General features: G+C 43.3%; 5 protein-coding genes across 5 annotated transcripts; 3 read left to right on the top strand and 2 right to left on the bottom strand.

Moving 5' to 3' along the window:
* The first annotated feature begins 220 nt into the window (after positions 1-220).
* On the top strand, positions 221-32371 carry NMT2 (N-myristoyltransferase 2). Its single transcript, XM_033165058.1, is given in 13 exon segments — positions 221-364; positions 11413-11452; positions 11454-11549; positions 18472-18616; positions 20792-20910; positions 21142-21233; positions 21480-21596; positions 23572-23742; positions 25376-25484; positions 26817-26987; positions 29220-29387; positions 30713-30850; positions 31635-32371. Coding segments are annotated over 13 exon segments (1497 nt in total). The 5' UTR covers positions 221-254; the 3' UTR covers positions 31656-32371.
* Positions 32372-34670: 2299 nt separating this feature from the next.
* RPP38 (ribonuclease P/MRP subunit p38) lies at positions 34671-35592 on the bottom strand. The gene has a single exon (XM_033165059.1). It carries the CDS (start codon positions 35542-35544, stop codon positions 34699-34701), a length of 846 nt encoding a protein of 281 aa, XP_033020950.1. The 5' UTR covers positions 35545-35592; the 3' UTR covers positions 34671-34698.
* Positions 35593-44718: 9126 nt separating this feature from the next.
* On the top strand, positions 44719-51723 carry ACBD7 (acyl-CoA binding domain containing 7). The gene is made up of 4 exons (XM_033166058.1): positions 44719-44958; positions 51204-51321; positions 51412-51474; positions 51559-51723. Exons 1-4 carry the CDS (start codon positions 44947-44949, stop codon positions 51630-51632), a joined length of 267 nt encoding a protein of 88 aa, XP_033021949.1. The 5' UTR covers positions 44719-44946; the 3' UTR covers positions 51633-51723.
* Positions 51724-59419: 7696 nt separating this feature from the next.
* CROT (carnitine O-octanoyltransferase) lies at positions 59420-83329 on the top strand. Its single transcript, XM_033165152.1, has 17 exons — positions 59420-59723; positions 61183-61303; positions 63476-63600; positions 65058-65239; positions 65864-65988; positions 68640-68748; positions 70661-70754; positions 70851-70976; positions 72819-72920; positions 73675-73758; positions 73865-73972; positions 75175-75305; positions 76773-76896; positions 78738-78816; positions 79904-79997; positions 80811-80930; positions 82279-83329. Exons 2-17 carry the CDS (start codon positions 61189-61191, stop codon positions 82397-82399), a joined length of 1839 nt encoding a protein of 612 aa, XP_033021043.1. The 5' UTR covers positions 59420-59723; positions 61183-61188; the 3' UTR covers positions 82400-83329.
* A 1338-nt stretch (positions 83330-84667) lies between these two features.
* ABCB1 (ATP binding cassette subfamily B member 1) lies at positions 84668-137866 on the bottom strand. Its single transcript, XM_033165402.1, has 28 exons — positions 137787-137866; positions 136987-137084; positions 130674-130725; positions 128461-128608; positions 125316-125391; positions 121845-122036; positions 120776-120947; positions 119507-119631; positions 118590-118761; positions 114526-114639; positions 113819-113929; positions 112418-112543; positions 110555-110758; positions 108606-108776; positions 105215-105376; positions 103058-103231; positions 102171-102317; positions 100687-100791; positions 97412-97489; positions 96584-96667; positions 94964-95167; positions 94400-94500; positions 92527-92667; positions 91523-91679; positions 89005-89202; positions 87407-87613; positions 86811-86957; positions 84668-85199 (listed from the first exon to the last, which is right to left on the bottom strand). The coding sequence occupies exons 2-28, from the start codon at positions 137076-137078 to the stop codon at positions 84993-84995; spliced, it is 3867 nt and encodes a 1288-aa protein (XP_033021293.1). The 5' UTR covers positions 137079-137084; positions 137787-137866; the 3' UTR covers positions 84668-84992.
* Between the last annotated feature and the right edge of the window lie 398 nt (positions 137867-138264).

Here is a 138264-nt window from a genome sequence, read left to right as displayed (position 1 = left end):
GGGGATGGAGACCAGGGAGCGCCTCCCCAGTTTTTCACCTGGTCAGCTGGGGCGGCCTCCCGGCGAGGGGGCGTCTCGCTCCCCGGGCTGCGTCTGGCAACGAGCGAAGGCGGGGCAGCGACGGGGGGAGGCCCGCAGCTAGGGGGAGCTCCTCCGGCCGCCGCCGCCGCCTTGCGCGCCCAAGCTGGTTGCCTTTCATAGGCTTGTGCCGACGAGTCCCTCCTCTCTCCCCCCCCCCCCACCTTCCCCCCGTGATGGCGGAGGACAGCGAGTCCGCCGCCAGCCAGCAGAGCCTCGAGCTGGACGACCAGGACACCTGCGGCATCGACGGCGACAATGAAGAGGAGACGGAGCACTCCAAAGGGTAGGGACGCCACCCTCCTCCGCCCAGCCCGCGGCAGCTGCGCTCGCCTCGCCTGCAACCCGGGGCCGGAGCCCGGTGGGCCCGGCCCTGGCGAGCGGCAGCGCGGGTGGGCGGCCAGCTCCGCCGACGGCTCCCTGCGGCATTGGCGGCGCGCGGCGTGGCCCGCGGAAGGCGGCGGCGGCGGCGGCCGGGGCGACCACGGCCCAGGCGGGAGGGAGCGCGCAGGCCATGCGGGTGCAAGCGGCCGCCTAGGGCTCGGCCGCCGCTTTTGTGTGAGGTGGGAAGGCAAAGCGAGCCGCTCCCCTGCGCGCCTTGGGCGGGCGGAGGGGCGCGGGGCCCAGCGGCGGCTGCTGCTCTTGTTGCAGCTGCCGGCTGGCCGGGCGCGGAGGAGGCAGCAGCCCCGCGGCCCGCCGAGCGTGCAAGCCGGGGTCCCTCCACGCGGATCCGACGCTTCCTTCGCCCGGCCCTGGGCCTGGCATTTGATGCAGCTGGCATTTGATGCCCTCTGCACTCGCGCCGCCCGCAGCCGCCCCCCTTCCGCGGTTGCCTCTTTCTCTTCCCCACCTTCCCGCGTGCTTCCTTTGTGGGCGTCTCTCGTGTTTTGCAGCCGTTTGTCTGCCGTTCAGAAGGGCGCCGTCCCTCAGTGCAGATCGAGTTGGCCCTGAACGCCTTTTATTACACCCCCACACACAGCTAAATCCGACTGCAAGGCTATGGCACCTTGCTTGCGCCCCCCACCCCGGGAGAGGGAAGGGCTGTTTGCACCGCTAAAGTGTCAATGGGGGGAGTGGTACCAGCCTCTGATGGATTGATGTAGAACCCAGGGATGTGGTCCTGGGTGGCCTTTTGCTACCTTAGTGGACACCACCCCATGGAAATTAGGTTGCAGTGGGTTATCTGTAGCCCTGCTGACAACCCCCATCCCTCAAAGTCTTTCTTGCAGGTAAAGCAAAGGGTGTGCGGCTTCTCTAGCCAGAAAAAAAACTGTAATCTATAATAAATAGGGTTTGGAGGAGAGAACTTGTATCAAAGAGTTACCGGTATATGCAGTGTGTGGTTGGTTCTGAAAGCCACAGCTCAGCTCTGATGCAGGTAGAAGTAAAAGCCAGTAAACACACTGAGCATGCACAGAGTGCTTTTAATACAGTACAAGTGGTACCTCGGGTTAAGAACTTAATTCGTTCCGGAGGTCCGTTCTTAACCTGAACTATTCTTAACCTGAGGTACCACTTAGCTAATGGGGCCTCCCACTGCTGCTGTGCCGCTGCCGCCACACAATTTCTGTTCTCATCCTGAAGCAAAGTTCTTACCCGAGGTAGCTATTCTGGGTTAGCGGAGTCTGTAACCTAAAGCGTCTGTAATCTGAAGCGTCTGTAACCTGAGGTACCACTGTACTGTGGTTGATTCGACAATCAAGCCCTCATTTAAGTCGGGCTTGGAGGGCCGAACTTGCAGTCGGGTGTAAGGCACCCAGGGAGATTTCTACATATACATTCAGCAAGCTGAGTGTCTGGTTCCAACTGGGAAAAAATCAATGAGGGGAAAGTAGTTGTTTTCCCAGGTTGGTAACTACCTGTCATAGGATTGTGTTGGGTGCTGCCAACTGACTGATTTGCTTGTGTTGCTGTGCAGACTCTCCTGAATCTGATAGACAGACTTAGGATGAAATCCTTCCTTCCAGGTATGCAGGTTGGGAGAGGTTAGGATGTGCGATATAATCTTGTCCCATCTCCTCCTACCACTGGGTGAACTTAAGCTGGGCATAAATAACTTTCCTGATGTTTCTGCTTAGGCCGGCTGAGAACAGTTCATGGAAGTGAAGCCAGACTAAAAAGGGGCATTTAAAGGGTGTGGAAGGGGCATGTTGGAGATACGTAGAGGGATAAACAAAGTTACACTGCCTTCTATTTCCTCTGCTCCCTGGTCTCGCTCACAGAGCATAGCGTAACTTGCAGGTTTCACTAAATTCAGCACCTAGGAGGTCTTGAAAGGACAGAAAACACAGTTATTACGCAGCTTATCTACCATATCTTCCTGTTTAGGATTGATCTGTTAGATGAAGAAGGAGCTGTCGCTTTAGATCATGGGTGAGCCGGACCCTGACCTTCATGATCAAACCCTTTGAGTTCAATAGCCTGGGCAAAGGAAATTAGGCTATGCTGGCAAATCCACAGGGATCTGCAGGCGTCACTGGTCAGCTCATTGGCGCTGCTTTCAAACTGTGTGCAAAGGTACTGGGGTTTGCTGGCACTGCCAGTGAGCTGTTTGGTGGCACCTGCAAACCCTGCCTTCATACACATGCCAGTCGTAGGACAGATAGGTATGGCTGGGGCATCTTCTTATGTTCTGACATTGGTGCCACAAGAAGCAACAACTAAAGCGGAAGTGGGGAAACCTCTGGCCCACGTGACAAATTAGGACTCCTGCTGGGTCTAATTTGGACCGCAGGCCAGAGCTTCCCCACTTAAGAACATAAGAAGAACCTGCCGGATCAGACCAGTGGTCCAGCTAGCCCACCATCCTCTTTTCACAGTGACCGGCCTAGATCCTGTACGAAATCTGCAAGCAGGACAAGAGCACTCTCCCCTCCTGCAGTTCCCAGCATCTGGTGTTCAGAAGCAGACTACCTCTGACCATGGCCTCCATCATGGCTAGTAGCCGTTGATCCTCCATAAATTTGCCTGAACTTACAAGCCATCCAATTGGGTGACCATCACTGCATCTTGTGGTATTGACATTAGAACGTAGGAAGATGCCTCGTACTGAGTCAGACCATTGGTTCATCTTAGCTTAGCATTTCCAAAAGTAACAAGCAGTGACTCTCCAGGGCAGGTATGAGGACCTCAGACCTAGGGGCCAGAACTCTCTGTGTGGCCCTCAGGACTCTCGCCAGGCCTCTCTAGCCACACTCCTCACCAGCCTGATTTGTGCTTTTTGTTTGTTTGTTTTGCTGGCTGATATGTTGTATTCTTATTTTGTATTTTTCTGTTGTGAACCACTCAGGTGTCTTCAGATGAAGGATGGAATAATAATAATAATAAATAAATAAATGTGTCCTTGCTAATGTTTTCTGCTGTCTGGAATAGAGAGAGCTGTGTGAATGTGCAGAAACTTGCCCACTGAAAAAGGCCCCCCACCTCTGCTCTAGGGTTTTACACAGGAGTCTTTTTCAGCTGTGTTTGGAGAAGGTGGGGGACTGAACTTGGCAGCATGTGCCCAACCACTGGACCAGGTTGAGTCCAGTGTACAATGGGAAACACCAAACACCTCATTTCAGTTCGACTTCAACAGGGAACAGCCCTTTTGCAACCCAAAACTATTTAACCCTGTATCTCGCAAATGGGAGGTATGATTCATGGGCTTTAAGGATAGCCACTTCTTACACTTTCCCCTGCTTTTTCTCAAATACGTTGGGGTTTTTTAATTTATTTGTTAAAAGCTTCTAGTGTTGGAGAGGCATTCAGATTTTTCTAACCCAGATAAGTTGTCTAAAATTAAAGGCAAGTACACAAATAAACCTGGAGGGCTGGAAAACAAGATTGTCTTGTTGCTCAGCAGACGCAGAATGTTTGCCAAGGGAATAAATGTGCTTTGCTGTTGAAAGAAGAAGTTGAGTTGCGGCAGAAGCAAAAGTATTAGATGATGCTTAGAGGTGTATCGAATCATCTTAGCAGGTGCCTTCTGAGTCCTTCTGGCCAATGCATAGCTTATACAAGACAAACTTGGGGTTTGCCCACTGAGTAGACACTTGGTGACCTCCAGATCTAGTACACCCCGATGACAAGTATGTTTGTCACTCTCACATTTATTGCTAAAATGTCCTGGGTGTATTTTCCCACACAACTCTCTCCCCATCCACTTTAAGATCTGTCAGCAAAGTCCTGCTTCAGATAATACCATCTTCTGTGGATGTTAATATCAGCATCTATTTGGAGCAGGGCCTTTTCAGTATCTGCCCCCAAACTGTGGAGTGCTTTGCTTCAGGGAGGTGCATTTGGCCCCATAACATTCGTCAACGGAGGAATATTTTTGCTCCACAAGCACTTTGGTAGCAAGGCCTCTGTTAATTGGAAGTGATATCCTAGGACAGTGAGGAAACCTCTGGCTCACGGCTTCTAGTCCTCCCCTTTTGGCATGGCAGACCCATTTTGGCCAAGCCACAGCCCCCTGCCAGTCACTGGACATCATGACATTGGACTGACCAGCTGGACTTCAGAAACATGGCACACCTGGCTTCTGTGGAGAGGCAGATTTGAAGATTGGTGGATTATGCGGCTATTTGGCTTCCTTTTTTATCTTGCTTGTTTGGATTTGGTTCTGTTTTAAGATTGCCTCTTGGCATCAGTAATGCCTTTTTGTGTTTTTATACTTTAAACAGCTTTGCAGATTAGATAGAACTGTTGTAAATTTAGTTAAATAAATAAAACTGTAATGGATGATGATTCCCCTAGGCTCCTTATTCATTTTGGTAAAAGGATTTCTGAAGCTCACTGGTGTCTTGAAAGAAGCGTGGGACCTGCTAGGTAACCACTGTCTTTGCAAACATTTTACAAGTATGCTGTGTGTATCCTCTTTAAAGGGTAATTTCAGCTTTCCACAGACTCCAGCTGTATCATTCAATTTGCACTGTGCTGCTGAGATAACAAGAACTAATTAGAGTGACACCAGTATGGATACTAAGGGGAGAGATTGTACTAAATTCAGTTGTGTAAATAAGGTACCAGCTTATAACATATAGGAAAGCTTACGACAGAGGTTAATTTGTTCCTCCTTATACCTGTCCAACAGACTTTATAAACCCTTTGTGATTGGGACCCATTATTCAGAGTGCCAAAAGTCAAAGGATGGCCGTTCTTAGTTGGAGCGATTTGTCTGGTTAATTCCGATAACGAACGAGACTCTGGCATGCTAACTAGTTATGCGACCCCCGAGCGGTCGGCGTCCAACTTCTTAGAGGGACAAGTGGCGTTCAGCCACCCGAGATTGAGCAATAAGGTCTGTGAAGTCATCAGAGTTGCAGTAGCAAGACTAACATTGATGGATCCTTGTCTGATAATCCCCTTATGCACTTGGTAAACATTACAGTATTTTGGGATCATTCCCTCCATCTTTGATGTGCATGCTGTGAGTGTCTCTGCTTATGGAGCCCCAAATGGCAAACCCCCACCACACACACAGAGGGGAGGAGATATCGGCAGATTCAGGGAAAACCCAAGACTAGGCCACAAACACACCATACATTTACAGCACATGACTTTCTCCAAAGGATCCTGGGAACTGTAGTTTGCTAAGAGTACTTGGAATTGTAGCTCCCGGGGGGGGGGGTAAACTTCAGTGCCCAGGATTCTTTGGAGAACGCCATTTGCTTTAAGTGTATGGAGTGGACATGACCCTAAGGGAGAAAAAAACTCTTAGGAACAAACTTAATTAAGCAACCTCTCTCCTCAAACGGCCCAAAGGAAGACTGAGCATGCTCTGTGGATACAGAATGTAGACTGACTGTTCGGAAAAGGACTCAAAAATTTGGCTGGGGGAAGAGGGCATAGCTGGTTGTAATGCAGAACAGGAGCACTGCATACTGCAACATTTTGTTTCTGGTCTTGCCCGTCCATTCTAAACCACTTTGTTCCAGACTGAAGTAGTAGTTTCTTCATGTCCTTAAACTTGGTTGTTCTGGGCAATCAGTGTGTTCCCTCTTCTTTCAGGTATTTTCTTAAACCTTGGAAGATTGTAATGTTCTGCCCTCCTATTTTTTTTTTTTTAAAAAGCATCCTCTTCTCCCCCCAAGCCACCCCCACCCCATGCCAAACATCTCTTCAAAGTTTTCCCCAGCTTTTCTGTTCATGGAATCTTCTCTGCAGTTGCTAAAACTGAATGCCCCTCCTTTGTGCTAAATCAGCTGAAGTGCACAAGGCCCCTGTGTCAGCTGAAGTCCATACAAATAAGGAACTGGATGGGCTTGGGATCCTGAGGTTGCACCACAGTGCCTGACATCTACATAAAGCTGCCTTATACAGAGTCAGACCATAAATCCACTTAGCTGAATTTGACTGCTGCTACAGGGAACAGTACTTTTAAATCAAGATGTAGAGGACTGAATCCAGTAACTTCTAGATGTGAAACATGTGCTCTGACACTGAGGCATGGCACTCTAAAAATGCCCCACTCAAAGGCTTCTTCTTGTAATCAAAGTATTTGGCTTAATATTTCCCATAAGGCTATTCCCTCTGTGTGTAGATGACAGCACAGATTGTTGACCTGAGGTTTCTATGGGTGTAATTCCAATGAAGGAGCCCAATGTCAGTAGTAAGAGAGCCCAGGCAATCTAGTCCTGGGTAGGCTTGTAAATAGCCACTAGCCTGGTTGTTGGTGGTAAGGAAAAATTGCTTCCTGGTGATCAGTCAACAACCGTGGAAGCATACGGACATTTGAATTATGTTTCTTTTGGACCATTGGTGTGCTCCAAATAACTAATGACAGTATTCCAAAATCCATATTAGGACAATGTATTCATTAGGTCGACCAAAACATTACAAAATGGTGTGCGAGCTTTCATGTTCACCAGGCGAAGTGGTAAATGATTGTGAGAGGAGTTGGCTGATGCAGAAGCTGAGGATAGAATATGCATTTAGTCACAGTCTTAAGACAGAATGTGGGAGGAGGTAGCAGACATTCAGAAGAGGCTCTGTTTGGTGCGTTACAGGTTTCAAGTTGCTTTGGGAAGAAACATACAATAGTTAATGTCCCAGTTCTGAAAATACAAAACCCAGCTGTTACCTAGATTTGTCTCCATCCTTAGGCAATACACATAGGCCCTTGACAGATGGAAGACAGGAAAAATAGGCAATTTTCACATCAACAGATCAGTTTCGCTAGGTGAAAAATAATTTTTAAAAGCCTATAGAAGCCAAGTTAGGGAGCTTTACCTAATAATTGGAGGGAACATTCCCTCGAGAATAAAGTCCCATCTTCCTTTAAAAAAGTGTATGTATGTAAGGGCTTGTAAAAATTACTGCTTTTTAATTTATTTATAAAGCTCATCTAGGAAGGCTGACTCTACTGTAACTATTGGAGTTGCCTCTGGCTATGTCCCTGCTTCTCTATGGGTCTGCTTTTAAAATATAAAATCAGCACAAGTTTGGAATTAAATTGCTGCCGGCAATTTCTCCCCCGTGGTGTTTGAAATAATTGGTGTGCAAAGTTCTGAGGGCCAGACTCATGTTTGTACCCTGATCAGAATTAGGTTGGGTTAAATACCCCCCCTCTCTTTTCATTCTTATTTTTTAAGGTAGCCTCGTTCACGCATCCTAATTTAACGCAAGGGACTATGGCATAGCTGCTACTTTCTTTTCGTCATGAAGACAAATCAGGTTTTCAACCCCTATTTTCCTCTCTGCAAACAGTAGTGCAAAATGCATTGGTTGAAGTGAAAATTCCACTGCTGAAATGAGTGTGCAAGTAGGCTGCAAGCAGACGTGAACACTTTTCTGCCTTGTAAAGAAGTTGTTAAAAGCTACTAACCTACCCCAAACAACAACAACAACAACCCAGTTCACTTTGTTTTTGTGCTGGACACAGAGAGAGACACAGTGTACCATCTTTCCTCTGCCAGCCTCCTTACGATTTATGCAATTCCTTGTCACCTATGGCGACTGCACAAATATTTTAAAACAAATCTGATTCAGTTGGCTTTTTTATATATATAATTGCGTTTATATGCTCAGGTGGATTACATGGTGTTTGGGGCAGTCTCCAACCCAGACCTGCTTAAAGTACAACACAATTGCATGCCGTTTAGGTCAGCCATTGCCAGCCTGACGCTGTCCGATGTTTTGTACTGCAATCATCAGCTGCGCACCAGTTTGGCAAAAGTTGTGCTATGCTACTCTCTAGGTCCAGCTCCTATACACACCTGTGCCCAAGGATGAGGCAGGTTCATAATCACTGGGCTTGATAACAACTTGCCACAATAGGAGTCCAGAGCCACTATACGGGCACATGGAATTGATGTTGTAGCTCCTTTGGATCCAGGCTGTTGATTCTGCCACTTCTACAGTGCCTTGTACCATCAATTGCCTAGTGTTACGGGGCCGTGAATCATACCATTGACTTGTTGGAATCTGTTGAGCATAGCGCTGCATCCTCAGAAAATAAGCAAATGACAGGAATACATCAGCAATTACTAATGAGGGATGGGGTACAGTAGATAAAAGCACAATGGAATTGATTGCCTCGTTCCTCAAAATGCAGAAAAATGTACCTTGTATGTCATGAAAAGGAACAAATTATTGGGCTGGTTCATATTTAATGCTAACCATGATTTAGTGCTGAGTGAACAAGCAGGCAAAGCAGAAGGGACCATGAGCTTTGCTTATGCATGTAGGATTAAACCATGTTTAGCAATATGAGTATTCAAAATTAGCCAGGCATATTTTGCACCTGAGAAGGTGCCAGGATGGCACCTGACATCTCCACCATCTGGAGGTACATGCCGGGGGATCATTGGATCTGGTCTGCTCTCACACACAAATACCACATCCTGTAGGAATAGGCCAATATATATGTTGACCATAGCTGTCAACTTTCCCTTTTTTAGGGAAATTCCCTTATTCCGAATAGGATTCCTCGCAAGAAAAGGGAAAAGCTGACAGCTCCGAGTGGACTATCCCTGGATAAAGTGCCTTTTCTGCTTTAAGTTCTCAAAACTCTTACCTAACTTAAGATTGTCATCTGAACTAGCCAGATGTTTAACTGAGAATCAATCACAGCCGGTCCATCATTTGGAAAATAAGACTTTAGAGCCCCCTGGCCTCAAAATGGCAACTAGACATTCCGTTTTGGTGCCTGCAACCTTGGTTTAAGGAGCCATTTGGCGCCTAGCTTATATATCTGAATTTCTAACACTGGATGCAAGAACTAGCTCATTGTATGAATATTTTGAGCTGCTGCTCAAGGGTAGATTTGGTGCCCTCCGGATACCATAGAAATGCAAGTCCCATCAGCGCCAGTCAGCACAGCAGTGGTCTAGGATGGTGGGAGTTTGAGCCCAACAACATCACAGGCTCCCCATCCCGGTTTTAAGGGGAGGACCATAAAATCAGAATGGGAACCTGTGGCCTCCAGGTGCCGTTGGACTCCAAACTCCCTCCATCTCTGACCACCAGCATCTCAAGGGCACCACCCTGGCTATAGAAGACTCAATATGTTTAAATGAAACCAATTCACAGCAGAGGATGTTACAGAGACATGACTCGAGATGGTGCTAGTTATAGTCTGACAACATTGGAAGGCAACACTGTGATAGAGGATTGTGGGGCAGGATTAGGTTCCTAGGCTCATCATAAATTCTTCAAGGAACCAGATAGCAGGCCTACCTAGCTAATGGAAATTTCAGATAAAATGGCTTACTTTCAAAATAAATAGGAGGCCTCTATTTCTGCAGGAACCCTAACTGTAGTTTGTGTTTAGGGTTAGGGAGCACCAGTGGAAATTTTCATCACCACCCACTGCACAAAACAAAACAAAGAAACCTACCCTCCACTTCCCAGAATATGTTGTGAGGGGTGAAGCCATAGCAGTTAAACTGGTAGAAAACCAAAATAGATTTGCTGTGTGTGATAGAGTAATTGGAAAGCATAACAGTAACAGGTATCTTCCAGAAATGTAGAACACAGAAAGCCTTTTGCTGTTAACTACCAGGAAATTTTCTTTTCCAGTTTCCGGTGCCTTTTTTTTGTTTGTTTTTTTTGTTTTGCATGCACCGATGTGCAGAGAAAGGTTGCAAGCTAATAATGCTGCTTAAAAGATGTGATCGTGTCAAAATTCCTTGCTGTATTTAGAATCTCCTGCTTTCGTGGTACTGAGCACACAATCCTTTTGATCTCAAGCTTAAAGGGAGGGGACGTGTGCAATATCTCTCTCATTCCATGGTGTGACGCGAACATTTAAATGAAGACATTTCCCCCCCCAGGTTGACATTTTAAAATTAGGTTATACGCTGATGACCACAAAACAGTTCGTGATTCTGTGGAGGTGTGGTAAAAATAGTCCTGTGCAGAGCAGACGAGGCTACATAAACTTGATACAGAAAATAATGATATCATAGATGGCTGTGAGGGATGCAGGAATCAGCATTTTTCAAATATGGTCTTTTCTGCTGGATACCTGGAAGTGCGATTCAGATAGCCGAGTCTTACAATTTTTTTCTTTTTTTCCCCTTTTTTAAATAAAAATTTATTAAATTTTAACAATAAAACATACACAAAATACAACAACAACAAACTACAAAAACAAAAAAACTTAACACCTAACACTATTTAATTATCCTTATCTTATTCCTAACATTGTATGGGACTTCCTCACATCCTCCCTTCTGCGTTCATTTCTAATCTTCTTTAGTAACTTTGTAACATTGTAAAATCTTCTTTCTCACCTATCTTAATCATTATAAGCAATCACATTTAACTCTATTAATCCTGGTAAAATCAACTTAACATAATTCTAAACTACTTCTTCTATCCTATCTTTAACTAACTTATGGCATTACTGTAGCCGTAATGTCCTCTGATTTAATTTCAAATGTCTATCTTTTCACGTCATTTCAAATATTCTTCGAATTTCTTCCAATCCTCTTGCACCTTCCTCCTCCCTCTGGTCTCGGAGTTTCGCAGTCAGTTCTGCGAGTTCCATGTACTCAATCAACTTCATCTGCCAACCGAGTCTTACATTTTTTTCTTCCCAAAGAACCTCATTCTATTATGTTTCACTACAAAGAAGGTTGTATGTGGGGGTTGTATTTTTTTGGGGGGGTGGAATTGTTTTGGGGAGGGAGATGATGTAATTTAGCTCCACTTTTAAATACAGAGGCTGTATGAATACACTTCTCTTCCAAGGTTTAATTAATTTTTTCGTTCTGTAGCAGAATTAATATTTTTGAATATGACAAAAAGAACCACCCTGAGCTACCTCTGGTACATTTTTAGAGGGGTGCGTGTGTGCGTTTTAAAAACACACCAGGTCATCTTTTCCAACTCTCAATTTCTTTACAGAAGTCCTGGAGGAGACTTGGGAGCGAAAAAGAAGAAAAAGGAAACAGAAGCGAAAAAAGGAAAAGCCAAATTCCGGAGGTACCAAATCAGACTCTGCATCTGACTCCCAGGAGATTAAAATTCAGCAACCTTCAAAAGTGAGAGCCTGGGCTTCATTTTAACTTTGGTAGCATAGTGTGAGAATCGTAATAGGCAGTGCTGGGTGAAGGGTGCAGGTAAACTTAACTGTCCAACAGAAGAAAGCTACTTTAATAGACTTTTCAAGGTCTAAAGGTCAGGTTCTACTATCCTGTTAATCCAAAATTAGAACCTTTCCCCCTCTCTTTTTCTCTCTTTTTGGCCCCTAAAATTCATTACCCTTGTTAGCAACCATTTTGTAGAACCACCCCTACCCCGGAAAGGTTCATATGTGCCAAATTTAAGAAATTTTCATTTAAATTTCTTGACTTATTTTGATGCACTGTAATTGCCTTTTTTAAAAAAAATCTAACAGTGCAATCCTGTATGTGTTTACTCAGAAGTAAGTCTCAATGAGTTCAAAGCGCCTTACTCCTAGGTAAGTGGATATAAGATTATAACGTCCATTATAGTTGGAGGCCTTCGACACAAATCTGCATTTTATTTAGTTGTCGTTTTGTGTAGTTACACCACAAATTACTTTGAATTACCTGCTTTCGGGTTTTGCCTGGTGTTTGTTCTGCTGATTCTCTGCATGTATCTCTCGCTGAGCATTTTGGAAAGTTGTTTGCTTGCTTTGCATTTGAATAACTGTTAAGGTATCACAGCCAAATTTTTGCACGATGGGTCCAAGGTGCAGCCTTTTGTCTTATGTTTGGATGTAATTGGATGCTATTCGGAATCACCGATGGTGGGCTGAACCTTTCAAAGCTATCTTGGATTTTGACCAGGGATTACGAAAACACACTGCTATTTTGATTTCTTAGAATTCCTGGCAGCACTAGTGGGCATGAGACGGCAGATGCTTTATAACACCACTTAGTCATAGCTTTTTCTAGTGAATACCACAGGACAGAGTGACAGAGAGTTCAAATACGAGAACCTCTGTGAACCCATTTCTTAGTCTTTGAGCAACTCTCTGTCTCGCTCGGTGCACCCCACCAGATTGCCTTGAGCATAACAACTGCTAGGTTGTTAAACCTCTTCCCGCAGTGTTGTAGAAATATAATTGCATACCTACCCACACAGAAAGGGCCTGTAGGTTTTTCTGCTAAATCACAAAGACCAAGTACTACTTTGTATGTCAGCAAAACTCAAGCCTGCCTGTGACCCATTGTGTTCTCCGTAGCGTCGGGGGGGAGGGAGAGTTATTTTTATTCCATTTACAAACGATTGCAGCTTGTCGTAAGTTCTGAGGCTTCAGACTGGAACTGTTTACTGTTGCTGCCTTCTGTTGCCTCGGCTTTATTCTGAGGGCAGCGATTCTAAACCGATTTCCTTGGAAGTAAGTTCCACCTGAATCTCAAAAGCCTCTTCTCCAAGTAAATGCTTTCCGCTTGCCAGTACATCGCTTCCCTATGCATTCCGCCCCCCCCCCCGACAAGTGCCACCTCAGGTTGGTATCTCGGGCAAATCTGACAGAACACAGGCCTCATCAAAATCCTCCTGTGGATGCCATGGCTGATTGGGAATATTTGATGTGCTATGGCTGTGGTTTTCAAGTGTGTGCTGTGGCACCCTGGGGTGCCTTGAATGATGGTCAGGGGTGCCGCGGGCAACACTGGCCTCTCTCCCTCTTTCTTTCCCTCCTGCCTCTGATGCCTGCTCTCACATCTCTGCCTCCCAAAGGCTTGCAGAACTGTTTATTGCAGCAGCCCTGGCTATAAGCTCTGCAGCAAATGGCACCTCACTTTGGGACAGGGCGTGGGCAGCCCAGAGACCAGCAGTGGCAGCAGCGGCTGCCCAGAGGGCTCCCAAGGAGAGGAGGCTAAGGGAACACTCCACAAGGGAGGGTGTTCAAAAAAGGGTGAGAGGCTGCCAGCTCCGCAGGCAAAGGGTGACATAACTGGGCTCCTGAGCCCCACAGGGGTGCTGCAGAAAGAATGCATTTGGTCAAGAGAGCCATGGACTCCAGAAGTTTGAAAACCTCTGTGCTATGGTTATGTGTTGCGGATTGGTCACGCAGTATGGATTTCAAATTCATGGCTTTCTGCCCCATGTTTGGCAGATGTAGGTGGGGCAGAGCTGCTGGCAGGTGGGTTTCATTTGCTTACAGGGAGCGGGGAAAGGCAGAGGGGTTAGTATGGTGCTCCTGCCAGTGCATTTGCACTGCGCTGACCACACACCCCAGCCCCGCTTCCTTGCACCTTCCCATCTCCCTCCCAACTGCGACCCACCTGCCACACAGTTAGCATAGTGTCTCTGCCCCGCTTCTGATGCTTAGATGCACCTATTCAAAATAACCTTTCAGTGGCTAGTCTGCTTAAGATTTGGGTCAGCTCCTGCTGTTTACATACAACTTCCTTTCCGAAGATTGCCGTCATGCAGATGAAGTGATGTCTGATCCAGCGCGTCCCCGGATCACTTTCGGGTGGCGTTGATTCCCATGAGTGCTGCAGGATATTTTCCAGCTGCTGTGTGTATAGTAACCAGTTGGCAAAAGAGGTGGCTGAATAAAATGATGTATCAGATTCTTCTGAGAACTGGCCCTTGGTATAGGGGGATTTGTCGGTGGTTATTCAAATGTGGGTTTGATCTCTTGTATTTTTAAAACCACAACACAGCATCTGAAACCTCTGCCTCACCTGGTGCAGTTCCCTTTCTCAGGTAGGTGAAGGAAATGGGCCTGTGCTTACATCCCTATTTCTTTCCTAAATTGTATTTTAAGATAGAATAACAAAGTTTCAACCTATTATATAATATTGGAAAACAGATGGAGAAGAGAAAACAAACAAGGCTGGCAGAGAGGATGTTTGAGTTAATCTGTTACCCATAAAGTGTATTCACAGGTCAATCGGGGCAATAGTTTAAGAAACAAGTTCATTTAAAGCAGTGGTTTAAATGGGGATGATAGCCTGACTTCAGTTGCCTGTGCTACAATGCATTGTGTGTGGGGCTGTCTTTGAAAACAGCTAAGAAGCTGCAGCTGCTGCAGAATGTGGTAACACAATTGTTAACTGGGAAATGGTGTAATGGTAGACTTTTCCCAATTCACAGAAAAAAATTAAGTCAGTGACTAGATTTTAATTGTCTTGCAATCTCTTAACATAAAAACCATCCATCTGACCAGGTTTCAGCTAATTCCATCTGTGGGAGTTGTTGTGCCATCATTGCCAACAGCCCGATGTTTCTGTAATCAGCTTTTCAAAGTATTTAATTCTAGTTCATTGAGGCTAAATACCCGTATTGATGGCAAAGATGACAGCCAACATCTTGGAGCAGAAGTTTCCTGCTGAGAGCACCTTGAAGTCCAGGTGTTCTGTGAATTGAAAAAGTGTGGGGATCACTTTTTTTAATCATTTTTATTAAATTTTTCCACTTTAACAAACCAATCAAATCACATTAAATATTCCAAATTATACATAAACATAAAAAATAGTCCAAATATTCTGCCAAATTATAAATCACTGATTTAAGGCGTTTAAAAAAAGAAAAGTGACTTATCTTGTCTTTTCCCCTATTATTCCAGTAGTTGACAAATAAAAGGCCATCATTATTGGACTGTTTCACATTGCAATTTTCATCACAGTGGTTTCCTGAAATCTGCAAGTCTCTCTCTCCCTCCCAGGCATCGTTTTGAGGGCTTCTCATACGATTACAATTTAACTTTTAACTAGCTCTGTAGTGTGGTAGGTCATGCACAAGCAGAAAAAGTGCAACAGTGTCTGTTCCATATGGTTTAAAGCCTGCAGAACAGAATAAGCATGTTAGTTTAGGGCTGGGGGGGGGGAATTCAGATTTTTAGAGGCAGCACTACATTTTGAGGCATGTTGTAAGTGGGTGCCAAGTCCCAACTCACCTGCTTTGGGGCTTCATATGGGAGGGATGAGATGGAAGACCAAGTGCTGGTGGAGTTGAGCCATCCTAGTTGGTGGCTTAGGAGCTGGTGGTCCACTGCGAGTGCTTCAGCATCGTTGTACGATTGAGTTGAAGCCATAGCCCTTGAGTTGGCCAGTTGGGGCTCTGCAATGTCCTCCTTGAAGTGAGGGGACTGTACACAGCATTCCAGGTGTGGTTGCTCCATATATTTCCATGACATCATTATGCACCAACAGATTGGTTATTCACACTGAACCACAATGAGCCCAGCAACCCTGGCTTATAGTGACATTTGAATGTTGACATTAAAAAAAAAAAAAACTTGGGAAGTCAGATTGGATTTCTTAGGTTGTTCATATTTGCTTTCTATACGACGTTTAACTGCCGGTTTTAGATTGCTGTCTTCGTTCGATGCCTTTTGCATAATGGTGTTTGGTTTCAAATGGCTCTTTTAAATAATATGGTATTGAGAAATATGATATGGGCGGCTTATTATTATTATTGGGGCGCGGGTGGCGCTGTGGTCTAAACCACTGAGCCTCTTGGGCTTGCCGATCGGAAGGTCAGCGGTTCGAATCCCTGAGACGGAGTGAGCTCCCGTTGCTCTGTCCAGCTCCTGCCAACCTAGCAGTTTGAAAGCATACCAGTACAAGTAGATAAACAGGTACTGCTGCGGCAGGAAGGTAAACGGCGTTTCCGAGTGCTCTGGTTTCCGTCACGGTGTTCCGTTGCGCCAGAAGCAGTTTAGTTATGCTGGCCACATGAGCCAGAAAGCTGTCTGCGGACAAACGCCGGCTCCCTCGGCCTGAAAGCGAGATGAGCTCCACAACCCCGCCAACCCAGAAATAACGCTTCAGGTTAAGAACTTTGCTTCAGGATAAGAACAGAAATTGTGCTCTGGCGGCGCAGCAGCAGCGGGAGGCCCCATTAGCTAAAGTGGTGCTTCAGGTTAAGAACGGTTTCAGGTTAAGAACGGACCTCTGGAACGAATTAAGAACTTAAGCAGAGGTACCACTGTACTATTATTATTATTATTATTATTATTATTATTATTATTATTACTCTTTTAAAGCCATTCAAGGTGGTGGCCATCACTACTTCTCATAAATCAGTTTAATTTACAGTATTAATATGCTTGTGTATTTTTATCCTGGTTGTAAATTGCTTCAGGTCTCTTTTTTGTCGTTTTTATTCGCTTTGGTCAGCAGCTGGAAAGCAGGAGGTGGGGAGGTGATAAAATGCTCCTGCTCCCGGTCTTTGTATTGCAAGGCCAGTGCTGCAATATTTGTATTGCAAACATCTCTTTAAGGCAATGTAGATGCAAAGAAAAAGAGCTGAAAATTTCAAAAATAGAAAGGCTTGGCAAGTTTGTTTAGAAAAAAGCAGAAATTGTAGAGTGAACTATCAAAAGGCAGCACCCAGAAGGATGTGAGACATGGGCTATAGGACCAAAGCAGAAACCTCCTTTTTATTTCGCACTCGCTTCCTGTGAGATCACATTAAATGTAGCATGGCCAAAGATGTTGCCAAGCCCTGAGTTTTCCTAGCCCGAAGAAAAGCCCTGCTGGATCAGGCTGAAGACCCATCATAGGCCAGCATCTTGTTATCACAGTGGGATGCGGGTGGCACTGTGGTCTAAACCACTGAGCCTCTTGGGCTTGCCGATTGGAAGGTCGGCGGTTCGAATCCCCGCAACAGGGTGAGCTCCCATTGCTCTTTCCCAGCTCCTGCCAACCTAGCAGTTCGAAAGCACACCAGTGCAAGTAGATAAATAGGTACCCGCTGCGGCAGGAAGGTAAATGGTGTTTCCATGCCCTCTGGTTTCCATCACAGTGTTCCGTTGCGCCGAAGCAGTTTGGTCCTGCTGGGCACATGACCTGGAAAGCTGTCTGTGGACAAATGCCGGCTCCCTCGGCCTGAAAGCGAGATGAGTGGCACAACCCCATAGTCGCCTTTGACTGGATTTAACCATCCAGGGGTCCTTTACCTTTACCCTTTACCTATCACAGCAGCCAACCAAACATCCCCAAGCCCACCTCGCCTGGTGCTCCAGGGCATTATCTGACCCTCCAGGGCAGCTTTCGATGGGGCTTCTGGGGGAAGAATAAATTGTCCCCCCCCCACACGCACACACTCTTTTTGTGATACTAGCAGAAGTCTTATCATAAATCTGGATCCAACCCAATGCATCTCTGGAGCAGGGGTGGCCAATGGAGTACACCCCCCCCCAGATGTTGCTCGACCACAGCTCCCATCATCTGACCATTGGCCATGGCTGTGGAGCTGATAGGAGCTGAGGTCTGACCGCATCTGGAGGGCACCCCACTGGCCATCTCTGCTCCAGAGTGTTCCAGACATTAGTGAAAGAGGAGAATAACTTCAAGACAGGCCATCCATTTCTGGATGGGGAACCTGCAGGCAGCATTAGAAATTATCTAGACAAGAGCAAATGCAATATACGGCATTAATTGATTCATATATAATAAAAGTTATCATGTGATAAAGTAAAACTGTTAATCCCTGCAACATATTTGAGCTTTCACACAATGTCAAAGCCATTTCCTTAAAACTTAGGCAACATAGCATGTGTTTACTACTCGTTTCCTGTTGTTTGATTCTGGAGGTGGAGGGTGGGGGGATCCATTTGCAGCCCCCTTAAACCTGGAAAATCACAGGAGCGAAGTGACAAAATTCGGGGGCTCTATCCCAGCATATATTGTTGTTCCCTGTTGTTCTCACAGGCGAAGAGAAACACACACATGTGCACAGAGGGTGGAGGGGTAGTGACATTGCCCAGTGGCAGTTGTTGTGTGACACCACACCTACTGGTGCGAGTGAAATTTAGCACGATATATCGGTCAGGAAGCCACAGTTCCATAGCACAACAGTGAGAACGGGACCTGAGCACAGGACAGAAGTGCCAGCATTATAATCAGAAAAGCTAATGCACTCTAATTGACTCTGCATCTCTCTCTCTCTCTCTCTCTCTCTCTCTCTCTTTCTCTCTCTCTCTCTCTTTCTCTCTCTCTCTCTTTCTCTTTCTCTCTCTCTCTCTCCCTGCAGAATCCAGCCATTCCAATGCAGAAACTGCAAGATATTCAGAGAGCCATGGAGCTCCTGTCAGCATGTCAGGGCCCAGCAAAGAACATTGACGAGGCGAGCAAACGTAAATACCAGTTTTGGGATACACAGCCTGTACCCAAGCTTAGTAAGTCTGTAGCCGGGACCGGATAATGAAAGTATTCTGACTGACTGATTGAATATATCAATTTACAGCCTGCCTTGTAAAGCAACCGTGTGAAATCCTAGTGCAACAACAACCAGAACGAAAGAAGCAAGTTTATCGGCACTGTTAAAAACCAGTCTAATCGGAGGTTGAAACTTCTGGGAAAGGATGCTAAAAAGGCACCCGATGAACCAGCAGAGAGGGGGGAGGGCGGCCACGTTTGCGTTGCCCCTTCCGCCCCGCTTTGGGGGACGCTGGTCAGAAAATGGGATATGTACCTACGATCCATTAGCAGTTCTACGACCCCTATCATCCTTTGGCTGTACAGTGGACCCTCCGGATACGAACTTAATTCGTTCCGGGGGTCCGTTCGCACCCCGAAAATTACGTAAATAGAGGCGTGCTTCTGTGCACGCATGCGGCACGATTGTGCTCTTATGCGCATGTGCAAGGCGTGCAGAGCACTTCTGCGCATGTGTGTGCAGCGAAACACAGAAGTATACACTTCCGGGTTTGCCGTGGCCGTAACCTGAAGATTCCAAATCCAGAGGATATTCAAAGATCATTCCTCTTTGAACAGTCATGGCTTCCCCCAAAGAACCCTGGGAATTCGTCAAGGGTACTGAGAGCAGTTGGGAGGCCTCTATTCCCCTTACAGAAATACAATTCCCAGAGTTCCCTGGGAAGAAGGATCAATTGCTAGACCACCCTGGGAACTGTAGCTCTGTGGCCCCACCCCTGCTTTTTAACCCTTTCCTCTGTTCGGTCTTTTTTATGCTTAATTGGGATTTCTGATGAAATGTCAAAGGAGAAAAGGGATGAGTAAGGACTGTAAAATGAGAAGTATAAAACCAGTTAAAGGGAAAACTGCTTTTTTAAAGATTTCCAAAGGGAACCTTTCCTCTGATAGACACGCAGGAGTCATAGCGGTGGGTGTGGAATTCCCAGTCTCCACCATGCCGTAGAAAAGTATTACTCCATGAATTGGGAGTCGTGAGTCTGCTGTTGGGGTTTGAATCTGCATTTGAAGCGAGTTCATCTTGAGGAGCCGTCATGCTTCTTATATTTATTTATACCCCGCCTTTTTCCCTGACAAGGGACTCAAGGTGGCTTACAGAAAATAGAAACAGCTAAAAGCATGGGGGGGGGGGGAGATTAAAATAATAATAATTAAACATGAATTGTTGTTGTTGTTGTTCAGTCGTGTCTGACTCTTCGTGACCCCATGGACCAGAGCACGCCAGGCACGCCTATCTTTCACTGCCTCCTGCAGTTTGGCCAAACTCATGTTAGTCGCTTCGAGAACACTGTCCAACCATCTCATCCTCTGTCGTCCCCTTCTCCTTGTGCCCTCCATCTTTCCCAACATCAGGGTCTTTTCCAGGGAGTCTTCTCTTCTCATGAGGTGGCCAAACATGAATTATAGCATTCAGCAAAAAGAGGCAAAAAGTGACAGGCTGACTGGTGACATCCAGGGAAAATGTGTACTCACTGTGGTTATGCTGATGTAACCAATCAAGATAACCGTATAGTTAAAGCTATGGTTTTCCCAGTAGTAATGTACGGAAGTGAGAGCTGGACCATAAAGAAGGCTGATCGCCGAAGAATTGATGCTTTTGAATTATGGTGCTGGAGGAGACTCTTGAGAGTCCCATGGACTGCAAGAAGATCAAACCTATCCATTCTCAAGGAAATCAGCCCTGAGTGCTCACTAGAAGGACAGATCCTGAAGTTGAGGCTCCAGTACTTTGGCCACCTCATGAGAAGAGAAGACTCCCTGGAAAAGACCCTGATGTTGGGAAAGATGGAGGGCACAAGGAGAAGGGGACGACAGAGGATGAGATGGTTGGACAGTGTTCTCGAAGCTACTAACATGAGTTTGGCCAAACTGCGAGAGGCAGTGAAGGATAGGCGTGCCTGGCGTGCTCTGGTCCATGGGGTCACAAAGAGTCGGACACGACTGAACGACTGAACAACAACAACAAACCAATCAAGATACAGTACATTGGACTGACTTGAGCAGTTGAGGGCAGGCTGGGAGAATGCAACCTGAATTTTACCTTACTATGACGTGTAATATTTTCAAAAGCATGCCTATAAGCTGCACACAATGCAATTCCCCCCTCTTTCCCCGCTTCTTCTCCTTTTATGAACTAGGTGAAGTTATTACATCTCACGGCGCAATTGAGCCCGATAAGGACAACATCCGCCTAGAGCCATATTCTTTGCCGCAGGGTTTCACATGGGACACTTTGGACCTGAGCAACGCCGAAGTCGTAAGTAGAACTGCTTACAGTCCTTTAAACACAAGCTGGGGAGGCCCATATATTTCACTGCTGGGCATTTTTTTATGTGCACAGCTCCACTCGGGCACCAGGGCAGTTTCCCACAGGTTGTGGAAGTAAATGCAGCACTACTATGGACTTTGAGCCACTGGTCTACAGAGTCCAGTGCAGAATTCTAGTTAGCGCATTGGGATTAATGTTTTCCCCTTAATGCCTTTTCAGCTCAAGGAGTTGTACATGCTGCTAAATGAAAACTATGTAGAAGATGATGATAATATGTTTAGATTTGACTATTCACCAGAGTTTCTCTTGTGGTGAGTAACAAAATTCCATGCTTTTCCAAGTAGCAACCTTTTGAAAAAATTAGTACCTGGCTGTACTTTTTTCCTTCATCCCTCCTCAGCTCTTTTCCTTCTGTGTCATGTCTGTTGCATAACAAGTCTGCAGGCAGGGAATTTTTTTTATTTTTTAAAAAAAATATTGGAACAGTGCCTCGAAAGCTCTTAGGTTCTTTGTAAATAACAACAATAAATACTAACCTGTGGTTTTCTTCTTTCCAGGGCTCTGCGGCCTCCAGGCTGGCTTCCACAATGGCATTGTGGTGTCAGAGTATCATCCAATAGAAAATTGGTAGGGTTCATAAGCGCCATCCCTGCACACATACGGATTTATGAGAGGTAAGTCCTGACCACGTCTGATGTCAGTTTTGGCTAGGCATGTTTTTAAAAATCAATTTCATCAATGGCAGATTGGGACATGTTGGAAAGATGTGTTTTCTTAGGTCGAAATCCAGTATACAGCTACACTAGTTGAAGTCCCATTTAAAGATTCCTGCTTTGGCATTTATTGGGAATGTCCTCAATACAAGTGTGTCCACCTCGGCAACTTCTTACTATTCAAATTATTCTCTATTTCATAATAGTTTGGAACAAAAACCAAGATGTCCATCAAGGCCCTGGTCTACATGGTGTTCCACATATCCACCTGGGTGGAATTCAGGATCACCAAGAGCTACCAGACTAGTGCTTAAAAGCAAGGTTCAATCAGAACACCCTACATTTAAAAACACAAACCCTTAAGCCAGCAATATGAAGCGCTTCAAAAACGTTTTTGAAAGTCAGAAGGTCCCAGTATGCAGCTGCAACCCAGATGTTTACAGTCCAAAGGTCTGTCTAGTAAGAGAAGACCTTGTCTAGCCATGGGGGGGGGGAGAACCTTTTAAGGGAATCGTCCCAGCTGCACCTCCCCAGGAAAAAGGGTTCCAGAGAGAAGGTGCCGGCAAATTGTTTCCAAAACATGTTTTGTTTATACAGCTGGAGGAAGGCAGGATTTTAAAAAATGCAGCCTTGTGTGTTAATTAGTATATGGTGGTACATGGTCTGCAAAGAACACATTCCTTCCAATAAGAAACAGCCAACATACCATTGGAATATTCTCTCTCTGGAAATAATCGAGCTTTGAACGGAGCCAGCTTTGAATTCTTCATTGTTTTAAAAGAGGGATGGCTCAACTCCTTTGGTCCAAAGGTCCTGCGTTTGCCCTTGGTCACCCCGTGAGGTGTCTCCAACAGCTACTTTGGGAGCCACTGCTACAGGCTAGAGGTTGTCACCCCCCACACACACTTGTACACACACATTTACGGGTACACACACATAGCACACAGCTTCTTCCTTCTCAGCAGATCTGTGCACATCCGCTAAGAAGGGAAGTTATTGCCCTCTTAACCACTTATCAAATGACCTATTGCAGTGTTTTTCAACCACTGTTCCGCGGCACACTAGTGTGCCGCGAGATGTTGTCTGGTGTGCCGTGGAAAAAATTGTGTTTATTTGATTCCTATTCAAGAGAATTACTTTATATATAGTCAATATAGGCACAGAGTTAAATTTTTTAACATTTTCTAATGGTGGTGTGCCTCGTGATTTTTTTCATAAAACAAGTGTGCCCTTGCCCAAAAAAGGTTGAAAAACACTGACCTATTGGATGACCAGGGAGGGGGCGATTTGCATCCTCACTGGGGCACTGGGCTCCCCGCACACGATCCTCCCTAGGGGGAGAGCATTCCACAAATGGGGAGCCACTGCAGAAAAGGCCTGTTCTCATGTTGCCACCCTCTGGACTCTCTCGTGGAGGAGGCACACAAAAAAAGTTCTCAGTGGATGATCTCAGGGTCCAGGAGAGAGGCAGTGAAAGTTGGGAGCACAAGGGAATTATGCTTCCCATGTAACGTGAAAAGGGCGTTTTGCAGAAGGTTAAATGGGAAGTTCTAATCGTGCAAAGAGCTTGCGATTATTCCTAGTTCTGCAACTGCATCTTTTGAACATTACATCAGTGCTTGAATAAGGGGGGGGGGCTCAACTCCCTTACGTTCTGCAACAGCCCACTTGGGCTGCTCTTTTGATTTGCCCAGTACCAGGAGGTGAGGTTTATGGCCTCGCTTTCTCTCTCCCGCCTCCTTGCAAATCCCTGCGTTATGCTGGCAGCAAAAGAGGAAGGGCGCCTTGCAGGCATCATCTCTCATTTATTTATCGTCACAAGAGTTTATATTACATTTCTGCACCGCAGGCAGAAGGTTAGAGAATAATTGGATTGTTGTTGTTAGTTGTTGTTGTTTAAAAAAATAAGTAGTGGCTTCTAACTTTTTATTCCCAGTGAAAAGAAAATGGTAGAAATTAATTTTCTGTGTGTCCATAAAAAACTGAGATCTAAGCGAGTAGCACCGGTCCTGATTCGAGAAATAACCAGGAGAGTAAACTTGGAAGGGATCTTTCAGGCAGTTTACACTGCAGGAGTGGTACTTCCCAAACCTGTAGCAACTTGCAGGTAAGCAAGCAAAGGTTTTTCCTGAGATACGGTTGCTTTTCCAAAAGCTTTCAGGTGGTGGTGGTGGTGTGGGGTTTATACATGCAGCTTGCAAAACACTACTTGTGTTTTTTTAAAGTTTCCAGTTTAAGACTGCGTTTTCATTTAATGATAAATCCATCGCCGTGCACAAGCAGGTAAAAATAATTCAGTAAGAGGAATGAAATAGCTTTATGTGGCGTCCAAACCCAGGGATTGTGGTTTGTTTATCCCTCTGTAAGCCAGGATTGGTAAGCCAACCACAAGCCTTGATTTAAGTCTTAACTAGTGATCCTGGCTTGTTGGGGAGGAATCAACCACAATCCCAGACTTGGCTGTAACACTAAGCCATTTCCTTACTGGTTTGTTTCCCTGCTCATGCATAGCGGGAGCATTCAGGCAGTATGTGCAGCCCATAACTCATGCGCAGTATGGATTATTAAGCAAAGGCCCTTGGCTTAGGAACATCCCTAAAAGAGGGGATTGGTGCTGGAACAGTGAACCGGCATTGGGGGGGAAATATGATTTAGAACATTTTGAGCCAGGGGAAGCACCTTTTCGTGCCCAGTGTTCATTTTGCAAATGGCCAGTGCTGCCTCAATATATGCTATAGCCTCCATTTCTTTTTCTCCATCTTTCCGCTAAGAAAAACCAGCTTGGAGGTGAATCAGTTTATGGTGTCAGTGTGAGGCTGCAAAGGGAGATTTAGTGGGCTGCATGTTCGGCTGTCATTCCCTGTTAATGGAAGATGGAGTAGAATGCACCGTCCTCTTAAATTTTGCCTCATCCTTTCCTGCGCACAGCCAGCATGGTGTAGTGGTTAGAGTGTTGGTCTAGGACACAGGTAGGCAAACTTAAGGCCCAGGGCCCAGATCCAGCCCATTCGCCTTCTAAATCTGGCCCATGGACAGTCCGGGTATCAATGTGTTTTTACATGAGTAGAATGTGTCCTTTTATTTAAAATGCATCTCTGGGTTATTTGTGGGGCATAGGAATTCGTTCATTCCCCCCCCCCAAAAAAAAATATAGTCCGGCCCCCGCACAAGGTCTGAGGGACAGTGGACCGGCCCCCTGCTGAAAAAGTTTGTTGACTCCTGGTCTAGGACCTAGGAGAGCACAGTTCAAATCCCCACTCAGCCATAAAGTTCGCAGCTGACCTTGGGCTAGTCACAGTGTCAAGGGAGTTTTTTTGGGGGGGGTGAGCACATACCTTAAACAAACAAATTAATTCAGTAGATTGGTAGATTGTGCTTACGATATTAGCCGTCAGTGTGTTAAATTTTGTGGGTGCTTTGCATGGAAACACATTTCAAAGACCGAAATGAGATTTCTGTGTATAAAAATTCTGCTCGGTTATTTTCTAGGTCCTGTCCCAAGCAGTGAGCAATAACTTTCCTTAAATTGGATAATTTAGTTAATATTTTTAATTTTACTTATAAAGAAACACAGGGATTACAGTTCAGGGACTGATGTCAAGTGAGATAAATTTTATTATATTAGGTGTTGTATTTTTTTTAATGCACTGTATCCTGTTTGTAACAGTGAAGAGGGGTAGTAATAAATATTTTGAATAAATAAAATTAACACACACACATATATATATTAACATTTCTAGGTATTGGCATCGATCCTTGAATCCCAGAAAATTGGTAGAGGTGAAATTTTCTCATTTGAGTAGGAATATGACTTTACAGAGAACGATGAAGCTTTACAGACTTCCTGATGTAAGCACTGTTTCTGTTCACAGCACTTTCACTCTCACAGTGGGGTCCCAAATAGCCTTCTGTCGATCCTTGACAAGGCAGGCTTTCATTTTGGGAAGGCAGGACTGTTCGAGAGATGTGGAAATAGTTAACTCTGGTTGGGGAGAGGCTTTCAAAGAGTTGTAGAGTTGACTTGAATGTACTGATGGCATATGCCAGGCATGTCCAAGTTTCAAGAGACTGTGATCTGCTCCCACTATTAAAAAAAAAAAAATTGGCAGTGGTCTACCAAAGGTTGTTGAGCTTTTTTTTTTAGGGAGTCAAAAGTTGTTGAGTTTTTTGTTGGGGTGGGGTCCCGCAATCTACCACAGACACCCCACAGCCTACTGGTTTATTAGGGGGAAATAACTATGCCCTGTGAACCTCCCGGATGTTTGTTGGACTCCAAATCCCACCAGTCCTGCCATTCTGGCCAATGTTCAAGGATGATGGGAGTTGTAGTCTAGCAGCATCTTCAAGGCCAGAGGTTCCCCATCCCTGTTTTAAAGGCAGGCTTTGTTCCATACTCATTATGCCCCCATTAAGCGCTGCAGAGAAGACATGGCAGATATGCTGTGACAACACAGAGTCCTGTGTTTTTCTGTAAAATCTGATGAGGCCGTAAGGAGACTTAGAACACAGTACTCTTGAAGCCACTATTTGTTTTCCTGTATCTACAAAGTTGGACTTGGGAGACCGGGGTAATTTTTTTATTATTATTATTTTTTGCTGCCCAAACATCTGTACGCATACAGGAGTTCATGAAGGATGACTTTCCTGCCTGGTTGTTGTCTCCTTGAATGTGTTGAATTTGCTGGGAGTTATGCAAAGCATCATTCGACAGCAGGGGTGGGCAAACTTCAGGCTTACAGGATGTGCTTTGGATTTTACTGGTAACCTGAGATCCACTACCCAAAGCAAGATGCAAAATAGCAGCTCTGCTGGGTGGACACAAGCTAAGGAACAAGAGTGTCTCCATGCCACAAGCTCAACCAGGAATTTCGGAACAGTGCCAGCTCCCAAGCAATTTCACATAAAAAATTAACTTCTGGTCTCCCCACCCCAGCATTATCAACAACTTAATGGGGGAGGCTGTTTTAGTTGTCACTGTTCTTAAGACAATTGAGAGTCTAAAACTCTTGCCAAGCTACCATAAAACACCCAGAGATCTCTCAAAAAATCCCGATCTGTCTTCTGCCCACCCTAGTAATCTAGAGGGTAGGCACAGTAGTTTTTCCTAACTGAATGCCCTAGCATTGTTTTTCTGCTTAATGTATAAGCTCTCTCATCTCTGACCTCTTTCGTTATGACAAGGCCACAAAAACTTCAGGTTTGAGACCAATGGAACGAAAAGACATTAAAGCGGTGCAAGAATTAATCAACAATTACTTGAAGCAGTTTAACCTCGCTCCTGTTATGGACGAAGAAGAAGTGGCCCACTGGTTCCTGCCTCAGGATCACATTATTGATACCTTTGTTGTAGAGGTAAGAGAGAGTCTATCTCCTGCCTCCATCCAGAATGTCAGAAAAGCCCGGCTGCATCAGACCAAAAGCCAATCTAGTCCATCATCCATTTCCCACAATGATGGACCTGATGCCTGTGAGAAGCTCTTCCCTTACGTTAGGAACTCCTGTATCTACATTTTAATCTATTATTTTTAAGTTGCTGGTTGTAAGCTCACTTGTGAACTCTTTGTTCTGGAAGACAGTGTTGAATTGTTCAAAATAAATAATGAAGTCTCTCCCAGAAAACCGGCAATGGTCCTTTTCAGGTGAAACATTAAAATCCAGTTTTGTTATAGGCACAAACAGCAGTGAGCCTCAAGCTCAGGCTTTCTCCTGTTCTCCTCCAGCATAGCTGTGTGGATATCAGAAGCATCCACTATTGCTTTTAAACTAAACAGTTTCTTTTTACATCTGAACTTGATTAAACTATGGGTTGTTCAAAGAAGCCTGTATCAAACCGTAATTCCCCAAGTGTAGATGTAATTGAGAGACACTGCGTAGTTTAAAAGCAAAGCAGGTGCTTCTGATTTCTCACCAGGGCAGGGGAAGTGTGCAATCCCAATATTTGCTGCTGCTTGTGCATGTAAAACTTTAAACTATGATTTAGCATTACGCGGGTGGCGCTGTGGGTTAAACCACTGAGCCTAGGGCTTGCCGATAAGAAGGTCGGCGGTTCGAATCCCCGTGACGGGGTGAGCTCCCGTTGCTCGGTCCCTGCTCCTGCCAACCTAGCAGTTCGAAAGCATGCAGTGCAAGTAGATAAATAGGTACTGTTCTGGCGGGAAGGTAAATGGCGTTTCCATGTGCTGCTCTGGTTCGCCAGAAGCGGCTTTGTCATGCTAGCCACATGACCCAGAAACTGTCTGCAGACAGACGCCAGCTCCCTCGGCCAGTAAAGCGAGATGAGTGCCGCAACCCCAGAGTCGTACGTGACTGGACCTAATGGTCAGGGGTACCGTTACCTTTACCTAGCTGGGCAATAGTAACTTCTCTCCTTTGAAGTAAAAACTGGATATGTCTATACTAAAACTTGGGTGGTTTCAGATTGGCCTCCGTTGGCCTGATAATAACCACGATTACTTCTACCACTTGGAATTTGAAGCTCTTCTTCTTTTGTTTAAATAGGGATAAATATGCACAGTGTATCTGGGATCTGCAACAAAATGTTGCAGTGTAGAATGGTCATGTTGAGGATTCCAGGTATTTCATTCTCCAGTGTTACATGTCCACTAAGCATATTTACTTCTCGTTGGACTGTTTGCAGGGGTGCCTGCTTGGGTTTTTCATACTTACGCAAAATTTGGGGGTTTTGGAAGGAGGTATCCCCAAGCATGCAGATACCTCCTTATTGTGTGTTGGGGTGCCATTTTAACCAACACTCATATAATTGAGATCACTCTTGCAGTATACGATACAATTCAGCATGGATTGACGCTGCTGGGCTTGAGCCTTGCTGTTAATACAGATGGCTATGCTATGCAGGCTGCTGCTCTGCCTTTCTAAATGGCAGGCTGTGCACTTTGACACTAGAGAAGGAAGTGAGAGCCAATGTGATTAGGACTGGGGAGACCCCGATTCAAATCCCCACTCAGTCATGAAGCTCACTGGGTGGTCATGAGGTTTAAAATGGGGTGGCACACCGCGTATGCTACCTTAAGCTCCTTGGAAAACGATGAGACATAAATGTATTAAAAGGCCCTCCAAATCCCATAGTTCCCAGCCAGCATAGCCAGTGTTCAGGTATGATGGGAGTTGTAGTCCAACAACACCTGGAAAGCCACAGGTTAGCCACCCCTTGGCCTAAAGCAGTGTTTCCCAAACTTGGCCCTCCAGCTGTTTCTGGACTACAACTCCCATCATCCCTAGCTAGCAGGACCAGTGGTCAGGGATGATGGGAATTGTAGTAAAAAAAAACCAGCTGGAGGCTCAAGTTTGGGAAACACTGGCCTAAACTAATGGTATTATAGATCATGATCAGCGCGGGATTGTTTTGAAACAAGTCTAACAGGGCTAAAATAAGACAGAACCATTGGCCATATTTATTTGGCTGGCAGTAATCTCTCAGCACATCAAATACCTCTTGGCCTCAGTAAATTTTCTTGACTTGTAGTTCTGCCAACCAGCTTGAGTTGCTTATGTCTCCAGTGTGCTATAGAGTCTTTTCGCTTTGATTTCTCAGTAGTATCTTTTTTCTTCCCCTTCCTTTCCTAGAGTTCAAATGGTGTTTTAACCGACTTTCTGAGTTTCTACACATTACCTTCGACGGTCATGCACCATCCTGTTCACAAAAGCCTCAAAGCAGCCTACTCCTTCTACAATGTTCATACGGAAACCCCTCTCTTGGATCTCATGAACGATGCACTCATTATAGCAAAGCTGGTAAGTAGCCCTGGCATCGTTGGTCACTTGGTCTGCTTGTATAGAAAACAAGGTTGCCTCTCCCAAGTCTTCCGTGGCCAGGAGAGCTGGGAGAACACAACTCCTGGTGTGACACACCTCTTGGCACTGGAGAGAACAGGGCAGCCTCTGCTTGTGTGTTTCAGCTCCCTGGAGGCCTTTGGGTTGTATGGAACAGCTCTCAGACAGAATCATAGAATTGTAGAGTTGGGAGGGACTCCCATCTAGTCCAATCCCCTGCAATGGTGGAATCTCAGCTAAAGCATCCATGGCAGATGGCCACCCAAGACTGCTTTAAGACCTCCAAGGGAGGAGATTCCACCACCTTCGGAGGGACAGGGGATTAACAATACACCCACATAGTCCAAGTCTATTATTTTCTGAGAGAGACCTCTTTTTTTGCCTGCATGCTGCTGCTGCTGCTACTTCTGGATGAAGAAACAACTGAATGTAAAACTGCAGCTTTCCTTGTCCCCATTTCGTATCATTGTCTTAATCCAAACTTAAGACACAGCAACAGTGGCTCATTGCAGGGCTCTGGAGAGAGAAGAGCTCATAACCTATTACCTTCCAATGAGCCCATGGGGTGGCATTCAACATATTGATCCCGTCAGCAGAAAGACTTGAGAGTGTGCAACAGAACATCCCTGTTTTCTCACATTATCTGTTTTGTCAGTACTTAATTGAAAACCTCAAGAATTATTATTTTTTTAAGAGAGAGCTCTAAATGAAATATAAGCTAATGATAAAATAACACTTTCCATCAGTAGATGTAATTTTAGTTCCGATTAAAGTAAATCCAGCTCTTGGTCTATCTCAGTTCTGTTTTTTATATCCCCTACCATTAAAAGTCTTGACTTATTGGTCTGATTAAAATTTTCATGAACAATAGATTGGCTTGCCAAGCGTGCTTTAGGTTTTTGTCCAGAACAACTTGGTGTCTTGCACAAACTATAGGTCAGAAGCTAGCAGACTAAATTCTGCAAACTGGACTCCTTTGGCGCAGAACCTTGAACGTTGCCTGTGGTGCATTGAGTCAAATTGAGTTTGGGTATCGATTCCACTTGTCCTCCACTTGGAAGTTTTTGCATGCTTCGAGGTACATGTGACTTGCAACAGAATTGGGGAGCTAACCCACAGACATGCCAGCAGGGGGGGTTGCAAGAAATGGAGGGGTGACAGTACCTGCTGTGCAGGATGCGTACCCAATGATGGGAACACATTCTAATCACAGCACGCTTTTATAGGTAACCTTGATGCAAACGCTACTAGAAAAAAAAAATCATCATTTTTTCTTATATTGCCAGAAAGGATTTGATGTGTTCAATGCACTAGACTTGATGGAAAACAAAACATTCCTGGAAAAACTGAAGTTTGGTATCGGAGACGGCAACTTGCAGTATTACTTGTATAACTGGAGGTGTCCTGGCATGGACTCTGAAAAGGTAACGCATTTCACAGAGGCTCAGTTGTCTATAGTGATTTGAATTACCCAGGTGCCCTGCGACTTTGCTCTTTCTTGTACCCTATGGCAGGGGAGGCTAACCTGCGGCTCACCAGATGTCACTAGACTACATGTAAAATCATCCCTAACCATTGGCCATGTGGGCTGGGGCTGATGGGAGTTAAGAGTCCGGCAACATCTGGAGGGCCAGAGGTTAGCAACAAGTGTCTGACAAAGCCCCTTCTAGCGCTAAGTCATAAAACAGGGGTGGGGAACTGGATCCATCCAGTAGGTCACTCCCCATGGACTGCCTCCCTGTTACTCACCTGATGTCAGCTGATTGACACCTGCGTTCACCACTGATCAGCTGGAGTGCATTTACAGCTACCTCCTTTAAGGGCCCGCTCCCAGTGCCAATCATCTGATACCTTTAAATGGGCATACTCCATCAGTACAAATCAGTTTGTATTGAAAGCCAAGGGAGAACTCCCTAGTGCAGCCAATCCCCAGGGGTCTCCCTGTCAGTGCCAATCAGCTGATTGCTGCTGACAGGGACTTTCACTTGCAAAGGAACCAATAGGAGCTCCCATTGGTTTCTTTCTAGCCACATCTATACCTGCCCAACAGGTGGGGGGGCAGGCAATGATGGTTTCTGAAGAACTGTCTCCTGGGCCAACTCTGCACCTGTGCTGGGCCTAATGAAGCCAATGGGCTGGAGATTTCCTTACCAATGTTTTTATTTGTTACCCTTACCTGCACTAACAAACCCGCTGTTGTCTTTCTAGGTCGGTCTTGTATTACAATAATGAGGAAGGACACTTGTATTTATAGTTCTTTGAAGTAATCATCTGGGCTGATGGGAGCTCTTGGGTCGGTACCGTTCCAAGAGGAGAGAAGCACAAAGGCTGGTGAACTTTAAAATAATCCTTTGAACCTTGGGGCCATGTGGAGGGGAAGTGAGGAGACCCATGCCTGACCAATCCTTCACACCTTCAGCTCAGCTCGGACCAGAGAGAGAAAAAAAGAGTCATGAACCTTTTACTGTTTTGTCGATGAAACGAAATAAAAGCACATTTCTTTTTAATTTCCAACGCTTAGCTCGCATCTTGATGGAAAAGGGTTCTTTCCCCCCCCCCTTCCCCTCCCCTGCGTGAAAGACTGTTTTTTGTACAACCAACTCGATTGCAGTGGTGGAATAGAGTACAAATTCTTTACTGTTAATGTGACTGAACTGCTGCATTTCTATTTATTAAGTGGTAGTGTACATTTATCAATGTAACAAAATGAAGGAGCCGATTTTGAGTGTTTCTGCTTATTTTCCATCACGTGGATGTCATCGTCGGAAGGAGGAAATTCTTGGGGAGTATTATGACTGTCTGTTAGGAAACATGGAGAACCTTGGATGTATTTTGTAACTGTGGAGTGGTACGGGAAATGCACTGGTCTTGACCTAGTGCATTTGTTTCTCCATAAGCAATGCTGCCAAATCAATAAAAATAAAAATAAAAATTACAGATTTGTACTTCGATCTTCAGTAGATCACTGACTTGACTTCAAGAGTATGGCACTGTTTAGTGCGAGTGTTTATATGTTGCCTGAATTATATATTACTCTATTAATCTTGCAGCTATGAAGAAGGAAAACCTTTCGGGGTTTCTTTCAGTGACAAGAGTTACGAGCAGCCTGTACATTAAAAAAAAAAAACTTGAGAATTTTAGTACTGTTATCAAGATGTTACAACTGAATGTGTTCAAGGCTTTTGCAAAATTGCACATATTCCTTTTGTCTACTTGTTTTTTTAAAAGGGGGGGGGGTGTCCATTTTAAACAAAAAGTATGTTTGTGTAAATAAGTAAAATTTGCTTATAGTAGTAGTAGTATATCCTGGATTTTGGAGCAAATGATTTCGCTGTCCCTTGTGCTTATTATAAGCAAATGTTCACAACCCTGCGAGTACCTTTTTTTGTTTGCTAACAGCCTTAACTAATATGCCATAATGTGTCTCTTTCTCCCTCCCACCCACCCTTGTTCTTTAATTCTAATAATGGCAACCAGCCTTAAAAAAGCAAAGGCCATGCATAGGCATAGCTTGCTTGAAACTAAGGTATTTCCCAAGCTAGACTCACCCCAGATTGATTTCTCAGTGAGTTGGTATAGGTTGAACAGCTCTTGTAAATGAATCCACGCTTCTCTAAGCTTTCAATTTAATGCACCATGATTCGTTCAAAGGTGAAGGTGTTCAACAGTGATCTGGATAAGTTTACATGACTGGTTAAACAAGTGTGTGTGTGTGTGTGTGAGAGAGAGAGAGAGAGAGAGAGAGAGAGAATTAAAATAACACTGAATATCTGAAATTAGTGTGGAAGTCGGAGTGAGGAAAGCCTCAGAACCATAGCTGTCAACTTTCCCCTTTTTTTGCGGGAAATTCCCTTATTCCAGCGCCATTTCCCACTGCAAAAATTGACAACTATGCTCAGAACTGCGCAAGACTTCATAAGATTAATTACAACCCTTCGTTTTTCTCCTTCGCTACACAACTGAGGACAATCTTCCCAATTATTATCCAATAAATTGCTGGAGCCAAGTAGGTCTGGTCAGTGCTTGGATGGGTGACCACTAGGGAACCACCTAGGTTTCAACGGCAGAGTAAAGGTAGAATAGAAATGTAATAAAATGACAACAAATAAAATATTTGAGCCGGAAAGGTAAGAAAGCAAAGTACAGTTGGTGTAGACGTGTGGTGATTTCGCCTTTCCATAACCCTTTAAGCACAAACTACTGCAAGCACAAAGTTTTGCACCTGACTAAATAGGTAATAATTTAACTACACATCCTATATCCAGTTCTTGATGCTGCTGCTGCTGCTGCTTCCTTACTGTCCCTACAACTTGCCTGTTTTCAGTATTAATATTAATAGCAGCTGATTGAAACATGATTCCTCTGAGCAGCCATTTTAAGTTGCACCACAGTTTTAGCTGTTTAGGGGCAATTTTAGTTTTTTTTAGATTCAATAGCATGCTGTTAAACTGAACATGGTACGGCTGTAACCTGTTGTTTAGGAAATCTGCATTGTGGGATCTGCAAGAACAGTTGTGACCTGCATCCCAAAATCCGAATCTGAAATGCTTTTCTTCTTGCAGATATTTGCTGATTGACACGCTAAAGAAAATACTCCTCTATTAAAAGCCAAATGCACCTGGGGTCAGTTCTGCATGCATTATTTGACCAAATGCAAGTGTCCAAAGGATAACATTGTGCTATCAAATTTGCAGATGTTTTGTGATTCCGGCATCTTAATAGATTACTAGCTATTGAATCTATCAGCACAGATGGATGTTTGAATAAAAGTTATCACTTTCTTACTATTTTGTTTCGAATTACATTTAATCCAGAAGAAGGCTATGTTCCAAGCACTTTTAGATTTTCTGAAATGACATGTGTCCAGTACCAAGCTATTGGCTTGAATATCTTGCCAGAAATATGAATTTTGTGATGTGGGTATATATTCTTAACTACAAGCCTAGTTAATATTATAGTGATACCTCGGGTTACAGACGCTTCTGGTTACAGACACTTCAGGTTACAGACTCCGCTAACCCAGAAATAGTACCTCGGTTTAAGAACTTTGCTTCAGGATGAGAACAGAAATCGTGCGGCGGCAGTGGGAGGCCCCATTAGCTAAAGTGGTACCTCAGGTTAAGAACAGTTTCAGGTTAAGAACGGACCTCCGGAACGAATTAAGTTCTTAACCCGAGGTACCACTGCACATAGCTTTTACTGACTTCTTAAAAACACACACACACACACACACAGGCAAATAAGAAATGTGGGAACAAGCCAATATAATTGATTACTTTGAAATGCGCTTTTTAGTTTTGGGAAGCTTCCTTCGCTTGTTTGGGTTGGGCACTATTTTTTTAACCTTGAGTGCTTGCAGGGCTGTACCAGGAGAGGCAAGGCTGCTGCAATCTGCTCTTTTCCGCTTGTGGTTGGGAGAGTGCTCTTCCGGGTCTGACTCTGCGCACTCACCCGCCTGCAAGTTCGCCAGGTGAGCATCTTCAGTGGCCGGCAAACGTTCCGTTCCGTGCTGAATCCACGGCACGTCCAAATGTGGTATTCGCGGGATAATCGTCTTGGCTACCTCTGCGAAAGCGTCGGTGTCCTTTTTAAATCCCAGGGCTAGGACAGACGTTAACCCGAGGACCGGTGCAAGGCTTTCGCTGAGACGTGGAACCTGGCCGGCTGGAGTGGCCCGGCTTGCGCAGAGCAGAATAAGGTGGGAAGTTAGCATAGCAGGCTTGGCAGACTTGCACACAAGCACCAGAAGCAGCTCGTTTTTTTCTAGCGCTCTGGTTACTTCATTGATCCCAATAGCGAGTTGGTTCCTGATTTGCAAGTTTGTCCACCCATGTGCTTTACCATCTCCGGGGCAATTCTCGTCTTGAAGTCTGCTGGTCTGGCCATGGCATTGTTCTTTCTCCTGCTTCTTTCCAGAAGAGGGTTTCTTCCTTCTCCGAGTCTCTACCTTTTCTAACCCAATCTGTTTCATAACATCTCCTAAGGCCTCCAATATGTAGTGCATGTCTGCTCCATCCACAGGGCTCCACTGCAGAGTATACGGGTTGCTCAAAGATGTCTTTACAGTCATGTGCTTCGATTTACGGGCTGACGATCCCTTTGCTGTCTGAAGGGACATCTTGATGCTCTTGGTATGGTTTGCCAGGCTGAGCTGCGAATGAAAAAGCAACAATAAATTCTGCGAACTAAACCAAAGATACACAACATCTATAGGCATGCACACACACCCATTCCAACACATTCTTGCTTTAATTTTTTTTTCTAACATACTCGGCATTGCTGAGTTCTTCTACCTAGCCTTGAAACTGCAAATTAAACGGTTCATTTGCACAAAGCATGGTTGCTTGTATCCAGTGATACATGCTTAGCTGTACAAAAAGGGGAGCCTGCAAAAATCTCCAACAAGGATCTAAAAGTTGTAAGCCACAAATGTGTTTCCATTTGATGCTGAAATATTCTGGAATTATATTTTGAAAATAGTACATGATATACTAGAACAATGAAAAGTCTAGGAGGAAAAGCTTGTATCCTTCAGAAGGATATTTAAATCCTAAATTTTGAAAAGAGTGTTCCAAGAGAAACCTCAGAAATGTGAATTTCCACTGGGCTCTCTGATCTGTGAATTCAGTTCGATTTCTGCATTTCATGAGATTTTTGCATACAGTATAGGCTACAATTGCTCTGTACAAGCCCCATTCAAGGAAGAATTCAAAACCGGCGGGACCAGCAATTCCTGAAGGATTGGACTAAATTTGAGAAATATTTGAAAGACAATTGTAAACAACAAATCACGCTAGTAGGTTTGCAAGAAGTTTTGTAAGGTTAATTTTAGGAAATATTACGGAGATAATTTTGGAAGGTAATAATTATTGTGATAAAAAGTAATTGTGAAGTTGGAAATACAAGAAGAATTGTAGGAAATTTGAAAATCTTGAGAAGTGGTTGATGGAAGTCAAAAATATGTACAAGTGATGAATATCAATGGATGTTTAAAAGAATGTATGCAAAATTTAATAAAAAAATATTATATAAAAAAGAAAACAACAAAGCACTACCCTGGACTCTGCCAACAATGTGCATTATCTAGTCAAATTCAATATTTAAGCTTCCCTTGTCTCTCTCAAGAAGACATGTCACAACGTATCTGTGTATCTGACTCATGTCTCAATGCATCAGTGCAACGTCTCTATGTTAAACCATGTCTGTTCTATCATCAACTTTACTTATTTAAAACAAAATCGAAAATTCTTTCTAGTAGCACCTTAGAGACCAACTGAGTTTGTTCCTGGTATACCAGGAACAATCTCAGTTGGTCTCTAAGGTGCTACTAGAAAGAATTTTCGATTTTGTTTTGACTATGGCAGACCAACACGGCTACCCACCTGTAACTTTACTTATTTAAACCCTGCTCTCTCTCTCCCCCACCCCGAAGCAGGACTTACAGCAGCTGACGAAAATTAAAACAAACATAGGTAAAACATAGGAAGCTAAAGTATATATAAAGGATAATAGATAAAAAGTAATGAGAATACCTAAGGAGTAGATTTAGGAAGGCTGCTTGTTTGCTCAACCTCTGTCGCTGCACTTGAGATAGAGGCTCTGGGGCAAACTGTGGTTGCACGACTCCTAAATAGGGGACTGCACTAGTTCAAGGAGTGGGCAGAAGATCGATTAGTATCTACTGGGACATCGCTGGGTAATTTGCAATAGCTTATCAAGAATTTATGGCTCCCAATTTTTCAGCAGCAGAAACATAATGGCCTTCCCCACAGAAAATATGTTGCTGAACTGCAGAAAGCTAACCAGGAGTGGACTTTTTTATGCAAAAATTTCTTAGTTCGGATTTGGAACGGAAAACAGAAGTCTAGACTCAGAATACGGTGCCGCGCACCCTGCTCTTTAAATCTTAAATGTTTTTATTCCTGGCCCTGATAGGTAGATCTACAGGCACTGAAATCTTGAGCATCCCTGCACTAAATCACTTCCGAGAATCTAAAATTCAAGGACTACTTCGGATTGCAGCTGAGATGAGCGTCTTTGAAAGCTTCCTTAAGCGTAAAAGGAAAAAAAGCTCCTCTTTGCAAGTTAAACAAAAACGAAGCCCGACCTTTCCTGTTAAAGACGCGTGCTCATTACCGGCCTGCTCTCTCTCTGCTCCGGCAGCAGGAAACATTCGGAAACGTTGCTACAACCTCTGGCCGCTGCACGTGTAGACTTGGCCATAACCCGCCCCCATCTCCATCCCCACGTGGCAACAACCAACCACTATAGCAGGCGGCAGGACTCCTTCCGACCCTCGTGTGCGTCCTCCCTCAGTCTCCTCTCCGGCAGCCGAGAGCGCTGCGGCCCCGACTTCCTTCCCGCGGCCTTCAAAACCTTCCTGAACGCGCGGAGGGAAGCGGAAGAGCCCGGCTCGCCTGGCCCAGGACCGCCCTCTTTCCAGGCGGAGCTTGCGCCCGGAAAGCGAGGCGCAAGGCAGGCGCGCAAGACCGCGGCCGCCAGAGGGCGCTGCGAGCGCAGCCTTGGTGTAGGTTTCGTGCGAGCTGACGCCCGACGGGAGCCCCGCTGTGTTCGACGGGGCTTTACTCCGAGGATAAGGTCACGAGGGGGGCTACAGCCCAAGCCTTTATGCCGTACTAGTTCCTGGCTGAGCGTTCCCTCGGACTCCCCACAACCCAAGACATCGGGGAAGACATCCAACACCCCCCTGCAGTGCAAGAATATGCAGCTGTCCCATACAGGGATTGAGCTTGCAACCTTGGCGTTATCAGCTCTCAACAAGTCCAGTGACATCTGGCCAGGCATGGAATGCCCATCAGTGCACGATATCAACCATTAGACCTTCCCACCGTTTCCCTCCAGCTGGCAGAAGTTCCTGTGCTACAGAGAGAGAGAGAGAGAGAGTATACACATACATACATACATACATACATACATACATACATACATATACCGGTATATGTGCAGATCTGGGTAGTTCAACAGGTACAGCTTTCTCCTTCGGTAAGCAAATTGACAATACTGTAGTGCAGGGGTGGCCAACTCCCAAGAGACAGTGATCTACTTACAGAGTTAAAAACTGGCAGTGATCTACCCCCTTTTGGAGGGTTCGGGTCAAAGTTGTTGAGCTTTTTGGGGGAGGAGGAAATCCCTGTTTTTTAGGCATTCAGGTCAAATTTGTTGTTGAGCTTTTTTTTAGGGAGAAGGAAATCCCTGGTTTTTTGAGGTGCAGGGCAAAAAAATAGCTTTTTTTAGGGGAGCCAAAGTTGTTGAATTTCTTTGGGGGAGCCGGTGATCTACCACAGACGTTCCATGATCTACCGGTAGATCACGATCTACCTGTTGGACGTACCTGCTGTAGTGGAATATCTGCTTGCTATTCTGCTGTTAGAGACAAAGTACAGGAGTCCTACTAAAGGAGAGAAGTAACAGTTTTAAATAAATAAATAAACAGTATTAAATAAAACCCAGCAGCAAACGATCTAAGCGGGGCCACCAAGTCCTTGCTTGTCAGGCAGAGCCCGCAGGTCCCTGCAGAATAAAGGAATGAGTCCAGCCACCAACCGGAGCAAATAGCTGTAGACCAAAGTTTATTGCGCAACAGGTTCAAATAGGAATTTTGAACCCTGAGTATGGGGCAACATTGACTTTTAAAACTACCCACCACATCCAGGGATACAGTTCGCACAGCATCATTGATACATCATCTTTACATCACTGACATGTCACAAAAGGGGAGGGGTAGACCGGGGTTGTTGTTGTTGTTCAGTCATTCAGTCGTGTCCGACTCTTCGTGACCCCATGGACCAGAGCACGCCAGGCATGCCTATCTTTCACTGCCTCCTGCAGTTTGCTCAGACTCATGTTGGTAGCTGTGAGAACACTGTCCAACCATCTCATCCTCTGTCGTCCCCTTCTCCTTGTGCCCTCCATCTTTCCCAACATCAGGGTCTTTTCTAGGGAGTCTTCTCTTATGAGGTGGCCAAACAGAGGTTACACTAGTTTAACCTTGGCAAACATGTCCAGATAAGTCCTTGGTTCAAGATTAGCATAAGCAGACATGTCAGGTCAAGACCCAGGTATAAGATTAGCATAGGCAAACACCTCTGAAGTCCCACCACCCAAAGTACAGTAGAACTTCCTTTGCATGTCTGGACCCCCTGGCAAGGCTGGTGATGGGATTAGGCTTTCCTTGGCCAACAATCAGCTCAGCAATTGTCACCTCTGGGCACTTCCTGGAGTCCCTTTTTCAAGGCAAAATATCATTGGAATGGAGGAAACTGGCAAAGGAGTTGATTTTATATGATTTTTAAAGCTAGGTAACTTCCCTGAGCTGTCAAGTTGAAAGGATACATTTAAGCACAATATTTGTAACATTTAACAACTTTAAAGATGTCCCCCCCCCAGTAATTTCCATAACATAACACTTTACAGCATGGACAGCTGCCCCCCATCAAGTAAAACAATAGAAATACTCTTAACTAACTGACCATTCACATTGGTTCTGCCCCCTCTAACAAAAGTCCTGCCCCCCCAAAAAAAATCCTGGCTACACCCATGCTTTAAAGGCTGGCAGCTTTATGGTAGTATATATTTCATCTGCCAAATGACTGAATGAATAAAGTTGAATGAACTTTATTGTTTAAAGTCAGTATCATTATAAATACACCAAAAAGTCACTTTGAGATAGTCTGGACAGGTGCACACACACACACACACACACACACACACAAAAACCCTGCTGCTCCCCCACGTAAACCACATACTAAAAAGGTAAAGGTAAAGGACCCCTGACAGTTAAGTCCAGTCGCAAACGAATCTAGGGTTGCGGTGCTCATCTCACTTTACTGGCAAGGGAGCCAACGTTTGTCCGAAGACAGTTTTTCCGGGTCATGTAGCCAGCATGACAAAGCTGCTACTGGTGAGCCAGAGCAGTGCACGGAAACGCTGTTTACCTTCCTGCCAGAGCAGTACCTATTTATCTGCTTGCACTTTTGACATGCTTTCTGTAATAAGAGTTAAAAGGGGTCCTTCTCCGGGAGGGAGCTCAGACCTCCGGCAGAGCACAATTGGAAGCCCTTACCGGATAGTAAAATGACAGAGACCAGACCAGAATTCTAGTGAAAAGCAAGGCGGCTAGTTAAGCCTGATCTTTATTAAAAGCTGTTGCAACAGGGTGCTCCACACACACACACACACACACACACACACACACACAGGAGGGAGGAGGAGGGACCCAGAACAAAGGTGTGCCCGCCCTTAGATATATATATTTTAAATTGCCCGCCCTGGAGTCCAAGACCACCCCCAGAAACACCATTCCTACATCACAGAAAACGCGGTCTACAACAGAAATCTGAGTGCATTGTTTATTTCCTGTCCTGCATTATCTGGGTTTTGACTACTCTTTTGTTATTATAACTACTTAATTCCTGAATCTAGGTCACAGGTCACAGGCTCACACCCTGTTCATATCTTGAATGTGCCCTTAAGACAGGATTTGTGAGGAAAGAGACAATGGGGAGGTTTCCCACTTTGACCTTTCAGAGAAATATTTGAGGTCAATTTGTTCAGGACCTAATCTGTAGGGTTGCAGACATGTGGTTTATATATACAGTTATGAACATTTAATTTTTTTACATATGACCTTAAAATTCTTATTACATTTCGAACTGCTAGGTTGGCAGGAGCTGGGACAGAGCAACGGGAGCTCACCCCGTTGCAGGGATTCGAACCGCCAACCTTCCAATCGGCAAGCCCAAGGTTCAGTGGTATACACCACAGCGCCACCCACGCCCCCCAAAACCACATATTACCCCCCTACAATAAACTTTAAAATACATTAAACATTGCTAACTTAACGATCTAAGGTGTAGCAAGATCAAGTGGAGGGGGAGCTCCTCTTTAAACCTGTACAATCTTTTAGTACAATGGCAAACTCCAGATGTTTTGGTACTACAACTCCCATTATCCCTGACCACTGCTCCTGTTAGCTAGGGATGATGGGAGTTGTAGTCCGCCCTCAGGCCAAGTTTGCCTATGCCTGCCCATTTAGGATCAATGATGTAATGCAAGTGTGCATGACGCATCAGCCCTAATGGGCAGGAACAAACTAGCACTGCATGAAATAAACACTAGGTGGCGCTAAATGAGCGATGCGTGTAATGGGATGCACATTGCAACCATTCTGGCTTCAGTGCATTCCAAGGGCACGGCGGAAATTCAATGTATTCCGGTGCAAAATCTTTGTTGGCTGACAGACAGCATAGAAATAAACTGTAACATAATATTCAGAAGGAAGCAATACATACATTCCAGTGACCCAAGTCTTTTCTTTCAGTTTACTTTGTTCCCATTTTAAACTGCAAATGGAGGAGGACTGGTTTAAATTACATTTGGGTGGGGAGGGGGGAGGTTTGACACAGAGAAAGGCAAGGATTAGTGTTGGACTGCTGCAACAAGTTTGCTTATTTTTAAAAAGTTTTGGCGTAAGCTGAAGTTTGAGACATTAACCGGAGACATCCCGCCAATGTGCTTCCTTGGAGCTGGGAGGTCACAGGGCGCTGGGAAACAAATGAGGTAATTTGCATCAGGTGACGATGACATGACTCTCTCATCTCTGGTGTACTGATCATAGTTAAATTGCAGCTTGAAATGCAGCAGGGGGGAGCAACCCTGCTGCGTTTTAAACTGCCAATATGCATATGGCCTATTTCCAATAAGCATTTGAACCCCTCCCTCAAAATACTGACAAGTTTCCTTGGCAGCCAATGAGTCGCTGATTAACAATTCCATTTTATTTTATCGCCTTTCCTTGCTGTTAGATTTTGCCCACATCAACACCATACATATAAAGCACTGTTGTTGTTGTTGTTGTTGTTGTTGTTGTTGTTGTTGTTGTTTTATTGGTTTAACAAAACAGAAAACCAAATCAAACAATATATAGCAATTAACAAAAATAAAAAAAACCATCCAAAATTAACACTCCTTAAGTACCCAAAAGAAAGACACAGAATTAATTTCATCCTTTACTAATTCTAATGTGACTCCCGGTCCCGGTCCCCCCCCCCCCGCCACTGTGGTTCCTAAGTTCCCTTTCACTGCACACTTAATTTTATCTCTCCTAGATTCTCTATCATTTTTGTTCTGTAACAGTCTCCTGTTTTCAAGCAGAAACTCAATCCAAGCCTGCCAATGAATTGGTAATATTACAATGTTCTTTTAAGTAATCTCTATAAATATTCCGGGACGTGGGTGGCACCCGCGATGGGGTGAGCTCCCGTTGCTCGGTCCCTGCTCCTGCCAACCTAGCAGTTTGAAAGCACATCAAAGTGCAAGTAGATAAATAGGTACCGCTCCGGCGGGAAGGTAAATGGCATTTCTGTGCGCTGCTCTGGTTCGCCTGAAGTGGCTTAGTCATCCTGGCCATTTGACCTGGAAGCTGTACGCTAGCTCCCTCAGCCAGTAAATCGAGATGAACGCCGCAACCCCAGAGCCGTCCGCAACTGGATCTAACGGTCAGGGGTCCCTTTACCTTTTATAAATATTCCACTCTCTGTTGAATATTTGATATGTATGGTCTCGGAATCTTGCTGTTAATCTTGCTAGTTCAGCATTTCTAACATTTTACTTTGCCAATCTAACTTTGTGGGCACAGAGTCCCCTTTCCATATTTTAGCAATAATGATCCTAGCTGCTACTACCGCATATATAAATATTTTCCTTAATCTTTTTGGGATTTCATTATTCATTATGCCTCGTAGGAAGGCTTCAGGCTTCTTTGGGAAGGTGCATTTAAACATTTTTTAAAAAAATCATTGCAAATTGTTTCCCAAAAATCTTTGATTTTCTTATAGTTCCACCACATGTGGATCGTGGTGCCTTCCGCCTCCCTGCATCTCCAACAGATGTTTGATCTGGTTTTATACATTTTGGCGAAGTTTACAGGTGTTAAATACCATCTGTAGAGAATCTTCATGCAGTTCTCCTTCTAGTCATAGTTTGCTGTGAACTTGAGGTCCTCCCTCCACAGCCTCTCCCATGATTCCATCTGGATGTTGTAGCCAAAGTTTCCAGCCCACTGCACCATAACACATTTCACTTCCTCCTCCCAGTCAAGAAGGAGCTTATACATATTAGAGAGCGTTTTCTTATTTGTGTTTATGAAGTCTTTTTCTAATTTTGAAGGTTTCGTGGAGAATCCTTTCTGTTTATCCTTTTGAAATGTTTCATTTATCTGAAAAGCACTATCAACCACTTTTAAAAGTCATGGCTTGTTGTTATTACTATTCAGTAAATCTGTATACTGCCCTTCATCTGTAGAGCTCAGGACAGTTTCCCTAAAGTATCCTGGTGACTTCCATTTCAGTGTATCTGAAGAAGTGTGCATGTACACGAAAGCTCACACCAAGAACAAACTTAGTTGGTCTCTAAGGTGCTACTGGAAGTAATTTTTTATTTTATTTTGTTTTGACTATGGCAGACCAACATGGCTACCCACCTGTAACTGGGATCTGAAAGTTTGTAAAGGGTGCTGAAAGTTGTTAGGAGACCTTTATCCCCCCCCCCCCCGCAGTGCTAGAATACACAGAGCTGTTTAACAATCAATCCTTTTTCTTACCAGGGAACTCTGGGAATTGCAGCTCTGTGAGGGAAATAGAGAACTCCTAACAACTCTCAGCAGCCGTAATAGTATTTTTATTTATATCCTGGTTTTTAAACCAACAGATATGCAACACAGCTTACAAGGCTTATAAACATACAGGTATGCAATAAAACGAACGATAGACCGAAACATACAATATGACAGATGGCAGAACAATAAATCAGCAATAAACAAAAGGCAGCTGAAAAATAAGTCATCCTAATTGGAAGACAATAACAATAATAACATGGGGAAGTAAAAAAATTCTTAAGCAACCACCTTGAGGCTATAAATAACATGGGGAAGTAAAAAAATTCTTAAGCAACCACCTTGAGGCTATAAAAAAGGGGACCCAGTGGCTTTTTGCAGGGAGAGTATTCCGCAGGCGTGCTACTGAGGAGAGCTGCAGTCCAACAACATCCGGAGGGCGACCAATTCCCCAATCTCCCCATCGTCAGAAGCGATGGTACACTGCAACATTTTGTTGCAGGTCGGACTTGAAGATCAGTCCTTTTCGAGCGGGTCCTCTGCAGCTAACAGCATTCGGCGCTGCTCACCACTGCCCCCTAGCGACTCGACGGGCTGCTGCCGCAAAGCCCAGCCGCCAATCACCAAAGCGCGCTGCCTCGCCGCAGCTGGTCTGGTTTCCAAGGCGGCAGCAGCAGCAGCAGCAGCAGCGCAGCAGCAGTAGCATCACCTACTTGGCTTACTTTTCGGGAGCTCGCGCCTCTGGTGCGACGTCATAGTGCCGCCTTGTCCAATGGGGACGCTTGGGCCGATGGCATTATAAATAAGGGCTGCGAGAGGGAGCTGCGGCTTCGTTCCGGACGGGGGCGGAGCTTTGCTGAGAGCGGCTGCCGTCGCAGGTTGTGCACCATGACTCTGGAGGTAAGGGAACCTCGGGGGAAGGAGCGGGGCGGGGGGAAGCCGGGCGGCGCCTGAAGCAGCGACGTTAACGCAGCTTCTGGAGAAGGTGGGATCGCCTGGCGCCGAGAGTGGTACTTGGGGAGGAATCGGAATAGCGGGGGAGGGCTGCTTGTCCTCAGGTTTTGCAGTAGTATCCGGTGAGTTGCCTCATGTGCTGTGCAAGATAGGCTGCTGGGTTGGGTTGGGTTCGATCCAATCCAGCGAAGCTATTTTTGTTGTTTAGTCGTGCCCGACTCTTCGTGACCCCATGGACCAGAGCACGCCAGGCACTCCTGTCTTCCACTGCCTCCCGCGGTTTGGTCAGACTCATGTTGGTAGCTTCGAGAACACTGTCCGACCATCTCGTCCTCTGTCGTCCCCTTCTCCTTGTGCCCTCAATCTTTCCCATCACCAGGGTCTTTTCCAGGGAGTCTTCTCTTCTCATGAGGTGGCCAAAGTATTGGAGCCTCAGTTTCAGGATCTGTCCTTCAGTGAGCACTCAGGGCTGATTTCCTTCAGAATGGATAGGTTTCCTTAAGCTATTTTTAGGCAAATCCTATGCCTGCACCGTGCAATCCTATACCTGGAAGGATTAAGCCTCATTGAACTCAATATAACTTATTTTTGAACAGACATGTATAGAATTGCTGTGTAATACACTCTTAAAAAAAATAAAGTACAGAGGAGTGTGTGACTTGGGTTTCCCTATTTGATTATTTCCTACACCTTTTGGTTGGAAGGGAATCCCCCCCAGCTGTTTGGCTCAGGGGTCAGCCCTGCGGAGATCAACTGGAACCCCCCCCCCAAATAAGTCACCATAACATTGCACCTCATGTCGAAGTATGTAGGTGTGAGGACTTAGAACTTTAAAACCTGGAGAGTTATAGCCGTGCATTTGCAGCTCCTCCAGCTAGTACTGATCGATGAAGCATAATGTGATTAAACAGTTCCTCCACGGTTCCACCCGCCCACACAAATGTGAGTTGCAATCCATTTAGCGTTGAAACCATAAACTTGGGCAAGTTTGCGTGCACAGTTGCAGAAGATCTGTGGAATTGCTTGGGGGCGGGGCAGGGACCTACCTGCCTGATGGACTGGTTTGGGGTTTCAGCTTTAGAGAATTATAGGGGAGAGGTGGAGAGTCTTGTCTTTCAGGAATTGGGACACTTTGAAAGACTGCTTGCCTTTAGGTGCTGCATGTTCATTTTTTGTCCATGTGCTAGCTAGTCTCCACTGCGAGTTAAGTGTGACTGCGCAAACACTTACGGGGCTTCCTCCATCGGAGCATTTATGGCTGGGGGACCAGCAAAGTTTGAGGACTGCAACACACTCCACTTGCATGCTAGGATCGGAAGCCGCAGTCTCTTCTCTTTTTCTGATGTGCAGACCTCAGCTCTTTCCTACTTATTCTGCTGGGCCAGCATTAGCATCATGCAGAGAAGGGCTAGGAAAAGCGAGAGTTGATGCAGCTGGTGAAGGCAGAGACAGCACAGCAGCATCATAATCCCTCACCCAGAAGTACTCAAAATGCCGCTACTAACTCTGCACTCAGCAGCTCTGCTTAACTGCCTGGATTTTGGCCGAATCTTTCGCAAGGGGGATTTGAGGACTACAGATGATTGTTGTGTAACATGCAGTCTTTGTGACTCTCTGCACATATGCAAGCCACACAGCCACCCGCTCCAATTTAAATGAATGGCTGGTAGCTTGTTTCTTATAATGCCATCTAGATGTAGAAATGTAATAAAGCAACAGGAGCAATTTAGAATTAAAAACACAACTGTTTTTCCACATCAATTGCAACAGTAAATAGATTTCAAGATTTTGTTGTTTCTTTAATAATATTTGTATGCCACCTTTGTGGTTAGTGGGGTTCTCCCTCCCCCCCCCATAAATGTCTTTCCCCCAAAGTGCATGGCCATGTAGGGGCTTTCTTCTCGGTTTTGGCATTCCAGAAAGGATGCTGCAGCATGGAGACAGTCGGTTGCGATCTATTTTATACATTTATGTAGGCAATTCTATATTGTGCAATCAAGCTATGCCTTCTGGGTTAGCTGTAATATGCTATTTGCAAAAGAGCTCACAAGGTGATTACAGAATATTTAGGGATAACTAATGAGATTACATATTCATGAAGTTTTTTTTTTAATGTTTCAGTGCCCCTGTAACAATACAGATCTTCCTTCTCCTATTCAGAGCAAGTGCCAAAACAAAATTAAAAATTAAAAATAAATCCTTCTAGTAGCACCTTAGAGACTAACTAAGTTTGTTCTTGGTATGAGCTTTCGTGTTATTTTGTTTTGATTACGGCAGACCAACACGGCTACCTACCTGTAATCAGAGCAAGTGCATAAGTGACTTTACACAAACAACCCTGAATATAGTTATAATTTACCAGATAATTTAAAAGCACCTCCACTAAGAAGTATGAGATTTTATGTTCTTAACCAGAGGGGCATTTACTGGGATTCGTTCTTTCTACAAAGCCATTGCCACCCAGGTTGGTATCCTTTAAAAAAGCACAGGTAGGTCTGCATGCTGAAAAGGACGTCAGGGTTACATCGCACAATAGCACCCCTCCCCCCATGCTATGCCCCTGGCAGGCCACTCTTGAGTTGGCAGTGCAGTCCTATGAATAGTGCAGTCCCAGTAATCAATGGGGCTTCCTCCTAAGTACATAGCATTGCAGCCAAAGGGTACTTTTAAAAGCAATGATTTAGGCCAGTGGTTCTAAAACTTTTTTCCTCTAGGCCACACTTTCAGAATAATAATAAAATGATAAGAAAAGAAACTGGAAAAGAAATACATTGGAAAACAAAAAGGAACAACTCCTAGCAGTGCTTGATTTTGAAAATATACCCATATTCTGCAAATAAGAAAACAAACTGATACTATATCATCTTATACTATACTACACTGAAATTTTAAAATGTTTCTTTGATTGTCCTTTAATCTTCCCACCACACTTGCCATCTCCACCTGTAACACCAGTGTGACACCCCATGCCCTGTTAAGGCCACTGATTTAGGCTGTGTATAAATCACTGTGTTTAAAGTGCATTCCCTGACCCCTGGAAGAATCACTGGAACCAATTTACCCCTCACAGGCCTACAACATAAATCACTCTTTGAAAACTACAGTTCCAAAGATGTGCATGCTAGGGGTGGGCAGGCAATTGCTGCTCAAAGTAAAAAAAAACAACTACTACTGGACCAACTTAAGCACTTGGATATAAGTGTGTTTCTTTTGATCCTTGCTATTGCTTGAAAAACAACTCCTGGTGATCAAGTTTGTAATAATCCTATTGACTATTCATATTCTCTGGAACTGAATAGTTCACCATAATTTTATGGCAAGCTTTTTATGACTAAAAGGTAAAGGACCCCTGGCAGTTAAGTCCAGTTGAGAATGACTCTGGGGTTGCAGCGCTCATCTCGCTTTACTGGCCGAGGGAGCCGACGTTTGTCCACTGACATTTTTTCCGGGTCATGTGGCCAGCATGACTAAGCCATTTCTGGCGAAACCAGAGCAGCGCATGGAAATGCCATTTACCTTCCCGCCGGAGTGGTACCTATTTATCTACTTGCACTTTTACATGCTTTTGAACTGCTAGGTGGGCAGGAGCTGGGACCGAACAATGGGAGCTCACCCCGTTGTGGGGATTTGAACTGCCGACCTTCCAGTTGGCAAGCCCAAGAGGCTCAGTGGTTTACACCACAGTGCCACCCGCATTTTATGGCTAGGTGTAGTTAAATCTACTGTTCTAATATTAATAGAAGCATGTGGGAAGAAAGAACAGAATCTTTTTTTGGGGGTGGATAGTGAGAATTAATCAACAGAAGGGTGGGAAACCAACTCTGAATTTGTAACGGTATTGGTATCAGTGGGTCTAAAGTAGGATAGCATGAATTAATGAATGGATACCATGGTTACACATAGTGGAAACAGTAAAGAATGGGTGCCCTGTTATAACTGCTCTGTAATGGAACACAGTAGCTCATTGTTTAATTTCAGTGATGTTTGTAGTTGTTTCATCTAATGAATGTTTGTTGGGGGAGAGGTTATGGGAATTTAAGAGCTGACAACCGCATCTTTGTGAGCCAAGGATGAGTTGATTAAGAGTCCAGATTTTAGTGCTGGCTGGCTGCCTATTTGGAAAGCTTCATACTGAATTGTTTGTTTCTTTGCAGTATATTACTTTCTGATAGGAGAGACAGGTTCCTTATCACACCTTTGTTAAAATAGTCACGATGCTTAACCCAACCTTTATTTCTCAGAACAGACATTAGAGCATTTGCGAGGAAAGGGCCCGGTTGATTTGCCACAGGCTGGCATGCAGTTCTGGCAGGATCATTGTGTCATGAGCTTTGCACAAAATATGCATCCTACTGCTCATTCATATAACTGCAGGTCTGCCTGGAGATTTCACAGTGCTAACCAAATAACTTAGCAATATAACCATCAGGGCATAGGTAATGCATGCCAGTTGTTGGCAAAGACGAAAAGCGTCAATACAAGAACTGTACTATGTATGGAGCAGTAGCTCCTTTCCTGCATCACTGTAAGGCATCTCTTGTGACTTAAAATCATAGCAAGGGCAGATGAGAGAATTATTGACACTGACTCAAGGTTACCCTGAAGTAGCAGAATAAAAAGATGCTGGGCATGTCTTGCTTTTTGTAAGATTAGCTCTGCTCTAAAGGGGAAAGGAGATTGCTAAACCATGTGGGCGCTAGACTAGCATCTTTATTTTTAAGGGGTTTTGTGTGGAAAAAGTGGCCAATGTGCTATATAAATGAATATTTAAAACTAGTCAAGTTCTTCATTTAGAATTCTTGAAACATGATATGTGAATATTGGAGACTGACAAAGAGAACTGAAAAAATAGGCTTTCCACTCCCACACATTTCTCTTTTTAAAAACACCGTTGTCTGTTCTTGGAGCTAATTCACAAAGATTTACACTCCCTCTATCCTTGATTTACTGGATTCACTTATTAAAAAGGTTCCTGCTCTTGGGAGCTGTCATTAATGCAAATATCAAAGCCACACACTTGGACTTGAGAGGATTAGGGTGGAAGAAGCTGTTTCCAGCCAAAAACCATTCCCCCCCCCACCCGGGAAGGAAACCTTTTTTAAAAAAATCTTGAACTTGGGATAACTGTCTTTTTTCAGCTCAAAGACAGAAGAACTTTGATAGCTGATTGTGCGTAATATGTGGTTCCATCACTAGTGTGGTTATATGACAATGCAGGCTAACTGAGCATGGCCCTTATGGAGAAACAGGAGCAGAACTTGAATCCTTGACAACAGTCACTGTGTTTCTCACATCATGTAGTTCTGACCTCAGTGTACTTGAAAACCAGTGGAGCTGAGAGAATATTGAACGGATGGCAGCCATGAAGCCCACAATGAGGCCTTTTGGCAAGCTGCTAGCTCACCCTAGCCCACCTGACAGAAATCTTAGGATACAATGAGCATAAACCTGCTTTGTGGTGGAACACTGTTATACTGATATGGAAACAATAAAATCTCATGCTTTTTACTCAAAAATAAACTTGGGTAGGTAATTTCAATCTATAAACATGCTTTAAAATCAGTGAGCCAAATTAGCCCCTTGCTGATCATTGAAGTGTTACAGAGAAATAAACCAGCGTTAAGGCTGCCATTTTATACCTGCTTTCCTGAGAGCAGGTCCATTGGGACTTTTGAACCAACGTGCATAGGATGGAGAAGTAAGTGATCTTAAATATTGGTCCTGTTGCAGATGAGCATATTCTGGCCTGGTAGTATAATGTGACATTTTTGTAGCCATGTCAGACTGATAAAACCGGCTTACGTCAAATGAAACCTTATACCCAAGAATAGAAAAATACCAAGGCAAACAAAAAGAAACAACCCAATTTGCTGACAGAGCTGATATTGAACAGAGTTGGAAAGATGCCCAGTGTCTTCAGTAGCTGCATTGCAGCTTACACAGAGAAAGAGAGTGAGATTCAAGCGATGCTACAACTTGACTACATGCAACTGCTGGTTGCATGGAAAGCTTTTTACCATAACTCTCTGGTAGATCATTTGTCTTGTGTTTCAGAAGTTCCCAAGTTCAATCTCTGGCATGACCAGGTGGGGCTCAAAGAGACTCCTCCCTGAAGCATCAAACTCCTTGGAAGCAATATATGGCTGTTTTAAGTGAAATTCCTGTGGTTTTGTTTTTTTGCCTCTCTTCAGGCCGACTTCAACACCGTGGCAGAGAAAGTAAAAAAACTAAAGACCAAACCAACTGATGATGAGCTAAGAGAACTGTATGGACTCTACAAGCAGTCGACCGTGGGAAATATTAATATTGGTAACTTTGTACATACCTACATGTTGATGTATTCATTTCAAAGATACTTTGCGTGGTTTTTTTTGATACTTAGTTGTTGTCTTTTGGCAGAGTGTCCTGGGATGCTGGATTTGAAAGGCAAAGCAAAATGGGAAGCATGGAACCTTAAGAAAGGTGATGGATTTATTGCAACTCTTTATTATTCTGATTCAAAATAATGTCATGTGAAAATAACAAGGCTGATTTTCCCCTTTACAGGTATGTCAAAAGAAGATGCCATGAAGGCTTACATTTCTAAAGCAAATGAGCTGATAGCGAAATATGGACTGTAGATTTTCTTTGAACAATTAGTTCAAAGGCAAGGGCACTGCTCATTTTCAGATTGATGTGAACATCATTATTTGCAATAAACTTTTTTCCCCCCTTAGGACATGGCTTGTTTGGATCCTCTTTAAACTAGTAATATTCATGGTTTTGGCCACTTAAATATTCACATCAATCTTCTCATTGCCCATGTCAATATAAAAGTTTGCACTCACACGGTAGAAAAACAATAATTCAACAATGTTAGGCTATTACAGTGGTACCTCAGGTTAAGAACTTAATTCATTCTGGAGGTGTGTTCTTAACCGGAAACTGTTCTTAACCTGAGGTACCACTTTAGCTAATGGGGCCTCCCACTGCCGCCGCGCCACCACCACACAATTTCTGTTCTCATCCTGAAGCACAGTTCTTAACCCAAGGTACTATTTCTGGGTTAGCAGAGTCTGTAACTTGAAGCATCTGTAACCCGAGGTACCACTGTATAATACATCTGGTTACTTTTACCTACAGGAAATACTGGTAGCACTTCTGTTCTGACTAGTGACACCAGAGATGGGGAACCTGTGCCTCTCCAGATGTTGCTTAGTGCAAGTCCCATCAGCCCTGCCAGTGCTGGCTGTGATAGGAGCTGTCTTGCACTGATGGACTGTTTCAAGATAAGATTGTAACCATACCTCTAATTTATAAACTACACCATTGCCACATGGCATAAGGTTTTTAAATAATGTATTTACACCTACACACCCATTGCAAAGAAACACGAAACCACACACAAACTTCTCAGATGTGATAAACTTGCTTCTGGTTGCATGCAATTTCCTTCCTTAAAAATCTATTTATCCGAAACACTTTCTTTAAAAAAGAACAAATTATTCCAGTTAATAGGCAAAAATTAATAAAGACTGATTGCAATCAAAACGTTTTTGCAACTTATGACATAGTCCTTAAAATGTGAAGTAATCATCTCTGCTTGCACAGACTTCATCACACCAGATTATCCACCTCTGTTACATTTTGAGATTTAGGAGGATGCATGTGGATTCATACCCAGACAGGCCTCCATTGGCCTCATGTGCATGACTGAACAATGTCTAATTAGAACAAAGATCAATTAAGGCCAAACGCCTTTATGCCTTTATGCTATCTTATTTCACTGCAGCTTTAGAGTCTTAATAAGTTTTTGGACATACATTTCTTTTGCCGAGGAGGTTGCTGACTAATGATTCTGAACAGGTGGCAGTGGGAGGGAACTAGAACACTCTTTGCGTGTTCTGGGTGGGGTAAATCATTGAAGAAGATTGCTGCTGATGATGATGGTGATACTTATATTCCACCCATCTGGCTGGGTTACCCCAGCCATGGACCTTCTCACCACGTAGGAAGTGGGACATGCTGAACTACTGTATTTCAGTGGACTAGCCAGTTCTTTAAATATCGGTGGTTTTTTTTTTCATGAGCTGTAACTGTTCGGGATAAAATAGAAATGGTTGGCCTGGTCCTCTGCCAGAGGAACAAAAAAAAATAAAAAAAAAATCCGAAGGAACGACTGACCTAATTCCAGATAAATTGCAAAAGGTTCAAGTTTATGTAAGCCCTTCAGAAACAAAATAGCAATACAAATATGCAACAAATTGCAGTGAGCTGTTCTCATCATTCCAAGCTTGGTTCTGAACTAAACTGCTATAACACCCTGCTTATTTCTTTGGCCACAGTGAACACTATTATACAGTTCAGGAATCTCTTTAACTGAACGTGTTCTTACATCTACTGAACAAAGGAGTCAATTGTCTCAACACTTTCTTTCCTCTCCAAGTTTAGTTTACAAGTTTGGAAAGAAATTAGATGTGACTTGCACAACAAATTCAATAGAGCCATTCAGGGACCTACTCTGTATTCATGATAATGTGCCCATTTGATTCCTGATTGGGTTTTTTTTCTTGAAAAGGGTCTGGAAACTGCTGTTGCCAGCACAACACGATAGCCATGGGAATTGCTTCACTCAGTAATTGGATGCTGTTTCATTGTTACAAAACCATTAAATGTTTCAAAATTAATAATTTTTGCCCTCTGCACAGGACAGAAAATTGCAGTTCACTGTTTTGTAAGAAGCTGAGAATTTTCCAATGTAACAGGTCTTCAAGCGAATGGACTTGCTGTTTATGGGTTGTAAAAGGAGGAAGAACCCTAAAATATATTTCTGCTTTCTAATATGTTTCTTCTGGCCTACCTAATGATATCTACCTAAATTACTGCAGTGAATTGTACTTCTAATCTTAGAAACACTTACCCACCTGCTATTGAGCTGTCCATTTTGTCTCGCCATGTGCAATATGAGGAGCTTCACTACCACTTGAAAACAGATAAATAAACCATTAAATAACACTGGGCTTTCAGGGCAGATGAATGTTTTCCTTTCTTAAAAACAACAACAATTGATTATTTCATTTAAAATAAAATTCACCGAGTCTTAAGAGCCACTTCTATTTCAGATCTTTAATTTAGGTATTACCTGGTGTAATAATAGCAGTAATGATAATCTACATTAGCAGTTACATTCCCAGGCTGGGCAAAAATCCTCCTTGGCCAGGGCCATGATATTTATTTATTTATTTGTACCTGCCCATCTGGCTGGGCTTCCCCAGCCACTCTGGGCGGCTTCCAACAAATGTTAAAATACATTAAAATGTCACAGATTAAAAGCTTCCCTAAACAGGGCTGCCTTCAGGTATTTTCTAAATGTCAGGTAGTTGCTTATCTCTTTGACCTCTGATGAGAAGGCGTTCCACAGGGCGGGCGCCGCTACTGAGAAGGCCCTCTGCCTGGTTCCCTGTAGCTTTGCTTCTCGCAGTGAGGGAACCACCAGAAGGCCCTCGGCGCTAGATCTCAGTGTCCATGCTGAATGATGCTCCTTCACCTTAAGAGCTGCAGTGAACACCAGCACCTGCAAAGAAAAATCTGGTAAATATACCATTGCTACTGCCTGGGAGAGCAGTTCATTAGTAGTGAGGTTGCAGCAAGGCTGTGCAACAGCAACTGGTCACACTACTAGGGCCATTTGTGACTCAATTTTTCTGAATGTTTAAAGGCTCCCTTAAATATGGTTAAAGACTTCGGGCCCCCAAAATGAGGCTATTGGGAGTGTGATAACAAGAATACTGATAGGAGATGGAACTCAGCAGGTAGGTCTCTTCTAGCCCAATACATCAATATTGCGACCCAACTACAAAAGCAACATAAATCTGACTCTACACCTTGCTTTTGAATATATATTTTTTCATTTCTATTTTGTTTCTCTCGTTCTCTTCAAGGCTCAGAATTTAAAAGTCACTAATTTAGATTGCAAGTTCGGCATTCTACAATATCAGTTATGCTCCTTCTGGCTATCACAAGTAGGTATTACCGTATTTTTCACTCCATAAGACACACTTTTTTCTTCCTAAAAAGTAAGGGGAAATATCTGTGCATCTTACGGAGCGAATGGTGGTCCCTAGAGCCGAATTGCCCAGGGGCCAAAAGAGGATCATGCTTTTTATTTTACAAAGAGAAAAGGGGGTGTTGAAAGGACTCCGCTCAGCAGCTGATCAGCAAGAGATTGGGAGAGAGATAAGAGGCCCAGGCCTCCATTGTTGAATATGCTGCAGAGGTGGGAGGTTTGTTTCCCCAGCGACATGTGACTGGCTGATTAGATTATCTGTCTGGAAATTGTAGAAACGGCTCCCTTTCCTTAAGGAGCTGTAGAAATGTGAGTTGAACCCCATAAAAATGGGGCTTTTCTTCTTTGCTTTTCCCCCTTTGCGAAAAAGCTGCACAAATCTGAGCTGATCCTAAAAAAAAACAGGGCTTTTAGAGGAGGAAAACCAGAAAAATATTTTTTTATTGTTTCCTCCTCTAAAAACGAGGTGCACCCTATGGTCTGGTGTGTCCTATGGAGCGAAAAATACAGTATGTTCTAATAGAGTCACAAATACACATCCAACTCGCTGGGCAAAACATCCTGATTTATTTATAGTGCGATAAATGATGTTCACTGTTGCAGCTATGACCAACAGACAGAACTTAGAAGTTCAGAAACTGCCAATACACAGATTTTTGTTTTTTAAAGTAGGCAAAGAAGTCAAATGCAGAGGATGGTTTGAAATAAAACAACTACATCTTTTAGGCAAACTAAACATAGTATAAGATTCTGCTGAAACTCTGGTAAGGACAAAGGATTTCAAAGTACAGTACATGTACTTGCGACTGTTGTAGGCAACACTGCCATCTTCTGGACATTCAAGCTGCAACATGCCCTACAGTCTGACTGTGCGAGGTTGCTGTTCTCATGGGTGCTTCACTTAAACCACATGTACCTTTTCTTGACTATGTCGAAATACACTGGGGAGCTGAGACTAACTGAACCATCCCTGCAGTGGTTGCTGGTGTTCATTGGGGTTGGTGGGGCGGAAGGCAGGGAGACCAACAGTAGGTGCAACCGCTCCCTGACTGGTTGTAAAGTTGGCTGGTAGATGGAGGCTAGTTGAGGGCAGACTGTGCTGTGATATACTGAGGTTGATTTAAAATAAAATAAAAATCCTGCATCAGGTTTGCTGGAGCACCAGTGAACTTTAAACACCTAGGCATTTTGCCAACAGATGGATGCTGGAAATGCAGACAGACCTGAAACACCCCCTGTGGAAAGCCCTCCCCCACTCTCCGTAGATCCTTTTTCAAAGGAAGTACAAACCAGAATCAATTTGGATATAGGGGGTGTCAGTGCTACAATCCTATTAAAGTCACGTCTGTCCTAAGGACAAAGAGGCAAGGCAAGGCCACACCAGAAGCAAATGGAATAAATTTCCAGTACTGGAAATACATATACGGGAGACTGGATGCGAGAGACCTTCTGCAGTTGGAAGACCATGAGAAGATCTAGTCCAAGAAACACAAGCTTCCAGATTTGGAGTGGGGTTGGTGGAACTATTTGACAAGTCACATCTAAAATGAAGGAAGTTGATGGGAGTGTAGAAACTGGAGATTTTCAGACTAATTTTCAGACTTGGTTTACTTTACCCCACATTTGACTAATGACCAGTCAAGTATCCACTCATTACACAGTTTGATAAATAACTAAGAAGAACCTCCATAGCTCATTTGGTAGAGCAACTATTTTACATGCAAGAGGTCTCTGGCGTCTCCAAGTAGGGCTGTGATTGGAAGGGACTACTGTTGTTTGAAATCCTGCCACACAATTATAAACTAGTATAGTACAAGTCAGCTTCCTACGTTTTTATGACTGACTGGCATAAATATAACACTGGGTCCATATTGGGTCCAATGGGTCCATATTGTAGAAAAAAAGAAAACAAAAACCAGAATAAACTTAATACAACATATGAGAGCCAATTGTGGATGATCTGCCACCCTGCCTAGCTACACCCTAAATCAAGCCATGTTTGGGGGTGGCAGTGACCCAACAAACCATGAGGTTTCCACATTGACACAACAATTAATTCATAATGTCAATGTCATAATGTCAATGTCAGGTAAGCTGGGTTCCAGAACTTCATTTCCTGAACAATTCAAAACACTGCAAGCTGTACAGAAACAAAATGTTATTTAAGCAGTGGGGGCTCAGTGGAAATGAACTCACTAGAGTTTGTATAAATTAAGTATCTTCCATTGTGGCATGATGGTTAAGAGTGGTGGACTGTGACCTGGAAGACCACCAGGGTTCAATTCCCTACCCAGCCATGAAGCTCACCTTGGGCCAGTCACCATCTCTTAGCCTAACCTGCCTCACAGGGTTGTTGTGAGGATGAAATGAGGAGCAGGATAACCTTGAGCTCCTTGGAAGATAAAAGTGGTATATAAATTAAGTAAATAAATGGTTAGGTAAACCACATAGTACAGATTATCTGTGACACTTCAAAGCCCACCCCGCCTCACCCCATGACTGGCCCCAAGGCTATTTTGCAAGTATTAAAAATTGCTTGTGCTTTAAATAAAAATAAGTACATGTTCCCTTAAGAAATATTAAATGCTATGGATTAATATGGATACTAATATGTTTAAAAGATGGTCTGGTCATCTGAAACACAGACAAGATGTAAAACTCACCAGTTGGGATTGCCACAAAGTTTGTCAACTACGCATTTGTTTGTGGCCCACACTTCCAAGAAACAGATGAGCTATCAAGACATTTTATTTATATGTGGCAGATGCCTTCTCACCATAGTACAAAATGAAATTAATTTGAATCTACCTTTCCCTGGTGTGATGATGTCACATCATGAAGGCAATCAGACTTGGCTAAATGATGATGTCACAAAGCCAGCTTGGAGAAAGGCCAGTGCTTCATACTTTCACTTTGAATGGGTGAACATTTCCCTTGTTTTGCAAGGCTCCAGGACAATAAATAAAATTGTGAAGTTTGGGGCAAACAATCTCTCTCTCTCTCTCTCTCTCTCTCTCTCTCTCTCTCTCACACACACACACACACACACACACCAGTTTCAGCTGAGGCTTAATTTTAGCTTTGATTGTGTTACTTATATAATTGGTATTAGAAATGTTGTAGAGGGACCTGCTAATATTCTTACTAATACAACACCGGAAGTAAATTTCCGAGATGCCCTAATTTCTCTGTCATTTATATACACTGCCCAAGGGAATACCTCCATACCTTTTGCAATCTGTAGTACGGGTGTGGTAATAATTGTTGTTGCATTATATTGCAGTCTTCTTACATTTTTGTTAATGTTTGTATTTTTCTGAATAATGTCATTTCCAAAAGACTCTAATACCTAGGATCAGAAAATCTACATATAAGACATCTATAAGAAAAGTTCCAAAGGAAGGATTGTTAAGGGAAAAGAATCTCATATCAGATCACATCAGTGCCCATAGACTGCACTGGGAAAACCATGCATGGGGGTTCCATGGTGTAAAAGTTTAAATAGCATGGATCCTCTGAGTTTCCAGAGGGGACCCTCCTCAAACCATGGTGTGTCCCACGGACTCAAATGTGATCCATAATTAGAAGTTTTGGCAGCGGTAAGAAATCCTGAAGGTTCTGGGTTTTTGTGCCTCTGGCTGCAGCATCAGCAAACACGATTGCAATTTTTACAGTGTGTATATATCCTGTGGGATCGAGGGCACAAGGCATAGCTGTCAACTTTTCCCTTTTCTTGCGAGGAATCCTATTCGGAATAAGGGAATTTCCCTTTAAAAAGGGGGAAAGTTGACAGCTATGGCACAAGGAGAAGGGGACGACAGAGGACGAGATGGTTGGACAGTATTCTCGAAGCTACTGCGGCGGGAGGCAGTGGAAGACAGGAGTGCCTGGCGTGCTCTGATCCATGGGGTCACGAAGAGTCGGACACGACTAAACAACAACAACAACAAATATCCTGTGGACACCTGGATGCGCTCTTCTTTGAAGAGTTGTCGTGGATGTGTGTGTGGAAACCTGTTCAAAAACCCAACGAAATTCACGGGGTTCGTTGCCAAAGCTCCGCCTGGAAGTGCTTTTTCTTTTCGTTTTTTTTTTTTTCCTTTTCGCGCACCGCTTCTTTAAAAGGTGCACGGCGTTTTAATTAAAAAATAATAATAAGGAGCAGGTGTGGCGCGCAGCAGCTCTTCAGAAATGTAACAAGTGGGTCGGGCGACGCGGGGTTAGAAAGCGTGCGAGCCGACAGAGAGCGGGGGCCGCCCGGTCTGCTGTACTTTCCCCCCCCCCCCCGTTAGCTTCCCGCCCCCTCCCTCTGCTCACGGCGCCCCTGGGTCTCTCCCTCCTCGTCGGCCCTGCCCCAGCCCATGCGACCCAAGGCCGGCCTCCAACACGCTTTGCGCCCCGCGCGCTCCGCCTTGGAGAAGCCCCGCCAGGCGCTGGCACTTCCTCCTTCCCAGCAGGCCTGGATGTGGGGTAAAGGTGAGAGGAGAAGCGAGCCAAGAAGCAGAAGCCTCCGCCTTCCGCCGCTCCCGCTTGAGCAAACTCGGGCTTCACTGTTGGGGCTGGAGACCGAGGGACGGGCGGCGGCGAAGACCCCGACTGCTACGCCGAGGCCTCTCCGAACGGGAAAGCGAGCAAGCAGCGCGGCCTGCGAGGCGCCGGGGCTCAGGTAGGGGGAGGAAGCGCAGCGCTGTGGGAAGAGGAGGGCGGCGCTGGGGTGGGATGGGAGGGAGCCCCTCAGAAAGTGGGGGAGGGGGGCGCCCCGCAAGTGAGTTTTTGGAGGTATTGCTTGCTCCCTTTTATCCTTCCCTCACCCCACCCCATAAGTCGCCTTCTGTTGTTTCTGCAGCTCAGCAGCCAAAGCCAAACAAACTCGACACTTTGCAAAGCAAAGTAACGCGAAAACGGGCAAAGTTCGCAACGGAGAGTGACACGAGTTTTGTGTTATTGATTTGCTTTGCAATAAGCCGTCCTGGGCTAGGGCTGACATCACCAGCAAAACTTTTTTTTAGCCCTGTACTGTCCCTGCAACTGCTTGTAGCCCCAGCTACAACTTGAACGCAAGGCGGCCCCGTCTGCACCTGACTGCGAAACTAGGGTTGCCTACACATTTAAAGCATACCCCCCCAAAAAAACCTGGAAACTTGTTAAGGGTGCTGCGGATTGTAGGTCCGTGAATGAACGACTGTTCTTGGGGTTCGTTTAGGGGGGGAATTTTCAGCGTACAGTGTATATGCAGCCTGTTTAAGCTTTCAGCTGCCTCTGCTTTTACTTTTGGGGAAGCACTTAGACGGTATATGAACGAGAAATGACAGCGACGTTATCAGGGTTCGGAAAGAAAGTGATGTGTGTGTTTCTCAATCGCCCTGCAAAATGAACCCATTTTAGATTACCTTTTGCAAAGATGCCAGGCAGGCAGAGCACACAGTCAGCAGGGGACATTGTTGCCATGGGTGCCCAAGATGCTTCACATAAAATCAGTAAAGACTGGCTTGTTCTGGATTTCTGACATAACAACCTACTGGTGGTAAACAAAGGGCGGGGTTTGAAATAATATAGTATAAGCTTGCCACTACAGGTATCGTGATATGTACCATGGAGGGTAAATACATGTTGGGTAAACCCAATTGAGTATGATACTAAGATCATGATGTATTATTTCTATGCATATAATTACTATAATTCATAAGTTGCACGAGGTGGTTTGGTTGTACTTAAATTTGCATATTATTATCAGCTTCAGTGTCATTGAGAGCTCCTCTAGATTATGATCTTTCTGAAGGGTGGGATTAATACCTTTTTCACTAGGCACACCCAGCACTTAGCAGTTCTGTTTCCCACAGAATAAAAGCTTTGCTGTGAGGGAATAGCTTTTTCTGACTTTAAAATAAAAAGGTCTGTAGAAGATATGCACTCCAGCAAAAGGAGAGCATATAGTCTCTGGAGTAAAAGGTGTGGTTGTTTTTAAACAGGCAGGGACATTCAAATTGACTTGGATCGTGGGAGAGGTTTACGTTGTAAATGACCCAAGTAAAACGAATTAACGACAGATCAGGAAGTGCAATCAGTACATAGGAGTCACAGTTTATTTATTTATTTATTTTTTAAAAAAATACTGTTTTCTGCAGATCGTCATGGAAAACCAAGTGACTGATTCTTCCGAAGAGCGTACATTTCAGTATCAGAGTTCGCTCCCTTCACTGCCCGTTCCTGTTCTTGACGAATCTTTAAGGAAGTACCTCGATTCAGGTCTTAAACAAACGTTAACGTTTATTGTGGGTGAAGACTTAAGTAACGTGGAAATAATAGCCTGCTTTTTGTCTGCTTAGTCAAATAACTTCATGTGCGTTAAGAGTCTGAAAGTACTAAGGATTTTGAAACACAGTTACTACAATACATTACTTTATTTGCAGAGTTAGCACGAAATGTACCAGTATGCTTTCAATATTTAAGGCACATGAAGTCACCATAAAAATGTTTGCCACTGAACTGTGCAAAGGTTGTATAGTGTTATCCAACTCTGCACGTTTTAAAGTCAAATGGGAGGAGCTTGAAACCATGACAATGTCCTTGTTAAAATTACTTGGTTCCTACCCAAGACACACAACCTTCAAAATACAGCAGATTTCTATATACTGAAGCTGTAAGTGACACCGTGCTTAGAAATAATAATTAATATGTTAATAAAGAACTTATTATCAGGTAAATGTGTATAGGGTTGCAGCCTAAGAGAGTATTATTGAATACCTGTTTGAAATACCCAAGGAACTAGGAGATTTTACAGTTTAAATGCCAAAAATTGGCAGTCATTACTGGAAGGAAAAAAATATTTTCTTATTTCTGTTACAAACTGTATGGCTTTTTTAAAAAAAATAGGAAATTCTTTCCAGTAGCACCTTAGAGACCAACTGAGTTTGTTCTTGGTATGAGCTTTCGTGTGCATGCACACTTCCAAGAACAAACTCAGTTGGTCTCTAAGGTGCTACTGGAAAGAATTTCCTATTTTGTTTCGACTATGGCAGACCAACACGGCTACCCACCTGTAACTGGAGCTTTTTAAAAAGTTCCTTTTAACCTTAACTCTCATATTCATGATTTAAAATTGAATGGATTGTATCCACTAAGGGTCGGATACCTTGGTTGGAAATAAAATTAGCTCCCATTGATTGCTTGATCAGCTAAAGCCATAGTTGATTAATACTTGCAACCCTTATTGTTGTAAGTTTTCATTTTTCATGAAACATTATTAGAAAAGAATGGTTGTTACCAAGGACTTGCATAATTTTTTTTAAGCAACACTTCTGAATCAAAATAATTCCCAGCTATCACTGAATATCTTCCTAAACATTGGGCATATATGCCAGTGTATAAAGTTGTCATTGTACATTGTGTCCTTTAAATTTAGTCGGTTAAAAGTTTCATAGTCCTAAGAATCAAAACAGCTTCAGATTTCTCCAGCCAAGCACTGTAATGACTATGTCCTTAAGAGTCAATTTACAAGCTATACCAGCCTGTTGGACTGCTCCTTAGAATTGCAGTGTAAGTCTCTGACAATATGCACACTTGAAAGAAGTTCAATAGAAAACAAGCACACTTGGTAAATGGATGTAGGATTGCCAGCACAGTTTAGCAATGGTGGATAATCACTGAGTGATTATTGCTGACCGACTCTTCCGTGACTCACTGTTTTTTCTTCAGATGTAATAATCTGAAACCAGGCCAGGGAATAGGGTGTGCGTGGTACCTGGCTCTATTCTGATTTGGCAAAAGGGTAGGAGATAGCAATTTGCAGATTTTACAGTACAGAAATAGCCCTGGCTCAGTTATATTCAAAATATAGGCTTGGCAAGGTATTCAAATATTGCCAAAGGACTCGACCATGTCGTTTCACTCTTCATCTTCTCAGGATTTGTTGTGGTGACACTCCTTCTCAAAGGAAAAAAAAACACCAAAACCTTATATCTACTGAACACTGCTTACTGTTCATGCTCAATGTGAGCTTTCCCTTTTACTTTGAGAGTGTAGTGACTGCAGGCTAATTCACCCAGGCCTCTTCTTAGTCTTGTTAACTAAGTCACATGTGCAAACTCTGTCTATTCCAATAACATTGTGTTTCAGTTGATAGTGGATGGTAATGAAAGTTCTGTTTGTTGTTATTAATTTATAACGATTCTTCTGCACACGTAAGCCATCATTTAGTAATACAGAGATAGGTTTGCATGTATGAATCTGCACTGTGTTTGTCTCATTAACATTCAGCTGTTAAGAAATAGCTCTCTACAGATACTGTCAGCTGTGGCAGTTTTTGTTTTTTGTTTCCTGCACACTGATTTAGAAGTTTGGAACATAAATGCAACTAGGAAGTACAGTCATAAATAGGTTCAGAACATTTTTGTTTAACTAAACGTTTGTGTTTTGCAGTGAGACCTTTCCTAAACCAAGAAGAATATCAGAGAACTTCTGACATAGTAAAGAGATTTGGAAATGGGATTGGGAAAGAGCTACATCAAAAATTACTTGAAAGAGCTAAAGTGAAGAGGAACTGGGTATGTTTTAAGAAAGCTTGCACAGTTTGCTAATTCATGCTGATATTCAGTTTTCTAATGAAAGACAAGAAAAGGGTGCAAGGATTATATCTTAGAAATATCAGTCATTGACTCAATACTTTGATCCTTACTTATAGTGCTTCATCTCCTGTTGCGGGATGAACCACACATTCTAGCAGAATCTTCAGGACAAAACCCTCTTTTTACGTGTGGAAAACCAGCACAAATGCATAATAACCAGATCACCAGTTCAGTTAATCAAAAATATTATATTCTGATTTCCATCCCACTGAAATCAGTACCGGGTAAGTCTTGCAGAGCAATCCAATGCATGTTTACTCTCTACAGAAGTCCCTCTGTGTTCAGTGGACTTCATGTGTGCATAGGAGTGCAGCCTAAATTAATATAAGACCAATGCTTCACTTTAATTGTACAGTCATACCTCGTGTTACGTATGCTGCGGGATGTGTACGTTTGGGTTACGCACTGCGGTGACCCGGAAGTAATGGAACGCTTTACTTCTGGGTTCAGCGGTTCACGCATGCGCAGACGCGCCAAATGACCACTTGCGTAGAAGCGCCAAATCGCGTTGCGCACATGCGCAGATGCGGCGCTTCATGATACGGACGGTACGGGTTACGAACGGGGCTCCAGAACGGATTCCGTTCGTAACCAGAGGTACCACTGTATTGTGGATCCATCTAGATGCAGGAACAAACATTTTGATGTGTTCAAGCACAGGCTGCTTTGCTTTGGTCTTAAATTTGTTGATTGAAGAAGAGTTAGAAAAAAAATCTGTTACATAAGAATTCTTAAACCGGATTCCTGGTTTATGATATTTTACCATTTCATATGTAAGAAACAGAAGGAAATCCTTTTCTCTTTCCTATTTTAGTTGTGCAGAGACCCGTATCAGTGCTTAGAAAATGGAGACAGTTTCACATGACTTTTTTTTTTTTGGATATTTATTTATTTTTATAACAAATAATGGTACAAATCTCATTCATCATGTTATTTACAATTATTCTCCCTCCCCTCCTCTGGACTTCCCTCAACTCCCCCTCTGCTGAGTTATTTAGTTTTATTTATCATGTCCTGCTTTTCCTACCCAAAAATAAAATCCCTTATTTCTCTGAAATATCTGTTACTCAAATGAAATTGTGAGTTTATTCAAATCCCGTCAGTGAATCCAGTCCATTCTGTTGTTTCTGCAAATAAACTAAATGGTTCCCAGACTCTTTTGAAGTCCTTTTTTGTCCTTCTCTTGTAGTTTGTCTGTTAGCCTGGCCAATTCTGTACAGAACTGCCCAACCCTCTTTTGATGTTCAGAACTACTTGTGCCGATGCCAGTTATGAAGCAGTGCTTGCTCTGAGGCCATTCGGCAGAAGACAAATCTAATTAAGTGTCAGAGCTGTGCTCAAGGCTCCTTATGCTCTTAACTGCTGTTTCTTTTCAGCTGGAGGAATGGTGGCTGAATGCGGCCTATCTTGATGCACGTTTACCAACACAAATCTATCATAATTTTGGAGGGCCAGGCCCTTACCTCGAACATTACTGGCCACCCAAAGAAGGGACTCAGATAGAAAGAGGAAGCATTGCTGTATGGCATACCTTGAAATTCTGGGAACTATTGAGAACGTAAGAAACTTAAAAGCGCCATGTATTAGTTCTTATATATAAGGATGATACTGGTCACATTTTGGGTGGGAGTGCGAATATTGCTAATGTTCATTGCTGAATGTAGTCCCATTTGATTGTTTGAGGAGTTCTGTACCTGCTTACTTGGGAGTAAACCCCGGTAAACTCAATGGGACTATTTTTGAGTAGACATGTATAGGATTGCACTGTCCGTGTCCTGATACGGAAGGAACCCAAAGGTCTTGGAAGTCCAAACCTGTGTCATAATGTAAGATGCTTCAAACATATATCAGCTTCTTGTGGATTAAGGCTGCAGGCAGAAGTAAGTCCCATTGAACTGTACGTCACTGCATCCAAGTTAGCATGCACAATATGAGGCTGTAATTGTCATAAAAGGAGGGAACAGGGGACACCTTATGAGCAGATAGCTTTGCTGACTTAGGTAAGTGATTCTGATCACAGGCTACAGAAAAAGGTTTTAAGTGTTCAGAACACTAGCCTATCTAATCAGGGAAAGATTCCTTCCTGGTCTCAAATCTGGTATCATCTAGTCCCTGGGTTTGCTGCACATTCTTTTCAACAGAATTTGAATATCTTAACAATGTATTGTTGTCTTTATTGCAGAGAAAAGTTGCCTGTACATAAACATGGCAATATGCCTCTGGATATGAATCAGTTCCGAAAGTTGTTTAGCACCTGCAAGATTCCAGGAATTGCACAAGATTCCATTGCCAGTTATTTTAGGACAGGTAAAAAAAAAAAAAAGATTAGAATTATTTATTTATTACAAAGCATGTTTATATAACATCCATTGCATACAAAAGGGCTCACAAGTACATTTATTTTGCTGCTCTGGTTTTAAGAATCAATATTATTGTTTGGTTTCATTTCCTGGCCTCACAGTAAGGTTTAATCTGCAGTGTGGGAATCCAGAGGCAAATAGTCACTTATTTCTTAAAAGTCCCAGTGAAATCTTTGTAACCTATGTAAAAGTTACCTAAAAGGACAACTTCAGTTAAGTACGGTCTTTGCAGCATCTTGGCACTAAAAAGCCACAAGATTTGACTTTTTTTGTGCAACTCTTGAAAGCACAGTAGCACCTTCAGTAACAGGATCTTGCAGTCCTACATAAGAACAAACAGGTTCAGTCACATCTTTAAATCTAAGTGAAAAGAGGGTGGATTTCCTTTGGCCTGATTTGGTTGACAGTAAAAAAAGCTTCTTAAATTATGTTTGTACTTTGGTCACAGTGAACGTTAGCAGGCTGATTAAATTGCATTGATTGTAACGTCTATAAAAATAAAACTAGTTGTAAAATTATTTTATATAAAACAAACTTGGACACTAGTTATTAGTTGCACTAGTTCTTAGCTACAGAGTTCTTGCAATGTCCAGCTGGAATGGAAAGAATTCAAGAAAACCAGGAGGCAAAAGTTGCTCATTTTTCTGTGGAGAGGCCTTTCCCACCAATACAGCCATCAGTGCAAGAGGTTTCAGGGAATATGAATTGATGCCGCAGTAACGGAGTATACTGACAAAGTTACACTTACATCGATGCTGAGTTGCCTGTTAATTCGCTTGAACACATAATCACCAGGAATGTTGTTTACAGGTGTATTAAGCTCTTGGTGAGATAATAATCTTTATAGGCACACCCAGTCACTTTGATTGCCTCTGCAAAACATGCCCTGTTGCCACTGTTCTCTTCAGTTATGCCAGTATGTAGGTAGTTGTGATGTACAAAGCGAGAATGCCTCCTTCATGTAACATTCCTGATGGTAAAATGATCTGCCTGCTCCTTTATAACCCTGCGCCATCTAGTTAGGGCAGTATGCACTAATTGTGTACTTGAGGCTGAGGGGCAGAGACCATTAGCAGCAATAACACTGAGCTGTGGGAATGAAGATGTCTCAAGCCAGATCCATATTCCCATGTCCTAACAAGAACCTTTGAACTCTCCCACCCCCCTTCCTGGAAGAGACAGGGATTAGGGAGAAAGCAAATGCTCACTCTTGTTTCTTTCCTTGGTTATTGAAAGATGAGACCGTTCTTCAAAGGTGAGAAGTTTTTCTCTAGATCAACACAAGGGCTGCTTCTTTGGGCTGGCGTCTTTACTATCAAACTGTCCCCTGAACCCATCTGCAGTTCCTTCCACTTCCTCTCATCTCTAGGAAAGAGCCTGTAACCTGAACATCAATGACCGAGGACCAGCCAACTCTCTCACATGTTTATTTGTAATATTGCTTACATGCCTCTTACCATAAAGTCCTGAGGCCGGTCACAATATATAGTTTTGAAAACAAGTGAAGCATTTCAAAGTGCTGTAATAATCAAAACACTAGACAGTATAGATTCAACAAAATGGGTGGGACCCACAAAACAAAATACCTTAACAGTCGAAGAACAGAGTGACAAGGTGTGGGCCTTCAGCATTTGGTGAAAGCCATACAATGAAGATTAGCATGTCAGGGGTACTGGTTCCCTCACCATCACTTTATATAAACACAGGTTTGGGTCTCTCTCTGTGTGTGTTTTAAATCCACTGCTACCAATTCACTCAGAATGCCTTAGGAACATGGATAGTAGACCTAGGTGTGAGATGAACTCTGCCACTAGACAGAGCATAAATTTTAAAATAATATTGCTGATTTGTTAAAGGAGTACTATATACATAAAGGAATACAAATAATTATTTTTTTGGGGGGGGGGTCTTAAAAGTGTTTGTTGACAGTTCCTGAAGATTTGAGAGGCCCTCACACTAGCCTCTTAAGTGGCTTTTGTCTTAGGCCAAATTCCCTAACACTCCACCCTAGCCAAATCCTCTCACAAACCAGTCTAGCTACTGAGGTCAATTTGCCTCTGTGTCTCAAAGCTTGTCTGGGTGTACACCTGGCTGCTTGGACCAGTTTAGCCAACTAATATCCTACTTGTATACCCATCTCCTGATAAGAACACACAGTATTTCAGGCTTGTTTGTGTGGATGCTAATGCTCATATCATTTAAGAAAATGATATTTTAAAAAATACTCTAGTCACCATTGTATTGCTGTGATCAAAGTGTCCAAGCATCTGCTGGGAATCACTGCAGTATTCATCCAGATAAAACAAAACAAATCCAACACCTGCTATGTTTTATTTCTTCCTTTCCAGAGGTAAACATTGCAGAGAATCCTAAATATTCAGCTGTGTTGTCACATCATGCTATAGAGCTTTTCTGTTTCAGTTATCTTTGCAGCGCAGACTTGTGTTGGACTAAGAAACACATTTCTCCGTTGAATTGCGTAATGATTAAAAGAGGTTATTGTATCGGTTTTATTTGTTGCAGAACCTTACCTTGCATTTTGCAGTGACTGCATCATACTCACAGGCTTTTTTTTCTTTTCTCTTTTTCGTCTTTCAGACAGTGAAGGTGAATCCCCATCTCACTTGATAGTGTTGTGCCAAGGTCGAATTTTTGCATTTGATGGGGTACATGATGGTCAATTATTGAGCCCACCAGAAATTTTTAGGTATATTTACAATAAGTACAAGTTAAAAATCAATGATCAAGTATGTTTCTGTTACTTTTGTTTCTATGTAGATTTAATGTGAGTTGCCCAACATGTTAACAAGTAATATTTGTATTCTAAAAATGTCTCCCTGAGATCACTGAGGGAACATTTTGCAAGGAAGATTCTACGTCTTTAAAGGAGTTGTGCAAGCTCCATTGAAATAAATGGCATCTGCATGGCAGTAGCGTTTAGTGGACTATACTCTGATATTAGAGTTCCACTTCATCATGGTCGTACCTTGAATCCAGAACACCCTGGAACATTCTTTTGGAACCCAAATGTCCGATGGGGCTTCCGGGGCTTATGATTGGCTGCAGGAGGTTCCTGCAGCCAATCAGAAGTCATGATTTGGTTTTCGAACGTTTTGGAAGTCGAACGGACTTCCGGAACAGATTCTGTTCGACTTCCAAGGTACGACTGTATTATGTTTCTTTCACATTAACTCCTTCCTATAAAATTCCTATCTGTTATTCACTCACTTTTTATGGAGGATCCAGATTACGTCATTACAGGATCATTGCATTCCAGTGTTTTCTGTCTTGACTGATTTGTGACATTTTTTTCCTTTGCATTTTATTGCAAAAAAAACCAAAAACAATTGTAGCAAAGTGATATTGACACTGTGACTTTAAAAATTTCCTCCGTGAAGTTTCTGCTCCTTATTGTTTCCTGTTCAGTATATGTGGGGGACACATGATGAATTGCCTCTTAATTAGTCGACTTCTGCTCCCCATGGGAGCAGGCTTCAATTACTGATTTCAGAAAGGAAGAGAAAAGAGAAATAAAGTTAATCTTTTTCTCCAGCCTCATGAGAAACGGAAAGAAACCGATTGCATTGTGAGTCGCTACTAACCTCCCAAGTGTAGTGAACAGGAACTAATAAAAGTGAAAGCTGAAAAGGAAGCAAACTATTGCAAGAGACCTTGGATCAGTGGGAGTTTCATCCATGGCGATGGATGCTGCTCAATAAATATTGAGCCATAGTTTTAAATTCAAATGACAACTTTGGGCTTAAAAAACAGGATGCCATTTGGGTGCCTCTCTGGGTTTCTCTGAATAGTTGGATGGGCTGAGTGGTTATAGCAGCAGCAGCTGCCATTTGCTGTTGAGAAATGTGCGGCGAGAAAGCCAGGAGGGGATGACAACTTCCAGACAGCAGCTGCTACAAGGGCCACTGCTGCCACAGCTGTCCCCCTCCTTTCAATCTTTTGTGCTCCATCTCCTGAAAACCACCATCTCTTCCATTCATGGTATCTGTGAATGTGGTGGTGAAAAGGAGATTCTGACTCAGTTCTGTTTCCGGCCGCCTTAAAGGGCCCTACTGCAGAAACAACCACTGACCTCTTATTTCCTTTTCTCTGAAAGGCATCGCTACAACCTGGGTGCTTCAGAGAGCAATTAAAGTATTACTTAAAAATAAAATAAAAAATCTCGACACGAAGAAGAGAACGTGCTAGAAAAGAGAAATACATATGTGGTTGCTCTATGAATGTTGACCTGTAAGGACATATTTCCACAGAGAAATAGGGCAAGATCCACTGAGCATAGGTGCGCCTCTTAGAAATCGTGGGGAATGAGTAGTTCTGTGCAATTTTTGCCATTGGTATACTGTAGTTGTAAAAGGCATGAGTCTGAAATGAGTTCTGAGGAGGCATGCAAACAATTCATCAGACCATCTTAGGCTCCTGGTTGGGGCCTGTGAGAAAGCATGGGGGCATATGAAGGTAGGCAGGATGGCCTAGCGGATAGGACACTGGAACTTCAAGTTCTGTGTAATCACAGGCATAAGAGAGTACCTTAACTAATATTTTGCATCTGAACTACTAACTAACTTTAATTTCTCATTTTTTTATATTTTAAATCCGTCAAGGCAACTTTCCTACATCAAAAAGAGATGCCAAAACGAACCCAAAGGGCCAGGATTGGCTGCCTTAACATCTCAGGAAAGAACCCCATGGGCAAAGGTTGGTACACTTCATTTATTTTTTTGGTGGAGGGCAGTGATTGCCTGGATTGATGCGTTTTTTTGATGTTTAATCAAGACTACACTTGTCTCTTAGACACGCGACTATCTTATCAACTTGGATCCAAAGAACCTGTCCCTGTTGGAAAAAATACAGAGCAGTTTATTTGTAGTCTGCCTCGATGGATCGAGTCCTCAAGCTACACCTGAAAATTATACAGAGGTAATTATGGATTGCTGGGTTTCATATTCTATGCAGTTCTTAATAACCTGTTTCATGTTAAATATACATTTGGCTCACCTCATGTTGTGCTCGAAGCTGTAGGTTTCACTCCACCCATGAATTACTCCAATATGTCCTAACTTAAAACAATATCACTATTATATCATGCAGTATCCATGTCGACACAAAGCTGGTACATCCCATCCTCTGCTAAATAATCTCTGCTACGGTGCTCACAGAACAAACTGCAGCATGTCACAAGTAAACAGTGGAAATGAACATGATGCACAACACCAAAGTATCTGCAGAGCAATTATGCTCCTGAGCAGGTAGCATGTATCACGAGAGGGCAGACGGCCGTTTGCTCAGACCAAAGGAAATTTCCATCCCAATCAGAAGTATGTCAAACGGGAGAGAGAACGAGACCTGTGCAGTTGGGTGCTATACAACAAAAACTGATAAAATACAAAACAATCCCCAACTCAACCAAAATACTAAAGCAGGATCACAGTAATGATTACAAAACAACCATCGGAATTGAAACATCAACATTAATCTTCGTGCCTTTTATATCTTGGCTTCTTGCAGTGGTTATATAGCAACATGGTTTCTACAGGCAGCTCTCGAGTACAGGCAAAGAGGGAAAACACCGATTAGCAACAAGAAGATTGTTGGACATTAACTGTAATACTGAACTGTGGGAGTGTTGTGGTCATTTCTTAGGGTTAATTTGTATTTTTTTGGTGGCAAGTGCTTGTAATGTTTAATAATAAACTTCGGTCAGAAAACATGTGCTTCTAAACGTGGGGACTGAGGACCATTTGCTTGTGTTGGGAGATTGGCATCTCCGGTTCAACCTTTTTAATATTTAGTGCTATAAAATACCGTTGTGTACAGGCAAATGCACTCTCCACATACGTGTAAATCAGTTGTTGTTGTTGTTCAGTCGTTCAGTCGTGTCCGACTCTTCGTGACCCCATGGACCAGAGCACGCCAGGCACGCCTATCCTTCACTGCCTCCCGCAGTTTGGCCAAACTCATGTTAGTAGCTTCGAGAACACTGTCCAACCATCTCATCCTCTGTCGTCCCCTTCTCCTTGTGCCCTCCATCTTTCCCAACATCAGGGTCTTTTCCAGGGAGTCTTCTCTTCTCATGAGGTGGCCAAAGTACTGGAGCCTCAACTTCAGGATCTGTCCTTCTAGTGAGCACTCAGGGCTGATTTCTTTGAGAATGGATAGGTTTGATCTTCTTGCAGTCCATGGGACTCTCAAGAGTCTCCTCCAGCACCATAATTCAAGAGTTGAGAAGAACTGTACAGTCGTACCCCGGAAATCTGTTCGACCTCCAGAATATTCGACTGCTGAAGCACGGCTTCTGATTGGCTGCAGCAGCCAATCAGAAGCTGCGGAAGCCCTGCTGGACGTTCGACTTCCAAAAGAACATTCGAAAACCGGAACACTCGCTTCCAGTTTTCGATCATTGGGGAGCCGAAACATTCAACTCCCAAGGCGTTCGGGAGCCGAGGTACGACTGTTTTTTGAGCAACTGTTTGTTTGTTCTTTCTTTGCTGTGTTAAAATGCCACCTTTCTGCTGAAGCACTTAGTATAAACTAGTGGCCTACAGTCTAAGAGACTTGAAAGAAAACTGAAGCCAGTTCTGGGTGGGGAGGAATCAAAGGGCAGTTCGGGAATTTGCTGTCTCATTTCACCCTTAGATGCAGCCAGGTGATATGGGAACTGTATGATTTCATTTTGATCTTCTGTTAATTTTTTGCCAATTTTTGTCAAGGGTAACGTTGCAGGCTTTTCTTTTGGAACTGAAATGTTAACTTTTGACTTAGATCACCACTTTGGCTCTATCGGGAGATCCAACGCTACGCTGGGGAGACAAATCGTACAACTGCATTATATTCTCAAATGGAGTGTTGGGTTCAAACTGTGATGTAAGTAGATTTTTTTTTACCTGAGGCCCCATCGATTCTTTGTATTCCTTAAATCCTACAATTTTTTTTAAAGTTGGTGGTAAAAAAGGAGTTGTGTCATTTTGAATAGCAGTTTCAGTTTTGGCACTCTCAAATAAATAACAATTTACAGTATAAAGGAGTTCCTTTAATTTGATATAGAGTGCCATAGTCTGAGGGATATAGCTGGCTAGCTAAATACTGAATAAAAAAGAAGCATAACATAATGAAAGAAACTCTCAATGAATGCATTTGCACATAACAGTAAACCAGATTTTCAGGCCCCATATGGTTTATCTAGAAAGGGCAGTATGCTGACTGAACAGTCCCACTTTGCCTTCCCTGGTGCAAATGGAATACCCCAGTAAGCTTGGTTTGTTGCTCCCTAGTCGGCAAAACCAACAATAAAACATGGCTTCAGGTTGGCTAAGGATCATGGCTAGTTAGGGAGCAACAAAACGCAATCACCGTTACAGACTTAAAGGAAAGCCAAGACACTCTTGTTATGGGAGTAGCAAAGTGGAAGGAATTGCTCAGTGTTCGCAAGCATGTTTACTCATTTATGATAAGACAGACCTTCTAGTTTATTGTGGTTTATCATTGCAATGCAAAACATGGCTGGTGCTACACCTTGAGAGTCTCTTTGTGGAGGAATGCCAGAGAATCAAAATCAGTAGGTTTGGGCCCAAGTTTTTGGTGCACTAATACAGTCATTTCTGTTTCGCAAATGTTTCAGCATTCTCCTCTAGATGCCATGGTTTTGGTAGTCCTCTGTTCTTACATCGATGCCAAGGTTGCTGAGTCGGAGGGAAGGTGGAAGGTATGAAACATTTACAGTTCCATCCTATGCAAGTTAATAAAAAGATCCTCATGTTTATGGGAATAAATCTTGGAACTACTCTCTCATCTTTTGAAATGAAAAACAGGGACCAGACAAAGTGCGGGATATCCCCTGGCCAGAGGAACTTGTGTTCAGGTTGGATCAGAAAGTGCTAAATGACATTGCACACTCTAAGGAACAGTATGAGAAGCAGGTATGTTCTCTCTATGCATCTTTTTCTGTAGAAACAGGTTTCCTTTATTTAGACCTGTCATGGGTTAGCTGTCTCACCAGCTTCACTGAATTCTCAAAGCACAATGATATCTGGGACAGGCACATTTGATTAAACATTAGAGCTTTCAGAACTCATTAGTACAAACCTCCTTCTCTCCGACAGCAATTTATTTGTGACTTTAAATTATTGTAACCTGATTAAAGTAATGAGTCAGTTGTATCAAAATGGTTTTAACTGATTAGAGCTAAAATCCTGTGCACACATGCTTTGAACTTAATAGGACCTACTTTTGAGTAAACCTGCATGGGATTGAGCTCTAAAGCTACATCAACTGGTAAATGATGAAAACAATCTTTTTGAAAGAAAAAGCATGCCTCCTTTAGTTTTAGATGGTGCCCCCTACCTGCAATTAATCTAGGATGCCCCTTTAATTAAGGCTGCAGTCCTATATCTGCTTAATTCCAGGCAAGTCCTAATTTAACTCAGTGAGGCTTACTTCTGAGGAGACTTGCATAGGGTTGCATGCCAATATAGGTGTTGTATTGTATTGTATTGTTAAAAAGGTTATATTCACTGATTAAAGGTTGTAGCCGTGCAATAAACATAGCTGGGGGAAACCAGCAGTAGTGATTAAAAAAAGGCTGCTGACATGCCTAGTAGATACGTATTAGGAAAGTGGCAAGAAGTCTCTGGCAACTTTTGCCTGTTAGATCTCCAGGTGTGCAATTAGACAAGCAAAAGCCGAGCAGAAACATTTTGAAGGTTGCTTAAATGTAACAAGGGACAAACCCCATCACTTCCTTTATCTAAAACCAACATGGTGCCTTCCAGATGTTTCCCATCAGCCCTTGCCAGTATGCCATGGCTAGGTTGCTGAAGGCTGATCTTTAAAAAAGGTATCTGAAGAAGTGTGCATGCACACGAAAGCTCATACCAAGAACAAACTCAGTTGGTCTCTAAGGTGCTACTGGAAAGAATTTCCTATTTTGTTTCTTTAAAAAAGGGTAAGATTCGAATGCATTTGGGTTCCTGTTTTCACCTGAATCCAATAGTGCTATGTAAGGGGTGTGGAGGGCGGAGAGGAAATAGAATAGTCAATATGCATAATTGTGTAGAAATTTTGGGTTTAATTTGGGTTCCCGCCCCTTTATCCTGTGGTGACAGCGTTTTGTTTTTCTCAGGTGTCTGACATAGAGGTGGTGAATTATGCCTTTACAACCTTCGGCAAAGCGCTGATCAAGAAACAGCAGTTGCATCCCGATACATTTGTTCAGCTTGCTCTCCAGCTGGCGTACTATAAACGTCACGGACAGTAAGGAAAAAACATGTTATCTAGGGAAAATTTGATCGCGCGGAATCAAATAACTTTGAATACGTTGATTCCTAAATGAAATAAGTTGTGGAGCAGATCCTTAGTAGCTCACCCAAAAATACCTATACGAGAGAGCGTGCAGCCACTTGGAATGCAGGCCGAAATACAATGGGACGCTTCAAAAGCATTTGGACCTCCTAAGCAAAGTGGGATGTCCCTGATGGATTTTGAGGCTCTGTAGGAGACAGCAGGGCTTGGACTGCTGCCTTGGTAGACATGCTTTTAAAGCAGTCGCAGTAGGAACTGCTCTGAAAGTACATATCGGGGTAGTCATCAAAGGGTAGATGTAAAGTAAGTGCACCCAAAAAATAGCTGCCAGTGGGGCAAGACCCCTCACACACACATCAAGGAGCCAGAGAGGGTTAGGATCCTTTGTGAGGGATGTATTTTTTATCTCCCCTCCCAGCCATTTTTGACGGTGCCGGTAGGTATTCCACTGCGATACCTTGCTCCCCAGTCACAGCTACGTTAAAATATTGGATGCTTGAATTGCTTTTGTTTTGTTTTGTTGGGAAGGGACACCACTGAGAAAGGCTTGCATAAAAGTGCCAGCAGGGAGATTGGAAGATTGGGCGGCTGCACCAGCAAAATCCAGTCCAGCACTCATGACAGAGCTCCTGCACAGCTCACACACACACACACACTGTGTTGATGGCTTGAGCAATCCCATTACCTTCATGTTCCTGGATCAGTTAGTCTGATTGGTTCTTTTGTATATGGTTTTCTGCTAAAACATTGAATTGGTAGGATCTTTAATATACCCTCACTACACCTCCAGGAACCTCTCTTCCACCCCCCATTTTTTTTTGCACGCTCCCATCAACCATTGATAAATACATTTAGAGTGGTTTGCATGTAACCATGCTGGAAACGTTGTTCTAAGCAGCGAGGAAATTTTTTTACCACTGTCTTTACCTGTGCCTGTGTGATAATTCCCCCCCCCATCCCCCAATAGCCATGCTGCATATGACCAACTTTGCAGGAGTTGTTCCACACCTGGGTTCAAATACTCTCTCTGTCTTGAAGCACAGTGGGTGGCCTGTTAGTCTCAGCCTATCCCACTTGAGAGTTGCTTTGAATATCAAATGAAAGCGGTGTAAGCCACCATAAGCTGCTTAGAGAAAGGGTGAGGCAGAAATATCATAAATAAACGAATGCACTGTGATTGCACTGCTGCTTTTAAAGGTTCACATGCATTCGCCTTCTGTTCATGCCCTTGAAAATGAATGGGGAAAATCTTACATTACTTAAGTTAGCTAAAAAATAATAATGAATAAGATCTCCGATTTGCCTGCCTCCTTTTACTACCTCCTACTTCCTTTAAGCATGCTTGCACAATTGGATACTTTCTCGTTCAAGTGGAAAGGGAGCTTCCTTTTTTGTAATTGTCATAACATTCTTTTCTAGCCCAGGTTGCTGCTATGAAACTGCTATGACCAGACGTTTTTACCATGGCCGGACAGAGACTATGAGACCGTGCACCATGGAAGCAGTTGAATGGTGCAAATCCATGGTAGATCCAGCCTTTACTGTAAGCATTGATAAAGATAAGCACTTTTAGGATTTCCAATTCTGCATGCTTTGTGTTGTCGCTGTGAAAAGCAGCCGGGATGTAGGAAACAAGGCTGTCTATTCAAGCCTTTTTGTAATAAAGGTTGAAATCCAGCGGATACGTAAGCCCTTATGTTCCCTTGGTAGTTAAATCTTGGTTGCTGCCTCATACATCCCATTCACCAGCTTTCTTCATGGCAGAGAGTACAGATGACTAAAGCAATCATGTTATGTAACACACACAACTTGAGACCTAAGACTAAGCCCATTTACCATGGGAGATATAGCCATTTGTTGTTGTTTTTAAAATGCTAGAACAAACTATATTGTTTCACTGGAATTTCATTTCCTTGTTTTTAAGTGGGGCAGCGATAGATCTCTCTCTCCTGCGGTTTGCTATCAAGTAGTACGAATTAGAAATCTGGCAGAGAAATAAGGTGGCCATCTCACTTCTACAATTTTTTTTGGTCTTCCTTTCTTCCTCCTGCTTTTCATTCTGTTCACTGTACTGTTGGGTTTTGCTTGCACAGGAGCTCTGGATTCATCCACTATTAACTGAACAGTTTGGGCACTTGTAAGCTAGAATATCACATTGCAGAAATCCCACAGGGCTCTGTTCAGGTTTCTCACACCACAGGATTGTTGCAAGACAAAAAGCCAGAGTGTAATAAAGCTTATCCCTTTACAGGGCTCATTCTGTGCCCATTTTAGTTTGGCATGTTCAGTTTTGCTGCGGTCACTTTTCCATTGCCGTTTTTAAAGGTTCTTTTCCACATTTATTCACTTTTAAAGCAGTTTGTTTTTATTTATTACATTTATACCCCACCTTTCCTCCAAGGAGCTCAAGGTGGCACCCGGTGATTGCAGGTGGTAAGAGTTTTGGTTCTACGAAAATTAGGGTATGTTATATCCAATAGCTCTAGCCATGTTGGGCAAGTGTATCTATTTGACACTGCGTTTCATGAGTAAAGTATATCTCTCCCCCACCCCTTCCAAAAACTGGGTCGTTTGGGGAAACATAAAACAAGGTTTTGTTTATTTCGCATATAAGGATATTTAAGCATTTTCCGGTTCCATTGAGGAAAACAAGCAAATTCAGAGATCCACTCTGATGGTTAGCTAGTTCTTCTGATTACCAGCTTGAAAGGAAACAGTTCGGGAGAGGAGGGGCCAAGCTGATCTCTCAGTTGAGTAAATACGATGGACCTGCCTTCCCATCTCCCCCTCTGCTGCAGTCATAGGAAATGGCAGCTAACAGTTGAGGGGAGAGGAGGAGAGAAACACCAGCTCATCTGTCTGCTGAGCCAATGGAACGGGTCCTGCTGTCCTGACACTCTTTAAGCATTGCTATAAATATGGATAGTGAGGAAGCAGGCATAAGGTATGGATTGGGTGGTATGCTGCATTTTCTTTTTTGTAGTGCTTTTTGAGCAAATGTCACCTGGATAAGACCTCCCTGACTTGACTGAGTGCACGTACTGATAATTTATAAAACAATGCATGCTCACTGTTTGTGTATGGATTCGCCTTTCATCTCTGCAGGACACGGCTATGAAAAGGTGGTGACTCCCTCCTGCTGGCTGATGTATTGTTAAATAGACAAGTGCCCTAAGTTGTTGCGTTAACTCTTAAAAGTGTTCATTTTGCCCGGGGACTGCAGGTCATAAACGGTGACAAGGAAAAATTTCAGTTGGCTTTGAGGGAACAGCAGGGATGTGCAATTTTTCCTCCAGCGACTTGCTTGAGGCAGGAGTCTTCAGTTTTATGCTGTTGGGTGCCACAGTCCGTTCAAATGATTTTTCTTTTCTTAACTTTCTGCAGCTCGGCCAACGAAAACAGCTTATGCTGAAGGCATTTGCAAAGCACAATAAACTGATGAAAGAATGTGAGAATGGAAAAGGTACTTTCCTTTTTTTACGCTTGCCAAGGGATGTTTCTATTGTGATAAGTTGGCATTTTGTTCTCTCCACCTCTTTATTGAGACACACTGCTGAACCGAGCTGAAAATGTGGCATATTAATTCACCCTTCCATGCATTGGAGGCAGCAAGCTCTGCCTCCTAAGAGCATAAACTGCTGTCATTGCTACCCTTTTAGCAAATTCATGAGCATCCATATTAGGGGGCAGAACGGGTAGTTAACCTCCCCGATGTGCCATAGTTCTCTAATGACCAGCTTTCAAAAGTCTCCAGGACAGGGGTAGGGAACTGCTGACCTGCAGACCAATCCTGGCCCATCAGGCCCATGGCCTGCTAGGCTGTTTTGGGGAAGCCACACCTGCCCACCCAAAGCTCCTGATCACTCCACTGCTGGAGTAGGATGTGGTCCTACCTGCCCATCAGGTGATGATGAGTGGTCGGAGTGCACCTTGCTGAAGGACAGAGGAGCAGTTTGCATATAATGGAAAAAGTTTCTTCCTCCCAGTGCTGCTCTTTGAGGTGACCTCGTTCTGCTCCTTAAACTTATGAAAATTGGAGATTTTCAAAGGAACAGTTTGAGGCTGCTTGAAAAAGGCCTTCAAACATTGCTGTGCTGCACTTTGATGTCCTAACAATTGGGACTGCAAAGCACAGCATCACCTATGAGAGACAGCAGATTTACCCATTGGGAAACAGGAGTTGACCTGGAATGTATGGTAATCAGAGGCCAGGCCTACTTAGGCCTTGTCACCATCCAGACCCCGTATTTATCAGAAATTGTAGGCCTGTTCTTCTATGCTAATTTGCATATTTTCTTTGCGGTATTTATCACACACACCCCATTGAGAAATCCCTGCAGATGGCCATGAGCATAATCCCCAATCCATTTTGGCCACTGCTCTTGCTGAACCAATTAAAGATTGTCAGAGTGCTCGAACCATACTTTCCCCACCGCAGGTCTCTGGCACAGGGAGCTATGAAAATCTACAGCTGGCCATTGAGACAGGCAACGAGTAAGAAATCCATACAGTACATCTAAACCACATGGGATTTAAATTTCTCTTTACAGGATTTGACCGCCATCTTTTAGGTCTCCTGCTTCTGTCAAAGGAGCACAGCCTTCCTGTGCCAGAACTCTTCTTAGATCCTGCTTTCTCTAGAAGGTACCCTTTAAAAATGCTATGTCTTTGTCTGACAGTTGGGAGTGTGGGGCACCTCAGCAAATCTCGCACCAAATCCCAGAGTGGCAGATTTGTCAGGGTTGATTGGGTGAAAAGGGATGAGTAACAGCCCACTATAGCAGCTGATAATGTTGCCTTGGTGACAAGGCCAACTGCCTGTAGGCTGAGCAGTCCCAGATGCTCCAGAAGAGCCTTGAGAACAGCTGTGTAACTTGCAGCACTCCCTTTAAAAATGTTCTTGCCTGGTGCTTTCTTGAGTCTTTGCTGCTGGACCAGAAAGGATGCAGATAAAGAGAGGACTTCCACCCACCTTCCAGCTAGCTCCTCCTGTTCCTTCGGCGCAGGGCCATAGTAGTATTGCTTTGCAATTCCCATTTTCTCCAGGTAGGACTGAGAATGATTCCCACGAGCTGCGATAGCTCAGTTGGTAGAGCATGACGCTCTTAATCTCAAGGCCGTGGGTTTGAGCCCCACGTTAGGCAGAAGATTCCTGCATTGCAGGAGGGTTGGACTGCAATGACCCTTGTGGTCCCTTCCAACTCTAGGATTCTATGTCTCTGTTAAACCCCTGCAGAGCTGTTGCCAGTCAGTGTAGGCAACCCTGAGCTAGATGGACCGACCATCTGACCTACGGGCAACCTCTCTTAATGCTTTGATTTTGATAATGATGAGAGCGCATTCACTTCCTCCGGTGTAGCTTACTAAGGATCAAAGGGAAAGCAGCCGTGTGTGTTTGTTTGATTCCAGATGGAAACGATTCATTCTGCAATCGTGTTTCTTTTTTTTAATTCGCAGTGGGGGAGGTGGAAACTTTGTGCTTTCAACTAGCCTTGTCGGCTACACGAGAGTCGGGGGAGCTGTGGTTCCAATGGTGCACCAGGGCTACGGCTTTTTCTACAGAATTAGAGACGACAGGTGAGGATGCTCTTAGCCCTAACTCAACAACTTAAACCTGCTCTCTGCGTTTCTCTCTATGTGCATCGTCAGTGAAAGTATCAGCCCTGGCAGTATTTCGGTAGGCAAGCCAGAAATCACATGCTGCCCTCACAGCTAGCACTTAACTGGTTTCAGTATATTTTTTTGTCAAATGAAAAGGAGGGTATGACCAAGAACATAGGGTTGGCATATTTCAAAAAGTGAACATTTAGACACACAAGTTGATGAGCTTTTTTCTTTTTTGGCAAAGTTGTTGAGCTTTCTTTCTGTATTTTTTTTTTGGGCGGGGGGAGCTTTTTATAGTTTTACCCAAAGTTGTTTGAGCTTTTTTGTGGACATTTTTAGCTATTATTTAGGAAAATCGGCAAAAATGACACTGCCGACCCGACTTGCCATACGTCCAGATTTTTCTGGACGTTTTGCCACTTTCTACCCAGACAGCGCTTCCGACTGCAGCATTCCGTGTATGTTTTGGAATTTCCGGATGTATGGCAACCCTAAAGAATGGGAGGGGAAAATGTCCTTCAAAGGGGAAAAACAAGAGTGAAAGAGAAGTACAACAAGCATCTCAAGGAGAACTTGGGATTGCTATTTCTGTTCCTGTCTTGGCAATACAGTAAAGGTTACTTTCATTGTGAAATACAGTGGTGCCTCGCTAGACGAAAATAATTCGTTCTGCAAGTATCTTCGTCTAGCGATTTTTTCGTCTAGCAAAGCACCAAGGCAAGTAGCGGTTTTCGCGTGATGAAATTTTTTTTTTTCCGTCTTGCGAGGCAGCCCCATTGACAATTTCGTCTTGCGGGGCAGCCTTCCGCTAGCGAATGCGTTTCGTCTAGCGAGGCATTCGTCTAGCGGGGCACCACTGTACTAGTACTGCCATGGTATTCAGTATAATGCTGAATGTGCTGGTAAAGAAAGATAATGGATTCTGGATTCACAGTTGACTTCATAATACAAAAATGTGCTAGTATGATTCACTGGATAGTGCGTTTGAGCTGGCGGGAGGGGATACATCAAGAGGAAAGTGCTCCCCAAGATATTCAGAGGCCCAATCAGAACTGGTGCTTTGAATTGGGCCTGGAAATCCAGTGCAGACATTTCAGCTAAGGGTGTAAAAGGTTCTTGCACACTCATACCTTTTACACTAAAGTCATTGCTCTAGTATTCAGAATTGCTGTATAGTATGTCGCCTTTTCAAATCACGATGGGATCATCTAGTTGCTCAGCAGCTTCATCCATATGCAACTGAACATCTGTGTCGGTTTTTTAGAATGCTATTTATCTAAACAATTGTTTTTTGTTTTGTTTTTAACATTTCCACTGATAGGATTGTTGTGGCCTGCACCACCTGGAAGTCATGTCCAGAGACGGATGCAGAAAATCTGTGTCAAATTCTGTTCCAGTGTTTACAGGACATGGTCAAGTTAATGAGCACAGCCCAGCTGTAGAGAAGAAGCTGACACTATATAGTGCCTTTAATGCTTTGTGCAATTACTATGTCTGTGTATCCTGTACACTTGAGGGAGGAAAGTTTAAGCCAAGAGGAGTGTTTACAACTAGGTAAGCTACTTTCCGGTTGAGCATAGGCAGGGAGAATGCAAAACTTTTCTTTTTTTTTATAATGACCTTTACTGCAATAACAATGCAATAGTTTTCCTTGAATAATGTTGCAACAGCAATGCAAAAATGACAAACTCTTAGTAGAAACTATGCAATATTAAACCAAGCCTCAGCAATGCAAAAACATGAGCGAATCAGTGGTAGTTCAGAAAATGGTACACATGCTCTGTGCCTTAGAGCAGCCTTTGCAAGGATTATGAATCATGATTCCTTTCTAGACAGGATGATTATAACATGGCTCTCAGAATATTTATCTTCTAAAGAAGGGGTGGGTAAGCTTTTCGGGACCATGGGCAAAAAAATCACCCTTGGCCAGCCTTACATGAGCTGCTTGCCAGCAGTGGATATGCGCGTGTGCGCACACACACAAACACACCACTTGCCACACACTCAGGCAGGTAAGCACTCAGCTGCTCATCAAATTATCAGTCTAGTGATGGGGGATGTATTTGTATTTCTACCTTTAAAAAAAAGAATGGCAGAAAAACTTGGTTGTGGGGCTGGGTAAGCCTCGACCCCCCCCCCTGCTAGCCATTAGTCACCCCTGGTGTAATGTAATCATGATAGGTATTGGGATTATTGCTTTATATAATTCTTCACTACTGTCCTATTTTCTGTGATGGGATCTTTGCAACTCAAAAACCACCACTTAAAAAAAAGGCTTTTGAACAGAATGATCATGTGCGAAACTTGTTTTAAAATTTTACTTTTATTTTCCAAACCAAGAATATAAAGTGAAACTGTACTTGAAAGCTTGCTATATATATAAATATATATACCACTGTTGCTTCACACGTATAGCTCCACAAAATTCTCAGGACTTCCTTAGCATTTTAAAATGAAACAAACCCCCCCTCTCCTTTTTATCAGTTCTGTAATTTCTTCTCTTTGGAATAAAATCACATCAAAGACCATGTTGCCTTGATTAATCTATATGTACATATACACACTTCATTGTGAAGAAGGGGGGGCAGGCTCCTGAGCCCACTTGTCAAACTCCCCTAACCCATATGGTGCTTAAATTCTTTCAAAACACTTAACGTGGATATTTATCTTTAAAACCTATCTCTTTATACCCCATAATTCCACAATAAACAACCCAATGCAGCTGTCAGTTAATGAAAAGCAATACAAAAAAGTGGTAAACTATAAAATCCAGTCATTTATCCCAAAAGGGATATCGTGGACCTGGAAAAGATGCCGAGAGAAGCAACCGAAATGACCAAGGAGCTGGAGCAACTTCGATTCCGACTAAAGATCAGGACGAACTTCCTGACGGGATGAGTTGTTCAACAGTAGAACAGTCTCCCTCAGAGGTGGTGGACTGTCCCCCTTTGGAGGTTTTTAAGCAGAGGTTGGATGGCCACCCACCATGGATTCTTTAGTTGAGATTGCTGCATTGCAGGGGGTAGGACTAGATGACTTTTGAGGTACCTTCCCTGATTCTATGAAAGGTGACAACAGTTGGGGGCTTTAGCTTAGAAGAAAAAGTGGGTAGGTAGGGATATATTTTGTGTATAAAAATTAGGCATATTCTGGAGAAGCTGGAGTCCTCTACTAAGGAACAGAAGGGAGTTACTCATGCAGCTCTTAGTTTAACTGCAGGATTTGTTACCACAGAGTGTAGCAATGCCCACCAAAGCTTTAAAAGTTTCTTTCCCACAGGCAGTTGCTGTTGACTGGCCCATTTGTGGGGAGGGGGACAGTCTAGCTAGGTCAGGCTCTATGGTCTTCAGGAGTCTCGAATGAAAACAGCCACACAAGTAGATTTGCTTCCCAGTACATTGTGAGGAAGCTATAAAGAAACATGTTTAATGCTGCTTCATTTTTTTTTTTAAAAAAAAAAACAGTTTGGGGTGAGGTTTCCACTGCAGCCATCCCAAGGTCAATCCAGGAATTTTGACAATCACCAACTGAGACTTCATAAAAACCCTTTTCACCGAGAATCCAAAATAGTTGGCTTTCAGAGTACTCACCAGTGTTGCTCCGGCACAACTGTCCATTTTTAAATTAGTAGATAATAGTTGTTTTTACTTCAGTTAGGCATTCAGATGTCAACGTATCTTCTTGGTCTGTAGTCCTGGCTTCCACGGTGCAAGGAAGGGGGAGGGATTTGTCTCTTGTTCTTTCACTTTCAGGTGTGTGTATTTTTAAGCAAAGTCCTTGTAACTTTTGAGAAAGTACAGCGAACGTGTCTCTCTCTAGAGTCTAGACAGCTGAGAACAAAAGGTAAGCACACGCTGCTGTAGAAAATGGATCAAGATAGGAAAAGCTTCGCTTTGAGAAGCCTTGCTGCAATTCAGCCCATTCACCAATACTGGTTTATTTTGTTTAATATGGTGATAGTACAAGCAGTGCCTCTTGCAATCGCTGTCTCAAGAAGTGAATTCGGCTTTAGCAATATTTTGCTTTTGTTTTAATTTATGCAGGGGCCGTTCCTGCCTGAACATTGACTAGAGCGTAATAGATTCCTTTTGCAGCCAGTAGCTGTTGATGTGTTCCTTGTTCTTTGACTTTCCCGTTCTGGATCACTGCTATACTGTCCGCGTTCTGCACTGTCGATAAGCGGTGAGCTATTACAATGCAGGTGCGGCCTTGTCTGGCTTTATCCAGAGCCTCTTGGACAACCTGTTGGAAACAGAAATGGAAAGGGTTTACTTGAGATACAAGTACTGAACAATATTTCACCATATAAGGGAAATTCACCACAATGAGGAAATCGTGTAAGCTTTCATAACTGAACATTCTTATAAATGCACCACCGGAAAAATAATGAGCAACCATAGTAAGAACGAAGAGCCTTCTACCACCTAAGATCATAACAAATCATGGCCAGGACTGGGGAACCAGGGGCAGATTTGGGGGTGGTGCAAGGTATTTGCAAGCAGAGTAGAGGGGGGAAAGGCCTGCTGTACAATCAGACAGTATTCCACCTGCCCTTTTGTTTTAGTTGAATACCAGAGTGTTACAAGACATGCACGGCTCCAGCATTGTGACTCTCAACATGAATAAGGGTGACTGCCATGACTGCAACAACTACCATGGAATCTCCCTTTGGCTCAGATTACACTCACTCGCTGACAGGAGCCATCCCGAGTCAAAATGTGGCTTTAGAGTTCAGAGGTAAACAATTTCCTCACTGCACCGGTTGCAGGAGAAATGCTGAGAGCAGAGATGCCTTCATAGACCTGGCGAAGGCATTTGATCTCATCAGCTGTAAAAGACTCTTCACAACTAGATAGGGTGCCCACCTAAGCTCAACAAGATGACGGTGTCCTTCCATGAGAACATGCAGGACACCATCCAGTGAGACATTGGCAGACCAACTCTGTGTTACAAAGATCTTCGCAAACATGACACACAGGCTGGTAGGTCAACACCGCAGGCGACCGCAGTGACTGGAGACAGTCAAGATGTATATTCATGGCAGAGACCAGAGAAGGAATGACTGCTGAGAGGGAGCGCAGAGAGAAGAAACACTGTGGAGCAGCTGCAGCTACACAACCAGATGCTCCAGTTGCAACAAAACATGTCTCTCCTGCATTGGTCTCTACAGCCACAACAGGTGCTGTAACCTTCCAACAGTTTGATTTCACCCCCAAAGGCACACTCCTCCATTGTCTTCCGAGAGAGAGAGAGATGCCAACCAAAATGCCAACTGCCCAGGGTATTGGCCTGCTAGCCCCTCTCTAGTTCTTAAAGGGACCCCTGACCATTAGGTCCAGTCGTGGACAACTCTGGGGTTGCGGTGCTCATCTCACATTACTGGCCGAGGGAGTCGGCGTACAGCTTCCAGGTCGTGGCCAGCATGACAAAGCCGCTTCTGGCGAACCAGAGCAGTGCACGGAAACACCGTTTACCTTCCTGCCGGAGCAGTAGGCCTACCTATTTATCTACTTGCACTCTCTAGTTCTTAGGTAGCCACAATTGAGGTGGTGTAACATACGGGTTAAGAGGCTGAGCTATAAATTTGGCCTTCAGCAAGGTGATGTCCCTCCCAATTGCCCGCCTCTGCTATGGGAGATAATGCTAACTTAGCTTGCAGGCTTGTTGCCAGCAGCATGACAATATGCAAGACACTTTGAATACTTCAAAGTGCTACTATACAAATAACTATTGTCCATTCACCCAGTTACGCTGGAACTGTTGCAAAGCAAGACCCTGGTATGCTATAAAGTGAAACCATGATAACTAGCAGCCCATGCCTTTAATGCACCTAATATAAATACAATCACTTACCTTTTCACTTTCAGTATCAAGTGCAGAGGTTGCTTCATCCAGTAGCAGAATTCTTGGCTGGCGGATGAGAGCACGAGCAATAGCAATGCGTTGTTTTTGACCCCCAGAGAGCTGAGTCCCTTTGTCACCTACAGGAGTGTTGTATTTCTATGTGCAAAAAAATATTATAAATTCAATAAAGACAGGTTTATATTAGCATTATACTTCTATCTATCTCAGTCCCATTAGATATGCCAGCAACATAATAGGACTTTAGTTTTATTTTTTGTCACTAGTTCAAAGCCAGTGTGGTGTAGTGGTTAAGAGTGGTAGACTCGTAATCTGGTGAACTGGGTTCGCGTCCCCGCTCCTCCACATGCAGCTGCTGGGTGACCTTGGGCTAGTCACACTTCTCTGAAGTCTCTCAGTCCCACTCACCTCACAGAGTGTTTGTTGTGGGGGGGGGGAAGGGAAAGGAGAATGTTAGCTGCTTTGAGACTCCTTCGTGATAAAGCGGGATATCAAATCCAAACTCTTCTTCTTCACCAACATTTCCGAAGTGTGAGTGTGTATGTACGTACATGCAGCAGGATCGTCTTAAGTTCTTATGCACTTACATCTGGTAAGCTATCAATGAAGGCATGGATGTTTGCTGCTTTGGCTACTTCAACGATCTCATCAAAGGACACCTTTCTGCTGTTATCTCCATACGCAATGTTCTCTGCAATAGTGCAGTCAAACAGGACTGGTTCTTGGGAGACGATTCCAATCTGGGATCGCAGCCACTGGACATTTAACTGCGTTGCACCGTTGCCATCCAGTAGCTGGAAAAGAAGACTTGGTCAGTTTTATGAAGCAGGGTACTGTTAATGAACATTTCTGTTACGCATTAGTGCGCAGTTAACGAGTTGTTTAAAAGTACTGTCTGATGTTTCAAACACTATTCCAATTCATTTTGATAACAGGTGAAAACTTGAGAGTTTAGGTAAGACTTAGGCTGCAGTCCTAACCATGTCTGCTCATTCAGGTAAGCAGGATTATACAGCCCTTGAACCAGGAAAGCCATGGTTTAAATATCATCTTGTCATGGAATTCACCAGGTGGCAATAGGTCAGTGGTTAGGAAACCTTTGGCTCTTCAGATACCAATAAACTGCATCATCCCTGACCATTGACCATGTTGCCTCGGCCTGTTGGGAGTTGTCCTACAGTCTCGGGGGTGCAGGGGACACAGGTTACAACCCCACCTAAAGCAAATCATTCTGGGTCAAACCAGGGACGTCTTAACCATTGAGGCTACTGGCGCAATGCGACACGGCCTGAGGAGGGCGCCTGCGCCCTCCAGCGCCGCTCTTGCCCACCTCTTCTCGGGCTGCTGATGTGGGGAGGCTGTCAGCGAGCCTCCCGTCGGCACTGCAGCCAGGGCTCCCTGGACGGCAGTGCCGCACCGCCACTTCGGCTGAGCAGGCAGAGGCAGAGGTGGAGCATAGCTGGCAGCATCCCCACCCGCCCCTCCGTGTCCTCCGGCTGCCCGCTGCGCCTGGCTCTGCCCGGCGGAGCGCGAGGGGCGCTGGAGGAATCTTCACACCAGGGCGCCGGATTTACTTAAGACGGCCCTGGGTCAAACGACAAGTGGCATGAGAGTTCCAAGCAGGGTTGAAACTGCATTTTGCAGTACCAGCTGCAGCCTGGAGGAGGAGCAGGGAGACTGAGGAGCCATAGCAGAGCAGAGGTGGCTGCCTAACTCTCAGCCCAGATCCAAAAGAGCTGCCTGCAGTGCCTGCTTTTTGTAACAGATAAAAAAAATATGTCAATCCAAAAAACGAAAACAGGTAGGCAGAACATCTGTCTAAAAAATGCCGGCTACAGCCCCATACATCTAGAATACCTTGCAGTGCGTTAATGCATTAGAAATATTTTACAGATAGGTCACATACACACCATACATGTTATAACACTCGTATCACTTTAACAGTCATAGCTTCCTCAAACAATTATGGGAACCGTAGTTTACTCCCTCCCCGAGTTACAATTTCCAGCACCCTTCACAAACTACAGTTCTCATGTACTTCCAGTGTATGGTTTGTATGCAGCCTCAAACTTTGCCCCATTTTGCGAGTGAAAAGGTGCATCCCTGGTATGAAATGGATGAGAACGACCGTTACATAATATATTCTGCGTTCCTATTGTGCGGAAAACTCAGCCGAGTAATTTACCACTTCTCCACTGAGGGGGTCATAGAATCTTTCGAGCAACTGGACCAGAGTGCTCTTTCCACAGCCGCTGCTTCCGACGAGAGCCAAGGTCTGCCCCTTCTCTACTGCCACACTCAGTCCTTCGAGTACCGAGACATCAGGCCGGGTAGGATACTTGAAGGCTACTTGCTTAAATGCGACATTGCCGCTAAAGTCGTCCTAGAATGATAATAAACAAGACCTGCCTGTTACAGGGGGAAAAATGGCTGAGCAATTCCATGTTAGCACCTAGTGCACTGGAAATGCACTGGATGAAGGGGTGGAACTGACACGGACACAGAGGTATTTGCAACATCCCCTTGATGTTATGAGAAAGTACAGCTCCATCTCTGCATCTCACATGATTTTGAAAATTGGAAATCTGAGTGTTTTATAGGAGTAGTTGGGATTGAGAGCTGACTCCCTGCATGAATATGGGTGGCCGAAGGACAAGTATGGTACAGGAACTGTGCTTTTAAACTAAATGATGTAAGTTTATTGTTCTCATTAAGGGCCATGACAAACCCATAGTACCAATAAAACAATATAGCTCATCTATATATATAAAACCCAAGTGTCTCTGCGTCCATTCCGTGTGTCTCTGAGTTTGCGCTACTGCGCATGTGCCCCACGGACACAGGGATTGGAGCAGAGAGATCGGGGCGGGAGCAGCGGCGGCAGTTGAAGCGGGGCGGTTGAATCAGAATGCCGGCGCTCCAGAGGACGAGGGGAGGCCGAGAAAGGAGGCCACGCTGGCACAGCTGCTGCAGCCGCCGTCTGACTTGGAGCCCCAAGGACTAGTGGCCCAGGAGCAGCGCAGAGCAGCCCACCCCATGGAGCGCCGACGCTCCGGAGGCCGACGAGGGACGCTGTGCTGCCACAGCTGCTGCAGCCACCGTCTGACTCGGGGCCCCGAGGACTAGCGGCCCGGGAGCGGCGCAGAACAGCCCGCCCCGCAGAGCGCCGACGCTCCGGAGGCCGAATAGGGATGCCGCGCTCCCGCATATGTTCTAGCACCCGTTATTTTAACGGGTTTAAACCACTAGTACATCTATAACATCCAAAACGTAAAAGAGAAGTTACCAGAGAACCAACTAACTCAAACCAAGCTTGCTTTCAAATTATACCTCTGAATCACCACAATTTATAATGAGTTTATCTTTCTCATGTTTCCTGATTATTATTATTATTATTTTGCAGCCAGTGCATAAAGGGCCACATTCTCTCTTTCTCTCTCTCTCTCTCTCTCTCTCTCTCTCTGTGTGTGTGTGTGTGTGTGTGTAACAAAGCTATTATAGTCACTCAAAAGAAACTGGACCATTTCTGCTTGGGTGTATTTGCTTGTTTGGGTGAACAAATGTTTCAGAAAGTGATCTCTTGGCTCTCTAAATAAGGGGCAGGCTAACAGAGTGACGTCTTCCCCCTGCAGTTGACCACAAATACAAAGTCTGTATATGGCACTTTGTTGTAGTGGCCATCCAAGACTGCAACGGGCATCACTTGGAGTATGGTATAGATTCATAAGTTTGTGGACAAGGGTAGCTTAGACACTGTTGATTCATGCACCGGTAACCTCATGATTAGAGTACTGTAATGTGCTGGGTTGGTCCATAATGTTGTGGCTTAGGTTGATGAGCAGAGCGCCTGGAGGTATATCTATTGCACCTGTGCTGTGGGAACTACACTAGCTGTCAATCAGCTACTGGGCTATGTCCAAGGTATTGTCCTTACCATATAAAGTTCTGAATCAATGTAGACCAGGCTACCTGAAAGATGGCCTGTACTGGCAGAGACCATTAAAATCACCTAGATCATCTGGGGCAATGGTACCACACCCTACAAAATATCATTGGGCGATACCCGAGAACAGACATTCGTTGCTATTACCCTGTACTGCAAAATGCCCCTCCCTCTGTCTTGCATGAAGCATCAACCATCAGTTGTTTCAGGCATCTTATAAAGACTTACTTTTTTGCCCAGGCTTTCCTTGATCATAAGAATGGACTATGATTTATGTGAATGAATTTCCTGAATTTCTGTCACAGTTACTTTTATATGGTTTTATATTGTTGTTTCATTGGCATCAGGTTGTGTTTTCATTTTAATGGATACTGTTGCTATATCATACATAGTGTACACTGCTCAGAGATTTTTGAAATGTTGTGTGGTTTAGAAGTGCTTTTAAATCAATCAATCAATCAATCAATCAAATACAGTAAGTGACTCAGCACTGAAGGCCCGTATGTCTCTAGCATGCCCATTAAAAACTGCATCTTAGCTTGGACCATGAACAAAGCCTATATATAATTTAAACAGAGAAGGACAATGGAAATGTGTTAAGACTACATCAATAGGAAGAAAATGGCACAAATTCAAATTCTCTGGATCCATCAATGAATCGCTCATAAGCTTCAAACCCAGAAGACAATAAACTCAAGTGCTGAAACTTTTTCTGTGTTTTGTTGGAAGGTAATATATAAATGCCCAGGGATCAACTTACAGGCTTGTGTCCTTCAACACTGTAATTGTCTATTAAGGGTACAGTCTCAAACAGCTGGAACATGTGAGCTGCAGATATCTTCGCTTTGGCATAGTCTGGTGTAAATGAAGCTGTCTGTCCTAGCGCCATGGCACCAAAGACAATGCATGAGAATACCCTAGAAGTGCAAACAAAATAAATATTTAATAATAATAATAATAATAATAATAATAATAATAATAATAGTTTAAATTTTGTACCCTGATTCCATTTTTGTAATGCATTTACTTTGATCTCTCTGATGAAGGTTACATGCAACAAGGGGAACAAGACTTTGTCCTTTACTAATGCACTTGTCCTAGGTTCAAATATCGGCACTTCCCATTAGAAGACGTAGATAGCACTGATGTGAAAGTCCTCTGCCTAAGACCCCAGGGAGTCTTTGCAAGTCAAAATAGACAATTTTACACTAGATTAGGTGCCCAACCTGTGACCCTCTAGAAGATGTGAGACTACAAATCCCATCGTCCCAGACTGTTGGCATGATGGCTGGGGCTGATGGGAATTGGAGTCCAACAGGTCCACAGGTTGGCCACCCTTGGCCTAACGGGCCAGTAATCTGACATACATGTGTAAAACCCAGCATGTGGACCTCCAAAGAAACCATTAATTCCCATATTGGCTTTGGGGTACAGAGTATGCATTTCAGGTCCAGGGCCATTGGGTTTTAAGTGCATAGAGCCAATGCAAATGCTGGACTCACATGCAAACACCCAACAGGCCCCAGAACAGGCCAGTTTTGTCTGGGGTCAGGGGGCAGCAGGGAGGCATGAGTTCTCCTCCATCAATTGCACAGCTTTGATTTCAGGAAATGGATCCAGCCTGATCCAGCCCATATATCAACTGAGAAAGCAACCCCAAGCCCTCGTAAAACACAGGAAAATCCACACCTATATTACTGCTGATTTCATAATAATTTGTTTCTTTTAAACCACAAATAAAAAGAAAAGCAACAGAGATCTTACAAGAAAACGTCCTTAAATTGCATGCCTGTCTCTTCCACAAGGAAGGCACCAAATCGAAAACAAGCAGCGTAGGTGAAGTACATAATGCCTTGGGAAACGCCGTAAGTTAGTCCGTGGATATGCGCTTTCCTTAAGGAATTCCTGTAACAAGAGATGAAGGGTGTTTTGCTTATTTGTGTGTTGATGCACACATTATGGCCGTCTCAATATAAAATGTGGGAAGCTGTGTATGAGATGCAACAGCCCTAGAATATGAAAGAACCATAAGGCCAGCTAGATGAACTCCCTGCTGCAGTGCAACTACCTACCTGCCACTCACATTTCCCACAGATCACATCATTTTTTGCTGCTAGAATGGGAGGCAGGAATATGCACAGCACTGGCACGCAAATATAGGTAAGTTGTCCTTGATACTATGGACTGAAGGGTAGCTATGAGTTCAATATAACTGTAAATCTCGCCCAGGACTCTGAAATTTAGCTCTGGATGTTTGCCAGTCTCAGAACTAATGACACCAGTGGTGGGGAACCTTTTTCAGGTTCTGGGCAAATTTCCGGAGGCCATATGCCAGTGAAGGTAGAGCAATTATCAGACTCAAGGACACCTTGCAGCCAGGCAAGGCTGCATCAGAGGCAAAGCATGATGACCAGTGAGAGGCGTGGCTTGCAGAGAGTTCCAAGGGCCAGACAGAGAGGCCTGGAGGGCTACTCTTAAAAGCTATTCATCCAGAGTAGGAGAGGTTTTCTTTTTTTCATTTGAAGCTTAAAGCTATGCAAGCAGCAGTCAAGAAGTGAATTAGTAATTCGGTATCTTATAATAAAGCAATATTTTGAATAAGATTTTAACAATATATAATTATTTGGTCAAATGGCAGTTCAGATCCTGCGATAGTCTTGTTTGTTGTTGTTGTTGTTGTTCAGTCGTTCAGTCGTGTCCGACTCTTCGTGACCCCATGGACCAGAGCACGCCAGGCACACCTATCCCTCACTGCCAAACTCATGCCAGTCGCCTCGAGAACACTGTCCAACCATCTCATCCTCTGTCGTCCCCTTCTCCTTGTGCCCTCCATCTTTCCCAACATCAGGGTCTTTTCCAGGGAGTCTTCTCATGAGGTGGCCAAAGTACTGGAGCCTCAACTTCAGGATCTGTCCTTCAAGTGAGCACTCAGGGCTGATTTCTTTGAGAATGGATAGGTTTGATCTTCTTGCAGTCCATGGGACTCTCAAGAGTCTCCTCCAGCACCATAATTCAAAAGCATCAATTCTTCGGCGATCAGCCTTCTTTATGGTCCAGCTCTCACTTCCGTACATTACTACTGGGAAAACCAGTTTTGTTTATAACAGAGATCCAAAAAGTCTTTGTTCTATGGCAGAACCAGAAGCTATATAAAATGCATCTGCCTTAGGAAGACCGTATCTCCAAAAACCGTACAAGTCCTGAGTAAGTTCTATTAAATTTGACAAGAGATGGCTCATAACTCTTGAGAGCAGTTTCGACATTCCTTCCCTCCCACCAAATGGGCAGCTAGATTTCTCAAGAGTAGCACCTGAGAGGCAAAGGCAAGACTGCTTGGCCACCATCTGAACAAGCCGCAAGAAGGAACTCAAAGACAAAACATTTGGGGTTGGATTCAGGCTGAGTCATACTTAAGAATGAGCTCAATGGGTCTACTCTTAGGCATGACTTGGAAGTAAGCCCCACCAAATTCAACAGCACTAACGTCCGAGAAGGCATGGTTAGGACAGCAGTGTTAAGTCTGGCGCAAACATGAAAAGTAATTGTCCTGAGAATTAAAAAGTTGGATCCAGACTTAACAGCAACATCCTAACCATGTCATTTCAAGAGGTGATCAAAACCTTCACTATCTGTTTACCTGTATGGTCCTTGCAGATTTTCTCCATACATTTGTTCAAATCTTATTTCCTGAGTAAGGGAAACAACTGTTCGGATATTCCCTATTGCTTCTGTTGCAATCTGTAAGAGAGATAAACACACTGGCTAGTGGGAAAGCAGCAAGTTTCCCCAAGTATGACTTTCTTGAGGAAAGAGCTATAAAGAGCAAAAGACCAGCACACTCTTATAGTGTGGCTCTCCACTGATTCTAAAGTGCTCCAGGCTGATCTTCAAGGAGCAGTTACAGGCACCAGTGCATAATTGTTTCCAAGAACCAGTCACAGCCCAGCAAGTCTACTATAGTGGAACTTCTTCTCTTCGCTCAAAATGGCACTCTGACCCCACATTAAAGCACCTGCAGAAGGGAGGGGATATGGAAAGTGCAGGATCCTTTCACTTTCTAGCTGGCTCTTCTTTGGTTTTCAGCCTCATGAAGCACAGACATCATCCTCTTGTTTCTCAGCATCCCTGTTTTGGTTTCAATTCTGGTGGCACTCAAACAGCTGTGTTTGTTGTCAGAGGGAATGGTTTAACAGGTACTTACCTTCCCTGCGCCTTCAAGTTCCTTCTTATCTTTCCTGGCATGTCCAGCCAACATTCTCATTTCAATGAGTCCTCCAATGGCAACAAGCGGCACAACAGCCAAGATGACAAGGGTCAGCTGCCAGCCATACACCAATGATATAATTATTCCTGTCCCAAGGTTAGCAATGTTTTGGGCAAGCATACCTAGCCTGGCCCCTGTAGCCTGAATGAAGGAGGGGGAAATAAAAGGTATTAATCAGTTGGGGGATCGCATGTTCCTGATACCTGGACATCTCTCTGTGGCTTTTGGAATACAATGCCTACCAGAGTTGTGAACATGCCATTCCTCAGCTAGTAGGAAAAGGCAGGTTTTTCCCATTTGTATTTGAGAAGAATGAAACAGAGGGAGAATTTAGGGCAAATTGCTGCACACTTACTGAAGATGAAGTATCTTTGGTTACAGAAAGTTGTTCTTGGAATCTGATGCAAGGTTAGCATATTTGCTGACCACTGCAGTAGTTCCTGTTTGTCTCCAAAATAGTCTGTTTGTATATTTGTAACAAAACCTTGAGCCACACACTGTATTTCAGACTAACCTACCTCACAGGGCTGTTGGGAGGATAAAATCATGGTGGTGGTGGGGGGAACCATGTATGCTGCCCTGAGCTTCTTGGATCAAAGGAAGGATATAAATGGAGTAAATAAGTAAGTAAATATTACAGAAACCCCATAGTCTCTCTCCTCCAAAGGCTTTATCATACCCTTCAGTGCTGCCTCTGAAACTATGCATTGCTCTGTGAAGGGCAAAGGAAGCACATGGCAAAAAATTTGTTTCAGAAACCTTGACCTAGAAGCAAGGGGTGAGTAGAGAAACTTGGTGGAAGCTGGTTTCTCTAAATTAGCAATGGGTAACCTAGGAACCTCCATATGTTGTTAAATTACACCTCCCATCATCTTTGATCACTAGTTATGCTAGCTGGAGCCAATGGGTGTTGAAGCGAGAAGAGGAATACTCTGACGAGTGAGATTCATGCTACTTCCTTGTTGGGGGTTGGGGAAGAGAACTGCCAGTCACTTATTCATCCCCCTTCCTTATTCATCTGGAGGACAAAGTCCTGCTATCCTTCTCTAACTCAGAGAATGTATCACTGCAATACTATTATATCCTCAGTCACAGAGTGTTTTCTGTAGCTGCCTTAGGAAAAAGAAAGCTTCCGCCAGAAGGGCCACTTTGGAGCTGTCCAAGGTATGTTCTCATATTGTTTCCCTGCTTCCCTGGAGAGCTTTGCTAGACCTGGACAGCTCACCCAACTTTGAGTCAAGTTCAACATCGCAGAAGTGATGCCTATATCCAGGGTTTCTGCAAAAACTACTTCTCAGTTTTTGATAAACTTTCCAACTGCACAAGAACCCAACCAAGTTGCCTGTGAGTCTAGCCTATTTAAGCCTCTTGCTTTAGTCATCTCTCATGGGGAGCGTCTTTGAAACGCACAACTGGAAATGACTAAATTATGGTTTAGTGCCATGTACAAACTGAGTTAGCATCAAGTGTGGAACTCAGGCGTGAGAGTTGCACTGGATAGCCTACAAGACAACTAGAATTATTAAGAGAATGAAAATACAGATGTGTATTACTTACACCTTTTACTTCAGAAGCATCAAGAGCAAGTCTTGTAGTCAACGCTCCAGTATTGTTTTTAGGGTCATCAAACCAAGCAACATCCTAGAAATACACAATACATTTTAAGGTACCAACACATTCCTAGCTACAATAGCATTGCAAATCTAGTTTTTGCTGTTCAGATTCTGGAGAGCAAGATATATATATTTAATTAGGGTCATTATTCATTTGCAGAGTTGTAGTCTTGCACCTGGTAACCAATTCCTAAAATCCAGTGAAGTCAACAGATTCCACCCCCCACCCCCCGCATCTAAATAGACATATTGAGTCCATCACGCTCTTGTGGTTTCTGAGCTCAGAGGTTTCCAAACATGTTGGCTGAGAGTCATACAACTAATTAAGGGTTTGTATGAGTAATTTCCCCCCCTTTGAACACCAGATCTCAATGCCATGTAGACTTCTTAGTTTAGACACTTTCAAATGCAATTTACCACTAAAGAAAGTTGCTGTTCAAGGAACACAACTCAACCCCCTCCCAGATGTAAGGAACTACTTGGGTGATTTTCTTGGATGTGGGCTGTAGATCAGGTGTGGGGAACCTTTTGCCCTTGATTTGTTGCTGAACTACAACTCCCATTATCCCTGGCCATATTACTAGAGCTGATGGGAATTGCAGCTCAGTGACATCCAAAGGGCCACATATTCCCCAAACTAGTTGTGAATGATTGCTTATTGCAGTGTTGGGAGGGGTGGCGGCGGCGGCACATTTCAATATTGCAACCCATTTATTGGGCTAGCGCAGGACAAACGTGCTAGCAAACAAACCTCTCCCTTAGAATACCGTACCTGTCTAAGCATTGCTTGGAATCCCATGTAGCGAATCTTCATTGTAAGGATCTCTCCAGCTCTGCCAAAGGTGAAACCCTGAAAGAGAAGGTTTTCTGCATAATTGGATGCTGCTGGTTTTGATATTATTTTTTGTATCTTTATGTTATACCTTATTATGATATAATAATAATAATAATAATAATAATAATAATAATAATAATACATTTGGGTGGCTTACAGCATATATAAAAACATATAAATTTTTAATTTGGTTGTGTCCTTTTGGATGTTTTATTGTTTATGATTACTTTTTTATGTTTGCAATTGTGTATTTTTTCATGTACGCCACCTTGAGCATGGTTTTTTTTTTTTTTAAATAAGAATTTATTGGCATTTTTCTATAACAACATATACCCACACCCACACCTACAATTAAACAAATGCAAAACAAATAAAACAAATACAAACAATGTCAAGTTTTCTTATTACATCTTTCTAAAAGAAAAAAAAAAGTTTCTATTTCCATATCTTGACCATTGACTTCCCCTGCCTTTTCACCTTCGAATTTATATCCTTAATCTATTTTATAACCATTTCTCCTGAAAAAAGAAAAAAGAAATTAAATTCAATTATATAGTTACATTCAATTATATCTTCAACATTTTACTAAGAATGCATCGTCATAATGATACCTCGTCATAATTCTTCTTCATTTATTCTTATCGATTTCTTATCTTAATCTACATCTTAATCTTACTCCTCTTAATCCATAAACTTAATCCACTTAAATTCACTTTACTTATACTCCACCTCACAGATCTTCACAAATCATTCGCATCAAATCTATCTCTTCTATCCTTAAGATTGCTGCTAATAACATAAAAACTTGAAATATCTCCTTTCATGTTCGAATAAAGAGTATAACAAAATATTGTTGACAGTATTCACCCTCCGATTTCAATTTACCATATCAGGCTACTTTAAGTTTTACTTAATGCTTCACCCCACACCCCCTCTGTCCATTATTCTTCTCCTGGTGGCATCAGCACTGAACTTCCATGTAGCTTCCCTCTCCAAACGTCCACAGATCCAGGCACAGTCCAAACCTCTCCTTGCCACGAGTTCAGAGGTGTCCATCTCATCATCTCTCAGCTTCTTCGGTTCTTTGTAACATTCCTTTTCTTCTTGTAAATACCTTAATTCTCTGTCCCTGGCCCCCGAGCTCACACCTCGGGGACTGGATATAAGAAATCTTGACGTCGCCTTGGGGCTGCCACCCCCAAAAAGCGAATTTCTTCTCCGAAGTAGCTCACTCATTTCTCTCCATCTTTCCATCCACCCTCTCAGCTCCTTGGCAAGGCTTTCTTCCAAAGTGTCAAAAGTTTTAAAAGCCTCCTCTGTGGGCAATTGGTTCCATTTCAGACCCCCACACAAGACTTTGACTTTTCTATAAAGCAGTTCCACCTTCAAGGCAGTGAGTCTCTGTTCATCCGTTAGTCCAGAGTTCAATACCAGTTCAAGGACGAAACCCAGCATACTGGCAGAGGAGGAGGAAGTGGGTGTTATATTTCTACTCCCCTCTTTGTTCGTCGCCATTTTCCTGAGCTGGAGCGCAAATACCGCAACTTTAAATGGAGATATTTTCCTCTAGTTAGCTTCCCGAAAAAAGAGTTTGCCAGTCTCATGTGTCAATTTTAAATACATTGTAGCCAGTTCTGTAGCAGTAATCACTCAAGTTGGTTAGATTCTTAAGCTCGAAGGGAGGGAGGCAGGCTGCCTTTCTCCTTCCCCCCGGATCGTTCCAAAAGCACGATTTCTAATCTGATTCTTTACTCACGACCACCGGGTTCCTTTAGCTCCATTCTTCAAAGGTAGAACTTAGACGCTCACCGCGGGCTTTGTCGCCGCATTTGCATCCCGGTTGGGGCATGTCCCCGAAGCCCGGCTCCGTTGTCCCTTCACCCCCACTCCCCCTTTACAGGGGGAGCGAGGGAAGGGTTCGGAGCCTCCGCGGGCGCTGCCGGGGAGCCCAGGGTGCGGGACGCTCTTCCCGCACCCCAACCGGAGCCCCGCTTTGCGGTAGCGGGGCTCCTAACCCCCGGGATGGACAGGGCGCTTCGGACCCGAAGCAGCCCTCGACCACCCAGCGATTGCGTCGCCGCCGGAAGTCCCACCTTGAGCATGGTTTTAACTATGGAAAGGTGGCATACAAATAACATTCTCTCTCTCTCTCTCTCTCTGTGTGTGTGTGTGTGTGTGTGTGTGTGTGTGTGTGTGTAAACAAACCAGAGTACAAGCAACTTAGCTACTTTGCATTCTGTATGAGGCATCGGGAGAAAATACTCATCCTGCCAGGGGGATCAACAGGTTTGGTGTTTAGCTCCATCCCCACTTTTCTGTCTCTTCTCCTCTGATCTTGATCCGGGTTTCTGAATGGGCTGCAATGGGGCACTAGGCTGCAAAATACTCCGAGCGTGCCATTGGCCGAAACTACTGGAGCCATATGGCTCAAGTGGATATTGTTTTCTTATAACAGGAAGGAAATCACAACAATGTATAATATGGGCAGAATAATTCAAAATAAGTTGTACTGGCATGGCAGCCAAGCACAATGTTTTCCAAAAGCAAAATATCTATTTTCTTTGAGCCACACAAGCATTGCATCAGTCTATGGTAATACCAAAAGAATGTTTTTCCAGTACTGAATTTGAGATTCAAGACTCAAACTGCTGGCTCTTGCTGGAAATGCTAAAAGCATCCCATGACAAGTGTATGGGCTTTATTCTGTAGTCAGAAGAACTGTTCTGTATTCAGGGTCTAAAGAGAATTTACAGGACATATGATGAAGCTCTCAAGCCAATGTTTTACGATCAAGGCTTCTGACATTAATAACTTGTTTTGTTATCAGATACATTTATGATGTAATCATGGATATTTTGATGGAAGGCTTATGCTGAGCACAGCTAAGACATGGTTGCATTCAAAAAAAATTGCCTTATTTGCAGTTTTGCAATTTCAACAAATCAATATTCTGCACATCTGCGAATTTCCTCCAGTTATCCAGTGATCCTTCTGAATTTGAAAGATGTCTGATATAGTTCTGCACACAAAGCAACTATATAATCCTCTAGAATTAAATACACTATGTTGGTCCTTCTTCAAAAATTAATCTAAATTCTTTGGGTTAAATGTAATGTCACCTCTTCAAAACAAAACAAAAATCAGTTCTGTGAGTTTCTGAATACTTTCAGGATCTGGCCAGAAACAATAAGAACAAAGCAAATGAAACTTACCTGAAGGAAATATGTTACAAAGGATATAGCCCCAAGGCCTAAGAATAGCAATGAATACATATTGCTCTTTTCTCGTACTACGTGTGGCTCATTCAGTGCAAAAATCTATGGAACAATAATCTCAATGTTAATTTTCTTTCATTAACTTACTCTAAAAACTTCACCTTGCTTACTTGGACTGAAACTCATTCTCTTAAGTATAAAATGTGCAATATAAAAAGTAAAATCATATAAATATTTTAAACAGATGAATTACTGCTTATCAGTTATTAATTAGCTGGTACATATCAATAACCCTAAAAACAATGTTCTGGGTAGATATTGCTCATTTAGACTTTCTTTGCATTGTGCTGCAATGTTTCTCCTGAGGCTACATAATATTGCAAGAGAGACATATATTGAAAAGATGTAACAAAAATATGTATCAATTGTTGCTCCCAGAAGGGTTTTTCCTGTTATTGGCTGTAGCCCAGAGGGCCACTGGGGGAACTGTATCTTTGTGGCTTCCAAGTCTGCATTTGCCATTGTTATTAGACTCTATAATAGTAGTCATGTGCAAAGGCTGGCAAGCTACATTCAAAACATGGGCAGTTAAGAGCAGGTTCCTATGATGGTCAATAAACTGAGTTCATTTTGAGTGAGAAGGCCAATTCTGAGCTTGCCTAAATAAATGTGGAAACGTTTGGTCTGAAGGCAGTTTAACACACATATTTTGGGTACACTGACTTGCGGGGCTGGCTGTTAGGGCCAAAAGGCAGTTTGGAAATATTTTTATGAACAGGTTCAAAAAGGTAGGAGCAGACATCTGCTCAGCAATGCAGGAGTATTATGAACCTCCCCATGGGGACATTACAGTGCCTAAGAGCAAGCGCTACATTTTGCATCTGCGAAGGTAATCCCCAATTGAGGATGGGAAAATCTGTCAGGTTTGGTTTCTCTCAGCTTTTGATTCATCCAATCTTAAATTCAGTTATCCACATTTCCATGTAAGTTTGTGGGTGGTTTTTTTTTTAACTCCTCATGAAAACTCACCAGTGTGAATTTCCCCTAATAAGCCCACATCTGTATACAATTTTGCCCAATAAACTCATTTCACAAACGTGTGCATTTTTAGGCAAACCTTATCCTAGCAAATGCATTTTTGCACACATTACTTGGCATTACGTTGCATTCCAAATTTTGGAGATGTGTGAATTTCAAAGGATGGTTGCATTTCAGTTACTGTGTTGTTTCCAAAACTGCAAACCAGGAAGCTTTCCTTTAAATGTGAACTGAATTGAAATTCACCACCATCCATATCATCAACTAACATTCACCCCGGGGGCAGCAGCTATAGAGGATCTGCCCCCTAATCTTCCCCCTGCACAGATCCAAGCTTCTCAATGCAACTTCTCTCTTGAAGGATCAATTCTGGCCTGAATGTTTTCTACATTTAAATGTAGTTTTGGAATGGATGTCAGAGACAGAACTTACTATATACTCACCCCTATGATTTCAGAGAATATGACTGAAAATGCAGGCTGCAGCGCTCCATTGATGAGTGCAGAAAATGTTCCCACCAAAAAGTAAGGCCATTCGGACACATTCAACTTCATGATCTTCACAAATGAAACTGAGGGCAAATTTTCATTCTAGAACACAGGAGAATGTTTTATGCAGTGCTCTCTGTCCTTTTCTGGCTTCCTTTCATAAACTCTTGATACTTGTTGATTTTCTTTTTACAAGAAATATGGTGTTGATCTAGAAAACGCCCCTGGTTCTGTTTGCTCCCTGTAGACCTTTGTCTATTCCAATTATCACCGTCTCTCCAGGGTATCGGGCAGAGCTAATTCTTGTCACCTATTCTTAAACTGCATATTAGACTTTCTGTACACAAAACCTGTACCACTAGATTATGACCCTTCCCTTAAATGAAGAGAAATCAACCGGTGGACCAAAGTGGCTCTAGAAAGACTTTGTAATGGGTCTTCACTAAGGAAAGTCTCGAAAAAGGAGAGAGGAAGATCTTTTAACTGAGAGCGGTTACACATTTTACATTCTGTTTGCTGCTGCATGTGTTTCCTTCAACAAATTTGTAAAGTGTGAACCGCAGACACATATCCTTCAACATCCAGGTTCAGACTTCGGGGATCCCCCCCACCAAATCAAGGCTGCCAGGTGTATCCACAACAAGAGCAACTCTTATGGAGAGGAGAAACTACTGGGGGTGCAGTAAGGTAGGAGACGAGCCCTGAAAACCAAAGGAGTCATCAGAATAAGATATCTGCCAGGAACAAGGAGATGCAGACCTGGAAAAAAAGTCTTGGCCCGTGTCTTGGTGTACAAACAAAGCACAATTAGCACTGTTGCAATTTAAAGCCGAGACACTTACAGGTTGAATAGTTTGGACCTCAAGGTCTTTGTCCTGCTCTTCTGGCCTTTTCAAGCTCTTGCGGGTTGAACGCCTTCGCACTCCATTTGCCAAGAAGTCTTTTAATGCCTCTTTTGACATGCCTTTTCCATCAATGAGCTCATTTTCATCTGAATGAACCTCAGTATCAATTGACTGAAATAAGAGAGCAGGAGTTTTGAAAGAGATTTGGATTTCAAAATGCTGGTGTGAAATGTTTATAGAACTATATACACTGAACTGAAAAGAATAAAAACTGAATGTATTAAACATTACTTGTGCCTGTATCAAGTCTGGTGGGTTTTGGGGTTGTTGTTGTTTTACAAAAGGCACAACTTTCAAATTTAATTAGTTAGACCTTTAACTTGCCCTTCCCTCAAAGGCTCAGTACAAGTAACAACACTGCAAACAACAGTAATATACATATGATTTTTTTAAAATAAAAAAGTAAACCCATTTAAATATAGACAGTCATAATATAAAGGCCTGAGGACAGGGATGGGAATTGTGTTATTTATACTATAATTCCCCTTATCCCCGATTGCCCGCCATGCCTGCTGGGGCTGAAGTAGGCTGCGAGTCCAAAAACCTCTGAAAGGCCACAGGTTCCTCAGCTCTGCCTTGTGTGGCATTTCCTGCATGACATCCTTTTCCTACATGGATTGGTGAATGACCAACTTCAGCATACACAACAACACTCAGCAAAATAGGGTAGAGACAGAGCCGTCTTTCCTATTGGGCTTACTGGCGCATTGTGCCAGGGTGCTGCCCTCTCAGGGATGCCCCAGCGAGTGGGGGAGCTGTGCAGCTTTGCCGGCGGCCTCCCCTTTCCCTGCACGCCCGCCACCTGTGCTCCGTCAACCATATGGCTGGCCTCCCAAGCCTCCATGGGAGGAGAACGATCTCTGCAGAGGCTTAGGATGGAAGCTGCGCCCCGCCAACTATATAGCTGGCGTGCGTGCAGCTTCCTTCCCGAGCAGGAGAGCGATCCCCGCAGAGGCTTGGGAAAAGGTCAACAATTCTGGGAAATGGGGGGGCGGGGGGATCTTTGTACCACGGCGCCGGATATGCTTAAGACGGCCCTGGACAGAGGAGAAGAGAAGGGATGGTGGACAAACCTTAGCTTCTTTGTTGGTAGGGCCCATAGCAGAACACAGCCGCAGCGAGCATGTATTATCACTGGCAAATCTATTTTGCTTACCTGTACCCACCCATCAGATTTTTGTTTAAAGGAAAAAACTTACAAACACTGTGTTTCCTCTGTTCAGCTTGTATTGGAGTTTGGGGAATTAAGATTTCTCAAGTTGTTTTATAAATGCTACCCACCCCCAGTAGATAATTTTGTACTGGTTGTTATAATGTGGTTCAGAATCCTTACCATTGAAAAGGTGGGATGCCGTGGTCCCTCTTACTCGGCTTTTCCCTAAACTAAAACTCAAGAATAGCAAATGTATCACTGTATGTTTGATTCTGCAAATTAACCTGCAGCATTCTGTCACTAAATGGACTGTAAAGGAATGAACAGGTAAGTGTAGGAGTGAGATAAATGTATGGCGAAATAAATAACGCCACTTTATTTTGTTTTAAAGAGGATCAGAAGTGGTTCCCAGACTCCCACGGCACAGAAAGAGGAATGTATTCAATTCCTTGGAGCAGCTGTTGCAGAATTAAACATTTAAAAGTTTACAAAATGGTCCAAGCAGAGAGAGATGAACCACTGTGCATGTCGGCAGCGATGTCTGTGCACATGAGAATTGTTTGGAGACCTCTTTCCCACCCACACAACTACAATTCCCAGAGTGGTTTAACAATCAGTCTCCCAACAACTCTCAGGACCCTTAACAGGCTACAGCTCCCAGAATTCTTTGCAGGTAGCCACAACTGTTCAAAGTGGTATTGTAGTGCTTTATATGTATGGTGTGAATGTGACCAGAACGGTGCACTTTTGCAAGGCGATTAGCAGAATCAAGCACAGTCGATAGGACTGTGCATATAGGAAAAGAGGTAGCATTGCAGCGTCAATTCCCAAAGGACTTGGTGGAGTTGGGCCACAGGGACAAATAGGAACAGAACTCAGTTCGAGAGGACTTATAGGCCAACGTGACAAAAGGGGAGAAAAGAAAAGAAACGAACCAGTACCTGCATATTAACAAGTTTGAAATAAACTCCTTTCTTTGCTATGAGCTCATTATGTGTCCCTTGCTCTGTGATGGAGCCATCTTCAAAAGCAGCTATGAGGTCTGCGTTGCGGACTGTAGATAACCGATGAGCGATTACAATAGTTGTGCGACCTTCCCTTGCCTAAAGAGACACATTCAGATTCAGTTAACATAGGCCTATGTTCACAAGTCTTTGCACCACATTTTACAGCTTCCATTAACTTGGCAAAGGAACATAAGAAGCTGTCTTACACAGAGACGTTAATCCCTCAAGGGCAGCCCAGTCTACACTCACTGGCAGTAGCTCTGTAAGGTGCTCTGCCATTGAGCTATGGGCCTTGCTCAAAATTGCTAAAGAAAAAGCAGTCAGAATGCAGCAGGCACACCAACTCAATATTTGTTTGAAGGGGGTCCAGCCCCCCCCACCCCAATATTGAGGGGGTCTGGTGCAACTGCACTGGCCTGTGCAGTGTCAGGAGACATATGTGATATCAAGCGATGCACACATGACAACATATGCACGCAACACGCACCAGCCCCCCCCATCTTGGAGGGAACCTGGCGCCACTGGTACGTAGACGGACTAGCACCTGGAAGCTTTCTACCTCAGTACAGTCTATCCCAGGGAATGCAGCCTTAGAGCCATGCAGGCAGTGTCCTAATTTCATGCAAGTAGGTAAAGCAAAGATGGGAAAGTATGTTTCAGAGAGGGAAGTGGCAGAAAGATGCTGAGAGATGAGAGGGGAGCCTGCAGCACCCACTTTTGGCTCTGACCCCATTCACCACCAGCATGCAGTCCTCAAAAGATCCAACTCTGTGGGGATGAGATGCTTGACAGGAAAAAGGCTTCTCCAGGGTTCCAGGCAGGAGTCATTCCTAGCCTCAGAGGATTGAATCCAACACCTTTGGTATCACTGAGCTTTGATTCTTCAGTTTCTAATGATCTCTCACACAGCCATCATGGCTTAGTTCTGCCCTGTAACCTCTTTCCGGTTTATTAGCAGAAGAAAGGTAATCTGCACACGCTCAGATGCACCACCTATTGGTTTTAAAACCACTTGCACCAAACTCTTCCAGTGCACAAAAATATTTTTATCTTTATTTGACCTCAACAGGAACTCAGCAAGAGAGCAACTGATCAGCCCAAGTACAGCCAGAGAGTGGCACACCCAGGAATGGAGCTGAATTTGGATCTTCCACAAGGTAATTCAGTAACGCACTGCACGACATTGAACTGATTTGACCTGAAGCCTTTTCTGGTCCTGGTCCAGGAAGAGGTGAAAGGATGGATAGCTGTGCCTAGCCACCTTTCAAAGTCTCTCTTTTTTTTTAAAGTGTAGTATTTAGCACACATTACTTCTGTGCTAAAACCTTTTGGCATCCAGTTATCCTGCTCATTAATCTTTAATTTGAGTTAAGATTCCTCACAGTCAGGAACAATCCATAGCAACCCCGGGAAGGTAACTAATTAACCAGATATTGCACCAGCTCTTCCCATCCCTATCTCACATGCCCACAGTCCCACTTTAGCTTTCAACATCAGAAACAAAAGCAGGTATAGAGGCATTTTGGAACCAACTCCTGGGCTTCTCTGCAATTCCCATAGGAATCTGTCAATAATGATTACAACACACCTGCTCCGTTTTGGGATGGCGACCCATCCATCCTTCAAAACAGTCAATACTCTCGATTTCACTTTCAAGTGAGGCATGCTTTAATTGCCTCTCCTAAACTGAAATACGCATACAGAAGAGGACCAGATCCTTATAAGCAGCTCCCTTTTAAAACAACACTGTATCTGTTTTTGAAATGCATTTAAGCATATTTGCTGGCATCCAAGAGAGTGCCCTGTATAGAGAGGCATCTTCGCTGGTGCGAGGAAGACCCCTCCATTCTGTAAATTCCCTCCTCCAACTTCAGTCCCCTGCTGTAACTCATCACTGAGAACCAGTGTGGTGTAGTGGTTAAGAGCAGTAGACTCGTAATTTGGGGAATTGGGTTCGTGTCTCCGCTCCTCCACATGCAGCTGCTGGGTGACCTTGGCCTAGTCACACCTCTTTGAAGTATCTCAGCCCCACTCACCTCACAGAGTGTTTGTTGTGGGGGAGGAAGGGAAAGGAGACTGTGAGCCACTTTGAGACTCCTTTGGGTAGTGATAAAGCGGGATATCAAATCCAAACTCTTCGTCTCTTCTTCTTCATCACAGGCCCTTCCTGGAGGTTCCCTGACCTTCAGGCAGGGCTGTGGCAAAGGCAGATTTTGCTGCCTGGTGTGGAGCAGCAAATGCCCACCCTCCAAATCAAGTGCACGGCATCCAAGGCTGGCACCTGCGGCAGAAAATCCCATGTCCCAAGCAGCTGGCATCCATCTTTCTCATGAGACGAGGGAGTGTGCCTCCAGGGGTGACGTCAAACCACTGGAGAATCACAGTGCCTCCTGTGGTACAGAGACCGGTAACTTGTAACTGCTCCCAGATACTGTAGGTTTTGCTGATTGGCAGCACAGAAGTGACCTCTCTGGGGTGCAAGCCTGGGTTGCCCAAATGACAAGGCCCACCCCCGCCCAGCCTTGCTGATGTGTGGTCCAAAGGAAATCAGAGCAATATGTTTGACACCAGCTTGGCTGCAGGAGTTGCCACAAGGGACTCCACTATGGATTTGTGCAGTGTTTACTTCTTAGCCTTTTCTTCTCCTGAAGATGTCCCACAAGGCAGTAGGTATGGGTTTACTCCAAAAGCCTTTCTCACCAATGAGTGTAGCCGCAAGGCAGCAGAGGATTAGGATCAGAATTTTCCTTCTTCCAGGCGGGCTACTTTCCCAGCCCCACCTGCCCCTCACTTCCCTCTATAGCACATGAAGAAACTGCCTGATTGACTGTTGGACCCACTATTGGTCTTGTCCACTCAGTCCATCAGAGCCTGTCTTCGCATGCAGCGGGAGGTCCCTATCTCACTAGGGGTTTGAGACCCATTGGCTACCCTCACCTGGTTCAGCTGGACAGTCAAAAGCCGTTTCCTGGGGTGTGGTCGCTGTGGCATGGTGACAGCTTATTATGGGAGACACAGGTGAGAGCTGAGTGCAGGGTGGGGACCAAACTACCCCAGAAGGAGCACGACAACACATCCTTCACCAGAGGGACTACCGCTCCCCTAACACCCCTCCCATACATATACTCCCTAAAAGTATAAATGCAACAATAAGTTCAAATGACTGAGACTTTGCTGCCCTTTCATGTCAGTGGGAGAGAAAGAGGCAGGAAAGGCCCATCGTGTAAGGAGATCACTGCTCTCGTTAATGAAACCTGTTCTTCATCGTAAGTTATTTGTAAGCCATTCATTTTCTACTATGTAAGGTTTTCATGGAGGAACAGACCTTGTCCAGTGCTGCCTGAACCACAGCTTCGCTTTCGGTATCCAAAGCTGATGTTGCCTCATCCAGCAACAGGATCTTGGGGTTCCGGACAAGAGCACGGGCAATTGCTATCCTTTGCTTCTGTCCTCCACTTAGCTGGGCTCCTCTTTCTCCAACCATAGTGTGAAACGTCTGCAAAACAGGGGAAAAAACCAGCAACAGCTCAGAACCAAGAAATGATGTTATGGCCTGATATATTATACCAGGGTTAGGGATTAATTTTTGGCCCACAGATGGCATTTTCTCTTGGCCAGGTCTTGGGGACAAGGACTGCATGCTAATAATGGGTGGAGCCAATACAAGAGTGGGTGTGGCCAGTACATCCACTTTGGTCACACCCACTCATGTTTTGGCTCCACTGGCAGAGGGCTGGCTAAGAGGGGACATGTGTTTACTGACCAGGGGTCAGCAAACTTTTTCAGCAGGGGGCCAGTCCACTGTCCCTCAGACCTTGTGGGGGGCCGGACTATATTTTTTTTGGGGGGAAATATGAACGAATTCCTATGCCCCACAAATAACCCAGAGATGCATTTTAAATAAAACCACTCATTCTACTCATAGAAAAACACGCTGAATCCCGGACCGTCCGTGGGCCGGATTTAGAAGGCGATTGGGCTGGATCTGGCCCCTGGGCCTTAGTTTGCCTACCCATGGTTTATTCCACACACCCACATACATGTCCACACTGACATTGCACACCCGTCACCATGAAACTTTTCCTGCATGAAGGTCATCTCTACTTAGGAATTCTGAGGCACAGACCGTAAGTCATCCTGGAAAATTTGGTCTAAATAATTGAATAAATATACAAGTGTGTTATGTGTGTTTTGCTTGCTGAAAACACACCACGTGTTCAGCGGCTAGAAAAATACTTGCACCAAGCACCAGGGATTTCAAGAAACATTTTTGGGTTGTTTATTTACCTAGGAAAGTTCATCTATATTTAGAGAAAAAATAATAATAATGTGTGTGAAAATAGACCTCATAGCCAACATGCACAGGAAGGTGAAAATAAACTAATTCTCAGTTTACAGTACGCCCTTGAACCACTGCCCTTTCAAATAATTGAACTTTAAAAAAGTGATTAAAACATGAGACCTGTATTTAAACTTTGACAACTGATTTTAATATTTTAAAAAGCCTTGTTTTAGTGAATCTCTTGCTAGCAGTAGTGGCAGCTCTAACGGACACAGGCCTCATTGGTATTATACATTTAAATCAGTATCATATCGTTTTAAACAGCCATGGCTTCCCCCAAAGAATTCTGGGAGCCGTAGCCTGTTACAGGTGCCGAGAGCTGCTAGGAGTCCTCTATTCCCCACTCCCCCACCCCCAAGCAACTATTCCCAGTGTGGTCTAACAATAAATTCCTCTTCTCAGGGAACACACACGTACCACTGTCACCTTCACCCTCCAAGTTTCTTCCCTGTCTTTGTCAACCCCTTGCACTGCTTTTGCATGTGCTGCTTTGTGAAGAATTGTGTGCATGGTGCCACGTAAATAAAAAAGACCTTCAACCTTTAAATTAAAAAAACCCACAAGATATAGGAAACACTGTTGATTCTTCTTCCAAACTCCACATGAGACCTTTAAAAAGCTACAGCCTTCCCTAACCTGCTGCCTTCTAGATGTTTTAAACTACAAAGCCCATCAGCCCCAACCACATCGACCTTAAAACTTTAAGACTCTCCGAAACAGGGCCTTGTCCTGGCACATTAATTTCACCTGGCATATAAACTTTTAAGAAATAAATCTATCCATAAGAGACTTGAAAAACTTGAATCATTTAAATCATCATTGTGGGCTGAGTTCTTGTTTCTCTACAATTTTCTGCATCGCCTCTATCAAGAACTCCAACTTTTTTAGTTATTAAAATAAGATGAGCAGAGGAGGGTATCCTGATTTCTCACATTGGGCAGTTTCATGATGAAGTCATAAGCATTGGCTTCCTTGGCAGCTTTTTCAATCTCTTCCATGGTGACGTCTGCACGGCCGTATCGAATGTTTTCTGCAATCGTGGTATGGAATAACACAGGCTCCTGGTTCACCACACCTATAATCTCCCTCAGGTATCTTAAATTCAGGGTCTTGATATCCTGATCATCAATGGTAATCTAAAACGAAGCACACACAAATCACACAAGAGAGTTCCACTCAGAAATCAGAATAAATATTGGCAAACGGTCATAAAAAGGAATGTGTGAAGTAAAAGGGAAAATATTATCATGGGTACAGTACATAGTTTGAAAAGGGGAGTGGAAGAAAGGGGCATATCTAGTCAGGAAAGTAGGGGAGAGGGTGTTGGATAGGGACAGGATCAAACAACAGCTTATTACTAGTGGTAGTCAGCTGCAAGGTTTTCGTGGAAGAGGGATAGACAAATCTGAGGTAAGCCTGTCAAAAGAAAGAAAAAGAGGAAATAGACCTAGTCAAGGAGGAGGACACGGGCATGTAAAGCAGGGGTGGCTAAACTTCCTTATTTATTTAGGGCATTTCCTTCCCACCTTTTCCTCCAAGGAGCTCAAGCTGGCACAGGGCACCCCTGTGAGCTTCATGGTTGCATGGGGATTTGAACCCTGGTCTCCCAGCTCCTAGTCTCTTGCCACTACACCACACTGCTACAGTTTGAGGGCTGCATTCAGCCTTGGCCAACCTTTTGGTGGTTGTGTGCTACTGGTGGGTGCGGCCAACCCACATTCTCACATGCATACACAGCCCCTGACACACACACACACCCGCAGCTGATCTATGCAGATCAGCTGAGGAAGGGGAGAATTATTGCCTCCTCCTTACTCATCAAATTATCAATATAATGACTAGTGAAGGAGTAAAATGTCTCTTCATTAAGGCACTGGCATATGTTCATCCCAGCACTGCATCTATTTGTTTTCCTTTTTTTGTTGTCATAAAAATAAGTGAAGGGTGTTTTTTTGGGGGTGGGTGGGTGTTGGAGCAGGTAGCTCTGCCTCTGAACTGGGAGTTAGCCACTCCTGATGTAAAGAAGCACAGTTTCGGTTATTTTAGGCTGGGTTTTGGGAAGGAGATGTCAGGAAAAGTTGTAAGAGAATGGAGGGGAGGCAGGCAGAGGTCCAGGTGGAAGAAGAGCTGCCATCAGTTGAGACCTGAAACTCTCTCACAGACTCGCCTTGCAACTGATTCTGAAGACCAGCTTCTCTATGGCAGCACACATGCTGCCCCCATATTTAAAGCACATGACTCCCTCGCCAAAGAATCCAGGGAACTGTAGATCCTTTGTGGGAAGCCATGCATTTTAGATGCATGGTGCGGATGTGGGACTTCATCCCTAGAGGGTTCTGTCCTGCTCCTTCCTGTCGAACTCCTAAGACCTTGTTGTATTTCCTGGTTTTCATTTTGTACAGATCAGAGTTCTGCCTCCCAGTTTTTATGCTGAATTGTTTTATCCTGCTGAATTGTTTCATTGTTTGAAATAGGTTACGGCTCCACTTCAACTGTTTTTACTGCATTTTATGTGTTTTACTAATTCTTTCATAACTAGCTTTGAGTTTATATTATAAAGAAAAGCAAGTGTAAGGTTTTTTTTTTTAATAATAATAATCTGTGTCTTAAGAATTTCATCTGAAGAATATTAACAGCAAGACTGACACTTATTTACCCTGAATACTTCAGGGCAGATATAGGAAATCAGACTTTTACATCCACGTCATATAAAACATCCATAATCTGACATTTAATATTGACAGTGCTCATGGGGGAACAAAACATTTTATGGGCATTTGGATCAAGTATCTTACCATGCCTTCAAGAGGATCATAAAACCTCTGGATCAGTTGAACAGTCGTACTTTTCCCACAACCGCTACTGCCTACCAAGGCCACTGTCTGTCCACTGTTAACTTTCAGATTCAAGCCTTTTAACACCTGGATGCGGGGGGGGGGGGGCGGGATGGACACAACGAGAGCTGCTGTAATTTTATTATTTTATTTGCAAGGGTTGTGCAGTATCCAGGTCCTTGGAATGCACAGTCATGATGCAAGCTCAGAGAAAACCAAGCGGCATTGGAGCACATTCACAAGTACGAATCAGACACGGCAGGTTTCCCTGACGCAAACACCTGTAATTGGAGGCCAGCAATGCTCCTGAATACCAATTGCTAGGAACCACAGGATGGGAGAATGCTCTTGTGCTTGGAACCTGCTTGCTGGCTTCCTGCAGGCATCTGGTTGCCCAGTGTGAGAATAGGATGCACAGTTAGATGGGCCTAGTTACAGGTAGGTAGCCATGTTGGTCTGCCATAGTCGAAAAAATAAATAAAAAAAATTCCTTCCAGTAGCACGTTAGAGACCAACTAAGTTTGTTATTAGTATGAGCTTTCATGTACATGCACACTTCTTCAGATAGATGGGCCATTGGCCTGATCCAGCAGGCTGTTCTTATGTTAGCTGCCTTGAAACAGATTTCATCACAGCAAGTCTGACCGGGCCATATATGGAGGTATGTGTGTGTTTTGTCTGTCTGGCTTTAATGGACAAAAGCCAGGAAATGTCAAAACCAGCATTCACTACTGAGCTTCAAAAACTCAAAAAATTAGATTACAGCTAAAATAAAAAAAATAGATAACGGTTTACAGCACAAAAGAACCCAGTGTTTATACCATTGTGTCTTTATGGGTGGGGGTTGTTGGTGTTTATTGTCATTTTAATTCTGCAGTGTTTTCATATGCTGTAACTGACCCTGGAAGAATCTGGAGAAGGGCAGGTAACAAATAATAACAAAAATGAACAGCAAATACATTTGCAAAAATACTGATAAGAGGATGCCTCACAAACAAAAAGGATTTGCATGCAGATTGTGCCCAAGATGTCCAACATTTGTATCGGTGTGAAGAATCTGCTTTCAGTACAGGGGTCAGTGGGACTCAGTTATTGTTCAGCTCCAATAGGGTTTCGAGCCCTGCTTTAGGCAAAAGGTTCTTGCGTTGCAGGGGGTTGGACTAGATGACCCTCAGGTCCCTTCCAACTCTACGATTCTATGAGTCTATGTCAATAAAAGCACTTAGAACAGTTGAGCTTGATCATGCATTTTAGACACCATTCGGACTGTGTATTGGTTTCCCCCTTAACACTTGCAAACATAATGCTAAATTTTCAACGGCGGTAAGTGGGAAGTCATATGAATTTTAACTCATAGAGTACCTGAACATCTGGCCTTGAGGGATATTTGAAATGCACATTTTGGAAAGCCAGATTTCCTTTAATTTGGTCGGGTTTGTAGCCAGCTGGCGAATAACTGTCAATTTTAGGTTCCTGCAGAAAAGAAAGGAAGATAAAAAAATCAAATTCAGGTCAGTTTCGTTCTCTTGAAACTTGGAACCAAAGTGAAATCTTGGATATGAAGATTCATGTAAAGATTCTATTCACTTCATACGCCCATGCAAAGCATCACCAGTAGAGACCCATCTAGACTAGATGCTACTGTCTTTAGCAAACATGTCAAGTTTGTTCCTTTTAAAACAAACAGTTCCCCTTTTAATCAGGAACACAGTCATGGGAAAGAGAGGTTTAACTCTTTCTTCCCCACCACAGCTCCAACTAACACCCCACATCATCTATGACCACCATTACCTAGGAAGAAAAGCTTCCACTGGGAGGATTTCTTCCCAATGCCAACATCAGAGGAAGGATTTTCCTTGCAACCAAAGCAGGGAAGGAAAAGCCGCAATTATACCCTACCTTTCCTCCAAGGGGTCCAAAGTGATGTACATGGTTCTCCCCCTCCACATTTGATCATCACAACAACCCAGTGAGGTAGGTAGATCTCAGCCAGTGGTGATTACAAACTTAGATCTCAAACATTTTGTCTCTCTATCATATCAAGCTACAACTCTAAAAAGGAAGCTTACATTGTCTATGATGTTGAATATTGCATAAGCTGCTCCCCTTGCAATAGCAAACGCTTCTAGGTTTGGAGTCACCTGACCGATGCAAAAGGCGCCAATCAGAACAGCGAAGAAGACCTAAACAGGAATATTTGTCAAAGAAGAAAGAAAATATGTTTATGAATCCTTTTTGCCAGATAGGAGCCACATCCCTTAACTGTGATGTGGCTGATCTCCAGCGAACAGACATGTATCTAGCAGGTAACAAAGGCAGACTGGTGCTTCCAGACTGTTGTTTTGCAGATGGGATCGCATACCAGCAAACACAGGTTGCATGATTAAAGCGGATTTGACATTTTGGTCACCCCACCCACTAAAAAGATTAGAAAGTAATGGGGAAATACACTTTAAAAAAAATAATGGGATAACAATTGCATAATCTCCCCACACAGAAATAAGGAAATCTCAATAAATAGCCAGCATTGTACACCCCCCCCCAAACTTCGTGCAAATCAGGATGAAAGCTCAATAAAAAGTACTGAGGATTAAATATCTGATAAGATCCCTGATTGAGTGCAATCCAGAGAAATTCCAAGGAACTTCTAAAAGTCCAGTTCTAAGCATATTTACTGAAAAGTAAATCATCATCACCATCATCATCAGCATTATATTATTTGTATGCTGCCTTTCCATAGTTAAAACAATGCTCAAGGCGTTATATATATATATATATATATATACATATATAAAATAAAAACAATGCTCAAGGCGGCTTACAACATGACAAGATGTACATAATTACTAACATAACAAAAGTCATAAACAAAACACATCAAAAGGTACACAACCAAATGGAAAACCATTTCCACATAAATCATAAAATCTAAAAATAAAAATAAAACAATATCAATAACAATCTAAAATGACATAGATAAGAAATAAAAACAATATTTAAAAAGCCCTCTCTGTCAAGCAGCAGCAGCAGCAGCAGCAGCAGTAGTCCTTTATGGCAGTGTTTTTCAACCACTGTTCCGTGGCACACTAGTGTGCCGCGAGATGTTGCCTGGTGTGCCGTGGGAAAATTACTTTATATATAGTCAATATAGGCACAGAGTTAATTTTTTAAACATTTTCTAATGGTGGTGTGCCTCGTGATTTTTTTCATGAAACAAGTGTGCCTTTGCCCAAAAAAGGTTGAAAAACACTGGTTTACGGTATAAGGTGGTGTCTATGTGTCCATCCTGTATTTTTATAGTAGTGTCCAAAAAATGTATTTCTTGCATAGATTGGTTCATTGTTAGGTTGATGGATGGGTGAAAGTCATTGAATGTCTGGTGGAAGGTATCCAGGGTCTGTTGACCATGTGTCCAGATAATAAAAATATCATCAATGTATCGCAGGTACAAGAGTAGACAGGCATAGAATTCCGCCATTAGAAACCCTCATTTAATGCTATAAAATAATGATTTGCTACCTTTGGAGCATCTGTTCCATAGGGTGGTATTTATATTTGAACCAATTAGGCCAGTGTTTTTCAACCACTGTTCCGTGGCACACTAGTGTGCCGCGAGATGTTGCCTGGTGTGCCGTGGGAAAAATTGAAAAATTACTTTATATATAGTCAATATAGGCACAGAGTTAAATTTTTTAACGTTTTCTAATGGTGGTGTGCCTCGTGATTTTTTTCATGAAACAAGTGTGCCTTTGCCCAAAAAAGGTTGAAAAACACTGCTTTATGGAGCCTGTCAGGCCCCGCCCCAAGCGAGGTGGAGAGAGGCAGGGAAGGGCCCTTCAGGCTCCCAGCAGATCCCTGGTAATTACAGTCTCTAGAAAGCATGTTATACTTCCGAATAAACAACAACAACAACAACAACAACAACACAAAACATAAACCAGTGGCAACTTGATTTGCTGTCCCCATAAAAATAATGCAGTCCAGAGAATGTTGTGTCCAATTTTAATGAGATCAGGCAGGTATAAGCACAAGGGAAGGTTTAAGTACAAGGAAAAAGTTCCACTGCAAAATAGTGTTTTTAGATTATCTCCGCATAAAATGCCATGCTAACCTTGGCAATAGTGGAGTATCACCAGGCAACTCTGTGTCACTTGCTACATTAAAGCCCTAAGATCACCCTACTCTAGAAAACCCACAATGGAAACCCGCGCCAATGCTCAGGCGCTAAAGCCAACCTCACAGCCACCAGCCCCAGGGCCTTTACCCAATAGGCTTGTGTAGTGGCTCATGAACCAATGAAAATTATCTTGAGATGGTGCTTCTGGATCCCCTTAAGTTATAAAGCCACAAACCAACTACAGTGGTGCCCCGCTAGACGAAAATAATTCGTCCCGCGAAAATTTTCGTCTAGCGGGGTTTTCGTCTTGCGGAGCGGCAATGGGAGCCGCGCTCCGCAAAACGAAAAAAAAAAAGACGAAATTTTTTCGTCTTGCGAGGCAGCCCCATAGACTTTTTCGTCTAGCGGGGCAGCCTCCCGCTAGACGAATGCTTTCGTCTAGCGAGTTTTTCGTCTAGCGAAGCATTCGTCTAGCGGGGTACCACTGTATTCTCCTAAATCAATGGAAAATCCTCCTGTGCCTAAAAGCATTACTTATGAGGTGTAGAGCAGTTCTGTATGCATTCGTTTTTTTCCTAATGCCTGGCTCCACATTTTGGAAGGCAGAACAGGGGAGGGGATGAAAAACACTGTGTACCTCCCCCACCTGCTCCCCAAACTATGCCTTTTCATGCTGTGCCAGCAAGTGAGTGAGAGGTATGAGGAGCCTCCCCAAATCATAATATACAGCCCCTTTCCTCCTCCTTGCTTAAATAGGTGGAAATTGGCAGGGGGAGCATAGCACCACAATGCTCGGCTGCACAATGGAAGGAAGCTAGCGCATGTGTCAGGGGATAAACCAGGATGTAGTTGGCGTCAGTGGCCTGGGAACTTGAAGTAGAAAGTTCAAGCAAGGTCAGGGACACAGAAGAAAATTAGGCAGCGATGGAGCAAGCAGACCAAGTCATCACAGACTTGGATATGGGGAAAGCAAAGCAAAGCTATGAACCAACAGACTGGTCCAAAGGAACACTCTCAAAGTGACGGACAGGGACAGTGTAAAGGGTTGTCAAGGTTGGACATTTGCAGACATCCCACAATCCCAGCACGGGTTCCTACTGACAAAAGCATCCTGGAATCTACTGCAGTAAGGTGGTAGACCTGCTGAATTTGGCACATGGAGGGTGTCTTGCTCAAGGACCCCCCCAGAGCCTGGAGGAAAATAGGAAGCTGCCTTATACTGAGACCATCTATCTAGCTCAGTATGGTCTAGACCAGGTGTGGGGAACCTTTGGCCCTCAAAATGCTTCTGCACTACAATTCCCATCAGCCCCAGCAAACAGGGCCAATGTTTTTCCAAAATGGCATCGTTTTGCTGTCTGGCACCCTTAGTTCTTTTGGGAGGAGAAGCAGGATTAAAAAATGCAATACTTCATTTATTTTGTGGGTGCTTTTATGCGTCTACCAATATGACAGTTCATAGGTAGTGAAATGTACATAGCTACATCATTCATCAAAAAGACCCACTTGGCCTCTGAGCAATCTTGAATTTCAGTACAGAATATGTCCTTTTTTGGGTGGAGGGTATGGAGAGAAAGCTGGACCATAAAGAAGGCTGATCGCCGAAGAATTGATGCTTTAGAATTATGGTGCTGGAGGAGACTCTTGAGAGTCCCATGGACTGTAAGAAGATCAAACCTATCCATTCTTAAAGAAATCAGCCCTGAGTGCTCATTGGAAGGACAGATCCTAAAGCTGAGGCTCCAGTACTTTGGCCACCTCATGAGAAGAGAAGACTCCCTGGAAAAAACCCTGATGTTGGGAAAGATTGAGGGCACAAGGAGAATGGGACGACAGAGGAAGAGATGGTTGGACAGTGTTCTCGAAGCTACCAACACGAGTCTGACCAAACTGTGGAAGGCAGTGGAAGATAGGAGTGCCTGGCGTGCTCTGGTCCATGGGGTCACGAAGAGTCGGAAACGACTAAACAACAACAACACCGGAGAGAACACTGAACAGCTGTTCACCAACACTTACTGTCAGGACTTCCCCAATGGTGTAACCTTCATCCAATATCAAGGTAGTTCCATACCAGAAAGCCAAGGCATATGCAGCATATATTAATAAGAAAGCAATCCCCATGGACATATTGGCAGTCACAGCCTTTTTAATTCCAATTCTTTTAGCATCTTCTAAATTTTTATGGTATCTGGAAGAAAAATAGCAAACTGATTGAATGAAATGATCTCCAATTGATAGGAAAATGCATTTTCTCTCCCATTTTTATTATTTATTTTTGCTAGAATTTCTTTGAAAATACCCAGTCCATTCACACATAAAATAGTTTAGGATACTGCCTCATACCATGTCAGACCATTGGTCCATCTTGCTCAGTGTTGTCTACACTGCCCAGGGTTTCAGGCAGGATCCTCTCTCCAGAGATGCTAAGGGTTAAGCATGGGGCCTCCGGCATGCAGAACAGATGTTCTACCACTGAGCTATGGCCCTTCTCATTTTAAATCATCAACAAGGGGGTGGGGAGTGGTACTGGCCTACTGCTCACTAACCTTTGGTGGCATTTAGCCAGGGTTCAGATTTTACCATTTAGTTTGGTAGGGTCGTCATATTTCAAACAGTGAAAATCCGGACAGAAAAGTTGTTGTTGGGTTGTTGTTGTTTTTTGCTCAAAGTTGTTGACCCTTTGGGGCAAATTTGCAGAAAAGAAAGAAGCAGCTTTTGAGCTATTTTAAAGAAAAATACCAAAAATGACACTGCCGACATGGGTTGCCATATGTCTGGATTTTCCCATAATTTTTTTAGCAATTTCCATCCAGTCACTGCTTCCAAATGTCTGGGAAATTCCACACGAATGGCAACCCTAGGTTTGGAAAAGGTCAAATACAAAATAATCCAGGTGTATATCTATAGCCAGTGACCACAAAATGTAACCTGACCTCTCAATTTCTTTCTTCTGTCCTCCAAAAGCCATCACTGTCTTAATTGATGAGAGAACCTCCTCAGCAACAGATCCAGCTTTTGCATATGCAGCAAGTTCCTTGTTGGTGAAAGCAGTAAGGACCTGTGAGATAGAGACATTACCAATTTCAATGCTATGATCCAATACAATTGTGTGTGAGGCACTTGCTTCTTTTCCATTCCCTATAAAAAAGGTAAAGGACCTCTGACAGTTAAGTCCAGTTGCGAACGACTCTGGGGTTGCGGTGCTCATCTCGTTTTACTGGTGAGGGAGCCAACGTTTGTCCGCAGACAGTTTTTCTGGGTCATGTGGACAGCATGACTAAGCCGCTTCTGGCGAAACCAGAGCAGTGCACAGAAACACATACTTCCCTATTAAATAAAACAACACTCCAAGACAATCATGGTGTAATACAGTGGTCAAGAATCTGTGTCTCTGCATATTCTAATATTCACAAAGCAGGGGCCAACAATGGAGAGACCACACAGGCAATACCCAGTCACTCAATACTCCCCCCCCCGAAAAGCTTCACCCTCAAAAATACCTGCTATTCATGTGATGGTGGTGTTGTGGACATGTACATATTGTGGGAAATGATCTAGGTCAGGCATTCCAAAATTTGGGGTCTCCAACTGTTTTTCAACTACAACTCCCATCACCCCTAGCTCGCAGGACCTGTGGTTAGGGATGATGGGAACTGTAGTCCCAAAGCAGCTGGAGAGACTCAAGTTTGGGTAACCCCGATCTAGGTCATGGGTAGAGAAACTCAGGCCTAGGGGCCAAGCCTCCCTAACTGGCCCTCAGAACCATCCCCACAGTGCCCTACCTCTCTCCAGGCCACACCCCTCACTGGTCTTGCTTTGCATCAAAAAAGGTTTTGCATAGCTGAAATGTGGCGTTGAACTTTGACAATGCCTCTTGCTTGTCTGGACAAAGGATAGAGTGGTGTGTGAGCAGAAACTAAGGTCAACATTCACATCCATTGCTTCATCCATGTTTGCCTCACCCCCACTGTCATCTCTCCGAATGTTGCCCAGAAGGGAACGTGGCTTCTGGGCTAACCTGATGTTATGAGGAATCAAAGAACCTTGCCAGAAAGATAAAAGCACTCGCTGACCTTAGTTATCTCTGCTCAACACAAAAGCCATGGGAAGCCAAGTTTTAGAGGTAGCCAGAGTCGTGTTTTCATAACTGAACAATACTTATTGTGCATGGTATCCTAGCATTTCAGTAAAATTATACCCACCTTTGCCCAGAGTGCAGCTGAGAGCCCCAGAACAGGACTGACCGCAAGTATTACAAGAGTCAATTTCCATCCTTTAGCAAACCCGACTATGAATCCTGTTAGAAACGTAGCTACTCCCTGAATCAGCATTGCCATTTTGTCACCAATTCCTTCGTTGATCTTGGAGACATCACTAAAAACAAATCAAGGTAAACCGATTAGGGCAAAATTTAGGTCAGAAAAACCAACAAGATGCATTTCTACAAGGTATTCCTGTTACGCTGCTACTGCATAGTTCTGAATTCACAACTCAAATGCTACAAAATATTCATTTAGCCCCAGAGATATGGATACCAATGCTACAGGTTTTCATCGAAAGCAAACAAATAATTATTTTTATTCTGATCCCCTTCCCTTTTTGCAAAGCCTTTCAGATCTATGTGGATATTTTACAAGAGTCATGGGACACTTTAACGGCAGGTTTATCGCAGCATAATCTTCAATGAACTAACAATATACTTCCACAGTTGACACCAGTAGCATTATTATGGACTGGCCTTTGGGACACGGGGCTGTATCCAGCATTCTCTATCTACTAGAAGGGAAGGGTCATAGTGGTAGAATGTCTGCTTTTCATGCAGGAGGTCCCAGGTTTAATCCCTGGCATCTCCAGGTAGGACTGGGAGACCCTGGAGAGCTGCTGCCTGTCAGTGTAGACAAGATTGAGCTACATGGACTCAGTATAAAGCAGCTCCCTACCTTCCTAATGCAAAGGCCCTTGTGCTAGCAGACAGGTGCATTTTAATGCTGCAGAACAGAGGAATCCAATGCAACAGTCACAAAGTTGTTAAGGGCTTCATATACTTGGACTTCGCCCTATAGCAGATTAGAAACCAGGTGAGCACAGGTGCTATACGCTAGCAAAGTTTCACTCTGATCAGCAATTGTGCCACTGCGTTCTGCACTAACTGCAGCTTCTGGAACGAGCACAATTTTTTTTACGTGGATTAATCAAGCCAGTAACAGAATTAAAATTTGGTTTTCTGTTGAAGAAAAATACCCCAGCCAAGTATTAAATAGATATACTCACTCTATAAGACGAGTATTCAATTCCCCAACATCATTTACATCGAACCATCCAATTTCTTGCCGCATGACAGCATGGAAAAAGCGTTGCCTAATTCTCTTGACCTGGCGGCCGGCTGCCACTGTCCAGCATGCAATGTGAGCATAGGCAGCAATAAGGACAGCAGCTCCTATTCCTGAGTAATAGTATGCATGTCTGAAAGCACAATGTTGCAGAGGCAAGTTCAAGAAGGGCACCCGTGCAAGTCTTTAGCATCACAAAATGGTCTTGGGGAAGAATCTTTTTCATTTGTGAGTATAAAGGAGAAAATATATTCATTATGCACAGCTAAAATGGTTGTCTCGATGCTGCAGCCTATCACGATTTAGTCCAGCATCTCCTCCTGCCCCCTATGGCCAACTAAAGTGCCTATGGGAATTCCACAAGCAGGACAGGGAAGTGATAGTTTTATTATTAATTATTATTATTACTACTTTATTTTTTACATTTACTGTATATACCACTTTTTCCTCCATGGTTCTCCTCCCCCCCCCCTTTCATCCCTATGAGATAGGTTAGACTAAGAGATGGTGGCTGTCCCAAGGTCACCCAGTAAGCTTCGCAGCCGAGTGGGAATTTGAACACTTGTCTCCAGCACTCTTAATCATCACACCGTTCTGGCTCTCAGAAGCTGGGTACCCACCACCTGGTATTCTATACTGCAGATAACACAGTCATTCACTCATGACTAGAGCCATTGCGAACATGATCCGCCATGAATTTCTCCAATTCCCTTTCCATGCCATTTGAGGTTGAGTTTGCCAACTATCAGTGCAACCCTAATCATGCCTACTGAGAATTAAGTCCTATTGAATTCAGTGGGGTTTACTCCCAGGTAAATAGAGTTAGGATGGCAGTTTTAATCACGACATTTTATAGTAGCAGTTTCCATAGTTTAAATGTGTGTTAATTGAAGGTGTACTTCCAAGGGTGGCTCCAGAAGGGGGCGAAAGGGAGTAAACCCCCCCTCCAAACAAGAAGCTTGCCCCCCCTCTCCCCCCCGCCCTCATGTCATTAACTGTTACTTTCCTTTTTTTATATATATAAAATTTATTGGTATTTCCACACAAAACAACAAATAAAAAGCATACATTCTACATATAAAAACAAACACACCACAAAATACAAGTAACAATCAAATAAAACTAATACATACCTATCACCCCACCAAAACACAGTAATACACCAATCTAATTATTATAGCCTTATTTCAAATCTTACTTGGGGGACTTCCTCACGTTCTCTCTTCTGCGTTCATTTCTAATTTACTTTAGTAACTTTGTAACTATTTTAACACTCATTCACCATTATTCTTAATCTTCAACTAACATCTTATCTTATCTCTATCAACTTATTCAAAACCATAACATCTAACATTAACTGTTACTTTCCTTTCAGTGATCTTAGCTTGTTGCACTAAGAGGCAAAGGAGAAGCGTGGGGAATTGGATTATGATTAAGAGACTTTGAAAAGCTGGTATCACTGACTACCAGCGATACCATTGTTGTTGAATTAATTATCATAATTGTTAATTAAGCAAAATAGCTTTAATTGGATTTTGAATAACTGTTAACTGTTACTGTTCCAAATTTTATTGTGCTATTTTATTGTGCTAGTGGGTCATTATATTTTGAATAATGCTTTTTTATAGGGTAGAGTAGAGGTTCACTGGAGTTGAGTTTATGGGGAAAAGTTGGGGGGGCTTTGAAACAATACCTTTGCTGAAGAAGAGGAGGAGGAGGAGGAAGAGGAGGAAGAGCAAGAGGAGTTTGGATTTGATATCCCGCTTTATCACTACCCGAAGGGGTCTCAAAGCGGCTAACATTCTCCTTTCCCTTCCTCCTCCACAATTAAACACTCTGTGAGGTGAGTGGGGCTGAGAGACTTCAGAGAAGTGTGATTAGCCCAAGGTCACTCAGCAGCTGCATGTAGAGGAGCGGAGACGCGAACCCGGTACACCAGATTACGAGTCTACTGCTCTTAACTACTACACCACACTGCAGTGGCATAGCATCAGTTGCTGGATCCTGGGGCGGGCAAGAGGCACCAGCCCAGCCCTCAGTGCTAACGCCACCAGGGCAATCCCACCTCCACCGCAGCAAAGCAGGGCTGCGCTGACCCACTTGTCCTCTTGCACAGGGGGAGTCCAAGTGGCTGACATGGCCCTTGGTGGGCAGAGATGGGGTCATCGGGGGGGGGTGGCCTGGTTCGCATTGCCTCAAAAACTTTGCCACCCCTGTTTAAGCATACATAAATAACACAATATAAATATTCAAGCAACTAAGGTACAAGACAGCAAGAGTTCATTGTAGTGAGATGTCCTCATTGAAAGGTGAGGTTTTGACAGAGCATGTGAAGGAAATGGCATGCCTACTTAACACGTACAGTGACAAGCCTACACATTTTTCAACTCTTAGTCTTTTGTGCTTGTGAAATCACTTGGGCTTTTCTTTTTTTCTCCTATCATAGGAAACATAATTTATTGTGCTTGCAATGATAGATTGATTTCAGAAGCAAACAAGTTCAGGCTTTCATCCAGGATGCATTCTGCCCTTTGTACATACGGGCTAGGCCTTCATGAGGCCAAAGTTTCAACTATGTAATGAAATGAGTTATGCCACATTAGCATTATGGCTTGTATTCACATTCCTAACCAAAGTTACAAGTTAACTGGAAGGGAGAGGGCGAAAGGCAAAAAGGAAGAAGAAATGGGAAAGGAGAGCTTAACAGGCTTTAACTGTTTTACATGTTACTCCAGCCATGTGGAAAACTTCCCTGAGCCAGTGCTCAACATGGGAGTCATAATATATTTAAAAATAGGATTACCACACTATGTTCTGTGACCATGCTGGAGTTCTCCTGGCTGGTAGCGGCATTTTTCTGCACAGGAATGTTTTCCTCCCACCACACCCATGCAGGCACCGTTCTCAGGACTGCAGTACAGTCATAAAGGTCTACCAGGGATGGCCCTACCATTAGGTGGAGTGAGGCTGTTGCCTCAAGCAGCAGATGCTAGGAAGGGGAGGCAATGGCAGTGAGGTACCGAAAGGGGGCAGAGTTGTGAGTACCATCTGGCCTGCCCTATACTCCTTATGCTAGCCTGTTGTCCACAGGTGTGGTGGAAGGTGCATTCTTGTTGCCAGTGTATTGATCTACCCAACTTCTATTCATGGAGAGGGGATGAAGGGCACAGCTGCCACAGACAGCAAAATATCTGAGGGTCAGCCCGATTCCTTCAAGCAACTGTTAAGATTTTTTTTTATACCTGTTAAAACAGTATTCAGACCATAAGCTGACTTTCAGACTACTGCCATACTGTATCCAGGCTTACACCACCTGCCTTGTTATATTAAGGGACATCTGAGATATGGAACAAAATATACACAAAATATATGTAATGATCAAAATTCCTTAAAAAATAAAATAAAATGGTACCTTGTCATTTGCTCTTGCAGGCTTTCGTTATTCCGAGAAATAATAGGGAAAGATATATTATCTGAAGATATATTACCTAAAGATATATTAACTAAATGGGAGGAAATGGGAAAAAAGGTTAAGTGATTATTGTTAAAGATAGCACTATCACATGACCAACTCATTTTTGCTCATTGTTTGGTGCAGCTCAGCCTATTTCCCATCCATGAAAGACCATGATCCAAGCCACACTTGTCAGTCACTTTACTTTTAGGACCTCAAAACAGTTGCAAAGCCCCACTGATGTCATTCGCTCATATCTGGATGAATGTCTCAGGCTGCCCTCCTTTCTGGCTGTTCCCTCTCCTCCTCCTGGAAACTGATTTACTTTTTCTAGCTGAACGTGAATGCAAGGTCCTTCTGAGAGAAAAAAAAAGTTAAAGCTGAATTTGATATATCCACTCAGTCACAGTTATCACCTTAGCAGCTCCTTTGGTTAATTTATCAGGAGTGTTATTTCAAATACTGCACAACTCCAGCTATTTTCCAATCCCATAGTGAAGGGGCTCCTAGCCTACTTGGACACCTGGGCACATTGGGAATTCCCCCTAGAAAACTGCTAGGGGCACCACAAAACACCCAGTTCACCATAGAAAAACAGGTGGTGCTTAAAACATTCCGCACCCCCCCAAAAAAACACCACCAACAGGCAAAACAACTATTTGCACCCCAAAACAAATCAGAGAGAAAAAAGTAAATGACACCCCTCAACCAAACAACCACCCTAATTGGAAGTGACTGCAAACCTTAGCATTAATGGGGAGGGGTTCCTCAAACCAGCATGGTGCCCATCGTCACCACGTTAGAGACCCCAAACATAGTGAAATCCCATGGTTCCTATTCTGCAGTGCTTTTGCTTGAAACCAAGACAGCATGGTTTCCAAAGGAAGAGGTCAGTTGAGTCAAAGAACTGTAAGATCAGCTAGACAATTGATCAGCTATAAAGATAAGTGGTTTCAAGACACGGTGCAAAGGTACATGAAGCAAACACCTTGCTGAAGCAAAGCGAGCCTGGGTCTGGCCAATGCCAGGATGGGGAGGCATCTAGGTAAAAGTAAAGGTACTCCTGACCGTTAGGTCCAGTCACAGACGACTCTGGGGTTGGGGCACTCATCTCGCTCTGTAGGCTGAGGGAGCCGGCGTACAGCTTCCAGTTCATGTGGCCAACATGACCAATCCACTTCTGGTGAACCAGAGCAGCACACGGAAACACCGTTTCCCTACCCACTGGAGTGGTACCTATTTATCTACTTGCACTTGACATGCTTTCGAACTGCTAGGTGGGTAGGAGCTGGGACAGAGCAACGGGAGCTCACCTTGTCACGGGGATTCGAACCGCCGACCTTCCGATCGACAAGCCCTAGGCTCTGTGGTTTAGACCACAGCGCCACCCGTGTCCCCGGGAGGCATCTAGGAACTCTATATAAGCCACCACGAGTTGCATATAAAGGATATATATAATATGTAAGAAAAGAAATACACACTTATCATTACAGGAACTGATTCATAAATAAGTAGGTACTAAATAAGCAGTGGTGTGTGTAACTAAGTAATGCTGTTTTTTAATAATAATAATAATAATAATAATAATAATAATAATAATAATAATAATAATAAAGTAAGTTGGGTTAAATGCCTTCTTTAAAAAGCACTTTGAGCCTCTTTGTTGTTCTGCATCATTTACTTGAGTTATTAGGGCCCTCTAATTCAGTCTTTGCATTTAAATAACTAAAATAATTTCTTAAGACACTGAATTCAAGATTACAAAGCAAGAACCTTGGACAGGTCATTTTTCAATGTAATTAACATAGTTAGATTTTTTTTTAAGTTACATTTTCTAGAGGACTACAGATGAGAAAGGGAAATTAGGGTAAGTAACAAAGACCAAAATATGAGAAAAGAACACTAAATACGCCCCTAGGTGCCACCTTTTCATTAAATCAGTGCAAATTAAACTTCTTGTTCTCTTCAAGGGCTTTATTAACAGAATGCACACTCTAGTTCCATCTTCTCATTAAATCAATGCTAAAGATGCTGTTTCTTCCTTAAGAGCTTAATTAAGGGAATGACTGCTCCATCTCCCAATAAACTCTCTTATGAGTTTGATATGAATAGACTTCAATTGCAAGCTATTAGCATTTTGGCTAGATATTCTCCTTGGAGAGAGGCTTCCAGAGAAACCAATATAATTCAAAAGATTCACTGCCTTAACAAAATAAGCAGTTAGCTATATTAAGAAACAGCTTTCCACACCCCAGTATGGTATAAAAGAGAACAGTTTGTGCACACTTTCAGACTGTAGATTGCAGGACTTTAGAACAGGGGCACTTCTCTTTTATTTCAAGATACTGTAAGTTGATTAAATACTTATATACAACCAAGTAACAGGTTCTGTTGGCTACTGCAATGAATATGAGCTTAGTTCTGAAAGTGTTAAGATATGTCATTCCCACGGAATAAATGGAGCATGCAGTCCAGTCTTACATTTTAATCAGACATTCGTTTAATCAAATTCAGTTAGACTTCTAAGCAAATGTGCATCCTTAAACATGCCCTAAAAATGTACCTAATGAACTGTAGTTGTTCAGGGCAATTGATGAGCACCTGCCTTAAGAGCGTAACTACGTACACTTAACTATAAGTGTGATACTGTTTCTTATTTTGTAAAGTAGCCCATAGCCATTGGCCATTTCCCCTTTCAATATGTCAAGCCAATCTTGAAGGGAAGAAAGCAGGACGGGGAGTTTGCCTAGTCAGCAGAAACAGGTGGCAAGGTTAGACCTAGGCCAGCCTGATGGTGCTAGCTGGGACTGATGGAAATTTCAGTACAAAAGACACACAGGGGACAAAGTCATTGAAGGCTGACGGAACCAAAGAACGAGCTGAAGCAAGAATTCCCTGTTTCTTTTTCTCAGATGCAGCTGGGAAGTCAGAGCCCCGAGGAAGCTTTTCTGGCTTCTTATATCCTTAGCGAATTATTTATTTTCTCCCAGTTTTATATCCAAAGTTGCCAGGTTAAAATCTTTTTTTAATAGAAAAAACAACAGAAAAACACATTTACTATATGAAAACTTCAAAAATGATTGCTCCCTAAGATAGCACTTACCCATAGGGAAATCTTTTGCTGAATTAACAAAGCTGTCTGTCATGCCTCCGAAAACAATCATCATGAGAGGAAGGGAGGCTCCATGAAGGGCTGACATGATGGTGCCTAATATCATCAGCAACTTATCCAAGCAGTCAGCGTAACGAAACTGAAAACAAACAAAAAAATCCACATGCAGTGTCTTAAGTAAAGTGCATTTAACGAAGCACATAAAACAAACATTTGCTTGTGTCAGTATTTCACAGATAACACAAAATCACAAGAGAAATCTACTGATTCCCCCCCCCCATTCTTTCTCACTGGCTTTAAATCAAGTACAGAACTGTGGCATTGTTCTACCTTGATGACTTGAGATCCTCTGATGGGGCACTCCTGGTAGTTCCCTATGCTCCTGAGGTAGCTGAAATATGGGTTTTCCTATTGGTTGTGAACAAGTACTTTGGCAAGAGGGGGAATGCAACTAAAAATGGCCCAATGTAGCATGAGAGCTTTGGTATTCTGCTTTGTGCAGAAGATGTGCTGTTAAGATGCTGGTGGGGTGGGTATGTCCATGTCAGAAAATATCTAAACCATCTATGCTTTCGACAAATAGGAGAGATGGGCTGCTTGCTAAAACAGGGCCAGCTTCAGGCATTGGGGTTCCTCTCTTCCTCTTTGCCATCATCCAACAAGCCAAATATTTTGTTAGGCAAAATGTTCCTGCATTGCAGAGGGTTGGACTAGATGCTCCTCGTGGTCCTTTCCAACTCTATAATTCTGTGAGTCTAAAAGCAGGGGATTCCAGTGGTCAGCAGCACCCCCTCAGCTTCCCCTAGTCAGACATTCAGATGGCATGTATCAGTCTGTATGCATAAACTAATATGGATGCATTGCTGTTAATGAGCTAATTTTTGTTGTTTTTCTTGGGTTTTTATTATTAAAGAAAAGAACATGACCGCTCTTCAGGTTCCCTCCTCAGTCTTCTGTTCTCCAAGCTAAATCCCAAGTTCCTTCAAACTTTCTACATAGAACAAGCTTTCAGTCCCGCGACCATCTTTGATGTCCTCCTCAGAACCCCTTCCAATTCATCCACACTGATCTCAAGGTGCAGAACTGAACGCAATACTCACAATATAGGTCTGGCAAATAGTTGACTCAATAGTTTGTTGGTGTTTGTGCTGCCTGATCTGACAAATTAATGTCGCATACATTTAACAACTGGAATTGCCAAACTGCACTCTACTCGTAACATAGTTGTGGGATGTCATTTTGGGAGGTTGCAGAATCTTGAGCTGTTGATTTGCACCAGTTTAAGAAATAAGGCTTTGGCATCAGGAAATGGGATGGGATAAAAATGAAGGCTTCCAGTACTATAGTGAGTTGAACAAATGCACATTTCTATGCAAATGAAGATGTTCTTTAGGGCTGATGTTTCCTAACATAAGCACCCTATGGATAGCAATCAGTCATGCCTGTGTCATTACTCATCTAAGATAGATTTAATATTTGACACAATAGCCTAGTGCAAATATTATGCAGCCATTCACTACCATATCCTTGCCTCTCGATGTAAACTATTTCTTTCTTTCGATAGCATTACATCAGCATCAAGACTAACTATGTTGTGTACACATTCTTGTTTACTCTGCATATAGTGTGCTCCCACAGCCGCTTTCGGAAGTGGTATACACATAAGGTTATGCACAACCAATATCACTCCTGTTGTTTCTAACAGAAATACTGCAATTTGATGTCTTTCCCTCCAAATGAGCTTCAATCCTAATTGAGAAAAAGAACAGCCTTGCTGTGTTTTAAGCATGCAATGTGCACACAGCCTTAATTCAACCATAAAGCCTTACCCTAATTAGTGTTTAACAGACTCTGCAGATCCTGGTTAAAATAAGCTAACCATACTTAACACTGTGTATCTGAAGAAGTGTGCATGCACACGAAAGCTCATACCAAGAACAAACTTAGTTGGTCTCTAAGGTGCTACTGGAAAGAATTTTTTTGTTTGTTTCATACTTAACACTGGTGAAGGTGTTACACTGCACCACATAATTAATGCTGATAAGAGAATAAGGGGTGAAATTTGCACGTGAGAAAAAAAGAGGTGAGAGTCTACAGTTGATCTCTTATCTTTTAGAAGATCACCAGTGCTACATCTGCAATGGGCCTGTAGAAGTGTGCGTCAGTTGAAGTACAGTACAATATACACATGGATCAGAGCTTACCATCGTAAATGGGCTGACCTTCTTAGGCTTCTCTTTGCTTGGCTTTTCTTTACTGCTGAACAAATAATAAATACCTTTATGAGATTTCAGAGAAGAACCAAGTTTAACCATTAACAATAAACTAAAACACAATTTTCCCTTGAAGGCATAAAATAAAAGTAAATTGCATTTCTTTTTGTGTGATGCATTTTACAGCTATTTCTAGAGCCCCCTTTAAAATGTGTGTGCATGCAACATCTCTTAAGTCAGTCTGATCTCACCACCAAATTATGACCAGACACCAGTAAGTGCAGGCATTAAAATACAAAATCTAAAATCCCTTTCTGCTCCTCAGAATTGGGAGCACTGTAATTTTGGGTTGACATAGGATTTCAAACTAGCACAGCAGTGCTGGCAACATTATACTAGGGGTGTGTATTCTCAGGGGGATTTAAGGCTTTTCCCAACTGAAACAGGTATCCATCAAAACATCTGAACTGAATCGGGCTGCTCCTGAATCCTGGGATTGCACCAGAGTTTATGAGATTTCGTCATCGGTTTATTTGCATGTCATTTCTGCACAACATTTCCCCCCCGAATTGCCTCAGAACATATTAAATGAACAGCAGTGGCAAGTCAAAAATTACACATAGAATCATAGAATCATAGAATCATAGAGTTGGAAGAGACCACAAGGGCCATCCAGTCCAACCCCCTGCCAAGCAGGAAACACCATCAAAGCATTCCTGACAGATGGCTGTCAAGCCTCCGCTTAAAGACCTCCAAAGAAGGAGACTCCACCACACTCCTGGGCAGCAAATTCCACTGTCGGACAGCTCTTACTGTCAGGAAGTTCTTCCTAATGTTTAGGTGGAATCTTCTTTCTTGTAGTTTGAATCCATTGCCCCGTGTCCGCTTCTCTGGAGCAGCAGAAAACAACCTTTCACCCTCCTCTATATGACATCCTTTGATATATTTGAACATGGCTATCATATCACCCCTTAACCTTCTCTTCTCCAGGCTAAACATACCCAGCTCCCTAAGCCGTTCCTCATAAGGCATCGTTTCCAGGCCTTTGACCATTTTGGTTGCCCTCCTCTGGACACGTTCCAGCTTGTCAGTATCCTTCTTGAACTGTGGTGCCCAGAACTGGACACAGTATTCCAGGTGAGGTCTGACCAGAGCGGAATACAGTGGTACTATTACTTCCCTTGATCTAGATGCTATACTCCTATTGATGCAGCCCAGAATTGCATTGGCTTTTTTAGCTGCTGCATCACACTGTTGACTCATGTCAAGTTTATGATCTACCAAGACTCCTAGATCCTTTTCACACGTACTGCTCTCAAGCCAGGTGTCACCCATCCTGTATTTGTGCCTTTCATTTTTTTTGCCCAAGTGTAGTACTTTACATTTATCCCTGTTAAAATTCATCTTGTTTGCTTTGGCCCAGTTCTCTAATCTGTTAAGGTCATTTTGAATTGTGATCCTGTCCTCAGGGGTATTAGCTACCCCTCCCAATTTGGTGTCATCTGCAAACTTGATCAGGATGCTCTCAAGCCCATCATCCAAGTCATTGATAAAGATGTTGAATAAGACTGGGCCCAAGACAGAACCCTGTGGCACCCCACTAGTCACTTCTCTCCAGGATGAAGAGGAGCCGTTAATGAGTACCCTTTGTGTTCGGCCAGCCAGTTACAAATCCACTGAATGGTAGCCTTGTCCAGCCCACATTTTACCAGCTTCTTTACAAGAACATCATGAGGCACCTTGTCAAAGGCCTTGCTGAAATCAAGATAGGCTACATCCACAGCGTTCCCTTCATCTACCAGGCTTGTAATTCTGTCAAAAAATGAGATCAGATTGGTCTGACATGACTTATTTTTTCAGAAACCCATGCTGACTTTTAGTGATCACAGCGTTCCTTTCTAGGTGCTCACAGACCGTTTGCTTAATGATCTGCTCTAGAATCTTTCCTGGTATTGATGTCAGGCTGACTGGGCGGTAATTGTTTGGGTCTTCTCTTTCCCCCTTTTTGAAAATAGGGACAACATTTGCCCTCCTCCAGTCTGCTGGCACTTCGCCTGTTCTCCAGGAATTCTCAAAGATTACTGCCAGTGGTTCTGAAATCACCTCTGCCAGTTCTTTTAATACTCTAGGATGTAGTTCATCTGGCCCTGGAGACTTGAATACATCTAAACTAGCCAAGTATTCTTGTATTGCCTCCTTACTTATTCTGGGCTGTGTTTCCCCTGCTGAATCATCTGCTCCATATTCTTCAGGTTGGGCATTGTTTTCTTTTTGGAGAAGACACATGATTACAAGCATTCTACAAAGCATTCAACAAATATTGGTCCTAGTTAGTTTATACCAGGCTTCCTCAACCCCGGCCCTCCAGATGTTTTGAGACTACAATTCCCATCATCCCTGACCACTGGTCCTGCTAGCTAGGGATCATGGGAGTTGTAGGCCAAAAACATCTGGAGGGCTGAGGTTGAGGAAGCCTGGTTTATACATTTTAGATGGCAGCCATATATCTCACTAGCACATACACCTTGGCCCCGATAATCTAATCTCTCAGTTTAGTTCTCATCTCTCATTTTTCCTCTTCTCATCTGTCTTTTTCTTTTAGGCTGAACTTTGCATATTTATATTATCGTATGTGTTTACAGCATCTGTTTTGCTATTTCAAACAAATCACGGTTTCCCATTACAGCTGTATGCAGACGACAGCATGGTTTGTCCAAACCACAATTATTTATACCAGGATTTGAAACCACAGTTTTGATCCTGGATTGTTATATTCTGATGTAACCTATTCAGACATAACAGGACCCCGAAATGTATTCCAAAGAGCAAAAGGAAGCTTTAAACATCTTCTCCTTGGGCAAAAAGGGGAAGGGAGAGCATGTGAGCCTCACTTGCTTGTCATAATTCTGAACCAGAGTTGGTTAGAATTATGAGCACATCCATGGCATACCATATGCTTCAAGCAGTCTTATACCACTTTAGCAGACATGACTTCACCCAAAGTACCCAGTAATTTGTTAAGGGTACTGAGTGTTGTCAAGAGACCCCTTTAAGAGCTACAGCTCCCCATGACTCTTTGAGGGATGCCAAGACTGGGAAAGGGGTCTAGGAGAACTCTAATAAATGTATGGTGTGGATGTGACTATTTATGAACCGATCCAAACACATCTAATCAGTTCCCCCTCCATTTGATATATGATAGATATGGAAAAGAAAATGTGTATATGAGGAGGGATCAGGGAGACTTCCTTTTTAGCATACTGAGGTGTTGGTGGTCCAGCCGTACTGAAATCAACGAAGCAGGGAGACCATGCTGAAGATGCCTTGTGGAGGATAAGGTGGGGCCAGAGGGGCTTTGGGTGTGGATTCCAGCCATGGAGAAAGGGAAATGAAGGGGAATATGTGAGTGAGTGTACCTGAGGAAGAATACCGGTAAGCAGAGGCCCTGGAAGTAAACAGGGTGGGGAGATGAGGGAAAGTAACAGCAGCTGAGAACAAGATGCTGACTGTGACAGGAATAAGGGGAAATAGCATCACCTGTGGTAAATTTAGAGGTTACAGCTGAAAAAAGGAAATGGTGCCTGGAAATGAGAAGAGCCCTAAACATTAGAGGGCACTGGGGCTCTGAAGGCATTTGGGACCCACAAGAAAGTGAGATGGGTGTTGTGTATTGATTCAAGGGTTATAATATCTGTATTATTATTGTCGGTATTCACATTAGGGGAAAGTAACTGCCTTCCTGTTCCAGAAGGAACAGCTACTATTGGTTCATTCAAGTTGCTGTATTTGCATCCTCAGTCTTATTGGTTCCCACCAAAAGGCAGCTTTGTGATTGCTTGAGATTGTTGCCTGCAAAATGTATCCTCTACTGTCCCTATAAATGTATCTCCCTCTCCTCAGTTCCCCAGTCTTGTTTGTCTGAATAAAGAGTGTTACATGAAGAAGCTGTCTCCTGCCTGCTCTGTCAGAGCTGAAATCACTTGCTGAATCACGATTCCCACGTTACAACAATGGGAATCTTCACAGCACAATCCTTACTCACCTGCATGCTTGGCAATTTGTCCTTGATTTCCCCTCCCACACGAAACTAGCCATGAAGCTTCCTAAAAGGTTAACATGACCCGCTTTGCATTGCAGCAAACACCTACCCGGTACATTATTTTTTTAGTGTGAGAACACAATAGAGCAACATAATTGACGTGTGATGTCTTGTCTCCCAACAGGCTTGTGTTTTTAAGAGCTAGACAGTACCACTAGAAAGTAATGCAGCAGGTGAAGCTTTCTCCTAGCAGTTAGTGGCAATGATGGGATAAGGTACAACTGCTGAACATCTGCCTATAACCACCCATTATGATTTGTAAGGAGGGTTTTTTGTTGTTGTTTTTAGTAAAATCTGAGGAAATTCATACATGGCTGGCAAAGTGCCAAATGTGGTTTCAAGCTTCCTGAATTAATCAAGATAGTGATGCAAAGATTCAGAATTGTAAATATATTTGTAATGGCCCCAAGGCCTTGTGAAAAAGGAGTCAAAAAAGAACATGCCAATATATAATGTCAGAACTGTTTCTAGGTTGCTGTATTTTAAATAATGTTTACTGTATTGTGGTTTTAAACAAAAAACAAAAAATGTAATTTTTACTAGGGATGGGCAAATTAGTCAGTTTGGGTTTTCTGTTTCGCATTTATCCAATCTTAAATTCAGTTGTGCACATTTCCATAGCAATTTATGATTTTTGCCTTTTAAAAAAAATATGAAAATTTGTCAGCATCGTAGGATGAATTTCTCCTAACGCACACATTTCTTGTTGGGAGTTTTTCCTAATATATTATATTAGTGTTGTGAGCATTAAAAGCCCATTTGCAGATAGCAAACTCAGCCTTTTACAGCAAAGTGCAGCAGAAGCAACTGTGGTTGGAAAGTAACATCTAAGGTTTTATTTATAAAGCAAATAACAAAACAACAAGACAACTCTCACATCCATCTTCTTCAGCAGAGGGGTAAAAAAGAGAGAGGGAGGAGACATTTAAATAGTTCCCATACTCATGCATCAATTAAGTAATTAAAGGCAACCCGCAACATTATGCAATGTGAGAATGAGACATTACAATACTGACAAGTGTATGTTATTTTCACCTATCTATGCCTTTGCTCTAATCAATTCTTCTACGGATTAGAAGGATGGAGAATTAGATTGTAAAATTCAGAGAAGTATGAATTTCAAAGGATGCTTCACATACTGTTTTGGAAAATGCAATTTGTTAAGTTTGCCTTTAAATATGAACAGGATTTAACCTCTATCCTTAATTTTGACAAACAAACAATGTAATAAACATTTCACTTTTTTGAAAAAAAAAGTGAACAGACAGTAAAGCTACTAATAAGGTGCTACTGGAAGGAATTTTTGTTTTTGTTTTTGTTTTAAGAAGGCAATATATTAGTCTACCATGTCTACATATCACAAATCAATGCAGAGATACACCAAAAGAGATACAGTATTAGATGTTGCTGGCTTCCCTAAAATCCAAGAGTCAGCCAGCAAATAACTTGAACAGACTACTGGTAGTTGCATTTGAAAGGCTGTGTATAACTTAGTGATGTTTTCCTCCATGAACAGGAAGCAGTTCTGGATTTACGTACAAGCTAAACAAGCTAAAACTTAGGGCCCCACTCTCTTGGGGGCGCCCAAAAAAATTAAAGGGGAAAAAACTGGGTGTACATTTCCAAAATATAAGGGGGGAAAACCAAATAAAATAAAACCTACATTCAGCAACATTGTTTTGTGTAGGCTCCTATTATGTAAGTAATGGGCCCCCAATCATTTAAAGTTAGAGCTTAATAATTATTTCACTATTATTATACTGCTTAATTGTATTTCACTATTAATATACTTCTTCTTAATTGTATTTCAGTTCAACAATTACTTGGATAAAATACATATTTTAGCAAATGGCTTTGGATACCTATTAGGTCCATAAATTACCATATAGCATATATTCAAACACAAAAAACAGTGACAATTTGTTGTTAACAAAGGACAGCTGGGCATATAAAGGGCCCCATTACTTTCAGTAGTTTAGGTCCCCATCAAACCTAAATCCGGCCCTGACCAAAAGAGAAAGTATTAAATGTTGCCGGCTTCCCTAAAATCCAAGAGTCAGCCGGCAAACTTCTTGAACAGACTAGTTGCATTTGAAAGGCTGCATATACCGGTAGGTAACTAAGTGATGTTTTCCTCCAAGAACAGGAAGCATTATAAAGCAAGCAAGACAAACTCATGCACTGAAAATGCAGGAAAATACCCACCTTTTCTTTTCATCTTGAGAAGCATTGTTTCTTTCAGCCATCTCTTCAAGCTTTCCGTTCATGTTTGCCTTTGCTTGGCTCTCTGATGCCATTTGTGCCTGATGAGCAAATGGAATCTTTCAGGAAATTAAATTACAAACCACTTTAGATCTTAAAGAAACATGCAGTTATGAAACTAATGGGACAACAGCACGCACGCATGCAAGCAAATGATGCTTTTACTGTAAAACAAATGGCCTTCTCCAAAATAGCATTCAGAACAACCAGCCAGTACGGTAATTATTTTAAATAAAATGCTACATTAGACAGCCCTCAGGTGGGGTAACATGAAATTCACTAGAGTAGTAAAAAACAAACGAACCCTGTTGCGTTGTTTCATTTAAATTTGGGTATACATTAATATGGATTTTGGATCCCAAGTTGAAATAGTTTTGTGGAATTAATTACAGAGTTAAAAAAAGGACCAAAGTTTTTTATTTAAAAGTTTGGCACTCTCACTCTCACTTTCACACACTCAGTCTCTGCTTTTTAAAAAAAACCAAAAAAAAAAAAAACCACAGCATTTCAGCATACAGGATACACAAAACTAGTGCTTTTATTCTTTAAAAAAAATGTTTAGGGGTCCTCTAATTTTGACTCAAGAAAATAACCATTTTATAGTTCAAATTGGGAAAAATAAATAAAATAAATGGACAAAAGTACAAAGATGCATAAAATGTTTAGGGGTATGTGTACCCCTGCGTCCCCCCAGAAAAAGCACTGCACAAAACTCAGAAAAAAGTAGAAAAATGCAGACTTACCAAAAGTTGGGGTTCTTCTTTCCTGTCTTTTCTTCCTGAAATGTTGAACAGCTATGAGTTGCGAACAGCTATAAATTAAACTGCCGATGATGGGTGGTAGGTGCTATGGCAAGTTACTGTTCTGTTACATAAAGCAGTGAGTGACAAGGCAAATGCTTGTTATAACAGATATTTGCCGGCAGTTCCTGTTCCCCTTGGACCTTGCCTACTCCCCGGGAGACTCCACCTCCTTCCAGACTTAATGTTTAACGCAGCCAGAGCTGTCACTTAGGAACCTCTCTCTCTCTCGTAATTCCACCTGAATAAAGATCCCTTTCGTGATGCTTTATAAGGTCAGAATCTGCTTCTCAAAACATCAGTGTCAAACTACTATTTTATTCTTTCTCTTTTTTGGTAGTTTTAAAAGTACTCTCTTGTGTTACAGAGCACAAACGCTGGAAGAATAGGTAAACTATTGGAGATAAAATGACAGGAAATC

The sequence above is a fragment of the Lacerta agilis genome, chromosome 12 (assembly GCF_009819535.1).
Source record: "Lacerta agilis isolate rLacAgi1 chromosome 12, rLacAgi1.pri, whole genome shotgun sequence".
Taxonomy (NCBI): Eukaryota; Metazoa; Chordata; class Lepidosauria; order Squamata; family Lacertidae; genus Lacerta; species Lacerta agilis.
This window is presented reverse-complemented; position numbering and strand designations above follow the sequence as displayed.

What these genes read in the sequence shown, in the direction of transcription:
- ABCB1 (XM_033165402.1), bottom strand. Translation starts at nt 137,078, where the DNA reads ATGGCATCAGAGAGCCAAGCAAAGGCAAACATGAACGGAAAGCTTGAA. An exon ending in CAGAAGAAAGAAATTGAGAG is followed by an intron (nt 118,762 to 119,506) that starts GTCAGGTTACAT and finishes TTTTTCTTCCAG; the next exon opens with ATACCATAAAAATTTAGAAG. An exon ending in ATGCTTCTGAAGTAAAAGGT is followed by an intron (nt 95,168 to 96,583) that starts GTAAGTAATACA and finishes TCCTTCATTCAG; the next exon opens with GCTACAGGGGCCAGGCTAGG.
- ACBD7 (XM_033166058.1), top strand. An exon ending in CGTGGGAAATATTAATATTG is followed by an intron (nt 51,322 to 51,411) that starts GTAACTTTGTAC and finishes GTCTTTTGGCAG; the next exon opens with AGTGTCCTGGGATGCTGGAT. An exon ending in AGCATGGAACCTTAAGAAAG is followed by an intron (nt 51,475 to 51,558) that starts GTGATGGATTTA and finishes TCCCCTTTACAG; the next exon opens with GTATGTCAAAAGAAGATGCC.
- CROT (XM_033165152.1), top strand. Translation starts at nt 61,189, where the DNA reads ATGGAAAACCAAGTGACTGATTCTTCCGAAGAGCGTACATTTCAGTAT. An exon ending in AAGGAAGTACCTCGATTCAG is followed by an intron (nt 61,304 to 63,475) that starts GTCTTAAACAAA and finishes TGTGTTTTGCAG; the next exon opens with TGAGACCTTTCCTAAACCAA. An exon ending in CACCTGAAAATTATACAGAG is followed by an intron (nt 70,977 to 72,818) that starts GTAATTATGGAT and finishes CTTTTGACTTAG; the next exon opens with ATCACCACTTTGGCTCTATC.
- RPP38 (XM_033165059.1), bottom strand. Translation starts at nt 35,544, where the DNA reads ATGTCCCTTCAGACAGCAAAGGGATCGTCAGCCCGTAAATCGAAGCAC.